This window comes from Carcharhinus amblyrhynchos, chromosome 9 (assembly GCF_965287045.1).
Source record: "Carcharhinus amblyrhynchos chromosome 9, sCarAmb.v2.hapA, whole genome shotgun sequence".
Taxonomy (NCBI): domain Eukaryota; kingdom Metazoa; phylum Chordata; class Chondrichthyes; order Carcharhiniformes; family Carcharhinidae; genus Carcharhinus; species Carcharhinus amblyrhynchos.
Window position 1 is genome coordinate 73,539,768 of NC_137332.1, and position 144,179 is coordinate 73,683,946.

Sequence of the window (144,179 nt, forward strand, 5' to 3'; positions counted from 1 at the left end):
GAGATAGGGCTCCAAGGAACCCGTACCCCAGTGAGGATCCCATTGTGCCCGGGTCTTCCCAATCAGCGTAGAGTTCCTTGCTGATAGCCCGAGTTACTATTCTTCTCCATACATGCCCCTTTTGAGGGCATGGAACCATCAGTGGTCCTAGATGGGGAGTCACCCTACAAGTCAATTCGGACCAAGGGATGCACTTCACTGGAAAGGTGGTAAAAACAGTATGCCAATTAATGAGGATAAAACAAAAATGTCATATCCCTTACCACCCACAGAGTTCTGGAATGGTGGAACATATGAATAGAACACTTAAGAATGCACTAGCTATAGCCATACAAATATTGTATAAATTGTATAAATTGTCTAAATGCTGTGTTACTGGGAATGGCTGAGGAATGAGAACATTGCAACTTTTATGGGAAAGTTTGATAAGTATCTGAAGTAGTAGAATTTGTTAGTCAACGTGAAAGGGATGGAAATAGAGAATCATGAGGGTGCAGAGGAGGTTTACCAGGATGTTGCCTGGTATGGAGGGGCGGTCCTATGAGGAGAGACTGAGGGATTTGGGGTTGTTTTCGCTAGAAAGAAGGCGGCTAAGAGGGGATCTTATTGAAACATATAAGATGATTAGAGGTTTAGATAGGGTGGATAGTGATAGCCTTTTTCCTCGGATGGAGAAAGTTAGCACGAGGGGGCATGGCTTTAAATTAAGGGGGGGGTAGTTATAGGACGGATGTCAGGGGTAGGTTCTTTACCCAGAGGGCGGTGAGGGATTGGAATGCCCTGCCTGCTGCAGTTGTAAATGCGCCTAGTTTGGGGGCGTTTAAGAGATCCGTGGATAGGTTTATGGACGAAAAGGGATTGGTTTAGATTAGTGGGTCGTTGTTTTTTTTTAACTGGCCGGCGCAACACCGTGGGCCAAAGGGCCTGTTCTGCGCTGTAATGTTCTATGTTCTATGTTCTATTGTTCCTACTGCAAAACTGTTTGGGAGGTTTGGTGTTTCTGTCGTGTAAGTACCATTGAAGAGGAACATATATCCCTTCTTAGCCCAGTAACATCTAGTGTCTTGATTATGATTTTGTTCTTATTGGCAATTGTTTGTTTACCTGACTCCCCGTTTGATCCCACCACCTGGTAAGTATCAAATGGGCATGTCCATTTCGCTGAGCTTATGTGACTTCCATTGCACTGTCCACAAATGAGCTGTCTTCCCGTGGTTATATTTGGACATTTCTATTCATGACAAGTGCGAGTAAACAGTCCCTTATTAACTTGGCAATATTGACGGACACACTGCGTCTGCTCACAGGAATCATTCTTGGGACAAAGGCATAGGCACATCCCTATCCCTGCCCCGTAAAACAATGCGAATAGCTTGCAGTATCTGAACAAGCTTTTCCTCCCACCTGTTGGAACCCCCTGCATACAAGGTCTGTGGGATTTGCAAGTTCCACACATCTCCCCTGTATACCTCTTTTATATTTGCCAATTTGTCCCTTACAGGGTGCATCTGATGTATCTACAGTATATAAGTCATGAGAAGTCCATCCAGGGGTTGCTCCAAATAGGGCCTCTACCGATTGTGCCCCTCTGGGAGGGGTAACATACAGTTCAATTCCCGTGTAAATGTACATGAGTTTTGTAAAGTAGATTATCCTCCAATCCAATCAAATTTACAGTCGCGACAATGCTAAGTAGTACAGTTACATACGTGATTACATACATATTCGTAATGATCAGATGTCAAGCCTAATGCTATAATTTATATAATCTCCAAAAGTTATATTATCTATTGACCTGCACGCACCCATTGTTCTTGTTTGCAGTCTTTGCGTGTGTTGAGGAAAGCAGTTCTGTTAGTTCACTCGTTCACTCATTCATGCATTTCTTTGTGTGATTTCAGCTGTGTCCAATGTTTCTATATACCTTTCCTTCTTATGTCTATACAGGCACAGGTGTCTCCACTAATTATAACTTCATATGGCCCATTCCATTTTAGTGCAAACCCTGGTTTGTCAGGCAATGTTTTTACTAGGACGTGACTTCCTGCTGTTGGAACGTCAGGGAGCATTTCAAACTCTCTCTCCTGATTGTCTTTTACCAATTTACATCCCTTTGAGTTGGGTGCTTAGTTCCAAAACATATCTCCTGATTTTATCTTTAAATGGACCTACATCAGTCCCACCCATTATGATGCCTTCTGGTAATTGCATCGCCCGTCCTGTCATTAGTTCATAAGGGGTTAATCCAGTTGTCTGGTTTGTGGTAGCTCTTAATCTCATTAGTATAGAGGGCAATACCTCTGTCCACATTTTCCCCAATGTTTGTATGGCTATAGCTAGTGCATTCTTAAGTGTTCTATTCATATGTTCCACCATTCCAGAACTCTGTGGGTGGTAAGGGATGTGAAATTTTTGTTTTACCCTCATTAATTGGCATACTGTTTTTACCACCTTTCCAGTGAAGTGCATCCCTTGGTCCGAATTGACTTGTAGGGTGACTCCCCATCTAGGGATTACCTCTTCTGCCAATATCCTAGCCACTGTGATAGCAGTACAATTTGTAGCAGGGAATGCTTTTACCCACCTGGTGAACTTGTCTATAATAACCAGACAATAAGTTTTGCCATGGGATTGTGGTAGTGGTCCTGTGAAATCTATTTGCAGATGTTCCCAGGGTCCCTTTGGCCTTGGCTGGTGTCCCATTTTAATTTTTATGAGTCTACCAGGGTTGAGTTGAGCGCACGTCACGCATCGGTGACAGTGTTGGGCTATATCTCTTCCCATTCCTTTCCACTACCATTCCTTTCCTATTCTAGTTATCATGGCCTCTCTACCCACATGTGAGAGGAGTCCATGGTGTAGTTTTAATTGTGTGTTTTGTATGCATTCTGGTGCTATTACCATATCGTCTCGTCTCCAAATGTTATCAGTACCTTTGATTGCTCTCTGTGCTTCCCTTCTCTTTTTTTCCCTCTTTTGAGGTGTCCTCATGTAAGTCCCGAATATCTATTTTGTCCCGTCTGTTCTGTTGTTGCCATTGGCAGCTATTGGCAGCTCGCCAATTGTCTCCTGTCCTAAGGCTAACTGTGCCGCTCTATCTGCAGCTTTGTTCCCTTTGAAATTTAACCAGTCCGGGTTATCTCTTCCTGGTTCTTTCTGGTGTGCTTTAATTTTGATTACTGCAGCTTCTCTAGGTTTCTCGCTAGCTCTCAACAATGCTTCAATTCTTTGCTGGTGTTTAATAGGGGATCTTCCTGTGATTATGAACCCTCTTCTTCCCCTTGCTGTCATGTAGTCATGTATGACTCCGAATGCATAGCAACTATCTGTATAGATGTTCACCGTTTTACCTTCAGATAACTCTATCGCCTGTGTGAGTGCCATGGGTTCTGCCACTTGCGCGGACAGACCGCCGTCAATCCTTCCTGACCTTACTGTCTCTAATTTAGAACATAGAACATAGAACATAGAACATTACAGCGCGGAACAGGCCCTTCGGCCCACAATGTTGCGCCGACCAGTCTTATTTTTAAAAAAAAACATTGACCCACTAATCTAAACCACTCCTTTTTCGTCCATAAACCTATCCACCAATCTCTTAAACGCCCCCAAACTAGGCGCATTTACAACTGCAGCAGGCAGGGCATTCCAGTCCCTCACCACCCTCTGGGTAAAGAACCTGCCCCTGACATCCGTCCTATAACTACCCCCCCTTAATTTAAAGCCATGCCCCCTCGTGCTAGATTTCTCCATCCGAGGAAACAGGCTATCACCATCCACCCTATCTAAACCTCTAATCATCTTATATGTTTCTATAAGATCCCCTCTTAGCCGCCTCCTTTCCAGTGAAAACAACCCCAAATCCCTCAGTCTCTCCTCATAGGACCTCCCCTGCATACCAGGCAACATCCTGGTAAACCTCCTCTGCACCCTCTCCAAAGCCTCCACATCCTTCCTGTAATGTGGGGACCAGAACTGCACACAGTACTCCAAGTGCGGCCGCACCAGAGTTGTGTACAGTTGCAACATGACGCTGCGACTCCTAAATTCAATCCCCCTACCAATAAACGCCAAGACACCGTATGCCTTCTTAACAACCTTATCTACTTGATTCCCAACTTTCAGGGATCTATGTACACATACACCTAGATCCCTCTGCTCCTCCACTCTATTCAAAGTCCTCCCGTTAGCCCTATACTCAACACATCTGTTATTCCTACCGAAATGGATTACCTCACACTTCTCCGCATTAAACTCCATCCGCCACCTCGCGGCCCAGCTCTGCAACCTGTCCAAGTCACCCTGCAAACTTCGACACCCTTCCTCACAATCTACCACACCTCCGACTTTGGTGTCATCAGCAAACTTACTAATCCACCCAACTATACCCTCATCCAGATCATTAATAAAGATTACGAACAGCAGTGGCCCCAAAACAGATCCCTGAGGCACACCACTCGTAACCGAACTCCATGATGAATAATTACCATCAACCACCACCCTCTGTCTCCTATCTGCTAACCAATTCCTGATCCAAGTACCTAAATTACCACCAATCCCATACATCTGCATTTTCTGCAGAAGCATACCATGGTGAACCTTATCAAACGCCTTACTAAAATCCATATATACCACATCTACTGCCTTACCCCTATCCACCTCTTTGGTCACCTTCTCAAAGAACTCAATAAGGTTAGTAAGGCACGACCTTCCCGCTACAAAACCATGCTGACTATCTCTAATCAATTCATTACTCTCCAAATACCTATAAATCCTATCCCTAATAATTCTTTCTAAAACCTTGCCCACTACAGAAGTAAGACTCACTGGTCTATAATTCCCAGGGAAGTCTCTGCTCCCCTTCTTAAACAATGGGACAACATTCGCTGTCCTCCAATCATCCGGTACTATACCAGAGACCAACGACGACCTGAAGATCAGAGCCAGTGGCTCTGCAATCACCTCTCTTGCCTCCCATAGAATCCTAGGGTAAATCCCGTCAGGACCAGGGGACTTATCTATTTTCAACCCTTCTAGAATATCCAACACATCCTCTGTATCAACTACAATACTTTCTATTTTACACCCCTTCACCCCAGTGACCTCCTCAGCTACATTCATATCGTCCTGTGTGAACACCGAAGAGAAATAATGGTTCAATGCCTCTCCAATCTCTTCCGGTTCCACACACAACTTCCCCCTACTGTCTGTAACTGGCCCTAATCTTGCCCTGACCAACCTTCTATTCTTGACATACCTATAGAACGCCTTAGGATTCTCCTTAATCCTATCAGCCAAAGTCATCTCATGCCCTCTTCTAGCCCTTCTTAACTCCCTCTTCAACTCCCTCCTAGCCAATCTAAAGCTTTCTACTGCACTACCCGAGCCCTCAAGCCTCATCCGAACATAAGCCTCCTTCTTCTTCCTAACCAACAAATCAACTTTTTTCGTGCACCACGGTTCCCTAGCCCTACCAATTCCTCCTTGCCTGACAGGGACATACCTATCACAGACCCACAGTAGCTGCTCCTTGAACAAACTCCACATTTCAGACGTTCCTAGTCCCTGTAATCTCCTAGTCCAACCAATGCTTCCTAATTCTCTCCTAATGGCCTCATAGTTACCCTTCCCCCAGCTAAAACTACTGACCCGAGGTTCATGCCTATCCCTTTCCATCACTAAGGTGAGCGTAACCGAATTGTGGTCACTATCACCAAAAAGCACACCAACTTCCAAGTCTAGCACCTGGTCTGGCTCATTTCCCAGCACCAAGTCCAATATAGCCTCACCTCTAGTTGGCCTATCTACATATTGAGTTAAAAAACCTTCCTGCACACTTTGAACAAAAACTGACCCCTCTAACGAGCTAGAGCTATAGCTATTCCAATCAATGTTAGTAAAGTTAAAATCCCCCATAACAATTACCCTATTACTTTCACTCCTAACCAGGATCGTCTCTGCAATCCTTTCCTCAACCTCTCTAGAACTTTTTGGAGGTCTATAAAAGACTCCCAACAGGGTGACCTCTCCTCTCCTATTTCTAATTTCTGCCCATACTACCTCAACAGACAAATCCTCATTAAACTTCCTCTCTGACACTGTGATATAGTCCTTGACCAATAATGCTACTCCACCCCCCCTTCTACCTCCTTCTCTACTCCGACTAAAGCACTTGTACCCTGGCACCTGCAACATCCATTCCTGACCCTGCTCTATCCACGTCTCTGAAATGGCCACAACATCAAAGTCCCAGGTACTGGTCCACGCTGCAAGTTCATCCACCTTATTGCGAATACTCCTCGCGTTAAAGTATATACATTTCAAACCTCGCTCCGCCCCACCCTCACAATGCCGTGCAATGCCATCCTCTTCTATGCCCCCCTCACTTTCACCCCCTCTACCCAGGATCCCACCCCCCCTCTGAATCAGTTTAAACCACTCCGCATAGCCTTCACAAATTTACCCCCCAGGATATTTGTTCCCCTCTGGTTCAGATGTATACCATCACTCTTATAGAGATCCCATCTTCCCCAGAATGAGCCCCAATTGCTCAAGTAATTAAACCCCTCCCTCCTGCACCATCCCCTCAGCCACAAGTTCAAACTTTCCCTCTCCCTATTCCTCTCTAAACTATCCCGTGGCACAGGCAAGAGTCCAGAGATAACCACTCTGTTTGACTTGGCCTTTAGTTTCCATCCCAACTCCATGAAACTCTGCTTAATATCCCCTTCCCTTAGCCTCCCTATGTCATGTGTCCCCACATGAATTATAACTTGGGGTTGATCACCCTCTCCCCTAAGAGTCTTGAATATCCTCTCTGACACATCCCGGACCCCAGCCCCTGGTAGGCAACACACCAGCCCTGAATCCCTACCCTTACTACCAACTCTCCTATCCGTCCCTTTAACTGTAGAGTCCCCAATCACGAGGCCCAATCTCTTGCATCCCCTAGACACCTGAGCTTTTACAATAGGCTCACCCCCAGAGTCCTGCTCCCTCTGGCTATCCCCAGTTGATGCTTCCTCAACTGTAGCCTCCAGGACCGAAAACCTATTTTGGAGGGGAACAGCCCCAGGGGATTCTCCTCCCACATGCTTCTTTCCCCTCCTCTTGACATTGACCCAAGACTGATTACTAGGAGTGACTATTTCCTTAAAACTCCTATTTGTCATTTGTCATTTGTCATTTGTCATTCACTACTGCCCACCCCTGTCCGGGGTGATCCTTCCACATATTTGCATGACCCACCTACAAAAAGGGTCTCCACAGCTGTTCAGGGTATATCCTTTATCCTACCCTCTCCTCTGTCCCTATCTATATCCTCAGAATTGTGTGGCTCTCCTACATCTAAAATTCCTTCTGCTGGGTTATTCCCTGTATGCCTTATTATTATCACAGACTTTCTTGGAGGTAAGAGGACAGCTTCCCACTTTAGCCCTTCTCATGTTTGAGACTGACCTTAGTTTTCCCGTGTTCAACATTTCCACCAAAATGTGTTTGGTGTGAAGGATTATATTTGCCTGTTATGATTACTGGCTTGCTAATCTTTACGGCCCAGGCAGCGCAATCCAAGGCGGCTATGCGCCTTGGTAGTCCAGTGACTACCGACCCTTCTGTCGCCATGGTCCTGTGTTACTACTGCAGAATAGAACCCTCCCTTATTGCTACAATGGATATGGAAGTCCTTATTAGAATCTGGTAGTCCTAGTCCGGGGGCTGATATCAGTTCTGTTTTCAGTTTGTTGTAAGCCTCTTCCTGCTCAGGTCCCCATTTTAAGGGATCTAAAGCTGGTTTTCCCCCTTTGACTAGCCTTTGTATGGGTTCTGCTAATTTTGTGAACCCTGGGATGAAGCTCTGGCTCCAGTTGAATAATCCTTGCACCTTTCTGACGCCTCTTACGCTGATGGGTCATGGCATTTGTTTTATCACCTTCTTTCGATCCGTTGGCATTTCTTTAAGTCCTTGGAATATAAAGCGTCCTAAGTATAGGACCTGTGTTTTCCCGATATGTGCCTTTTTTGGGGCTCACTTTTAACCCTGTGGTTTTTAATTCATTCAGTTACAAATATAAGGCTTCTTGATGCCCTGACTTGGATTCTAAAGCTATTAGGATGTTGTCTACATATTGTAGGACCGTACTACCCTCTGGCAGTTCTATACCGTTCATGATGTCACTTTTTACACGATGGAATATAGCGGGGCTGTTGTGGAATCCCTGTGATAAACGAGCGTACTATTTGTCTCCCACTGGAGGGTAAAGGCAAATTTGTCTTGGGATTCGGGATCCAACGGTAAGGACCAGCATCCGCTGGTTGTGTCCAATATTTTGTACTCCTGTGACAGCCCATTTAGGATTGTCAAAAGACTTGCTACAATGGGGTGCAACTTGGGTGTGACTTTATTGAGTCTGGTATAATCTATCATGAGCCTATAGCTTCTGTTAGGCTTGCTCACTGGCCATGTTGGGGAATTAGTGGTGCTTGTGGTTTCTCTCAGAATCTTCCTTTCCACTAACACTTTAACTATCTCCACTACAGCTTTCTCTGCCTCTGGTTTTATTGGGTATTGTCAGTGTGGCTTATGTTCCAGTCCCAGCCCCTGTATTGGGCACTTTTTAGTAAAACTGGTATTTAACTGTTTTAACCCACACCCTGAGGACGGAAGCACAGATGGCTCCAAACCCTCCTGTCTCTTATTCCCAATTTCTGGTGGTGACTGATCACCTTAATGGTTGAGGTGAATTGTGAGTTTCCCTATTCTAGTTTTCCAACCACATCCTGTCTTGGCCAGATTAATTCTCCCTTTCCACAGTCTATCAAAATCTCATTCTTTCATCAGATCATTTCCCATTATTATACCTTTGTTATTTTTGCACATATAAACCCTTATTGGTATATACAGATTATTTATCTCAACTAACATGGTCTCGCTTAGGTAGGTGGATGTGTTTCCTCCTATCACGGTTAGGTAAATCATTTTATTTGTAATCGGTAAGGGTAGGTCGGTGACAGATGTGGATGCTCCCCGGTCCACTAGCATCTCACAGTGCCTGTCCCCTATTAGTTCAGACACGAGGAGAATGTACACACTCCACACAGACAGTGTCCCAAGCCAGGAATCGAACCCAGGTCCCTGGAGCTGTGAAGCAGCAGTGCTAACCACTGTGCTACGATGCTGCCCACAGTATGTTTAGTTCTTTGTGTCGTAAGTAAGTTTACATTAACACTGCAGTAAAGATCCCCTCGTCACCACAGTCCGGCACCTGTTCAACTGCACTAAGGGAGAATTTGCCATATCCAGTCCACCTAACCAGCATGTTTTTCAGGTCGTGGGAGGAAACCAGAGCATCCGGAGGAAACCCGTGCAGACACAGTGAGAACGTGCAGTTCCACACAGACAATGACCCAAGCCAGGAATTGAACACAGGACCCTGGTGCTGTGAGGTAGCAGTGCTAACTAACTGCTGTGGATAGTCCGCTAAAAGTCAGTGCCTGCTTAATGTCTCTCTCCCCAAGTAACTTTATGTGTGAGGTAGCCATCTTTGTGATTTTTCCCCTACACATGGCAACCCACTTTAAATCTGAACTACCTAGCAGTGATAAAAAGATGGAGCTGGGAAGGAGAGATTGAGAATATACCAAAGGCAACAACAAATCAAAAAGTTAAAGATTTCAACACGGGATGGGGCAAGATATTAGAAAAATGGGAAATGCCGAAGCTGGCCACTCAATGTTCACGCCACAACTTGTACACGATTAATGCAGAAGGTTAGCCATTTTCCTTTTCAATCAACCACTGGATCACTGGAGAGCACATGGCTTTGTTATATTATTTGATCAGCTGCTGCAAAAACATGAGAACACTGGAGTTATCAGTCATTGCCCTTGGTTTCTAGAATAGGACTGTCCATAATGCCAGATGGTATGGTTCACATGAAGGTAAACTCTCAACTGAAGTAGATACATAACATATCTGGTCGTATCAGGTCCTGCCTTCCATTTCAAAAGAATGAAGCATGAATGTTTTGAAATTTTAGAAACATTTTATTTAAAACAAATTATATGAGGAATACAGAAAATATTTAAGTGTAAGCTTAGAAAAGTATACAAATAACTCAGATGATTTCCTCTAATACCTGTGCCCAAGTGTTGCTGGCACAGATGTTGAACCTGTTTAGTGACAAGTGGTCTTGTGTAATTGTGCCTGATTAGTGAATCCTATTTCAGGGCAGCAAGTGATTGATGGGAGGCAACAAGAAAAATACATGGACCTCCAAACATTAAGTGGTGATTTCCCTAAAGCCCCCCCTCACCACAACTCATAGGCACGTCAATTCATGTTGGGGGAAGGATACTGGAGCATCATGTGTGGAAGACGCTTGAAATGTTAAAGTGCTTCAGCACTTGCCTTTTCTGGTGGTTAATTTATACATGTGCAAATCTGAATTTGATAGAAACGCAAATACTGTTAAAACATTCTTGGCAATTGTTGCTACTTTAAAGGGATTTTTTTGGATAAATCTAATGAGTGAGCATATGTAGTCAGTGCTGTCCTAAACCTGAAAAGTGATTGCATTTAATTGAAGAGGTCAATGAATTAGTGTCTGATTTATGCTCTGACTACTAAGGTATGTAGATTTACACAGAAAGGGTATTGCTTATTCTTTTAGTATTGTAGGCTAGCCCACAAAATAATGGCAGTTTTAAGTAATTCAATGCAAGATAAATGAGGGACAAAAAAGCAAGTATTCATAGCTCAGGTGATCTGGTCCCCTCTGCAGCTTTTAAAGATTTTTTTCCAAAAAGGTTTTCACACAGAAATGGTATTGCTTATTTTTTTAGTCTTGTAGGCCAGCCCACAAAATAATGGCAGTTCTAAGTAATTGAATACAAGATAAATGAGGGACAAAAAAGCAGTTATTCATATCTCAGGTGATCTGGTCCCCTCTGCAGCTTTTAAAGATTTTTTCCCAAAAAGGTTTCTCACACAGAAATGGTTTTGCTTATTCTTTTATTATTGTAGGCCAGCCCACAAAATAATGGCAGTTCTAAGTAATTGAATACAAGATAAATGAGGGACAAAAAAGCAATTATTCATATCTCAGGTGATCTGGTCCCCTCTGCAGCTTTTAAAATTTTTTCCCAAAAAGGTTTCTCATACAGAAATGGTTTTGCTTATTCTTTTAGTATTGTAGGCCAGCCCACAAAATAACGGCAGCTCTAAGTAAGCTACGTGAAAAGTGGCACTCCTTACAAAGTAACCTTATTTGGTCTATGCGTTGATCTGAATAGTGTCAAACATAACCGGGTTTGTGGCTTAACCTGTCTGCAGGAGTACCGGTTTCTCAGAATAAAGTGAAATTTCACAGAAGTGTCCAGAGCATAAAACACATTGGCATTGTCTGGAATCACAAGCTCTGAAAAGCAAAGGAAATGTATAAGGTTAGTTACACATGCATTTTGATAGTGCTGATTGGCTTATTAGAAAACTAGCAGAAACCCCATTCAATTTTCTTGTTTCATTGCTAAATTGTCAGAGGGCCAAGAAAAGGCAGGTAAAAAGACTCTCAATTTCAAAATAATGATTCCTGCATCTTTTTTCCCCCCACAATACACCTAGCTTGAATTAGAATCAATAAACCAGAACAATGTTAAATATTTGCAACCAACTCCAGCTGTGCATCCTTCAACACAATGTTGCTTTCAGAGAATTGGTTGATATTAGTTGCTTTCATTAGGTCCAGGCAATTGTTACTTATTGAGGAATGTAAAGTCAAATTCCTCCAAGTTGGATAGAAAGCAAAATACTGCAGATGCCGTAAATCTGAAATAGAAACAGAAAATGCTGGAAAAAACTCAGCAAGTTCGGCAGAATCTGTGGAGAAAGGAAAAGAGTCAACGTCAAGTCTGTATCAGTTTAACTCGTTTTTTTCTCTCTACAGATGCTGCCAGGCCTGCTGAGTTTTTCAAGCACTATTTTTATTTCTCCAAGTTGGATTCAGTTGAGTGCAACTGGATACGTTTAATAATAGGAATATTGATGTTCCAAGCTTTTTGGTGAATATAAAGAAAACACCAATCTGCTGCCAAAAGGTGGCTACTTATCGTAAATTGAGATACAATTTTCACCTTTATCTTTTGAGATGATCTGTATGAGCTGATAATCCTCCATCAGTCCTGGTTCAAGGTTGTGCTTGGACATGGCTCTCTGGATAATCACAGGTGTCCTATCTTGATTTGTCACCTAAATAGAAAAAATATTTACTTTTCTTTAGGAATAATAAAAAAAGTGCAAGCCCTTAAAAATGGCTGTTTTCGCTCAGTAGATATATAGTGGCATTGTATTGAATACTGTACAAATTACAGAGAAATAATATCCATCTGTATAACTGTAATGTCTTAGGACTGGTATTGCAAAAACTTGCCTTCAATGCACCAAAATCCATTTGCTATGAGCAGTGAGGGAACATGCTTAAATATCTGAGAGAAACAGAGCCCAGTGTTTCACCACAAGGATTCCTGGGCAACCTTACCTATATTTGTAGTTTAAAGCAAACAAATAAATTTGTCCAAAACAAAATCAATTTAAATGCTCCATCCTTTTCCTCTATACCATTTGCTTACTTTTAACATTTATTGTTCATGGAGCTAAAAGCTCAATACTCAATCTGACACATAATATTAGTTCATGTTTATGTAAAAGTGATTCATAAAAATAATTGTGACATTAAGGAATATTTAGTCCCTGAATGGAGTTCAGAAACTTAATATTCACCTCAAATTTTGAAACACTGGACTTGCGTAGGTATGATGTGGGTATGCCGGCGTTGGACTGGCGTAAACACAGTAAAAAGTCTGACAACACCAGGTTTTAGTCCAACCGATTTATTTGATAATAGACTCACAAGCTTTCGGGTTAGTCCCTTCGTCAGGTGAATGGAGAGTTCTGGCCTCAGACAGAGCATATAAAGCACAGACAGTTTAGAGATTACTGATTAGAATGCGAATCCTTACAGGTGTAAGGATTCGCATTCTAATCAGTAATCTCTAAACTGTCTGTGCTTTATATGCTCTGTCTAAGGCCAGAACTCTCCATTCACCTGACGAAGGGACTAACCCGAAAGCTTGTGAGTCTATTATCAAATAAATCGGTTGGACTAAAACCTGGTGTTGTCAGACTTTTTACTGTGCTTGCGTAGGTAAACAGGATATTGAAGTGACCAAAATGTACTGCAGTTTTTTTTTTAAACAACCTCCTTTTGGTTTTTGTTCAGTCCTATGTTACATCTGGAGCTCATTTCTCCCAGCTCAAGTTTGAGCAGTCCAGTAAATGGCTGATACCATGAGATGAAGTACACTGGCAGATCTGGGTATTTGTTTGAGAGAATTGGGAAGTTTTCCCAATTGAGAGACTGCATGCTTTTCTTCTTTTAAGCTGCAGTCCATGTTTTACAATTCAATTTTTCCAGCCATTCAGAAACAAAGCTCTTCGTAAATATATGGAAGAGCAACAATGTTATAGTACGAGATCCCATCAATTCGCAATTGTCAATATCTGAGAACTACAACCTTTTGTATCTTTAATCGGCATATTCAGTAGAATCATATTTTGGACATATTAAAGATCCTGCCATTCCAGGATGAATTGTAAGACAGTCAAGATACTGTAAGTTAACAAACATGCACTTCTGATTAATGATAAAATCCTCTAGCATAAGAAAGGGATGGTCTGTTGTTCATAAGAATGAATTTCATGCTGTCATTTGGTAGCAGAACTCTTGGGGATGGTCAGTTGCCCAAGGACAAGTCCAGTTACTGGTGCAGACTTTGTTTGCTGTGATCTCACACACCACTCTGATTAACCTGTCAGGATGCATATCAGCGAAGATGTGCTTGGTCTCCCGAGATTGCTCCATATATACCTTAGCTCCATCCCCATGACAAGCTATCAATCTGAGCACTGAAAAAAATTTACTTGTGCCAATTTCAAACATGGCAATGTTATGCTATGAATTCACAAGCTGGATCTCTGCCAGTTGTCATCACATTCACAGCATTGTCAGAGTGTAATCTGGTGAAGACAGATAGAACAGAGAAACATATGTTTCATACATTCCAAGTTTCCTGTTATTCTTGGTGGGATTGGTACCTTATGATAGAAAAGCTTCTGCATACATCTTTGGCATCAGAAAAGCTCTCTCCCATCACGTTATATTCCGAACGCTTGTGTAGAAAATGATTAAACTTGTGTGGATCTTTCTTCAAGGAAATAGATTTTAACTAACCCAGTCTCTGTACATTTATGGCATTACTGATTACAAGTGCAACTCCAATCTAGTAAACCTTAAATGGGGCAATTCCTTTCAGCATTCATGAGCCATGCGGCATTGCGAATTTTCAGTTTGAAACAATATTTTAATGTGTTGACTTTATTCAATCTCAAGTGAAAAATAATTCCTACAGTATCTTAACCGAACTGGGTCAGGAAGACTGTCCTAAACAACAGCAGAATTGAAATAGTTTCAACTTCTCACGGCTGTCTCATCTCAGGTGCAATAACAGACACAAGGTATGTCCACAACAAATATGTATAATTAATTGTTTGTACACACTGAAATGTCTCAGTCCAAATGAAGATGATAGGCTAAATTCCTCCAATCAGATCTGGAGATTGCGTATCTGTTTGATATAATTAATTGCCATTTTCATTGTTCAGGAAAAAATGTGTCAAATGACAGCTGCATGTATCTGTTTGACTAACTTCACTGAATTAATGAGTGACTAGAGGATTAGTCCAAAGATAGATGAGGTACTTACGGATTTTCAAAAAGTTGTTTGCTAAAGTACTGCAGAGTACAAGCAACATTGAAGCCACTGGGATGAAAGAAGCAGTGGCAACATGGATACAAAATTGATTAAGAGATAAAAGCAGTGTAATTAAACAATTATCATTGGTAATTAAACTGTACCCTTTCATCACCTCCATTTTTGCTTTGCTCTCTTCTATTCTCTATCCTTTTAAATTCCATGCAAGCCCCAAAGGAATGCCTGGCAAAAATTAGTCAATTAGCCAACAGGAGGACCAGAGCTACTCATAGTTAGTCATGCAGTAATCAAGTGACCTAGAATTCAATTTGTATCTCTTAACTGCATTGTTGCACAAGGGGTGAGGAAATAGTACAAATTAATCACAGCTCACCCTTAAATAAAAATATTAAAGTACTACATCTTGTTGTGCTCTGTATAGTTAATGAGTAAGGACATTTAAAAAAAGGCTCCAAACTCAAACAAAATGCTACAACGTTCTATGAGAAAGCTGAAATGGTCAGAGCGCACAGGAATCAAAAGCTTCAGTGACATGGAAAGTAGACAGTGAAGTAGCACTGGTCACAGTCACACAAGTCATCTTGAGTTTGACTGTGCAGTAACAAATGGTTCAGAGGCCAGCTTTTCCCCTCAAAAATAAATGTCCTCTTGCATTTATGTGTATACAGGCAGAAATTAACAACCTTTATACAACATGAACATGAATAAAGAAAACAATCCACGTACTTACCAAAACACTTTTGTATCGCCGTCTATGATTATTGTCTAGGCTGACCTGGATGATACAGCTATCTTCTTTCTGCTTGTTGAGCGTGGAACCTGCACTGTAGCAAGTGACTGAGGCAAAATGTTTGCGAACCTTGGGAGGCTTGGTAGGCTTGGGTAATGAACAAGATAGAAGGAAATTAAAACTCAAATCACTCTAATGCAGATCTTGAGATGCAGGGTATTGGCAATGCAGTAACATTACTGGAGAGATGGAATACAAGGACTGAAAGAGAAGAATCTAAAAAGAGGGATGGTATTTTAAAACATCTAAATGACTGAAATTTCCAAGGAACAGGTTGTCAACATATTCTACTAAAAGCAACGATCCAGGTCATTGATAATCTCCTAAGAAATACCACTCGCCATTGGAGAATATGCTGAAGAATAACTAAAGGTCAAGTGCAGAAAAGAAACAAAGCAGGCAGTCAAGAGGGACTCTCATGTACAAGCAGAGCTGCATTGCTTTGTTGCTATTGGTGGAGTAGTTTGTTAGATTTTGATCCAAAGTGCTGTTTTTGTGGACTACACACTTGAAGTTGTTATGGTCACAACAGCCCGTATGTTAAATTTACCATAAAAATCAGCCTGCTCTATCAAAGATGTTTCAAACTTAAATTCATGATATTGGTTATTACTGTGACGTGGAGCTGCCTCTGTACATATTTAATAAAATCTATGCAAAACAAGCTCGTATTTCATATAAATAAAATAAGTTTGCATTCTATGCAGTTAATTATAAATTTTCTGGCATCTGATGGCTTTATAAACAACATGGGTTGAATTTTGTTGAGACAGAAGTCTCACCTGCAGATCTGAAACTTTGACCAGTGCTGTAATCTGGGGTTGCATATTGCGGGCAGAAGCCAATTGTGAGGCTGTCGCCTTTAATACATTCAAATTAAGGACGGTAGCTTGTTCCCTAGAGGTGTGTTAGCCTAATCAGGTATTATGTGCCCATGAAGAAAGGCATGCTGCGTTTGGGCAGGCAGAACCAGTGATCAGGTTAGGTGTTGGTGAGCACCCTTGTATCCCATTGATGGTCAAAGTACAGTTGTGTGTGTGGGGATGGCAGGACTTGCTTTGAATTCCCACAATATGTTTTGTGAGAAATGCCTCTGTCACCTTTTTCTGGGGTTCTTCTTGAGCGCAAGCGTACGAAGTGCAGGGCTCTTCGCTTTCCAATCTGCTGGATTCAGATGAAACGCTGACCAACTTGATGCTGTCTGCTGAACTCCTACTCGCGGGGGGTTTAGGCTGGTCAGAGCTCTTAGTCGGAGTGCTGTTTGCATTAACATCTGCTCTTCGGAATAGGCTGCATGAAGGAAAAGGATTGGTCAGCAAAAATACTAAAAGACTATTAAAAGTCATTGCATTCTACAGAAAGAGTTTACTTTACAGCTGATTAAAGTGGCACTTGGTTACCCAACAATGGCCCAACACATAGACAAATTTTGAAGTAGTGGTACATACTCTTTCCTACCTATGGTTGATTATGCAACTTGTTGAAATAAGAACAGATGAATGGCATGTTGCAGTGGTCACTGCTGCCTCAGCACCGTTGTCACTGACAGTGGTGGCAGGGGATACATCAGAGAATTCTGGCCTTAGTTGTCCTTTGAAACCTAGAAAAATTCTTCCAAACAGGGTTGACTTGTACGGTGAAGGTAAAAGTGAACAGTGCGGCCTCAGCGGCCACCTTCTTTGTCATTAACCACATGAGGTCTACTACATTATAAACCTGCATAAAATCTTCACAGCACAGTCCATATTGCCTGACTGATTTCTTGTGCAGCATTATATGTATTGGAGGGAGAAGAAATGCATTTGTTAGGTGAAAAATTGAGGCCACAAATACAAGCATAGCACAACATGACTGAAAGTACAAGCATTATGGAAAAACCATGAAGCCAGAAATTAGGGTTGTCTTTTATGCAATATACAGCAAATGGCTTGTTATGTCATATTTAAACAATAGATTTTGTATGGGAAGCAAAACAGAATCCAGTCACTGAAACCGACAATTCTCAGTGTAGAATACCCAGGAATTGCCTGGGACCCTATGCTCTCCATAGGTTCTGCAAGATTGCAGTGTTTTCCATATGCAAATTAGTGAACTCCAAACTATTAGTCTCTGCAAAAACTCTTGAAATGCTTATTTGTTGAATGACTTTTTTTTTGAAATGATAATCTCAATAGTTACTACTAAATATCCTCAGACCCCTAAAAGCTGGTTATTTTTTGCAGAATGTCTGGTTTTGGGTGGGGGCGGTGGGGGGTCGGGGGAGGGGTGCACGGTTGGGGGGGTGAGAGAGGCATTTGCACTGTGGATCTGATGCATAATTAATATAATTAATTCCTCACTGAGACGGAGGTAGGACAATTGCTCCGTGAAGATCCTGGGCAGTAATTGCTTCCTGCGGAGATCTTCCCCCTTTTGCTGGAAAAATCCATGAGGTTTTTTGTTTTGTGTGTTCAGATGACACGGCAGCCTAGACTTTTCAGTGTACTATTCCAACCCTGCTATTAATCTCTTATGTGAAAATCTGGTATTAAATATTTAGTGCACAAAATTTCCCAATGTGTACTTAATAAAATTCATCTTTCAGAAAAATTAAGGGCAAAACAACACTTATTTGATAGAAACTGCACAAAAAACTTTTACAAGGATGTACACAGGAACTTGCATTTACATCCCATCTTTATGGTGGTTAAATGTTTCAAAGCACTTCATTGTAGTCGGGCAGATGGCAGATAAGATTTCTGGAGGCTTATGGTGGGCACACACAGAACAATTTAGGATGAAGGATCTAACATGCCGAGGAGTCTTTTGCCAATTGTTATGTGGAGGGGAGGATGGAATTCAAAGATGATCAGAAACAATTCAGCAGAATCTCTGTACAGGTCCCCCAGGGCCAGAGAAAATTACAGAGCTAGGTATGGACAAAGGAACAGAAGGATTCCGGGAAGTAGGATAGGAAACCAATGGAGGTTGGTGAGGGTATGATTCAAAAGGAATCAGAAAACAAGCAACAGATTTTGAATGAGATAAAGTTAAGGGATAACATAGTACAAGGGGTTAAGACATCTGAAAAAGTGACAAAAGCATGAATGAGGACTTCAGTGGTAGAGGAGGCACACTTTACACGTAACGTTGGTGACAGTTGTAGTGATGCACAACATGTGTAAACATAAAACTTGGAACAGTCTCAAGCCAAATGGTCTCCTTCTGTACCATAAGTGGCTAACTCAAAATGAGCCTTAATATGATGCCTGGTGTCCTCATATTTGCAATTATAAAAACCAGGGCTATATTTCCTTGTATTTAGACAATCAAATGATTTGATCAAAGTTTGAGGGGAACTGTGAGGTAGACAAAGTAGGAGTATTTTTGTTGGCTGAAGAAGTTCAGACTGCCTAAAAATTAGAGTCAGATCTGTCAGGAGTGAAATTAGGAAGCACTTGCATATAGAAAGGATGACAAAATTTGGAAATCTCATTCAAACAGAAACATAGAAGATAGGAGCAGGAAGAGGCCATTTGGCCCTTCATGCCTGCTCTGCCATTCATCACAATCATGGCTGATCAACCTAATCCTTTTTTCTCCTCATAAGCTTTGACCCCACTCATCTCAAAATGAGGGTTGATGCTGGATCATGCCAAAGATGAGGGGGGTGGGGGAGGGAAGAGTTTGATCACAAATCAGCAATGACCTTACTAAACAGCAGAACTCAGGCTCAAGTAATTAATTGCTTAATTGTAGCTGATCCTATAGTTTAATGTCTAGGAGGTGAAACGGGGTTCTGTGATAGTGTGGACCTGAGTTCAACCTGAATGAGCAGTGGATCAGCATGATGGGAGTCACAGTTGAAGTGCAGGAGGTAGACAGTCAATTGTAGTCAAGCTTTAAGAGGCTCTCTCTCATCTGTGAACTCATGTCAAATAAGCAATTAGACTGTTTGTCACTGTCACGCTGTAGAAAACATGGCAGTGTACAGGATCCCAAGGACATCAATTAATATCATTTATGTTGGAGGAAGGATATATGTTGATAAAAAGTCCTCAGCTGCTCTTTGAAGAGTACCATTGGATCCTTCACATTTGAGAGGATAGATGGGGACCTCCTGTGTAAAAGTCTCATCTGAAACTGCACTTCTGACAGAGCAGTACCTTGTCGAGCATTGCACTGAGAAAAATCAGCTAGAATGTATGCTTAAATCTTTTGAGTGAAACTTGAATTTAGTTCTCTGACTGGGATGAGTCAAGGCTAACAAATAGGCCACATAAATTCAATTAATTTTAATAGGAATCAATGCCATCCGCAATCAGACAATCCGAGAAATAAAATTGTCAGTATAAATAGCATGTTTTAACTAGAGCCAGATGAAGCAGAACAAAAATAAGACCCATTCCCAAAAGGTTCCAAATGCAATATTGTGAAAAGCTCAACGACAACACTTATGGCAATGTTCTGGCATGATAGGACCAAATAGGCAAAACACAAAACATCTAACTGACAGTTAATGATGTTGCACAAAATTGTTGGCAAATGCAGTGGGCCATGTTCAGTATGTCATTAGTGAAAGAAAACAACAGCCAAAATTGTACAGAACTTCTGAACAGGCACTCACAGCATTAGCCAATAATTTGCTTCAAGGATCTGCAACAGTGAGAATAACTGATTATGCCCATTGGCTGCTCCAATTTTTCATTCCCTGCAGCTTGGTCCATGAAAATAAGCATAAATACCAAAATAGCTGCTGTGTGGCACAAATGGCTGGATGCAAACAAAAATGATTTAGCACTACAGGTCCCTGGAGTTGAAAATAGGCATTAAATGTTATAGGGGAAGCAAGAACAGACAGTTGACAACCTGTGACATCAAATAAAGCGTATTCATTATGATTCTTGGAGCGTGATAACTAAGCTTCAATAATCAACATAATATAGGCATCAAAGGCTCAACAGCCAAATTTGCAGATGACACAAAAATAGGTGTGACAGTAAGTTGCAATGAGGAAGAAAGAACCTTAAATGGCTGTAGATAGGTTAGGAGAGTGGGCTAAAATGTGGCACATGGAGTTGAATGTATATAAGGTGAGGTCATGCATTCTGGTCAGAAAAAGGGGAGAGACTTAATGGTGCTCTGTTGCAGAGAGATCTGGGGTATCGCATTCATGAGTCATAGAAAATTAGCATGCAGGTACAGCAGATAATAAAGAAAGCAAATGGAATGTTGCCATTTAAAGCTAAAGGAATAGAATAAAGATAAGGAAGTGTTGTTGCAACTATACAAGGCATTGGTGAAACCGCACGTGGAGTATTGTGCACTGTTTTGGTGTCCTTATTGGAGGAAAGATATAGTGGCATTGGAGGCAGTTCAGAGGTGGTTCACTAGATCGATTCCAGAGATGAAAGGCTTGTTGAATGAAGAGAGATTAAACAGTTTAGGCCTATACTCTGTGGAATTTAGAGGAATGAGGGGAGGTCAAGAGGTATACAAGATGATAAAAGGTTTGGATAAAGTTGATGTGGAAGAGGTGCTTCCTCTTGTGGGGCATTCTAGGATGAGAGGTTACAGTCTGAGGATAAGAGGTAGCAAATTTAAAAACAGTTGAAGAGAAACTGTTTCTCACAAAGGGTTGTGAATCTGTGGAATTCGCTACCCCAAAGTGCTTTGAACGCTGGGACAGTGAGTAAATTTGAGGAGTTAGACAGATTTTTAATTGGCAATGGGTTGAAGGGTGATTGAATGGCGGAGCAGACTCAATGGGCCGAACAGTCTAATTCTGCTCCTATATCTTATGAACTTATAACATGCAACTAAAGCCAACCCAATTATATAGAAAGATGATATACCAGGCAATGAATATATGTTTCTCCGCCTCAATTTCAATATTCTCTATGACCAAAACAATCACAATTTGCAATACAGACTACTGCAAGGTACAACACAGTAGTAAGGAGTGATTCTCCCTCAACCTCCACATTGTTTAGTCCTTGCCCATGTGGAGATAAATAAAAGATGGTGCTTGACTGCGACAGGAAATATCTGAGAACAAAATGTCTTTGTAGTTTTGATACACACACACACTTGCATGTTAATTTGTATATTTGATCTTCAAACATGAATCACCAGTGATAGAGTTGCAGATAGATTTGTTTTGCTGTTTGCTGATCCACATAACAGTAAACTTTAGAGAAAATGGAATGTAGATGATTGGATTTGCATTCAAATAATCAACTCCATTCAGTTTTTATTACGTAGGCACACAACTATGCTCAAAGCCCTTTCATTTTAATCCATTTTTGAGATTCCCCCTCTAAGTGCAAATTTGGAAAGGTCTAGCCATTTATACACTGGCTTTTATTTGATCCATAGGAATTGCTAGACAAGACTATCTGGTCCAATCAAATCATACAATGGTAATGGAGTCATTGATTAGTCATTAGCAATCAGCCTCTATCAATTAGTCGACAACAGATATAGGCTCGAGGCGCGAACAACCCGCAACGGTTATCACATTATCTCAAACTAAATTTTATCAACCACCGAGTCTTCAAACTCCAGTAAAACAATATTGGCCACAAATTAAAATATACATGCATCGTGGAACTGATGCACATCATGTCTGTCCATTGGCACTTATTGCAGAGAAAGCAACCAGATGAGTTTCCACCCTCTGTTTATGAGACTTACCGGCTGAGGCGTTTCACTATACTCTTTCTCAGTTTTGGTGATGTAGGACTACCATTAGGAGCTGCCTCTAGTTCAGAGGACACACGAAAGCTGCAGGATGGCAGATAAACATATTTCACACAAGGTTCATTTAAAATAAAGAGGTGTCTTTGCTTAATATTCCTGTCACTTTGAAAAACTCATTTGTACAAACAAAATATTTGCATGAATGATTAATTTGCTTCCAAAAGGCTCTTATTTTCAGGCTGGAGAACACTGCACTTTGATTAATGATTAACTGCTGGTTCTTACTGCTGGAACTGCAATCTTTTGTACCGCATGAAATGCAGATGGAAATGAATTTAACTTCATGTGTCAGACATTTTTAGATGACAGCCACCATTATCATCATAGCCTTTTTGTGGGACACACTGAAGGGAACAAAATCCTCCAACCTGAACATCAGGTACAGGAAAATAAAGCAGTAGGAAGTGCACTACTTAGCATTAGGCTGTAAATTCACCAGCAGTTCCTGGCCTTATCTGTATTTTCACATGAAGGTAAAGTCGACATAGTCCCAGATGACCAGAGACTACTCTCTCCTTGGATGGGGAGTATAAGCTGGTGGTGATTTAACCAGAGGATTACCACACCTCAGGCAAGAGGCAAGGTTGAGAAAGCAGGGACTTCATTACTGACCTCAGCTATTATTGGAATTGGACCTGATCTGTTGCTGTTGCTCTGCATCACTAACCAGCCATCTAGCCAACTGAGTTAAACTGACCCATGAGTGCACACAGCTGATGGTGGGCAGCTACTCATTGTTAATGAAAGGAGTTGGTCCATCATTCACTGAGTGACCAACACTCATGTGCTAGGAGTACAGATACCAAAATGAGGAGCAGATCTTGTTGACTGGCAATGATGGGAGCAGACAAAACATTAAAAGGGCAAGAGTTTGTGCTGCCAATGTTTCTAGTGCAATCTTCCCAAAATCAATCAAGCCATTCCAAAAAGGAAAACAATAAAAGCTTCCCCCATGCACAAAATGGCCATACTCCCAGCTCAAATGAATCATTCCAAGTAATGGCTCAGCAGGTCTGTCTGCAGCCTGAGGTGGTGTAAAAGGTGCAAGAATATTTAAGCTCATTTTTGTTCATTTACTAAGAAGCCAACTGTTGCAATTCAATGCAACTGTATAAAAGCTTTCTACAAGTCCATTTCAATTATTTCAAATCCCAGGTGGAGGATGAGATATTGATTAAACTTTGGGGTTTTTGAGATAACTAATACAATAGCAGTACATCAAGGAATAATTTGAGGCAAACACTTTGTACAAATTCGTACAAACACTTTCTAAAACGTTGACCAATTGTGAGCGATAAAGGTCAGTGGTGCACAAGCATATTTGAGCAGAAACTTCAAAAAGTAGCATAATTTACATCTGGATCACCAGATGTGTTCAAAGTAGAAACTTAAAACATGGTTTCTGAATCAGGGTCTCATTTTTTCCTGTAACTATTGGCTTATTAGTTTGGTGCATGTTACTACATACTGATATAAAGACATGTATATGATGGCAGTGTTTGTACATCCACCCAAAATGATTTGGTTGAGCGAGTGGAAAAACTGGCAATGGAATTGAACCTGAAGTGCAAGTTGATGCAAGGGAATAGGAAATGAACGGGAGAGGTAGATGAAATGCAATACCTCGGAGTCCATCCCACGGGTCGCTGAAGATGGCAATACAGATGGTTATGATACAGAAGGCATATGGAATGTTTCTGTTATTGGACAAGATATAGATTGCAAAAGCAGTGACGTAATGCTGGAACCCATATAAAACACCAGTTAGGCCACAACTCGAATTATGGTCGTCCTGGCTGCCATGTTACAGGAACAACATAATTCCTCTGGAGTAGAGGAGATTTACAGGAATCTCATCAGGGCTTGAAAATTGAGGCTATGAGGAAAGCCCAGCTCCCCCTAACGGAGAGGTCAATTTTCAGGGGGCACAGATTTAAGGTGATTGATAGATGGACTTCTCCACCCAGAGCATGGTGTCTGAATTCTTGTTGGTAGAGGCAGATACTTTCAGGTTATAAGCCTGGTACCTTTTTAAATTAGTTAGGCTACGGACGAGTTGCGAAAATGTGTGATTAGAACAGGTGGCTATTTTTTTAAACAATCTTTGAGCAGGCACAGACAAGATGAGCTGAATGAACTTTTCCCTGTGCTGTATGGTTCCCATAACAAAAATATTTATAACAGGGAACTGTCAAGCTCATTAATGGTGGAAGATTATACAACCCTTGATGGTTTGATCAGCACATGTTTGCAATACCCTCTTACCTTTCTTTGTCAGTCAAGTATTGTTGACCGTGAAACCATTTTAGAAACTTCTGGACTGGTTTGATGCTGTAGTTATTGCAAGCAGACTGTAACAGTTTAATTTGTGCTATTATCTCAAATTCCTAAAAAGAACATGGAAAAAAAAGTTGCAAGTTGAGATTCAAAGCTGCTGTAATTGCTGCTGCTTTACCCGAGTCATTGATTTTAGAATAGTACCAAAACTATTTTAAAACATTTTGTTGGCTAGATTTGATGCGTAGTGGCTCATGCCTCAGAACCTTTCATTGGGAATCAATGGCCCATGCTGTGCTTCAGCAATGAATTTCCATATAGATTATTCAACCATGAACTTTGTGGACAATGTGTAGCTAGAATATTCTGGAACCTAACCGATGCAGAGTTTTCTTCTCATGGGCTGTGGCCGTTCTGTTCTATCTTGCATTCAGTGTCAGTTTGACAGGTAAAAGAGGAAGACTTTATCCGGGTGAAAATTTGACAAAAGCATAGCACTGTTGGGTTGTAAAGTGTAAAATTGGTCAGTTGATAAGACTATAGTCGTATCCACCTAGGTGGGGGATGTATGGATTTGGGATAGATGCCCATTTTGTATCCCTCCTGATTTCATGAGCCACTGGAGTCAAACCAGGCAGGGTGCAAAGTGGATCAGGTAGGAACCCATCTCATTCCTGGGTTCGGCTAAAAATATGGAGCTCAAGTTGCAGTTTTAGGAATGAAGTGTCACTGCTTTCCACATGGTCAGGTTCCTGTTGTGTTAGCATTTGCAGGTTCTCCGTGGCATAAAATGAAAATAGCACAAAACATGCTCAACTGTAACCATAGCAATAAAGCATGTTTGCAAAGTTGATAGTAGCAAAGTCAGAAATGGGTGTTAAAAGTCCATCACTGGTGCTAAAATCAGGAGCTGCAATCCTGCTTCAATTTACTGACATGCCATGACTGCTGCAAATGTTTCTCTTCTGGAAGAAACTGCTATCTGATGATTGAGGAACTATTCAACCAGTCTCAGGATTAAGGCCTTCAGTCTTGCCAAAACACTAAATTATAATATAATTCATGTAACACCACTAGGTCCATGCTTTACTGGCAGTGACTGCTGGTCAGCAAACTGCATCAAATTAACAGTCATGATGTGGAGATGCCGGCGTTGGAATGGGGTAAACACAGTAAGAAGTCTTACAACACCAGGTTAAAGTCCAATCAGTTTATTTGATAGTAAACCCACAAGCTTTCGGGGTTTGCCCCTTCATCAGGTGAGTGGAGAGTTCTGGTCTCAAACAGAGCATATAAAGGCACACACAGTTTACAGAATACTGATTAGAATGTGAGTCTTTACAGCTAACCTGCCATTCGAGTTTTAAAGATGCAGACAATGTGAGTGGACATAGCATTAGGCATAGATTAAAGAGATGTGTATTGTCTCCAGAGCGGAGAAGCTACGACATCTTCTCCGGAGTCTTCAACATACCATTGATGAAGATGAACATCTCGCCAGGGCCATCCCCATACCCCCACTTCTTGCCTTCAAATTATCACATAACCTCAAACAGACCATTGTTCGCAGCAAACGACCCAGCCTTCAGGAGAACAGTGACCACAACACCACACAACCCTGCCACAGCAACCTCTGCAAGGCATGCCGGATCATCAACATGGGTGACATCATCTCATGTCAGAACACCATCCACCAGGTACACGGCACATATTCTTGCAACTCGGCCAACGTTGTCTACCTAATACACTGCAGGAAAGGATGTCCCGAAGTATGGTATACTGGGGAGACCATGCAGATGCTTCGACAACGGATGAATGAACATCGCTCGACAATCACCAGGCAAGACTGTTCCCTTCCTGTTGGCAAACACTTCATAGGCATTTGGCCTCTGATCTTCGGGTAAGCATTCTCCAAGGCGGCCTTTACGACACACGACAGAATCGCTGAGCAGAGACTGATAGCCAAGTTCCACACACATGAGGATGGCCTCAATCAGGATCTTGGGTTCATGTCACACTATCTGTAACCCCCATGACTTGTATGAACTTGCAACATCTCACTTACTGTCCTGTCTGGAGACAATACACATCTCTTTAATCTATGCCTTGTGCTATCTCCACTCACATTGTCTACATCTTTAAGACTTGAATAGCAGGTTAGCTGTAAAGACTCGCATTCTAATCAGTATTCTGTAAACTGTGTGTGCCTTTTACATGCTCTGTTTGAGACCAGAACTCTCTACTCACCTGACGAAGGGACAAACCCCAAAAGCTTGTGGGTTTACTATCAAATAAACTGGTTGGACTTTAACCTGGTGTTGTGAGACTTCTTACTCAAATTGACAGCACAGACATAGGCTATTTGGCCCAAATGGTTGTGCGCTGGTGTTTATACCTCTCCTGTCTTCATCAGACTCCAAACATTCTCTTGTTCCTTTTCCATGCATTTAGCTTTCCTGGAAAGACAACCACACCAACTTCCTCCTTCATCCAATTTTAAGTGAATTTTATGTTTCAGGTCTGGAGTTTTGGATTCCCGCTTCCAAGCCCAATAACAGAGGCATGCTCCCCATTTCCCCCCGCCCAAGTACAACTGTCGAAGTTTTGCTCAGTACAATAATTTATACGAACCTTCCGTCTCTTCTCAAAGTTGATCAAACCATTCTATAAGAGACAAACAAGAACAGCAAAAATTAATTTGACTTGTAGAAAGGTCAGATCACACTACAAGATTGTGAACTTGAAAGGATTCCTAGGAATGAAATCCAAGTCCTATAAATCTGGTTCCAAATTAAAATGTAGCCAAAACTCAATCGTGTGTACAACACAAATAAATGCATTGCACTGACTGGGCATTATTTTGCAAAATTATACAGAATCCTCTGCTACAGTCAAATTTGTAAACACCAAGTTCATTATACAAGTAGGCAAGCTAGGGGAGATAGTGGCAAGCACTGCTGTCTCATAGCACCAGGGATCTCGGTTTAATTCCCCGCTTGGGTCACTGTGGGGAGTCTGCATGTTCTCCCCCTCTCTGCATGGGTCTCCACCAGGTGCTCTGGTTTTCTCCCAGAGTCTGAGAGACATGCTGGTTAGCTGCTTGGGTCATGTTAAATTCTCCCTCAGGGTAACCGAACAGGCGCCAGAGTGTGGCGATTGGGGGATTTTCACAGTAACTTCATTGCCGTATTAATGTCAGCCTACTTGTGACATTAATAAACTTAAAGTTTAGAATGCAATGGAAAAAAATGTCCAATTAACAGAATCTTACCTGTGCAAATAAAAAGTGTGCAATTTACATGACATTTTCAGGCTACAAAATAAATAGGGCTACGCTTAACTGGCTGCTTTGTGAATAAGAACATAAGAACATAAGAAATAGGAGCATAAGAAATAAGAACGTAAGATATAAGAAATTCGAGCCTGCCCCGCCATTCAATAAGATCATGGCTGATCTGTCTTGGCTCAGCTCCACATTCCCGCCCTCTCCCCATAACCCTTAATCCCCTCTCTTATCAAAAACCCATCAACCCGCGTCTTAAAAATATTTAGCGAGGTAGCCTCCACCACTTCAACGGGCAGAGAATTCCAGAGATTCACCACCCTTTGAGTGAAGAAGTTCCTCCTCAACTCCGTTCTAAACCGCCCTCCCTTTATCTTGAGGCTGTGCCCCCTAGTCCTACTATCCTTTCTGAGCGGGAAGAGTCTCTCCACCTCTATCCTATCCATCCCATTCATCATCTTATACGTCTCAATGAGATCTCCCCTCATTCTTCTAAACTCTAACGAGTACAAGCCTAATTTATTCAACCTCTCCTCATAGCTCAACCCCCTCAACTCCGGCATCAGCCTAGTAAACCTCCTCTGCACTCCCTCCAAGGCCAAAATATCCTTGGGTAAGTATGGCGCCCAAAACTGCACACAGTACTCCAGCTGCGGCCTCACCAATGCCCTATACAGCCGCAGCAAGACCTCCCTACTTTTATATTCAATCCCCCTCGCGATGAAGGCCAGCATCCCATTCGCCTTCCTGACCACCTGCTGCACCTGCAAGCTGGGTTTTTGCGACTCATGCACAAGGATCCCAAGGTCCCTCTGCACCGTCGCCTGCTGCAGTTTTTCTCCACGTAAGTAATAATCCTTCCTACCATTATTCCTACCAAAGTGAACCACCTCGCACTTGCCAACATTAAATTCCATTTGCCATTTCCTGGCCCATTCGCCCAGCCTATCTAGATCCTTCTGTAGACTCTCCCCACCCTCCGCACAGTTTGCCTTTCCACCAATTTTGGTGTCATCAGCAAATTTCGACACCCTACACTCGGTTCCCTCCTCCAGATCATCTATATAAATGGTAAATAGCTGAGGCCCCAGCACCGAACCCTGGGGTACTCCACTAGTCACCATCCGCCAATCCGAATAGCACCCATTGACCCCCACTCTCTGCCTCCTATTTGACAACCAGTCCTCTATCCACGCTAACACCCTACCCCCAACTCCATGCCCCCTTACCTTCTGCAATAACCTCTTGTGAGGTACCTTGTAAAACGCCTTCTGAAAATCCAGAAAGACCACATCCACCGGCTCTCCTCTATCCACCGCCCTAGACACATCCTCATAGAACTCCAGTAAATTTGTCAGACACGACTTCCCTTTAACGAAACCGTGCTGCGTCTGCTCTATCAAGCAGTTCCCCTCAAGATGCCTCGCTATTTCCTCCTTGATGACGGATTCTAACATTTTACCTACAACAGATGTTAAACTAACAGGCCTATAATTCCCCGCCTTTTGCCTGGCACCCTTCTTAAACAACGGCGTAACATTAGCCGTTTTCCAATCTTCCTGCACTTCCCCGGAATCCAGCGACGTCTGGAAAATAACCACCAAGGCATCCATTATCACCTCCGCCATTTCTTTCAGGACCCTCGGATGCATTCCATCCGGTCCTGGGGACTTGTCCACAATCAGCCCGTCCAGTCTGTCGAGCACCACCTCTCTAGTAACAGTAATGTCATCAAGACCCTCCAGTCCTACCACCTTTCCATCTCTAACATCCGGCAAATTATTCACGTCCTCCTCCGTGAAGACCGAAACAAAAAAGTTATTCAAGACCTCAGCCATTTCCCCATCCCCTACCACTAAGTCCCCTTTCTCATCCTCTAAGGGACCAACGTTCACCCTAGCCAGCCTCTTCCTTTTTATATATTTATAAAAACTCTTGCTATCCTTTTTTATATTAAGCGCTAGCCCAGCTTCATAGTTTCTCCTACCCTCCTTTATCAACTTCTTTGTCAATCTTTGTTGACATTTAAACCTCTCCCAATCCTCTTCTCGCCCACTACTCTTCGCTACTCTAAACGCCTCCGCTTTTAATTTAACATTTTCCTTCACCTCCTTCGTTATCCACGGCTTATTACCTCTCCTCCTACGGTCCTTTTTGACCATTGGAATAAATTTCTGCTGAGCACCAAGAAAGATCTCCTTAAAGATCCTCCACTGCTCCTCAGCAGACCTACCTTCCAACGCGCTCCCCCAGTCCACATTCGCCAATTCTTCTCTCATCCAACCATACTCCCCTCTGTTCAAACAAAGGACGTGTGTCCAGGAACCCACCTTGTCCTCCTCCATCTGCACCAGAAACTCCACCATACAATGATCACTCTCCCCAAGAGGATCCTTCACCGCAAGTTCCCTCATTCTATCCGCCTCATTACATCGCACCAGATCCAAGAAAGCTCGCTTCCTCGTCGGCTGCATGTAAATCACCAAGTGATTGATCCATAGTACAAAGCACCAAATCAAAGCCGTGCATGTACTGTCTTTAATGTGCTTCATTCATTAGCCTCATTAATTCTTCTATTGTCACTTTGATTCCCATCTCCAAGCAACTTGCACAACAACTGTAATCACAGCAAAGAAGAAATCTCAACATGTCGTAAAGAGACTTACATCAACATAATCTGGAAGAGCAGCGTCCAATAGAATTAGATCAGTTATGAAAGTCCTCAGGTAGGGCACAGTTCCCTGCTTCACACCCTATAAAAGAGGAGCAAAATTGTTTAATCCAATTTATATGCATGTCACATTTCCTAAACATACTATCCATACTTAAAATCATTCCCTTTAGTATGCAACTAAATCAGTTTGCAACCCGAACACGTGAGTCTATTTAATTACAGATTGTACCATGGGATAGAAAGCTAGACCTGGATCTCCCATGTTGATGTGATCAATATCAATCACTTGAAGGTTGGGAATTCTCCCACACATCAGGGCTTATAAATAGATTACCCATTCTTGTTAATGGTGAACACTCAAGTGATAAGTAATCAAGTACAAAACAATAACAAACATAAACAGCGTTGGTCAAATACAACATTTGCCTCTACTAACCCCAAATTATAAGCAGTTCACTTAATTATAAGTGCGGGCAAAATATTATATTATCCTCCATCACTTCATTTTCTTTTTCTCCTTTGTTACCAGAAATTCATGGCTGGAACTGGTCTTCTTCTGGTGACCTGGAGGATGATCATTGGTGTCTTATTCTATCAAAAGGCACTACAGCTGAGATCATTTGAGTCCTTAAATAATGATCAGATATGCAGCTTTCCAGCACGAGTTAATGGTCAGCTATCAGTAGTGCCAACTAGCTTTGTTATTTTATAGCGCAGAAGGAGATTCAAAAGGACACAAGTAACAACTACAGTACATAAGAACATAAGAAATAGGAGCAAGAGTAGGCCATCTAGCCCTTCGAGCCTGCCCCGCCATTCAATAAGATCATGGCTGATCTGTCGTGGCTCAGTTCCACATTCCCGCCCTCTCTCCATAACCCTTAATCCCCTCGCTTATCAAAAACCCATCAACCCGCGTCTTAAAAATATTTAGCGAGGCAGCCTCCACCACCTCAACAGGCAGAGAATTCCAGAGATTCACCACCCTTTGAGTGAAGAAGTTCCTCCTCAACTCCGTTCTAAACCAACCCCACTTTATCTTGAGGCTGTGCCCCCTAGTCCTACTGTCCTTTCTGAGCGGGAAGAGTCTCTCCACCTGTATCCTGTCCATCCCATTCATCATCTTATACGTCTCAATGAGATCTCCCCTCATTCTTCTAAACTCTAACGAGTACAAGCCTAGTTTATTCAGCCTCTGCTCATAGCTCAGCCCCCTCAACTCCGGTATCAGCCTAGTAAACCTCCTCTGCACTCCCTCCAAGGCCAAAATATCCTTGCGTAAGTGCGGCGACCAAAACTGCACACAGTACTCCAGCTGCGGCCTCACCAATGCCCTATACAGCCGCAGCAAGATCTCCCTACTTTTATATTCAATCCCCCTCGCTATGAAGGCCAGCATCCCATTCGCCTTCCTGACCACCTGCTGCACCTGCAGGCTGGGTTTTTGCGACTCATGCACAAGGACCCCGAAGTCCCTCTGCACCATCGCCTGCTGCAGTTTTTCACCACATAAGAAATAGCCCTTCCTACCATTATTTCTACCAAAGTGGACCACCTCGCACTTGCCAACATTAAATTCCATTTGCCATTTCCTGGCCCATTCGCCCAGCCTATCTAGATCCTTCTGCAGACTCTCCACACCCTCCGTGCAATTTGCCGTTCCCCTAATCTTGGTGTCATCAGCAAATTTCGACACCATACACTCGGTTCCCTCCTCCAGATCATCTATATAAATGGTAAATAGCTGAGGCCCCAGCACCGACCCCTGGGGCACTCCACTAGTCACCAACTGCCAATCCGAATAGCACCCATTAACCCTCACTCTCTGCCTCCTATTTGACAACCAATCCTCTATCCACGCTAACACCCTACCCCTAACTCCATGCCCCCTTACCTTCTGCAAATACCTCTTGTGAGGTACCTTGTCAAACGCCTTCTGAAAATCAAGAAAGACCACATCCACTGGCTCTCCTCTATCCACCGCCCTAGGCACATCCTCATAGAACTCCAATAAATTTGTCAGACACGACTTCCCCTTAATGAAACCGTGCTGCGTCTGCTCTATCAAGCAATTCCCCTCAAGATGCCTTGCTATTTCCTCCTTGATGACGGATTCTAACATTTTACCTACAACAGACGTTAAACTAACCGGCCTATAATTCCCTGCCTTTTGCCTGGCACCCTTCTTAAACAACGGTGTAACATTAGCCGCTTTCCAATCTTCCAGCACTTCCCCGGAATCCAGCGACGTCTGGAAAATAACCACCAAGGCATCCACTATCACCTCCGCCATTTCTTTCAGGACCCTCAGATGCATTCCATTCGGTCCTGGGGACTTGTCCACAATCAGTCCCTCCAGTCTGTCGAGCACCACCTCTCTAGTAACAACAATGTCATTGAGACCCTCCACTCCTACCACCTTTCCATGGCTAACACCCGGCAAATTATTCACGTCTTCCTCCGTGAAGACCGAAACAAAAAAGTTATTCAAGACCTCAGCCATTTCCCCATCCCCTACCACTAAGTTCCCCCTCTCATCCTCTAAGGGTCCAACGTTCACCCTAGCCAGCCTCTTTGTTTTTATATATTTATAAAAACTCTTGCTATCCTTTTTTATATTAAGCGCTAGCCCAGCTTCATAGTTTCTCCTACCCTTCTTTATCAACTTCGTTGTCAATCTTTGTTGACATTTAAACCTCTCCCAATCCTCTTCTCGCCCACTACTCTTAACTACTCTAAATGCCTCCGCTTTTAATTTAACACTTTCCTTCACCTCCTTTGTTATCCACGGCTTATTACCTCTCCTCCTATGGTCTTTTTTAACCATTGGAATAAATTTCTGCTGAGCACCAAGAAAGATCTCCTTAAAAATCCTCCACTGCTCCTCAGCAGACCTACCTTCCAACGCGCTCCCCCAGTCCACATTCGCCAATTCTTCTCTCATCCTACCGTACTCCCCTCTGTTCAAACAAAGGACGCGTGTCCGGGAACCCACTTTCTCCTCCTCCATCTGTACCAGAAATTCCACCATACAATGATCACTCTCCCCAAGAGGATCCTTCACCACAAGGTCCCTAATTCTACCCGCCTCATTACATAACACCAGATCCAAGATAGCTCGCTCCCTCGTCGGCTCCAACACACACTGTTCGAGGCAACTATCCCGGCAGCATTCCAAGAACTCCTCCTCGAGCCCACCGCGTCCAACATGGGTTGACCAATCAATATGCAGATTGAAATCTCCCATAATTATGGCCGTTCCATTCCTGCACGTCGCACTTATTTGCGCGTTAACAGCCCGCCCCACCTCCAGATCATTATTCGGGGGCCTATAGACGACACCCACTAGCATCTTCCTCCCTTTGCTGTTCCTAATCCCCACCCACAACAATTCCACGTTCTGCTCTTTGGTTCCTATATCATCCCTTGCTACCACCCTGATGCTATCCTTAATCAGCAGAGCTAAGCGCCCCCCTTTTTCCTCCCACCTATCCTTCCTAAACACTTGATACCCCTGGACATTCAGCTCCCAGTCCCTGTCACCTTGCAGCCACGTCTCTGTAATGGCCACCAGATCATATCCATTTGTGCCGATCTGCGCCACCAGCTCATCCACTTTATTCCGAATGCTTCGTGCATTCAGATGAAGTGCCTTCATCTCAGCCTTCACCTGGACCCTATTTGCCAGAACGCCACCAACCATACTCACGCCCCCTACTCCCTTTATTATTGGGACATCCTTGGCCTCTTCCCTTACCTGTACCCTCTCCTTAACTTTAGACCCCGTAATGTCACCTACCCTCGCACCCTCCCCCCCCTAATTAGTTTAAAGCCCTGTCTACAGTCCGATTTACACGATTCGCCAGGACTCTGGTCCCAGCACGGTTCAGACCAACCCCATCCCGCCCGTAGACCCTACAGCTCCCACCATTCAATAAGTTAATAAGTGACCATCTTCAACTCCGCTTCTTGGCTTGATTCTCATCTCCCTTGATTTCCTGAGTTCAAAATCTATTGATCTTCAACCAAGTGTCCACAGCTCTTCTGTGTATAGATTTCCTGCCAAATCCTCAATCTTGCATTTCACTGAGATTCCATCTCATTCTTCCAATCCAGTGCATTGACCTGCATGATCTTTCACAGGATTATACATCCATCCCCAGAACTAATCCATTCAGCCTAACAGACTTAAGCTGACTCTAATTACCTATTTCTGTTTGGATTTTAGTTGTTCCTTCCTTATCCTAAAATAGGTGACCAAATGTGAGCCCCAATTTCTATCCTTGTGAACATCAGTGTACTCAGCAGTGATTGGGTCAGTATACTGCCTTTACCCTCTAGACCATGACGAAGATTCTGTCCATACTAGCTTTGGATCATCTTAAATGTGGAACAATTTAGATCTAAAATGATACATTTGTTGTCAATACATGATTACATTTATAAACATTAGCACAGTGCCAATAATTATAGCTTTTAAAGTGCAACCAGTCAAACAGCAACGCTGGCGTCCTCATTGGAAATAGAAAGGAGAACTGGTTAATAGCCTTATTTGAGCAAAGAATTACTTAAAGATGAATCACTATTTGAATTTTGAGAATTGTTAAGTCTTGGAATGACTAGATGACACACCATTTGCTTCTGCAACTGTAGCCGTTTCTGACCCCACTTTTGGTTTTCCTTCACACGGCTGTCAAGGTTTGCAAACTTCAAAGTTCCTTCAAGTTCCTTTGAAGATTTAGGAAAAAAATCAATTATTAACTCATGGCCAACATGACACCAAGTGAGATCTTAACCCCAAAGCCTCGTGTTTTTATAAATTACATAGCAAATCTGAAGCTTTGTGCTCACATGTTGGGCAAATTCCAATTTCAACCTGCAATATTTTGAAGTGAAACCGCAATTTATCCCATATTGAGAACCAAATGAACACAAAAGCTGATCATTAATGCCAGTCTCAGATTAGAACACAAATGAGAACACTTTCTGAGTGATGCACTCGAGACTGGATCGCCTGTCGACGGCAGAATTAATTGCTCTTATTTTGCGGCGTGAAGTAATTGAGGGCATTTGAATCTCAAATTCTGTTTGTGATCTTGTTAGAAAGGTCTGTTTCTGATTGTCCTCGAGGTGATGGCAAGCCATTCTCTTGACAGCTGCTAGGCCATTTCAGAGGGCAGTTGAGTTAACTATATTGCTGAGGATCTGGAGTCACATGTAGGGCAGACAAGGTAAGAATAACCAATTTTCTACCCTCAACAACATTTGTGAATAAGATGGGTTTTTACAACAATCTGGTAGTTTCATGCTTATTGATTTGAATTTAAATCCCTACTTTGTGTGGTAGGATTTGAACTCATTTATTATAATGCAGCAGGTGCCACAGGCAGAGAGTTGGAGAGAAAGAAAAACCACACCTTCTTTTACAGTTCTAGTTGTCATAAAGCAGGCAAGTTTAAAAGGTCCAGCCACATTGGGAAAGACATGGAGAAGGTATGTTTGTAAGACAAGTGGGTAGAATTGGGGAGCAGCAGGATGGGGTTGGGTTGTCAATGGTGGGGCTCAGAGTGAATATTGTACTTTATAGTTATCCAGAAGTTAGAAGTGGTTTAATTTTGACCTCTTCTGGGTTACGATTATAAGACAATTTGCTTTTTATATTGTACTTTTGGGTGGCTTCCATTGCAGGGTAATTGCGGTTTGAAATTTTTACCTAGGGTTTCTGGGTGGTGTTGGGGTGGGGGGGGGGTGAGATTCCCCAGCAGACAGTTATGAATCTGTGGCATTCCCTGCCCAGTGAAGCAGTTGGGGCTACCTTGTTGAATGTTTGTCTTTAAGGCAAGCATAGATAGATAGATTTTTGAACAGTAAAGGAATTAAGGATTGTGGGGCGGTGGAGCTGAGCCCACAAAAACATGAACCAAGATTTTATTGAATGGCAGCTCAGGCTCAAGGGGCCAAATGATCTACTGCTGCTCCTTTTCTAATGTGCTAATGGGTCAGGGTGTCTGACAGATTAGTCCTAACAAAAATACTACACAGTCCTCTTTGAATTCAGAAGACAAATGCTTTGACTACCTCCAAAATTGATTAGGAATTAAACAACAACCCATGCTTGATTATTTTCTGCTCTGTACACAATGAAGCACGTGGGATAATTTGGCACCTCGATATTTATAATGTAACTAATCACTTTATAAGTTGGCGAAATTAAACAGATAAAAATGAATGGACCATGAGCACAAATGTTAGGAGAGTTCACTGAAATTTTGATTGAAAATAAAGCTTTTCAGAACATTCCTCAAGTTCGCGAGAAGGAGGGAGTAACAAGTCAAGGATGAGGTACAAAGTTAGACTTAAGGCTAGTCAAAAGTGGGGTGTTGGAAGTATCCCATCAAATGTAAAGATTAAAGATTGCAAGGACACTGGAACTAAGTTGGTGTGGGACACAAGATGCTGCAAAAGGACTTTGGTGATGGAGTGCACATAGGAGAAAGGTTGAGATAAAACAGAAAGGCAAAGTTTTTCCACTGTCCAGTTCAGTCTGAGCAAAGGAGGGAGCTTATGGCAAAAGCAAGAAACAATGGCTTCTTGATACCCAAGTGATGATAAATATGCCAGGATGTGCTATTGTATGTACAGATGACACTGGAATGCCTTAATATTTTTTTAAACAGCCCAAGACAGACTGAACACTTGCTGCAACCCACAAATTATGAATTTTGGGAATGTACCTTATTCTTGACTACTATGTTGACCATTCAGCCCAATTATTCAACTGAAAATATGCAGGAAAATTCCACTACAGGGAGAAGCAAAATCAAATTTAGGCCTCCTGCATGTCATTTACTAGGCCAAACAGCTTAATCAAGTGAAAAACAACTTTGGAAGCGCTTCAAGATAAAACCTGTATCTAATTTTGGGGGTACATTCCCCCAGAGATGGTCAAATGCTTTATAAGATCACCATTTTCTTCAAAACACATGTGTCAGTGTTGATTGTTACAATATTAGCATAGATTTACTGCCTTCCATCCTATTGGACACTAATTCAAATCAAAGAAGACATGTTTGAAAGGGAGTGCCTGAAAGTGGCGAAATAAAAATGCTCCTCACGAATCCAAGCACTAAAAACAGGCATGGTGGTGAAAAGGGTAGAAGGAGAAGAATGTAGCTGCAATTCCTAGAAGTGCAACAACATGTGCTTGAGCTGAATCATGTTCTTTTAGAAAAGGCAAAATCAATTCAGATGAACTGAATTATTGTCACACTGCCAAAATCCAGCAAGTCGATAAATAGTCACATCAACTTTGTACAACCACAGCATGGCATTGCAAAATCATGTCAAACACATATTAAAACAGGCAATCCTGTCAAACCCCTCAATTTGACCGATTGCATTTTGGTCCTTCTCAGATACCGAGAGTTAGGTGCTGTAAGCCCTATCCAAAACAAGGCGAGTGCGCATTCCTTGTTGGGCTTGTTTTTTCTGGTGTAGGACTCTGGCATACTTCGCTGTCTTCCAGAACTTTCAAAAATATCCTGGCAAAATCATTAACAATCATCCAATATTTTCGATAAGCACATCAGAGAAAAGGAGTTGTTATTCAATTAGTCTTAGCTGTCAATGGGAGGCAGGCAAGGAAGAGATACCAAAAGTTTAGATCAAATATGTCCCTCAAAAAAAGTGGACTAACAAATCCAGGGCCCCTGGCTGTCAAGAGGCTTAGGAGAAGAAAGAAAAGGAAGCTTATGACAGATACCAAAGGCTCAGTGCTATGAAGAATCTAGGAGGAGAAAAAAGTGTAGAGGTGACATTAAAAAATTAGGGAAGTAAAGAGAGGGCATCAAGATATTGACAAGAAAATCAAAGAAGCCCAAAGACTTTGTCAGAATACATTAAGAACCAATGCAGAACCAAATGAAGAGTAGGGTTTACTAGGAACCACAAGGGTGGATATTCCAATGGTTCTAATAACAGTGGCAGGGTTTGGGAACTCACTGGTAGTGACGAGAGATCCTCTAACTTCCTGAATGTACACTATCAAAATTACGGATCAAGAGCTGGAAAGTGAGATTAGACTGACGGCTACTAATCAGCCAGTATGGTCACAATGGGATGAGTGGCCCCTTCATCACTGTAAACTTCTATGTATAAAATTTCAGTGATTCAGTATTCCTGGAGTACGTGGCTCTCTTAAAACAAATAAAAGCACAATGTTTCCAGATGCTGTGATTGTTGTCTGTTTTGATACAAACTATGCAAAACTAGATCATTACAGTCTGAAATATTCAACAAATAAAGCAATCGGATTACAAATATGCCCCAGTTCTCATGCAACAACTAATCCTTATTATAGAGGACAAACAAGAAAAACAGGTGATAATTTAACAAATAAATATTTAGGGGAACCAATCGAATCTGTAACTCTTCCACTTTGGGTTTTAATTACATGCCCTCAGTGCACAAAGCAAAAAAATCATTGGCACAAGTCTCACTTTATACTTCAAGTTCAAATTTCTAAGATATACTTAGGTTGTATTCTTGGCAGCATACCCACATTAAACGTTTATTTAAAAAGTTAGCATCCAACAGGCTTTGAATGCTTCAGTCAAGCCAGACCACCTAGTACACTTATTGCTTCATTGGTTGACAACATTCACATGTAGTCAGCAGCCAGTTTAACTCATTATAGATACTATTTATTACTTATTTTAAAACATTGAACAGCTCACTAAAATAGATCCATTGGGCCACATGCAACAACTTACCTTCATTAGCAGGTCTCTATTTGTCAGAGAGTTATTTTCATTGGAGAATATACCTGAAAGCTCGTGAAACATAGATGTACTGTGCCTAGTCAAGAGAATGAGACAAATTACTCATGAGGGAATAGAAGGAGATTAACTAATGGCTGCCAAGGACTCCAACATCTACAAACAGGTAACGAAGACAATGGAGGATGATGAGCATTTTGGCAGTTTTACAGAATTTAATGTTAATGAATCGGATTAGCTATCCTGTGGCAAATATTATTGGCAGCAAGAGAAACTGTCAAGAAACCCAAAAATGCAAACAGGATTAAATTGTCTGCAGCACAGAGATAAAAATTACAGGTGTATGCTCTCAGAGATTTATTGCACTTCCTCAGGAGATAAAAGACTGTCTTTTCTATACTTCCAGCATCCTTTATGAAATCAAAAAAGAGAAAAATGCTGGAAAATCTCAGCAGGTCTGGCAGCATCTGTAAGGGGAGAAAAGAGCTGATGTTTTGAGTCCAGATGACTCTTTGAATGTTCAGCTCTTTTCAGATTCCAGCATCCACAGGAATTTGCTTTTATCCACCATCTTATATGGCTGGCACAGCATCATTTTGGGAGAATTGAGGCAGGTTATATCTAAGAGTAGATCAGTTTGGGAGCACAATAATTTAAAGTTCAAGGTGAACAGCTTTATTAAGAATCGGAATTCCTACAGTGCAGAAGGAGGCCATTCAGCCCAACCAACCTGCGCCAATAACAATCAAATCTAGGTCCTAACTCCATGGATTTACCCTGTTAGTCCCACTGGACACCAAGGGGAAAAACCATGCAGCCACAGAATGTGCAAACTCCACAGTCACTCAAGGCCTAAATTGAACCCAGGTCCCTTGCGCTAGCTGAAGGAAGAACGATTCTGACAATTAGCCAATTGTTAGGAGTGCACAGCAAGTACCTCTGGTAGTCTTATTGACACACGTAGAACTTGCTATCCAGTACTGTATGTTTATCAGAAATATTTCACAGCTACTGTGGAAAACAAACTTACTTTGATACGAATGCCCAAGTCTTCTTCAACTTGAATATTTGAGTTGACTGCATTGCAGACACAATCGCATACAGAGATGAAAAATTCTTCAAGTTCCTACATTTCTGTTGGAAAACAAAGGAGTTCTGTGTAAGTAACAGCAGCTCCCATTTGCTGATAAGACAGAATCTGAGATATTAACAGAAGTTCAGCTTTGAAAATAACAGCAGCAAAAACGGATTACGGAAAAACATTGTCACACTTCACGCTCGTTACTCCCTTATTTTTCCTCTACCACAATCTCTTCAGCTGTGGTCAGATAGTGTGTTTCAGAGGAAGACGGGGGAGGGGGGAAGGGAAGAGAGGAGGAGGAAGGGGAGAGGGGAAGAGGGGAGGGGAGAGGGGAAGTGGGGAAGAGGGGAAGAGGGAAGAGAGGGGAAGAGGGGAGGGAGGGGAAAAGAAGAGTGGAAGAGGGGAGGGAAGGGAAGAGGAGAGGGGAAGCCTCTGCCTATTTTATTAGGCTGATGAATTGGTAATAAATATTGTAACTTCTAACATGGAGCAAAAAGGGTAGTACAGGCAGCACAAGATAATCTTCGAAAGAAAAGCATATAAATCAGAAAATTGAGTACATTTTTATTGGCTACATTTTGACTAAAATAAAACTGTTGATATCCAAGTTAGCTGATCTCAACTAAGATAGCAGCAGCAGTGCCCACCATACATTTTGGCTCTACAAAAAGAAGCAGGAGAAATTAAATCAGTCATAATTCCCACTCCCGAGGGCAGGAAACAGGATCTGAATAAAACCTATCCATGAGGTACTTGTTAACACCCAACCCAAATTGCTTGCATGCTGCCTTCCACATCCTTGTGGGATTTTGCCTTTTGCATAGAGATCGATAAACCATGTCATACCTGAGCAATGCGAATCCACTTGTCAATTATTTTAGCCCTCTGCTGTGGTTTCAACTGGAGATCATTTAATATGGTACTGATGACACACTTAGTGACGAGATTGAATTGGGTGGTGGTAGCCTGGACTGTAGGTGCTAGATGTTTGTTTTCCTTCTTGTCCCATTGGGACCAGATGCATCGCAGGCAATGATGGGGGACCACCTTTTTGAACAGGTACTGATCAAAAATAAAAATGAATACTAAAGATGTTTTTACTACCATAGACCTTTTGAACACTAAAGTGCAAACAAAACTTGCCCAGATAAAGGTCAACCAGCTTCACTGCTTTGTACATTTAAAACTAAAATACAAAGGTTAGACAGTGACAGTGTATAATTCTCACAGATATGGGAGTGAATTAGTGGAGTGAAACATGCAGGATCTGTTCAGCTGCCTGCTAACATTGGATGGTGTATATATAATGAGTGGCTAATCCAATACCACACAATTTGCACAACCACCTGAGACAAATTTCTACCCCATAAATGAGTGACAGATGGTTTTTGACCAGATTATCTACTTTACAAAAGCCTCTCATACACCAATTAAAATATTTGGTAACACTTAACAAGATCTTCAAAGTAAAAGGTGAGAGTGAACCACAACAGCTACAACTATATTACTCAATCATATGGAGATGGGATTCAAGACATTGCCAGAAACAAGGGCCAATATTAGGAAGATTGACCAAAACCTTAGTCAAAGATGTATGTTTTAAGAAAGGCCGTAGCAGGAAGAGGCAGAAGAGATTTGGGGAGGAAATGCAGGCATGGAATATAGGCAGAAAATACTAGAGTTGGAGAAGTGGTGAATTTGTGCTGATAGGATACAGTGTCAAGAGTTTTGGAGGAGCTCCTGAAGAGTTTTGGATATGGAAATGAAAGGCATGAACAATGGCTTCAGTGGAAGATTGGTTGTTCTATGATCAAAAGCAGGCAGTATTAGAATTGAACTGAATTCTTTGTGCGATGGGGTTAAAAGTGACACTTGTACATGCTGTAGACAGTTTGTTTTTAATCAGAGATGGTGACTGGGAAGGCATGCAGTTTAGTGCCAGCTGAAGATGGACTGTGCTTTCATTCTCCTCCATGATCAATGCTGGGAAATTTATGGCTTGTTCATGCACAACTGAATGAACTGCCAGTCTAACAATGCAAATGACAAGGCAAAAGGCCAAGAAAAATGGCAGAGAGGTAGAGTTAGGCATCAAAGTACCGGTAGAAGCTAACTTCCATGTCTGCAGATCATTTTGCCAAAGAGGCAGCATGTAGTTGAAGTAGGGTGGGTGGATTCAGGGTGCTAAAGCAGCATGTAATATATTACCTGGATCCAATGATGTTTGGAGAGGAGGATAACTGATCTGGACTAAAGGAAGTCAATTTATAGAATGTTTTACTGTTAAACAGCTGCCCTCTCCCAATATTCTAAGAAAGTAAGATGTCCTGCATAGACTAGGCATTTCAATTAAACAGATTTCTAAAACATTTTATTTTGAGACAACCATAGATTGCAATTTTAACTTAACTTGTCCAGATGGGATTGGGCAAAAGACTAATTTTACAGCCTATTTGTACCCTCCAATGGCATATGTTAAATTTGTCTCATCATAAATGATAACATTGAATACATCAGTTGGGACTTGTACATGATATTGGTAAGGCCATACTTGGAATACTGTGAACAGTTCTGGTCACCCTATTTTTATAGAAAAGATATTATTAAACTGGGGGAAAAAAAGTGTAAAAAAGATTGACTAGGGAGGTACTGGGACATTATGGTTTGAATTACAAGGAGAGGCTGGGACTTTGTTTATCTGGAGCATAGGAGGCTTCGGGTGATCTTGGCGGTCTATAAAATAGAGGGGCACAGATCAGGTAGATAGTGAACATCTTTTCCCGAAGTTGGAAAGTCTAAAACTAGAGGGCTTGGTTCAAGGTGAGAAGGGAGAGATACAAATGGGTCTAGAGGGGCAATTTCCCTCCCGCCGCCCTCCTACCCCCTCCACAGTGTGGTGGGCATTTGGAATGAGCTGCCAGAGGTAGTAGTAGAGACAGGTACAATTGTCTTGTTAAAAACATTTAGACAGTTACATGGGTAAGATTGGTAGAGTGGGATATGGGCCAAATATGGGCAATTGGGACTAGCTTAATGGTTAAAAACTGGGTGGTATGGACAAATTCGGCCAAAGTGCCTGTTTCCATGCTGTAACTCTCTAGGATACTCAAGCAGACTGGTTGCACTTTGACTGCTATACACCATGAAAAGTTTGCCAAGCTTTTTCCATGCAAGCCAGACTTGTATCAGTGTTTATCTGAAAACTAAAAAGGAAACTGCACTGGCCTGCTCATATTTGTTACCATTTTTATGCCAGCTGTGAACATTGCAGCTTTAATCCTGCAATACTATTACACAATGCATAGAAGTTTAACAGTAGACCTTAATAATAAAGGGGTTTTCAGTCACCCCCAACGGCTACTTGTTTCACATGACTTTCACCTTCAGAGAAACAAAGGCAGCTGTTGAAGTTTTCATTGAAAGACACTCCAATCTTGTCACTGAGGTCACATGTCAAACATGTTCTGGTGTCTTAGACACTGCACTGTGTGTGAACTCAGTTATAGTGACTGCTAATGATGTGAAGGGAGATTGGATCACTGACTGCCATCCAAAACATCACACGCGGCGTAATGGGCAACTAGTCCCTACAGAACGGCCCCAAGTTCACGTTTACTCACAGCATCCATGTACGTCAGCTGCTCTGCAATGATGACTGACGGGAAGGAGAGGATGTCCTGTTTCTTGTCAACTCCCTTTATCTCTACACCCCCTTCCTCTCCCAGTTGGAAAGTGATGTTTCCATAGTTACTATCTGTCCAATTGAAAGGAGACATTTATTTTGTGCCCAAAGTTCATGGCGCTTAACTAAACTTTCTAAAAACAGTACACTTCTCAAATATGCACAATTTGAAATCTAGCACTGGTTTAAAATGTTCTTACAGCTGTATTTTTTAAATCTAGATTCAGTGAAATTAATCTTTAACAATGTTACAGTCAAAGTCTCTTAATGGAGAGCACTTGAGTAGCAAGAAAATATTTATTGATGTGTTCCCATTAAGCAGTCCTGATAGATGGGAAGCTAATCTGTGTCTGAATAAATCTTCCACTATACTTGGTATGTTCTTATTTCATAGAGCAAGTCACAGAATGTAATATAGATACCATTGATAGGAACAGCAAGAAGAAATCGCCAATAGGTCACAGTAAATGCTGCCAGGCAAAAATCAGATCATAGTGCATCTTCCTCTTAAGGTTGCATGATGTATATCTTGTGCTTGTGTACTCTGTAATCATAACGCCTCAAATTGGTAGTGCAAGGAGGGGGCAGGAAAAGATTGGGGTTAGAGAAGGAGAGGGAAACATTTCAGAGTCCTTTCCAGAAACACTGAAAGTTCTGGAAAAGCCTTTCCGATACTTTGACAGATACAGGCTTTACAAAAGGTTAAGACTGAAATGGAAAATAAGTATCTGGCACCACAACAAAATAAAAAGACCCTCTTCCAGTCAATGTCAGCACAACACTCAACTCTGATTCATTTTTAAACAAGCTTAGCTTAATTATAAATTCAGAATTCAGAAACAATTTCCAAAAAATGCAAAAGGAAATCCAAATGAACTTCAAAACCACTGGGCGTAACTCTGCATGAACCTGTGGTTAGCAGATGTTCTGAATTAGTTTACTTAAGAATGCCAGTAAAGTGAAAAGCTGTACACAATACATATAAATAAACTAATTCACAACACCACACCATTCGGAAATGATTCTTTCAACCTGGCAGAATACTCAATTGAAGTATATGTGGGTAAAATGGTGTTGCTGTAACAACATGTATTGCATGTTGGTGATTACAATTTGTCAACAGTGTTTTTTTTATATCTGATAATCTTTAAAATATCATTGTTCCCATTTCATTAATTCCATTACAATCCAGTGTATAATTAAACATTTTATCTTTCAGAGAGACTCAAAACCTTTATCTTTTGAGTTACCATTGAGCTGTCGAGTAGTTTAACTGGCAGTTGTCAAAGTATGTTTATGAAGATGTTTCAAAATGAAACACAGGTCAATCATTTGGCCAATCATTTGACGGTGCTGGTTCCAACTCTCAAATGGATCCATTTGCTGCAATCTCATTTCTCAGCACTTTTCCACCCACCAAATTGAAATAATCCATGCAACAATGGTTTTTAATTTCTTCAGTGTTTAAACGTTGCACAAAAAGCTGACTGGCGCATTTCCAACACAACAAATAAAACTGATTCTTTTGAATGGAGGTTTGAAGTGAAACTGGCTCTGGAGCCGATGTTAAAAAGACAAATGCTAGAATGCTCAGCAGGACTGGCAGTGTGTGGAGAGACTACTTCAGATCAATGACTTATCATTGGAATTAAGATTTTTAAGGGAGGAACAAAAGGAAAGGGAGGAGAGGAGAAATAAACAAAAGATTTTAATGCAATAGCTAGAGTGATAATATGTACAGTAAAGAAACAATAACTGTGTCCAAGTGAGGGATGAATGATATAGCAGCCATCCAATTGCAACATAATCAAAAACAATTCAGCAAAAAAAAAGTCACAGACTATTATCCAAGTTGTGTGTTGAGTGTTGTATTGTGTGGAAATGAAAGATCAGGTGTTGTTCCTTAACCTGTATCAATCTTCATTGGAACATCACAGCATGCTATGGACAGAAAGGTGGGAGCAAGGTGGTGAATTGAAATGACAATTGACAGGATACTCACGGTCATGTTTCTGCAAAGTCATCACCCAGTTTGGCCCTCTCTACTGAGCAGCAAACAGTATTAGTAGAACACTGATTAATAGGGTCACCTTGCCCATGCCTTCCACCGGATCATTTTTTTTTTGCCAGCTCCAGCTTGATACCACCACCAAGTACATCTTCCCCTGCCCTCCTCTCTCAGAGTAAAAGTAATATCATTGTTTCACCTGGTAAGAATGGCTGGGGTCTTGGATGTAGAGAAAGGAAAAGGTCAAAGTACAGGTGTAGCATCTCCTGTGAATTCACAAAGGTGCTGGACATGTGTTAGTGGTGACTGGAATACTGAAAGGGGAGGGCAGGGGAAGATGTACTTGGTGGCAGTATCAAGCTGGAGCTGGCAAAAAAAATGAGAATGATGCAGAGGAAGGCAAGGGCAAGGTGACCCTATTAATTAGTGCTCTGGAAGGAGGGAAAGGGGTGAGAACAAAAAAGTGTGTGAAGTAGACTGGGCACAGTGAAGTGGTCGATCAACCACTCTGGATGGCAATCCTGATTTATATCAGAAGCACTGATGTGGAAGGTTGCATCAGCAGAACAGATGTGATTGAGCCAAAGAAACTGGGAGAATGGTATGAGTCCTTACAGGAAATCAGAAAATTGGAGGCCAATTACCAGCGGTGTACCACAGGGATCAGTGCTGGCTCCTCTGCTATTTGCGATCTTTATTAATGACTTGGAGGAGTGGGCTGAAGGGTGGGTCAGTAAATTTGCTGATGACACCAAGATTGGTGGAGTAGTGGATGAGGTGGAGGGCTGTTATAGGCTGCAAAGAGACATTGATAGGATGCAGAGCTGGGCCGAAGAATGGCAGATGGAGTTTAACCCTGATAAGTGTGAAGTGATTCAATTTGAATGCGGATTACAGGGTCAACAGCAGGGTTCTGAGGAATGTGGAAGAACAGAGATTTTGGGTTTGTATCCATAGATCTTTGAAGGTTGCCACTCAAGTGGATAGAGCCGTGAAGAAGGCCTATAGTGTGTTAGCATTTATTAACAGGGGTTAGGATTTAAGAGTCGCAGGGTTATGCTATAACTGCACAGAACCTTGGCAAGACTGCATTTGGAATATTGTGTGCAGTTCTGGTCACCTCACTATGAGGATGTGGAAGCATTGGAGAGAGTGCAGAGGAGATTTACCAGGATGCTGTCTGGTTTGGAGGGTAGGTCTTATGAGGAAAGGTTGAGGGAGCTGGGGCTTTTCTCTTTAGAGCAGAGGAGGATGAGAGGCAACTTAAGAGGTTTATAAGATGATGGGGGGGATAGATAGAGTGGACATTTAGAGACAATTTCCTCGGGTGGATGTAACTATTATTAGGAGGCATAACTATAAAAGGTTCTTGGTGGGAGATATAGGAGGGATGCCTGAGGCTGGTTCTTTACTCATTGGTTGGTGTGTGGAATGGGACTGCCTGCTGTGATAGTGGAGTTGGACACTTCAGGAGCTTTCAAACAGTCATTGGATAGGCACATGGAGCACACCAGAATGATAGGGAGTGGGATAGCTTGATCTTAGTTTCAGACAAAGCTCGATACAACATCAAGGGCCGAAGGGCCTGTACCGTGCTGTACTGTTCTATGTTCTATGTAGAAAGCAGTGCAAAAAATATAGTCAAGGTAGTTGTGGCAAATATTAATTGACAGGCTGAATCCAGAAACTGAGAAAAATCAAGGGAGGGAGAATCAGAGCTGGATCTGGTGAAGGTGAGGGAAAGGTGGAATTCAAAAACAAGGTCAATTAAATTTCCCAGATCATGGCTACAGCAGTCATCAAGGTACTGGAAAAATGAGATGAGGGAGGGCCCCACGTAGGACTGGAAAAATGAATGTTCCACTTGGTCCTGCAAAATAAAAATGCAGTCATAACTAGGACTCACGCAGTTCATTATTTGGAGAAAGTGAATGGAGTTGAAGGAGAAGTTGTTCAGAATTAGGACAGGCTCATTCAGGTATGGTAAGGTAGTGGATGGGTCTCCATTCGAGGAAGGAACAGAGAGCTCTGATATTGTTCTGGTTTTGGACAGTGGGAAGGAAGGAAGGAAAAAGGGGTTGTAGAGGGATTGGAGGTCCATAATTCTGATGTTATTTCATGTGTTTAGCATAAATAAGTTTTGAAAGATGAAATTAAAATAAGCTTCACAGTAGTATTTGCAATCAAGATAAAATATTCGCAACCACCACCCACCCATCCCAGTAGAATTTCCTGGCCTTGCTGAAGTCAGTGGACTTTTGAACAGTTCATTCTATTTTCTGGCCACCAAGACAGTAAAATTCCATTCTACTTCTGTTGTTTTGACAAGCAGTTTTTATCTTTGCAATGCAAAAATTAATATCTTACTGTCAAGCTCCTGTTCTCCTGATTCTTCCTTCTGAAACTGATCAAGGAGGTTCTGTGCCTGTTGCTCAAGCTCAGATGCTGGCATCATCTGCCTCAAGTAGGCAATAACCTTCTGGAGGCTTGTGTAATTTGGAACTTGGCGGAAGTCTTCTGAGTACTGGTCTAGCCAGGTTTGTAGAATTGAGACTATAGTACTGGAAATAATTATACAAGTGAAGAATTAGTAACTGTCCATCAAGCGAAAAATAAGTTAGTAATCTGCAACTTTAAACATGTAGATCAAAACTGTTTTTGAATGTATTCTTCCAATATGGGTCACACCAGCATTTCTTTGTACCTCCCTATTTAGCTGAGAGCAAGTGGTAATGAGCCACCTTGTTGAACTGCAGCTGTGTGCTTGCTGATGGTACTCCCATGGTGTCATCAGGCAGCAAGCTGCTGAATTTTAACCCAGTGACACTCTAGGATTGAAGATATGTCAGGATGTGACATGTCTTTGAACAGAACTTTGAAGGGTGGTGGTGTTCCCAAGGTATTTCTTCTTTGGGGAATTTCACTGATTCAACCTCCTGAGGCTCATCAAACAAAGCCAGACAAACCAAAGGAGACAATTTTTCCAAGAGCTTCTTAAAAAGAGAAAGATGGAGATGTTTAAGGGGAAGGATTTATCCAGCTGAGATACACAACAGACCATACTTAGTGGAACATGGAACTCCAGAAGAACTTAAGGGATTCACAAGGATGAGAGAGATAGGAGGCCGTGGAGAAATCAGAATTATTCAAAAAATCAAATTCAGGCATTGGTGAAACAGGAAACATTTGGGTCAGCAAATAGAGATGGACTGAATTCCAGATGAGATTAAGTTTACAAAGGGGTGTTTAAAATAGGAATTGTTTTTTGTAAAGACTAAAGTGAAAAATTCTTCTTAAAATAACATACAATTTATATTGATGTCATCAGTTTTTCATTAGGAAACTCTTCTACAAATATGCACCGTTTACTAAATCTGACTAGAGGTTGGTTTAGCTCAGTTAAACCAACAGCTGCTTCAATGCCAACAGCACAGGTTCAATTCCCATACTGGCTGAGATTATACACGAAAATCCCATCTTCTCAATCTTGTCACCTGCCTTAGGATCTTCAGGTTAAATGTTTGAGAGGGAGAGCAGCCTACAGTCATTTTGGACTATGACACTTTACCTTTTTTGCTCCATTTAACTGAAACAGAAGAACATGCCTTTAAAAGTTGCACACATCTGTTCTCAGTAATTCCATATTGTGTGGATTACATGCATGCACAGACTCTACTGAGACTAACCAATTTCATCCCTATTAAAATGGGGGTGGAGGGGGGAGATGGCAGTAGCTTGCCTACCTGCAATTTGCCACAAAGTCCAAATCATGTCATTTAAGCATCTATACACCATTGGCTGCTCACCATGAAAAAAAAACTGAAGGTTCACTATTTAAAGTTTTGGTCAGTTGGTTTTGTTAATGGCCACTCTCCAGGTGCATGACTGCATTAGATGGCGGTTTTTGAAACTTTCACAAGTAGTGTGGCCGGGGATGGGGGTTAGAAATAGTTGAGGTAAACAGAATTCTGGATATTTATGTTGATGCAATTTTATCATGCATACGCCATTGAACATCTTCAGGGTTGGACTGTTCTCCTTGGCAAGGCAACGACTAAGAGGAGGTTGAATAGTGATGTCCAAAATCATGAGGGGGCTGGATAGATTAGATAAGAAACTGTTTCTGTTCAAGGGATCAAGAATGAGAGGGCAAGAATTTAAAGTGATTTGCAAAAGAAACAAATGTGATGCAAGGAAAAAATACCACACAACGGGTGGTTTGGGTCTGGAATTGTGATGGAGGCAGGTTCAAACAAGGCATTCAATGATTACATTAATATAAACAACGTGCAGGGATATAAGGAAAAGGAAAGACAATGGCACTAATTCATCATGTTCATTTGGAGAGCCAGGGCAGTCACAATGGGCTTCTGCTGCAATAACAATTTTAAAAGGCAGTCCGGCAGTTTAACATGATAAATATGGTCTGGAATGGTGTTTGCTGTACTGCTATGGGAGGTATCCATGAGGAAGTTTCTATATAATTTTCTTTTAAATATAGGGATGGCAACAGTTCACAATCTTGTATTCCAAATGAAGTAGAATTTAGCCATATTAAATTAAACTTACTCTCTCATTAGTGCACTTCGTTCTGGTGAACTTAGATTCCCATCTTTCTCACAGTTTGATCCATCAAATTTTCCATTGCTACTACTGATTATAAAGCACATGTTAAGTCATTTCAAACAAAGAACTTGCAGCCACATCAAATGATTTGAAACAAAAAGCTCTTCAGTCTTGCCACATCTAACTTGAATGGTGGTGGACAATTAAACAACACTGGAGGAAGTGAGTTCACAATATCCCCATGCTCAGAAATGGGGACTCCCAGCGCATCTGTGCAAAAGACACTGAAGAATGTCTTGAAGAAGACACTGAAGATGCTGAAGAAGCATTGGCAATAACCTTTGCCCAGAAGGAGTATAGATAAGCTAAGTAGTCAATATCTTTTCCCAAAGTTATGGGAGTCTAAAACTAGATGGCATCGGTTTACAGTGAGAGGGGAGAGATACAAAAGTGTCCAGAGGGGCAGTTTTTTTCACACAGAGGGTGGTGAGTGTCTAGAACAAGCTGCCAGAGGTAGTAGTAGAGGCAGGTAAAATTTTACCTTTTAAAAAGCATTTATGTAGTCACAAGTAAAGCTTACATTAACACTGCAATTAAGTTACTGTGAAATTCCCCCAGCCACCATAGTCTGGTACTTGTTGGGGTCAATGCAGCTAAGCAGTACATCTTTCAGAATATGGGAAGAAATCCATGTAGTTACAAGGAGAAGGTGCAAACTCCACACAGACAGTGAGTGATGCAAGTCAGGAATCGAACTGGGTCCCTGGCAATGTGAAGCAGCTGCAGTGCTATCAACTGTGCTACTGTGCCAGGACCACAGTCAGTTCCTTTCATGTGATTGCTATGGTCTAGATGGTATTTACTGCACTATTACGTGCCTTTATGAGCAAGTTCCTACATTATCTACAGGAACTGCTAGCTCCCCAGTCATTCACACTTACATTGTGGTGTTCTGAAAGAAGGAATTGCTGTCACACATCAGATTAAACTTACTTTCTAATTACTGCAATGGCTCCTGGAGAAACACAATTTCCATTTTCCTCACCATTTGGACTGTCACAGTCTCTGCAGTTGCAATTGGTCAAAAGAAAAGTAACTTTAAACAAACGCTTGCATCCACAAGTGGCCATCATTTAAAAAACAGGAGACCCTGGGATACAATATTCCAACTTTTGATCAGCTGGTTTGCATCAACACATCACCTCTTGTTCTTTACTAATGTATTTTTCATTTAGAAATGTTGAAGAATAAGACAAATGCAGAGAAAGGCAGTAATGTGATTGTTGTAGTCTAGAATGGTTTTCACTACACTATTATATGAAGCTGTTCCTACATGATTCTTACAGGAAGCGCCAGCAATTCTCTTTTACACAGATTCTGAATGAAGCAGAGTTTAGTCAGAGATTGGATCAAACTTACTTCTTGACTGAGTTAATTTCTGATGAACATGATGGCTTACTATCTTCCTTGGAGTTTGGACCGTCAAAGTTTTCATAGCTGTGGTAATAAAGCATATCATTTTATGCAAATATTTGTATTCAAAATTAAACCTATTAAACACCTCCCGCACCCTTAAACTGAAGATGCAGTATTTCAAGCCTTCATCATCTGGGTTTATCGAATATCCCTCACGGCCTGGCAAATTCCTCACTGTTATAAATCAAGCTGGGGAATCAACCCAAGTCGAATGAAGTGTACAGGAGGACAAGTCAGGAGGAACACCAGACTGACCTAAAAATACGTTGTAAGCCTGGTGAAACCACAACATAGGACTTTTTGCTGCCTAACAGTATAAACAGCAAGGTGAGATACTGTGGATCAGAGCCACGCTCTACAGTCTTGCCACATCTAATCGTGAATAGTAGTGGACAATTAAACAGGTGGAGGCGGGTCCACAATTTTCCCCATTCTCAGCACATCTGTGCAAAGCTGAAGCAGTATTTGCAATAACCTTTGTCCAGAAGTGCTGAGTGGATGATCCATTTTGGCCTCCCCAGTGAACCAAGCATCATGGGTGCCTGTCTTGAGCAAATTTGGTTCACTTCATGTAAAGAAATATCTGAAGTCACTGGATACCTCAAAGGGAAGGACCCCCAATGACATTACACCAATAGTACTGAGGATTTGTGCTTGAGAATTTTCTGTGCCCCTATTCAAGCTGTTCCAATCCAACTACAACACTGGAATCTACCCAATGTGGAAACGTGCCCAGGTAGGTTTTGCACACAAGCAGCAGCCCAGCAAATCAAACAGCATAACCTGCACACAATGTTCAGTTTGGATTCAGTCATTGCATTAAACTTACTTCTTGACTGAGTTGGTTCCTGAAGAACATGGCTTCCCATCTTCCTCGCAGTTTGGACTGTCAAAGTTTTCAGGGCTGTGGTCATAAAGCACGTCATTTTAAGCAAGTATTTGCATTCAAAATTGAACCAATTAAACCCCCCACCCTCTCCTTAAACTGACTTGGAAATATATCACCTTCCTTCACTGTTGCTGGGTCAAAGTCCTGGTATTCCCTCCCCAACAGCACCATTGATGTACCTACACTTCAGGGACAATAGCAATTCAAGAAGACAGCTCACCACCATCTTCTCAAGGCAATTAGGTACAGGCAATAAATGCTGGTCCAGCTAGGGACTCCCACATCCCATGTATGGATCAAAAAGTAGCCAATGACTCACTACTTCTGCAGGCATTTTGCTCATGCCAACCATGCCCACCACTTGGGGAAAACACCAGATAAATCCTGGCCTATTCTGGATGCAACCTCAGCAATGGCCACCAGTAGCACTGAATGTGTGTTTGCTGAAACATCCCAGTGATTGGACAGGCAGTTCTGGAGACCAGGCAATACTATTTATTGGATCAGGTGCATGGCAGCAGGCGACTACCAGCAACATGCTGCCCTGGGTCCAATGCCACTTCAAAACCAGCAGGAGGGCTTTGCCATCACCCACAAAACCTCCTCCTCCCTCTCCCGAAACACACACATAAAAAAAGTTAACTGCTTCTAGGAATAATGGAAACATTAGACAAAAAGACTATTTGTCACAGGTATAGCTTACATAAACACTACAATTAAGTTACTGTGAAACTCCCCTAGTCACCATAATCCAGCACCTGTTAAAGTCAACATACTTCCTAACTAGCACATCTTTCAGAATATGGGAGGAAACCCATACAGACACAAAGGGAATGTGCAATGTCCAGTGACCCAAGCTGGAAATTGATCCCGGTTCTTGGCACTGTGAAGCAGAAGTGCTGACCACTGTGCTACTGTGCCAGGCTCTCGATCAATTCCTCTCACGTGATTGCTATGGTGTTTGCTGCACTGTTACATGCCTTTATGAGCAAGTTCCTACATTATCTACAGGAACTGCTAGCTCTCCAGCCATTCACATTTATGTTGTCATGTTCTGAATGAATTGCTGTCACACATCAGATTAAACTTACTTTATGACTACTGTAATGTCTCCTAGAGAAACACGATCTCCATTTTCCTCACCACTTGCGCTGTCACATTTTCTGCAGGTGCAATTGATCACAAAGAAAAGTGATTTTAAACAAATGCTTGCATCCACAAGTGGTCATCATTTAAAAAACAGGAGACTCTGGGATTCAATATTTCAACCTTTCATTAGCTGGTTTGCATCAATGCATCATCTTTTGTTCTGTACTAATGTATTTTTCATTTAGAACTATTGAGGAACAAGACAAATGCAGAGAGAGTCAATAATGACTAAGAAAGCGATAAAGAAAGGAAAGATAGAGTATGAAGCTAAACTAGGTCTAAATATAAAAAATGATAGTAAAAGTTTTTACAAATATATAAAGAGGAAGAGACTGGCTCGAGTGAACATTGGACCTTTGGAGGATGAGAGGGGGGAATTTAACGGTGGGTAACGAGGAAATGGCTGAGACTTTAAATAAATTTCTTGTGTCAGTCTTCACGGAGGAGGACACAGATAGCTTACCGAATATTAAAGATAGAGGGTTGGTAGGAGATGAGGTCTTTAATACAATTACTGTTACTAGAGAGATGGCGCTTGCTAGACTAATGAGACTGAAGGTAGACAAGTCCCCGGGACCGGATGGAATGCATCCCAGGGTTCTGAAAGAAATAGCAGAAGTAATAGCAGATGTCTTAGTAATTATTTATCAAAATTTGCTGGACTCTGGGGAAGTGCCGTCAGATTGGAAAAAAGCTACTGTTACGCCGCTGTTTAAAAAAGGTAGCAGACAAAAGGCAGGGAGCTACAGGCTGGTTAGCTTGACATCCGTAGTTGGAAAAATGCTAGAATGCATCATCAAAGAAGAAATAGCAGGACACCTAGAAAAGAACGGTTTGATCAAACAGACGCAGCACAGATTCGTGAAGGGGAAGTCATGTTTAACATATTTATTGGATTTTTATGAAGATGTGACTAATGCGGTAGACAGAGGGGAACTGGTGGATGTGGTGTTTTTAGATTTCCAGAAGGCGTTCGATAAGGTACCTCACAAAAGGTTGCTGCAGAAGGTTAGGGTACATGGAGTTGGGGGTAAAGTGTTAGTGTGGATTGAAGATTGGTTATCTAACAGAAAGCAGAGAGTTGGAATCAATGGGTGCTTTTCTGGTTGGCAGTTGGTGACTAGTGGAGTGCCACAGGGATCGGTGCTGGGCCTCAACTGTTTACCATATTCATAGACGATCTGGAGGAGGGGGCTGAGTGTAGGGGAACAAAGTTTGCTGATGACACGAAGATGAGTGGGAAAGCGAGTTGGGTGGAGGACGCGGAAAGTCTGCAGAGAGATCTGGATAGGCTGACTGAGTGGGCGAGGACCTGGCAGGTGGAGTATAATGTTAGCAAATGTGAGGTTATCCACTTTGATAGAAATAATAGTAGGAAGGAATATTATTTAAAGGGTGAAAAGCTGCAGCATGCTACTGTGCAGAGGGACCTGGGGGGTTTTTGCTAGTGCAGCTGGTGATCAAGAAGGTGAATGGAATGCTGGCCTTTATAGTGAGGGGGATAGAATATAAAAGCAGGGAGGTCTTGCTGCAACTGTACAGGGCACAGGTGAGGCCGCAACTGGAGTACTGTGTGCAGTTTTGGTCCCCTTATTTGCGTAAGGACATATTGGCCTTGGAGGGAGTACAGAGAAGGTTCACCAGGCTGATACCGAGATGAGGGGGTTAGCTTATAAGGAGAGATTAAATAGACTGGGCCTGTACTCATTGGCGTTTAGAAGGCTGAGGGGGGATCTTATAGAGACTTACAAGATAATGAAGGGGCTAGATAGGGTAGAGGTAGAGAGATTCTTTCCGCTTAGAAAGGAAACCAGAACTAGAGGGCACAGCCTCAAAATAAGGGAGGGGGGCAGTTTAGAACAGAGTTGAGGAGGAACTTCTTCACTCAAAGGGTGGTGAATCTCCGGAATTCTCTGCACGTTGAAGTGGTGGAGGCTACCTCGTTGAATATATTCAAGTCATGGGTAGATACATTTCTGATAGACAAGGGAATTAAGGGTTATGGGGAGAAGGCGGGAAAGTGGAACTGATCCACCTCAGATCAGCCATGGTCTTATTGAATGGCGAGGCAGGCTCGAAGGGCTAGATGGCCTATTCCTGCTCCTATTTCTAATGTTCTTGCGTTCTTAATGTGATTGTGGTAGTCTGGAATGGTTTTCACTACACTATTATATGGAGCTGTTCCTACATGATTCTTACAGGTAGAGCCAGCACCCCAGCAATTCCCTTTCACACAGATTCTGAATGAAGCAGAGTTTAGTCAGATATTGGATCAAACTTACTTCTTGACTGAGTTAATTTCAGAAGAACATGACTTTTTATCTTCCTTGCACTTTGGACTGTCAAAGTTTTCATGGCTGAGGTCATAAAGCACGTCATTTTAAGCAAGTATTTGCATTCAAAATTAAACCCATTAAACCCCCAACCCCCCTTAAACTGAAGGTGCAGCATTTCAAGCCTTCATCACCTTGGGTTGTTGAACACCCTTCATGGCCTGGCAAATTCCTCACTTTCATAATCAAGCTGTGGGGTCAACCCTAATTGAATGAAGTGTACAAGAGGACAAGAAGCACTAGACTGGCCTAAAAATGTGACGCAAGCCTGGCGAAAGTACAACACAGGGCTATTTGCTGCTGAACAGCATAAACAGCAAGGTGATACACTATGGATCAGAGCCAAGCTCTGCAGTCTTGCCACATCTAACCATGAATGGTAGTGGACAATTAAACAGGTGGAGGCGGGTCCACAATTTTCCCCATTATCGGCACATCTGTGCAAAGCTGAAGCAGCATTTGCAATAACCTTTGCTCAGAAGTGCCAAGTGGATGATCTATTTTGGCCTCCCTGATGACCCAAGGAGCATTGATGCCGGTCTTCAGCAAATTTGATTCACTTCATCTAATAAAGAAACATCTGAAGTCACTGGATACCTCAAAGATAAGGAACCCAACAAGATTACACCAATAGAATTGAGGATTTGTGCTTGAGAATTTGCTGTCCCCCCATTCAAGCTGTTCCAGTCCAATTACAACACTGGAGTCTACCCAACAATGTGGAAATATGCCCAGGTGGGTTCTGCACACAAGCAACAGCCCAGCAAATCACACAGAATAACCTGAGCACAAGTGATCAGTTTGTATTCAGTCATTGGATCAAACTTACTTCTTGACCGAGTTGGTTTCTGAAGAACATGGCTTCCTATCTTCCTCGCACTTTGGACTATCAAAGTTATCAGGGCTGTGGTCATAAAGCAGGTCATTTTAAGCAAGTATTTGCATTCAAAATTAAACCCATTAAACCCCACCTCCTCGTAAGCTGAAGGTGCAGTATTTCAAGCCTTCATCACCTTGGGTTGTCGAACATCCTTCATGACCTGGTAAATTCCTCACTTTTATAATCAAGCTGGGGGATCAACCCTAGTTGAATGAAGTGTACAAGAGGACAAGCCAGGAGCAACATCAGGCTGACCGAAAAATGCAGCATCAACCTGGTGAAACTACAACACAGGGCTATTTGCTGCCCAACAGTATAAACAGCAAGGTGATGGACTGTGGATCAGAGCCAAGCTCTGCAGTCTTGCCACATCTCATGATGAATGGTAGTGGACAATTAAACAACTCACTGGAGGAGATGAGTCCACAATTATCCCCACTCCCAGCACATTTGTGCAAAAGATGAAGCTGAAGCAGCATTTGCAAAAATCCTTGCCCAGAAATGCCAAGTGGATGATCCAGTTTGGCCTCCATGACCCAAGCATCATCAATGCCAGTGTTCAGCAAATTTGATTCACTTCATGTAATAAAGAAACATCTCAAGTCACTGGATATCTCAAAGTAAGGATCCCAAAAACATTACACCAGTAGTATTGAAGATATCTGCTTGAGAATTTGCTGTCCCAGTCCAACTACAACACTGGTATTTACCCAAAAACGTGGAAATGTGCCCAGGTAGGTTCTGCACACAAAATGCAGCCCAGCAAATCACCACCCCATCAGTCTACTTTCAATCAGGGAAGTGAGGGAACGGGCCATCAACAGTGCTATCACACAGCATAACCTGTGCTCAAGTGTTCAGTTTGGATTCAGTCAGGGTCACTTAGCACCTGGCCGCATCACAACTTTAGTTCAAACAGGCACAAAGAATGGAAATCAAGAGGCAAGATCAGAGCGACTGCCATCGACATCAAGGAACCCAGGCAATACTGGAATCAATGGGAAATCAGGGGTAAAACTCTTCTCTGGCTGAAGTTGCAACCAGCAGAAAGGAAGACAGTTGTGCTTGTTAGAGGTCTGTCAATTCAGTCCCAGGACATCACTGCGCAAGTGCCTCAGGAGAGAGCGTGTCTTCGGCCCAGCCATCTTCAACTACTTCATTCAATGACCTTCCCTCCATAAGATCAGAAGTGGGCATCAGTGGACTTCAGGGACAATAGCAGTTCAAGAAGGCAGCTCACCACCATCTTCTAGAAGGCAAATAGGGATGGGCAATAAATGCTGGCCCAGGTGGTGACACCCACATCCCGTGTATGGATAAAAAAGTAGCCCATTACTCGCTACCTCCACAGGCATTTTGCCCAAGCCAACCATGCCCACCACTTGGGGAAATCACCGGGTAAATCCTGGCCTATTCTGGAGGCAACCTCAGCAATGGAGACCAGTACCACTGAACGAGCAGTTCCTGAGGTGACATCCCAGTGATTAGACAGGCAGTCTGAGACCAGGCAACACCATTTATTGGATCAGGTTCATGAGAGCTGGCCACCCGCAGCAACATGTTGCCCTGGGTCCAAGGCCACTTCAGAACCAGCAGCAGGGCTTTGCCATCACTCACAAAATCTCCCCTTCTTTCTGACTCCTCCTATCCTTTTCTGACCCCCAACCCCCCAAAAAAGACACTCACATAAAGTTAAAATCTACCTCTAGGAATAATGCAAAAATGTTACTACTCACAAATAATGCTTACATTAGCACTGCAATTAAGTTACTGTGAAATTCCCCTCATCATCATAGTCTTTCATCTGTTTGGGTCAATGCACCTAACCAGTACATCTTTCAGAATGTGGGAGGAAACCCACACAGACGCAGGGAGAAGGTACTAACTTCACACTGACAGTGACCCAAGCCAGGAATCGATCTGGGTCACTGGCACTGTGAAGCAGCAGTGCTAACCACTGTGCTACTGTGCCAGGACCTCAGTCAGTTCCTCTCATGTGATTGCTGTGGTCTAGATGGTGTTTGCTGCACTATTACGTGCCTTTATGACCAAGTTCCTACATTACCGACAGGAACTGCTAGCTCCCCAACCATTCACATTTACATTGTGGTGTTCTGAATGAAATGGAATTGCTGTCACACATCAGATTAAACTTACTTTCCAATTACTGCAATGATTCCTGGAGAAACACGATTTCCATTTCCCTCACCATTTGGAATGTCACAGTTTCTGCAGGTGCAATAGGTCACAAAGAAAAGTGATTTTAAACAAACGCTTGCATCCACAAGTGGCCATCATTTAAAAAAACAGGAGACTCTGGGATTCAATATTTCAACCTTTGATCAGCTGGTTTGCTTTAATGCATCATCTTTTGTTCTGTACTAATGTATTTTTCATTTAGAAATGTTGAGGAATAAGACAAATGCAGAGAGAGACAGTAATGTGATTGTTGTGGTCTGGAATAGTTTTCACTACACTATTATATGAAGCTGTTCCTCCATGATTCTTGCAGGAAGCGCCAGCAATTCCCTTTTACACAGATTCTGAATGAAGCAGAGTTTAGTCAGATATTGGATCAAATTTCTGACTGAGTTGGTTTCTGAAGAACATGACTTTCTATCTTTCTCGCACTTTGGACTGTCAAAGTTTTTATGGCTGGGTCATAAAGCACATCATTTTAAGCAAGTACTTGCAATCAGAATTAAACCCATAAAACTCCTCCCACCCCCCACTTAAATTGAGGATGCAGTATTTCAAACCTTGATCAGCTGGTCACCTGCAGCAACATGCTGCCCTGCGTCCAAGGCCACTTCAGAACCTGCAGCAGGGCTTTGCCATCACTCACAAAATCTCCCCTTCTTTCTGTCTCCTCCTGTCCTTTTCTGCCTCCCATCCCCCCAAAAAAGACACTCATAAAAAGTTAAAAACTACCTCTAGGAATAATGCAAAAATGTTATTACTCACAAATAAAGCTTACATTAGCACTGCAATTAAGTTACTGTGAAATTCCCCTCATCATCATAGTCTGGCATCTGTTCGGGTCACTGCACCTAACTGGTACATTTTTCAGAATGTGGGAGGAAACCCACACAGACACAGGGAGAAAGTACAGACTTCACACAGACGGTGACTCAAGCCAGGAATCGAACTGGGTCACTGGCACTGTGAAGCAGCAGAAGTGCCAACCCTTGTGCTACCGTGCCAGGACCTCAGTCAGTTCCTCTCATGTGATTGCTATGGGCTAGATGGTGTTTGCTGCACTATTACGTGCCTTTATGAGCAAGTTCCTACATTACCTACAGGAACTGCTAGCTCCCCAACCATTCACATTTACATTGTGGTGTTCTGAATGAAATGGAATTGCTGTCACACATCAGATTAAACTTACTTTCCAATTACTGCAATGGTTCCTGGAGAAACACGATTTCCATTTCCCTCACCATTTGGAATGTCACAATTTCTGCAGGTGCAATTGGTCACAAAGAAAAGTGATTTTAAACAAACGCTTGCATCCACAAGTGGCCATCATTTAAAAAAACAGGAGACTCTGGGATTCAATATTTCAACCTTTGATCAGCTTGTTTGCTTTAATGCATCACCTTTTATTCTGTACTAATGTATTTTTCATTTAGAAATGCTGAGGAAGAAGACAAATGCAGAGAGAGACAGTAATGTGATTGTTGTGGTCTGGAATGGTTTTCACTACACTATTATATGAAGCTATTCCTCCATGATTCTTGCAGGAAGCGCCAGCAATTCCCTTTTACACAAATTCTGAATGAAGCACAGTTTAGTCAGATATTGGATCAAATTTCTGACTGAGTTGGTTTCTGAAGAACATGACTTTCTATCTTTCTCGCACTTTGGACTGTCAAAGTTTTTATGGCTGGGTCATAAAGCACATCATTTTAAGCAAGTACTTGCAATCAGAATTAAACCCATTAAACTCCTCCCACCCCCCACTTAAATTGAGGATGCAGTATTTCAAACCTTGATCAGCTGGTCAGCCGCAGCAACATGCTGCCCTGCGTCCAAGGCCACTTCAGAACCTGCAGCATGGCTTTGCCATCACTCACAAAATCTCCCCTTCTTTCTGTCTCCTCCTGTCCTTTTCTGCCTCCCATCCCCCCAAAAAAGACACTCATAAAAAGTTAAAAACTACCTCTAGGAATAATGCAAAAACATTATTACTCACAAATAAAGCTTACATTAGCACTGCAATTAAGTTACTGTGAAATTCCCCTTGTCATCATAGTCTTTCATCTGTTCGGGTCACTGCACCTAACCAGTACATCCTTCAGAATGTGGGAGGAAACCCACACAGACACAGGGAGAAAGTACAAACTTCACACAGACAGTGACCCAAGCCAGGAATCGAACTGGGTCACTGGCACTGTGAAGCAGCAGCAGTGCCAACCCTTCCTTGTGCTACCGTGCCAGGATCTCAGTCTGTTCCTTTCAAGTGATTGCTGTGGTCTAGATGGTGTTTGCTGCACTATTACATGCCTTTATGAGCAAGTTCCTACATTACCTACAGGAACTGCTAGCTCCCCAACCATTCACATTTACATTGTGGTGTTCTGAAAGAAGAAACCGTTGTCGCACATCAGATTAAACTTACTGTCCGATGACTGCAATGGTTCCTGAAAAAACACGATTTCCATTTTCCTCACCATTTGCTCTGTCACAGTTTCTGTAGCTGCAACTGGTCACAAAGTAAAGTGATTTTAAACAAACGCTTGCATCCACAAGTGGCCATCATTTGAAAAACAGGAGATTCTGGGATTCAATATTTCAACCTTTGATCAGCTGGTTTGCACTAACACATCACCTTTTGTTCTGTACAATGTATTTTTTCATTTAGAAATGTTGAGGAATAAGACAAATGCAGAGAGAGTCAGTAATGTGATTGTTGTGGTCTGGAATGGTTTTCACTACACTATTATATGAAGCTGTCCCTACATGATTCTTACAGGAAGCGCCAGCAATTCCCGTTTACACAGATTCTGAATGAAGCAGAGTTTAGTCAGATATTGGATCAAATTTCTTGACTGAGTTGGTTTCTGAAGAACATGACTTTCTATCTTCCTTGCACTTTGGACTGTCAAAGTTTTCATGGCTTGGCCATAAAGCACGTCATTTTAAGCAAGTACTTGCAATCAGAATTAAACCCATTAAACTACCCCCCCACTTAAATTGAAGATGCAGTATTTCAAACCTTGATCAGCTGGCCTTGTCGAACAGGACACACATGGCCTGACAAATACCTCACTATTATAGTCAAGCTTAGGGGATCAACCCTAGTTGAAAGTAGTGTACAACAGGACAAGTCAGGAGAAGCATCAGGCTGAAGTAAAAATCTCACGTCAGTCTGGTGAAACTACAACACAGGGCTATTTGCTGCCCAATAACATAAACATCAAGGTGATAGACTGTGCATCAAGCTCTGCAGTCTTGCCACATCTAATCATGAATAGCAATGGACAATTAAAAAACTCACTGGAAGAGGCAAGTCCACAATTAACCCCATTCCCAGCACACCTGTGCAAAAGACAAAGCTGAAGCAGCATTTGCGATAATCTTTGCCCAGAAGACAGGCACCGATGACACAAGCATCATCGGTGCCTGTCTTCAGCAAATTTGATTTACTTTATGTAAAGAAACATCTGAAGTCACTGGTTACCTCAAAAAGTAATGACCCCAACAACATTACACCAATAGTATTGAAGATTTGTGCTTGAGAATTTGCTGTCCCAGTCCAACTACAACACCGGTATCTACCCAAAAACATGGAAATGTGCCCAGGTAGGTTCTGCACACAAAATGCAGCTCAGCAAATCATCACCTCATCAGTCTACTTTGAAGTGAAGTGATGGAAGGGGTCATCAACAGTTATGCTACACTGCATGACTTGTGCTGTGTTCAGTTTGAATTCAGTCAGGGTCACTTAGCATCTGGCAACATTACAACTTTAGTTCAAACAGGCACAAAGAATTGAAATCAAGAGGCAAGTTCAGAGTGGCTGCCATCGATATCAAGGAACCCAGGAAATACTGGAATCAATGGGAAATCAGGGGTAAAACTCTCTTTTGGCTGGACTTGTAACCAGCAGAAAGGTTGTGCTTGTTAGAGGTCTGTCAATTCAGTCCTAGGACATCACTGCCTGAGTTCCTCAGAAGAGTGCGTGTCTTCGGCCCAGCCATCTTCAACTACTTCATTCAATGACCTTCTCCCCATAAGATCAGAAGTGGGCATCAGTGGACTTCAGGGACAATAGCAGTTCAAGAAGGCAGCTCACCACCATCTTCTGGAAGGCAAATAGGGATGGGCAATAAATGCTGGCCCAGGTGGTGACACCCACGTCTCATGTATGGATAAAAAAGTAGCCCATTACTCGCTACCTCCACAGGCATTTTGCCCAAGCCAACCATGCCCACCACTTGGGGAAATCACCGGGTAATTCCTGGCCTATTCTGGAGGCAACCTCAGCAATGGAGACCAGTACCACTGAACGAGCAGTTCCTGAGGTGACATCCCAGTGATTAGACAGGCAGTCTGAGACCAGGCAACACCATTTATTGGATCAGGTTCATGAGAGCTGGCCACCCGCAGCAACATGTTGCCCTGGGTCCAAGGCCACTTCAGAACCAGCAGCAGGGCTTTGCCATCACTCACAAAATCTCCCCTTCTTTCTGACTCCTCCTATCCTTTTCTGCCCCCCAACCCCCCAAAAAAGACACTCTCAAAAAGTTAAAATCTACCTCTAGGAATAACGCAAAAATGTTACTACTCACAAATAATGCTTACATTAGCACTGCAATTAAGTTACTGTGAAATTCCCCTCATCATCATAGTCTTTCATCTGTTCGGGTCAATGCACCTAACCAGTACATCTTTCAGAATGTGGGAGGAAACCCACACAGACGCAGGGAGAAGGTACAAACTTCATACAGACAGTGACCCAAGCCAGGAATCGATCTGGGTCACTGGCACTGTGAAGCAGCAGTGCTAACCACTGTGCTACTGTGCCAGGACCTCAGTCAGTTCCTCTCATGTGATTGCTGTGGTCTAGATGGTGTTTGCTGCACTATTACGTGCCTTTATGACCAAGTTCCTACATTACCTACAGGAACTGCTAGCTCCCCAACCATTCACATTTACATTGTGGTGTTCTGAATGAAATGGAATTGCTGTCACACATCAGATTAAACTTACTTTCCAATTACTGCAATGATTCCTGGAGAAACACGATTTCCATTTCCCTCACCATTTGGAATGTCACAGTTTCTGCAGGTGCAATAGGTCACAAAGAAAAGTGATTTTAAACAAACGCTTGCATCCACAAGTGGCCATCATTTAAAAAAACAGGAGACTCTGGGATTCAATATTTCAACCTTTGATCAGCTGGTTTGCTTTAATGCATCATCTTTTGTTCTGTACTAATGTATTTTTCATTTAGAAATGTTGAGGAATAAGACAAATGCAGAGAGAGACAGTAATGTGATTGTTGTGGTCTGGAATAGTTTTCACTACACTATTATATGAAGCTGTTCCTCCATGATTCTTGCAGGAAGCACCAGCAATTCCCTTTTACACAAATTCTGAATGACGCAGAGTTTAGTCAGATATTGGATCAAATTTCTGACTGAGTTGGTTTCTGAAGAACATGACTTTCTATCTTTCTCGCACTTTGGACTGTCAAAGTTTTCACGGCTTGGTCTTAAAGCACATCATTTTAAGCAAGTACTTGCAATCAGAATTAAACCCATTAAACTACCCCCCTCCACCCCCCACTTAAGTTGAAGCTGCAGTATTTCAAACCTTGATCAGCTGGTCACCCGCAGCAACATGCTGCCCTGCGTCCAAGGCCACTTCAGAACCTGCAGCAGGGCTTTGCCATCACTCACAAAATCTCCCCTTCTTTCTGTCTCCTCCTGTCCTTTTCTGCCTCCCATCCCCCCAAAAAAGACACTCATAAAAAGTTAAAAACTACCTCTAGGAATAATGCAAAAATGTTATTACTCACAAATAAAGCTTACATTAGCACTGCAATTAAGTTACTGTGAAATTCCCCTCATCATCATAGTCTGGCATCTGTTCGGGTCACTGCACCTAACCGGTACATTTTTCAGAATGTGGGAGGAAACCCACACAGACACAGGGAGAAAGTACAAACTTCACACAGATGGTGACTCAAGCCAGGAATCGAACTGGGTCACTGGCAGCAGAAGTGACAACCCTTGTGCTACCGTGCCAGGACCTCAGTCAGTTCCTCTCATGTGATTGCTATGGGCTAGATGGTGTTTGCTGCACTATTACGTGCTTTATGAGCAAGTTCCTACATTACCTACAGGAACTGCTAGCTCCCCAACCATTCACATTTACATTGTGGTGTTCTGAATGAAATGGAATTGCTGTCACACATCAGATTAAACTTACTTTCCAATTACTGCAATGGTTCCTGGAGAAACACGATTTCCATTTCCCTCACCATTTGGAATGTCACAATTTCTGCAGGTGCAATAGGTCACAAAGAAAAGTGATTTTAAACAAACGCTTGCATCCACAAGTGGCCATCATTTAAAAAAACAGGAGACTCTGGGATTCAATATTTCAACCTTTGATCAGCTTGTTTGCTTTAATGCATCACCTTTTATTCTGTACTAATGTATTTTTCATTTAGAAACGCTGAGGAAGAAGACAAATGCAGAGAGAGACAGTAATGTGATTGTTGTGGTCTGGAATAGTTTTCACTACACTATTATATGAAGCTGTTCCTCCATGATTCTTGCAGGAAGCGCCAGCAATTCCCTTTTACACAAATTCTGAATGAAGCACAGTTTAGTCAGATATTGGATCAAATTTCTGACTGAGTTGGTTTCTGAAGAACATGACTTTCTATCTTTCTCGCACTTTGGACTGTCAAAGTTTTTATGGCTGGGTCATAAAGCACATCATTTTAAGCAAGTACTTGCAATCAGAATTAAACCCATTAAACTCCTCCCACCCCCCACTTAAATTGAGGATGCAGTATTTCAAACCTTGATCAGCTGGTCAGCCGCAGCAACATGCTGCCCTGCGTCCAAGGCCACTTCAGAACCTGCAGCAGGGCTTTGCCATCACTCACAAAATCTCCCCTTCTTTCTGTCTCCTCCTGTCCTTTTCTGCCTCCCATCCCCCCAAAAAAGACACTCATAAAAAGTTAAAAACTACCTCTAGGAATAATGCAAAAACATTATTACTCACAAATAAAGCTTACATTAGCACTGCAATTAAGTTACTGTGAAATTCCCCTTGTCATCATAGTCTTTCATCTGTTCGGGTCACTGCACCTAACCAGTACATCCTTCAGAATGTGGGAGGAAACCCACACAGACACAGGGAGAAAGTACAAACTTCACACAGACAGTGACCCAAGCCAGGAATCGAACTGGGTCACTGGCACTGTGAAGCAGCAGCAGTGCCAACCCTTCCTTGTGCTACCGTGCCAGGATCTCAGTCTGTTCCTTTCAAGTGATTGCTGTGGTCTAGATGGTGTTTGCTGCACTATTACATGCCTTTATGAGCAAGTTCCTACATTACCTACAGGAACTGCTAGCTCCCCAACCATTCACATTTACATTGTGGTGTTCTGAAAGAAGAAACCGTTGTCGCACATCAGATTAAACTTACTGTCCGATGACTGCAATGGTTCCTGAAAAAACACGATTTCCATTTTCCTCACCATTTGCTCTGTCACAGTTTCTGTAGCTGCAACTGGTCACAAAGTAAAGTGATTTTAAACAAACGCTTGCATCCACAAGTGGCCATCATTTGAAAAACAGGAGATTCTGGGATTCAATATTTCAACCTTTGATCAGCTGGTTTGCACTAACACATCACCTTTTGTTCTGTACAATGTATTTTTTCATTTAGAAATGTTGAGGAATAAGACAAATGCAGAGAGAGTCAGTAATGTGATTGTTGTGGTCTGGAATGGTTTTCACTACACTATTATATGAAGCTGTCCCTACATGATTCTTACAGGAAGCGCCAGCAATTCCCGTTTACACAGATTCTGAATGAAGCAGAGTTTAGTCAGATATTGGATCAAATTTCTTGACTGAGTTGGTTTCTGAAGAACATGACTTTCTATCTTCCTTGCACTTTGGACTGTCAAAGTTTTCATGGCTTGGCCATAAAGCACGTCATTTTAAGCAAGTACTTGCAATCAGAATTAAACCCATTAAACTACCCCCCCACTTAAATTGAAGATGCAGTATTTCAAACCTTGATCAGCTGGCCTTGTCGAACAGGACACACATGGCCTGACAAATACCTCACTATTATAGTCAAGCTTAGGGGATCAACCCTAGTTGAAAGTAGTGTACAACAGGACAAGTCAGGAGAAGCATCAGGCTGAAGTAAAAATCTCACGTCAGTCTGGTGAAACTACAACACAGGGCTATTTGCTGCCCAATAACATAAACATCAAGGTGATAGACTGTGCATCAAGCTCTGCAGTCTTGCCACATCTAATCATGAATAGCAATGGACAATTAAAAAACTCACTGGAAGAGGCAAGTCCACAATTAACCCCATTCCCAGCACACCTGTGCAAAAGACAAAGCTGAAGCAGCATTTGCGATAATCTTTGCCCAGAAGACAGGCACCGATGACACAAGCATCATCGGTGCCTGTCTTCAGCAAATTTGATTTACTTTATGTAAAGAAACATCTGAAGTCACTGGTTACCTCAAAAAGTAATGACCCCAACAACATTACACCAATAGTATTGAAGATTTGTGCTTGAGAATTTGCTGTCCCAGTCCAACTACAACACCGGTATCTACCCAAAAACATGGAAATGTGCCCAGGTAGGTTCTGCACACAAAATGCAGCTCAGCAAATCATCACCTCATCAGTCTACTTTGAAGTGAAGTGATGGAAGGGGTCATCAACAGTTATGCTACACTGCATGACTTGTGCTGTGTTCAGTTTGAATTCAGTCAGGGTCACTTAGCATCTGGCAACATTACAACTTTAGTTCAAACAGGCACAAAGAATTGAAATCAAGAGGCAAGTTCAGAGTGGCTGCCATCGATATCAAGGAACCCAGGAAATACTGGAATCAATGGGAAATCAGGGGTAAAACTCTCCTTTGGCTGGACTTGTAACCAGCAGAAAGGTTGTGCTTGTTAGAGGTCTGTCAATTCAGTCCTAGGACATCACTGCCTGAGTTCCTCAGAAGAGAGCGTGTCTTCGGCCCAGCCATCTTCAACTACTTCATTCAATGACCTTCTCCCCATAAGATCAGAAGTGGGCATCAGTGGACTTCAGGGACGATAGCAGTTCAAGAAGGCAGCTCACCACCATCTTCTGGAAGGCAAATAGGGATGGGCAATAAATGCCGGCCCAGGTGGTGACACCCACGTCTCATGTATGGATAAAAAAGTAGCCCATTACTCGCTACCTCCACAGGCATTTTGCCCAAGCCAACCATGCCCACCACTTGGGGAAATCACCGGGTAAATCCTGGCCTATTCTGGAGGCAACCTCAGCAATGGAGACCAGTACCACTGAACGAGCAGTTCCTGAGGTGACATCCCAGTGATTAGACAGGCAGTCTGAGACCAGGCAACACCATTTATTGGATCAGGTTCATTAGAGCAGGCCACCCGCAGCAACATGTTGCCCTGGGTCCAAGGCCACTTCAGAACCAGCAGCAGGGCTTTGCCATCACTCACAAAATCTCCCCTTCTTTCTGACTCCTCCTATCCTTTTTTGCCCCCCAACCCCCCAAAAAAGACACTCTCAAAAAGTTAAAATCTACCTCTAGGAATAATGCAAAAACGTTATTACTCACAAATAAAGCTTACATTAGCATGGCAATTAAGTTACTGTGAAATTCCCCTCATCATCATAGTCTTTCATCTGTTCGGGTCAATGCACCTAACCAGTACATCTTTCAGAATGTGGGAGGAAACCCACACAGACGCAGGGAGAAGGTACTAACTTCATACAGACAGTGACCCAAGCCAGGAATCGATCTGGGTCACTGGCACTGTGAAGCAGCAGTCCAACCACTGTGCTACTGTGCCAGGACCTCAGTCAGTTCCTCTCATGTGATTGCTGTGGTCTAGATGGTGTTTGCTGCACTATTATGTGCCTTTATGACCAAGTTCCTACATTACCGACAGGAACTGCTAGCTCCCCAACCATTCACATTTACATTGTGGTGTTCTGAATAAAATGGAATTGCTGTCACACATCAGATTAAACTTACTTTCCAAGTACTGCAATGATTCCTGGAGAAACACGATTTCCATTTCCCTCACCATTTGGAATGTCACAGTTTCTGCAGGTGCAATAGGTCACAAAGAAAAGTGATTTTAAACAAACGCTTGCATCCACAAGTGGCCATCATTTAAAAAAACAGTAGACTCTGGGATTCAATATTTCAACCTTTGATCAGCTTGTTTGCTTTAATGCATCATCTTTTGTTCTGTACTAATGTATTTTTCATTTAGAAATGCTGAGGAATAAGACAAATGCAGAGAGAGTCAGTAATGTGATTGTTGTGGTCTGGAATAGTTTTCACTACACTATTACATGAAGCTGTTCCTCCATGATTCTTGCAGGAAGCACCAGCAATTCCCTTTTACACAAATTCTGAATGAAGCACAGTTTAGTCAGATATTGGATCAAATTTCTGACTGAGTTGGTTTCTGAAGAACATGACTTTCTATCTTTCTCGCACTTTGGACTGTCAAAGTTTTCACGGCTTGGTCATAAAGCACATCATTTTAAGCAAGTACTTGCAATCAGAATTAAACCCATTAAACTACCCACCCCCCTTCTCCCCCCACTTAAATTGAGGATGCAGTATTTCAAACCTTGATCAGATGCTCACCTGCAGCAACATGCTGCCCTACGTCCAAGGCCACTTCAGAACCTGCAGCAGGGCTTTGCCATCACTCACAAAGTCTCCCCTTCTTTCTATCTCCTCCTATCCTTTTCTGCCCCCCATCGCCCCAAAAAAGACACTCACAGAAAGTTAAAAACTACCTCTAGGAATAATGCAAAAACATTATTACTCAGAAATAAAGCTTACATTAGCACTGCAATTAAGTTACTGTGAAATTCCCCTCATCATCATAGTCTGGCATCTGTTCGGGTCACTGCACCTAACCAGTACATCCTTCAGAATGTGGGAGGAAACCCACACAGACACAGGAAGAAAGTACAAACTTCACACAGACAGTGACCCAAGCCAGGAATCGAACTGGGTCACTGGCACTGTGAAGCAGCAGCGCCAACCCTTCCTTGTGCTACCGTGCCAGGACCTCAGTCAGTTCCTTTCATGTGATTGCTGTGGTCTAGATGGTGTTTGCTGCACTATTACATGCCTTTATGAGCAAGTTCCTACATTACCTACAGGAACTGCTAACTCCCTTACCATTCACATTTACATTGTGGTGTTCTGAAGGAACAAATCGTTGTCACACATCACATTAAACTTACTGTCCGATGACTGCAATGGTTCCTGAAAAAACACGATTTCCATTTTCCTCACCATTTGGACTGTCACTGTTTCTGTCGCTGCAACTGGTCACAAAGTAAAGTGATTTTAAACAAACGCTTGCATCCACAAGTGGCCATCATTTAAAAAAACAGGAAACTCTGGGATTCAATATTTCAACTTTTGATCAGCTGGTTTGCACTACCACATCACCTTTTGTTCTGTACAATGTATTTTTTCGTTTAGAGATGTTGAGGAAGAAGACAAATGCAGAGAGAGTCAGTAATGTGATTGTTGTGGTCTGGAATGGTTTTCACTACACTATTACATGAAGCTGTTCCTTCGTGATTCTTACAGGAAGTGCGAGCAATTCCCTTTTACACAGATTCTGAATGAAGTAGAGTTTAGTCAGACATTGGATCAAAGTTATTTCTTGACCGAGTTGGTTTCTGAAGAACATGGCATTGAAACTAACATGCAGTTTGGCTGTGGTCATGAAGCAGGTTAAGCATGTATTTGCATTCAAAATTAAACCCATTAAACATCTGGAGGAGAGGCTGTTAATTTGCCATCCATCTGATTGGACCAGAAGTTCTTGGGACGAGGCTGCATCCTAAATTGGATAGTAGCCCCAGCTGCAGTCTCTTAACTGGTCACTATTGGTAGCGTGCAGCCTTGGGTCCCATTGCCTGAAGGAAAATCAGCTCCCACTTAACAGTCTCAATAAGACTTGATCAGATGTTCATAAAATTTCAATCACAAATTACAGATATTTTCATGTGTCAAACAGTGTCTAATTCAATTGCTATTGTCCAAAATGGCACTTCCATGAAATGCATTCAGAAAATTGCTGCCACATAATCTTACAAGAAATTCTGTCTCTCCAGCAATTGTTTTGCATTGTTTGGGACGAAGCAGAATTTAACTTACTCTCTGATCACTGCAATTGTTCCTGGAGAAGTACAATTTCTGTCTGCAATATAGTTGGAGATGTGGGGGTTTCCATACCTGCAATTCATCAAAACGCACAACTTAAATAATTTCCAACAAGCATTTGCATCTGGCCATTTAAAATAAACCCTTGCAGACTAAGGATTTGGCATTTAAACCCTTGATAAGCTGATCTGTCACACTCCAGATGGATAACAGCACCTGGGAAGAGACAGAGCGTGCAAGGGAGATGTGGAAGGAAGTGGCAAACTCATTTCTTTAATATTTTATAATTTCTGAATGTGGTTACACATTGGATTGAACTTGCCGTCTGATGACTGCAAGTGCCCCTGGAAAACAATTACTATTTTCCTCATGGTTTGGACTGTCACAGTTTCTGCACCAGCAATTGGTCAGGAAAAAAGTTATTGAAACAGTTGCATCGACATTTGGCTGTTATTAAAAGTGTCAGAGTAAACACATGGAGGTTACAGGAATACTTCTTAGGGTGGGCCTGATGGGCCAAATGGCCTGCTTCAGCACTACAGGGATTCTATAATTGTAAGCCACTCTAGATGTATGACTGCAATGAATGATTTGCTTCAAAACCTTCATAGGAAGTTTACAGGATACTAAAAATGAGGCTGCAGCAGGTGCAGCAGAGATGATCCATTTCTTCAACATATTTATCCTTGTTTCATTGTCCACCAGTGCCAGATCAACCTTAAATCCAAGACCTAAATAATAGTTCCATTGAAGGTATTGTGACGATGCAGTTTTTAAAACAGAAGCTTTCAAATCTCTAGGAATTATACAAATATTAAAGGCAGCTAATAGCTTCTTTAATGTGACTGCTATAGTCAGGAAGAGTGTCCACTTTTGAGGATTCAAAACATTTTTAAAAATTCATTTTACAGGTTGTGAGCATTGCTGGGCCAGCATTTATTACCCAGCTGTAACTGCCCTCCATTTCAGAGGCCATTTGGAAGTCAACCACAATCGCTGTGGATCCGGAGTCATGTAGGGCTCATCACATAAAGACAGAAGATTTCCTTCCGTAAAGGACATTGATGACCATGAAACCATTATAGTAAAACCCATCTGGTTTACTAGATCGTTAATTCCAGATTTTTACTGAATTCAAATTTCACCATCTGCTGTGGTGGGATTTAAACCAGGATTCCCAGATTTTGTTCTGACTCTCTGGATTACTAACCAGTGATATCCACTGTGCCACTAACTTTCATACTTCAGACATGTTCCACTACCTCTCCTGCATTCTGATTGAAGCAGACTTGTTAGATTGAACTTACTCTCTGTTTACCACATTCGTTTCTGAAGAATTTAGAATTCCATTTGAAGGGTCAAAATTTCCGTATCTGTAATTGGTTACAAAGCATAAATCAATTTTAAACAAGCACTCGCATCAAGGATTGTCTTCCAACCATGGAAAAACCCTGAAGACTCAGGATTCAAAACTTCAAACCTTGATCTAGTTCATTGAAGCTCTTTCCATTAATTCCCATTGAACATTTTATAGCTTAGTGTTGAAATATTATCTTTGCTCAATATTCACCTGATATGTACCTTCGCTGCACTCACCTGTTTAACAGTGCCCAAATATTCATGAAAACATGTTTGGGGAAACAGAGGGAAGAGATGAGAAATGTCACCATTTTTAGCATGCTGATATTTTCTATCTTAAAATGTTAAGGACATTCAGGCCACTATAGACCTGTGTAAGCTCTTGAAACTGCTATATGTTAACTCCACTCCTCCTACATGGCCATGCAATACTTTCCTTTTCAAGCATATTGCTATTAATACTTCCAACACCCTTGCAGACAGTGCAAACCAGATCACAAGCTTGTAGCTTTCAAGAAAAATCTTCTGTGGTTGTTTTGCCAATTTTAAGCTTTCTTAACCATAGCACATTTGGTAAACTCTTCTTCCCCAAATGCAGTTTGTTCCTCTAAAGTCAGAACACAAAGATCATCAGCTCAGTTGGGGCACACTGGTTAGTACCACGACTGAGTTGTGCACAGTGACCCCAATTGACCACTTGTGAAGCACAGTAAGTGTGGGGAACAGGACAAGGAGAAACCAAAGTCTTATCTCTGATGGCATTTAAAAGTATTTTATGTGCCATTGCTGCAGAATGATTGTGATATCTTGCATATTTCAGTAATAAACAGATTTGACCAACATCTCAGATTTTCTAATCAGGCTTAGTTTTAAATATTCAATTTAGAAACTTTACATTGGACACAACAACAATCATTTTTTTTTAATCCTCCAACCCCTCCAGACATTTACACATTCAGAATATTACCTGTTGCAGGTAGCTATAACCTACAAACAACAAGTCTCAGTAATGGTAATAAACTTTTAATACAGGTGTCTGGTCATCATGGCAAACTGCTTCATGCGTTTTCAAACTTCGTACGGATTGTACTTGATTGGCTCGAGCAAGATCACAGTTATTTTGTGATCATTTGAGCACAAACATTACCACATGGTTGTGGATTTGTGTTTTGTGGCTCTGCTTTATTCAGTTCTATCCCAAACCTCTACATGCGATGCTTCATTATGTTGAAAGTCTTTTTTTCAGGGAGGAGGGGTTGGCAAGAGGAGGGGTTGGTATGGCTGTTATTGGGGGAATGAAGGTAAAGTCACCACATAGTCCAAGATGACCATAGTGTGCTCCCTCTGAGGGGGAGAGCTGATTGGTGGTGATTCAATCCGAGGATCACCACACCTCAGGCAAGGGGCAAGTTTGAGAAGATAGAGCCTTCAGGCATAACCCTCAGCCGGTACAGGAACTGAACCCATGCTTTAGTGTCAGTCTGCTTCATTCAGCCAACTAAGCTAAACCAAGTTCCCCAACTGGGTGAGTAGTTTGCTATTCTTTGTGTGTAAATTTATTTGGCTGAGAAAAGATCAATAGAGAATTTGTCTGGTGGAGTCAAGAGATAAAGGTACTAAATGCATATTTTTTAAAAAAAGAGGCAACAGTGAAGTGAATTAAGAACATAAGAACATAAGAAATAGGAGCAGGAGTAGGCCATCTAGCCCTTCGAGCCTGCCCCGCCATTCAATAAGATCATGGCTGATCTGTTGTGGCTCAGTTCCACTTTCCTGCCCTCTCCCCATAACCCTTAATCCCCTCTCTTATCAAGAACCCATCAACCCGCTTCTTAAAAATATTTAGCGAGGCAGCCTCCACCACTTCAACGGGCAGAGAATTCCAGAGATTCACCACCCTTTGAGTGAAGAAGTTCCTCCTCAACTCCGTTCTAAACCGCCTCCCCTTTATCTTGAGGCTGTGCCCCCTAGTCCTACTGTCTTTTTTGAGCGGGAAGAGTCTCTCCACCTCTATCCTATCCATCCCATTCATCATCTTATACGTCTCAATGAGATCTCCCCTCATTCTTCTAAACTCTAACGAGTACAAGCCTAGTTTATTCAGCCTCTCCTCATAGCTCAATCCCCTCAACTCCGGTATCAGCCTAGTAAACCTCCTCTGCACTCCCTCCAGGGCCAAAATATCCTTGCGCAGGTGCGGCGCCCAAAACTGCACACAGTACTCCAGCTGCGGCCTCACCAATGCCCTATACAGCTGCAGCAAGACCTCCCTACTTTTATATTCAATCCCCCTCGCTATGAAGGCCAGCATCCCATTCGCCTTCCTGACCACCTGCTGCACCTGCAAGCTGGGTTTTTGTAGGAGAGACTTGGTTTTCCAGCTTCAAAAAGGAGCAAGGAACTTTTGCAACTTAAAGGTTTCATAAGGGAAGGTTATTAACTGTTATTTGACCCAAAAATAGAGACAATAGGAAAACATGGAATATTTTATCTTTTGGAAAAGTGTTGAAGACAATAGAATCGAAGATGAACAAAGCATATTTTGGGGGGAACATATTGCAAGATTGTTTTAACCGTAACTTTGTTTTTGTTTTTACATCTGCATTACTGGAACTCTTTGCTCATGGGATCAGTAGTTGTTTTTCACATTTAGAATACAAGAAAAAAGGTTGAGATTTTAATCTTTTATCAGATTGAATACGAGAATGGTTGTGTATTGCTTGTGAAATCTAGTCATTAAACAAGAGATGTCACTTATTTGTTCTCACCCGTCCAGCAAGAGTTCCAACACACGATTAGTAGTAGTAAAAGTTCTGTATGTTGAGAGGAAGATGTTGATATAGCTGAAATCATTGTTATCAAAAGCTGCAAATACATTTCCTACAAGCTTCCTTAAGGTCCCAGACTTAATTATACGGATTCTGCGCATTTCAAACCGACTGACGGTGCGACCTGGAGACACCTCGTCTCCTTCCACCTATGGGATGCAAAGATAAAAAGGTCAATGCCACGCGAAAGTACAGCAACAAGAACATTTATTTCCATAACATTTTACATTGTAGAGACGTTCCAAGATGCCTCACAGAAACATTATTAAATGAAATTGAGACCAAGTCTTGAAGAGAAATACTTGATCAGAAATATACATTTTTAAAGGGAAGTCTTTTAGCAGTAGAGGCAAGGAAAACATGAGTTTTAGGAAGGAATTCCAGAGTTTAAGGATTTGGCATTTGAAGGTCTGGTCACCAATCACAGAATGAAACAAAATCAGGGATAAACAATAAGAGTGCATGCATTGCAAGGTTGGAGGTGGTTACAATGAAAGGGAGGCTGATTTTGTTCAATCTTATTTGACATTGACTGGTCATTTCATGTACTATGGAAACCATTTCATACAAAATAGTTAAAGCCAAAACATTATGTACAAATGGCTAGTTCACTGATGATTGGAGGAATTAGTGTACTGGAGCATGAAAAGTGCAGAGGGTAACTCCCAGTAGATGAGAAAAGAGAAAGCTTCCCAACGGAGCCAAACAAGAATGTTCCAAGTTCCAATGCTGTCCAGCTGGAGCAGGATGAGGGGGCTCCACAATTAAACTCATAAGTAGGGAGGAGAAGAAAAAAGCCTCTGTTGGGCAAGTGCAGGATTGGACCTGCTGTGATGCTGCTGCACCCCCACATGGTAAAATGGCCGGCTGGAATTCTATTGAAGCTCACACCTGTATGAACTACTAATAGATATCTGGCTTGCTGTACCACATCCAGGAAGGGAAATTTAAATTAAAAACAAACTTTCCATGATTTACAATCATCTCCAGGATCCTTTTAACTTATTACATTTCCTTCATAAACCTTAAGGAAATTAGTTTGGAGGGGTGTGATTGAAGTGATGAGATGGAATGGAATAACAAGTCATCCAACTAACCAGCCACCTGGAAGTTTCAACATTAAATGTTCTTGGTTAGTTCAGCTCTCCATTGTCTATCAACTCTTCCGGGCTGGTTTTCAATTCAACAATTAACAAAAATAGAAAAATTCTAAATTTGAAATTTATTCTATATTTACTGTGCACTCCAAGAAGAGCTAGTACTGAAAGCCCTTTGGAGATGTTGTACATGCAGAGAGCAGTACTGCTAACTTTCCTCATGGTCAAAACCAACCTTAACCAGAATAGCACCAATTTCTTCAATTAATAAATCAATTTGCCAGTAGTCAGCACATGTTCATTTCTGTAATGTGTACTATTCTGTTGGAAATCAGTCTTGTACTTCATGGTGGCCCTGCAATCAGTCACTGTCTCACCGCTTGCGCCTCTCAGAAATGCAGGATCATACAACTTTAATTCCAATGAGCCACTTAACTCCCAGCTGGTATTTATCCCACAAATGGATGTCAAGTTGGAATATCACCAGAAGCGTAAGGGGTTTTAGTTAAATTGGGCAGCATAGTCGGTGCAGGCTTGAGGGGGCAGAAGGGCTTGTTCCTGTGCGGTAATTTTCTGTTCTTTGTAATCCATCCTTCTTTAGCAAATGTGAATTCCCAGCGTCTGGTTAGTGCACTGACAGCAATGGGCTTCCCAGACCTTTCTCCCTCCACTAAACGTGTTTATGCAGCTGCGTACCTGGTTGAAATGGAGTTTCAACTCAGAACAGAAAATGCTGCAGAGGACAATCAACATCTGTTAAGATGATGGATCCAAACCCCAAGATATGACCATTCTTACCCCAGATGCTCCCAAGCCTGCTTGTGTCTATTATTGGCATTTGCTGTTTCCTGCACAGTCCAGAATCCTGACTGACAGAACACACAAGAGGGTAATATTGTAAAGACTGTACATGCTAAATATTAGAACAAAAGCAAAATATTGCAGATGGAGAACTGAAATAGGAAGCACTGGAAAAACAGGAGGTTTACCAGGATGTTGCCTGGCATGGAGGGGCTGGGGTACGAGGAAAGGTTGGAGAAACTGGGACTTTTCTCCTTGGAAAGACGGAGGTTGAGGGGGGACATGATAGAGGTATATAAGATACTGAAGGGAATAGATAGAGTCAATAGTGAGAGACTGCTCCCTAGACTGGGTACAAATATGAGAGGTCATGATTTAAGGGTGAGGGGGGAGAGGTATAATTTGGATGTGAGAGGAAGGTTCTTTACGCAGAGAGTTGTCGGGGTAAGGAACGCGCTACCAAGGAGGGTGGTGGAGGCAAGAACATTGGACTCGTTTAAGGTTCAGTTAGACAGACACATGAGTGAAACGAGGATGGAGGGTTATAGTAGGGGCTATTAAATAAGGTCAGAACCTCGGGAGACACCGGAAATGCAGACTTGTAAGTTAACGATTTTGTCTTTTTATTCCGCAGGTGGAGGTCCACCTCGTTGTCAAACGAGGGGCATGCACACGGTGGGTCGTGCGTGGGCTGCTCTTGGAGGTTCCGGGAGTGGCCTAGTACTTCATGTCGGTGTGTGTGCTTGATCGTGGACGGGTAGACGGGCGCCGCAACAGCTCAGTGACTAGCACTGCTGGCTGTGCAGATACATGGATTTGGGCCTGTGTCTGTGGGAGTTTGTGCATTCTCCCTGTGGTTGCGTGGGTTTCCTCCGGGCGCTCCGGTTTCCTCCCACACCCCAAAGATGTGCTCTTAGGCTGATTGGTTTACCAAATTGACACTATTCTCCCCTGAATCTGGCTAAGTTAGGGGTTCCATTCATAGACATGCAGAGTAGAATAGGTGTAGGGTGATGCGGCGGCGCGGGCTCGTTGGGCCGAAGGGCCTGTTTCCTGTGCTGGGTTGTTCTTTGTTCTTTGTTCTTTGTAACTCAGTGGGTCTGGCAGCGTCTGTGGAGAGGGAGAAACATGTTTCTGAAGAGTCATATTGAGCTCAAACTCATTTCCCTCTTCAAAGACACTGCCAGACATGTTGAGTTCTTTCTGCATTTTCTGTTAATATTAGCACAGCTATTGGATCAGTCAGTTGAAAAAAATTCACATGTGTGGTAAGTATAAATGATAAGTTCAAACAAAAATGTAATGAAAAATGTAAATTAATACTAAAGCACAAATTTGAAACTTGAAGTTAGTTTTGGATACAGGGCAACAATATCAAACCTTAATCCTAAATAAAAAAAAACTTTCAGTATTAAATTCATTATCTGCCCACCCACTGGTTTACAATTTCTACTTCAATCCAGTCACCAGAAAAAAAAGCCCCAGCAAAGCCTTTGGCAGAAAACAGCTTCTAACGCAGCCCAGCGAGTTTCCACAGGCATTGTGGAATTATATGTTCTGCAGCCCCGGGCCACAGCACACAACAGGAAGCGGGTCAGTCTGGCTTCAATCATGTCTGAATCCTCCACTACATTATCATAGGCCTCACATTTCCCAACAATATTGTTTTTAGAAAATCTAATTACTCTTGAAAGCAAGCTTGCCTTGGCTGGAAGCAAAGTTGAAATGCAAAACGTTTGCTGAGCTGACAGGAAACATGAAAAAAGAGGGAGGGTGGATAAAAAAAAGCAAGGCTCCGATTTTTCTTCATGCAAGGTCTCTGCCACAGGAAGATAGTTTGATGAAGTGATTAGCAAGATAACCCACAAATTAATAGTAAATAAAAAACATAGAGGGACAATTGTGGGCTGAACCGACCAATTGTTATCTTGCTCATTGCAAGAATCATTGCGTAAAAGGATAGCTGCAATGTGGTTCAAAGTCAAGATATTGCACTCTCCCCAGCTATTAAAACAGGACTCATTTGTGGCAACAACTACAAACCAAGTTAACATCCACCACAGATCCTAACAAGAGGTTATTTACAAATAACATGCCTTCCTGGATTTTTAATCAAACTGACAACCATGGTGATTACGTGGCTCAAATGGACATGATATAGTTGAAGGAAAGGAAAAATAGGTTATAGCCCTAGTACACTGCTGGAGGTCTCGGCTGCCAGCTCCTAGCTAATGGGAGCCCTGTGTGCTTCTTTTTAGCAAGGGCAACTACATCTGGTTTCATTCAGGAACTTGACAGGCCAGTTGCCATCCTTTGCCCTGGGACTAAGGATCTCAGAAGTCCCATTCAGAAATGCTGCCTAGAACAGCAGCCTCACAAGACAGGCAATGGATACTGCTGGTAGGATATCTTCCCAAAGTCCAGTACGGCTGATGGATCACATCATCTGAACCTTCTCCTTTGTATAGAAAGGACTGGAAAATATCACAGGAAACAAGTGTGACTGTTGCAACTATTTATTTACAAAATCCATTGCTATTCCATTGCTTGCAACAACACAATATTGATGTTTAGATCTGGACGCAAAATCTTACATTGTTTATAGAGATGGCAAGGAACAACTTGCTGCCTAGCATACTGCATAGATTCATTCCCACTTGCCTGAGCTACTGATTCTGACACACACACACACACACACACACACACACACACACACACACACACACACACACACACACACACACACACACACACACACACACACAATTTGACCGTGAAACTACCAATACATTTGCTGTCAGCTTGGCAAATTTTCTAATGCTGAATCCTTGACAATTTTAAACAAGAGACTCCCTTTGTGACTGCCCTGCTTGCCACCTCCCACTCTGACTTTCCCCATGTGCCTTGACACTTGCAGCTCATTTTGCTCCCTTGCTCTCACCATTGATGTCCCAAGCCCTTGCTTACAGCAGCAAAGGGAAGCATTGAGCAGGGGAATCAGGACTGGCAGTGAGCTGAATGTGGGAAGCAGCAAGGAGGTAACTGAATTGTCTGGAGAGTCAAGAGTTGAGGATTTTTGAGCCAGTTAGGTTCAAGGCAGCCAATATGCTTTTGAATGTAGGTATTCCCGGTCAGGAACATAACCCACCCTTACTACATGTTTTCTTTTGGGGGTTGGGGGGGACGGTGCAGAGAGAGGAGGGAATGGTGGAAGTGTCAATGTCATTGGATTACTAATTCAGAGGCCTAGACTAATGATCTAATGAACATGGGTTCCAATCCCACCAAAGCAGTTGATGGAATTTGAATTCACTTAAATCTACGAGAGGAAAATCACCAATTATAAAGAAAACAATCTGGTTCATTATGTCCTTTAGGGAAGGAACTCTGCTACCCTCACCAGGTCTGACCTACATGAAACTTCAGGCCCACAGCAATGTGGTTCACTCATGACTACCCTGTCTAGCAAGCCATTCGGGTCATCCATTTAAAATGGAGCAGAGGGTTGGAGAGTTTGCTTTTGATTTGAAACATGAGAATACAGTGAAAAGTATTATCTCTTGTGCACTACACAGACAAAGCATACTACTCGAAGTAGTAAGAGAGACAGCAGAATGTAATGTTGCAGTCATAGCTAGGATGGAGAGAAAGATCAATTTAATGCAAGGTAGGTCCATTCAAAAGTCTGATGGCAGCAGGGTCTTGAGTTTTTGGAACTCTCTTCATGAAAACATTGTGGAAACACTCTTTGAATGTTTGTATGGCAGAGGTGGATAAATTCTTGCTAAGCAAAGAGGAGAAAGGTTATCGGGGGAGTAAACATGGTTCAGAAACCAAACAGCCATCAGGCTTGAGGGGCTGAATACAGCTGTTGTGAAGTTGTACGAATGAAGTAATGGCATGATGGGAAAATTGGTCAACTATTTGGTACAAAATAAGGAAAACTGACTCCGCATAACCCTAGACATGAATAAGATTGGAGAAGGTCAAGACCTGATAAGGCTATCTCCGCATAACCTAGGGCTGTATGAGTACGACAAGATAAGGTTAGCGATGAAGGAGTCACCAACTTTCTTCTGTTCTATCAAAGGACAAGATAAAGGTATGACTAATGAGACAAAGAGTTCTAGGAGGTCAGCAAGTTGTACCATGATTTATGACATTGCTGGTGACGCTACTACTGATCGAATTCCTGAATAAGCTCTGGTCACGCAAACTGATAATGATTATGTCTAAATACTGAACTGATTCTTTATGTAAGTGTGGACTTGAAAAGGAATTAGCAAGTCATAACAATGGCTCTCCAAACTCAAGTTACTGCTACTACTGCATGCAGTCTTTTGTAAATAAAGACTAGTTATTTGGTTGGAATGAATTTTGTTGAGCCTCTCTCTCTATCACAGTCAAGAAGCAGAAAAATTTCCACTTCAACACTGGGGTAGGCCAAAGTGATTTTCATTTGGCGCACTATTTTCAGGATTACATTGGGAATTGTAAATGAGGAATAGCTGTATTGTTCATGGCTATTTCAGAGGAGCAGGACCCTGGAGTGCAAGGTAAAATCTAAGTGTCTTAAAGAAAACTACAATGGGATGAGGGAGGAGTTGGCCAATTTGGAGCAATAGCTTTATGATAGGACAATGGAGGACTTTCAAAGTGCTCAGCAAAAGTATATATCAGTGATAAGGAAAGACTGTAGAAAAAGGGATCATCAGCTATGGATATCAAATGCAAAGAAAATGCATAAAGAGCAGGAAAGACTAGTGGGAAACTAGAGGATTGGGAAATCTTTAAAGCTCAACAGAAAGCCAATGAAAAAACTACATAGAGGAGGGTGAACTAGCTCACAATACAAAAACGGTTGACAAGAGTTTCTACAAGGTTATAAAATGAAAAGAATGGCCAAGGTAAACATTTACTCTTTAGAAGATGAGAACAGGAATTCAATAATTGGAAATGGCCAAGGCATTGAACATTTTGATGTTTTGTGTCAGTCTTCACAGTGGAAGACACAAATAACATGCCAAAAATTGATGAAAATAGTTATGACAGGTGAGGACCTAGAAATGGTCATTATCACTAAATAAGCAGCATTGGGCAAGCTAATGGGGTTAAAGGGAGACAAGTCTCCTGGCCCTGATGGAATACATCCCAGGGTACTGCAAGAGATGGCGGGGAAAAATAACAAATGCATTTGTGGCAATTTATCAAAATTTGCTGGATTCTGCTTTTTTCCAATCTACTGGCACTGCCCCAAAGGTGATGCCACTGTTTTTAAAATAAGAGGTGGACAAAAGGTGGCTATAGGCCAGTTAGTTTAGCTTCTGCAGTGGGAAAAAAGTGCTTGAAATAGCAAGAGATCTGGATAGAAATTGTCCCACCAGGAAGACGCAGCATGGATTCATGAAAGGCAAATTATGTTTGACTAAGTTACTGATTCTTTGAGGACATTACAAGCACTGTGGAGCCAGTGATACGATGTATCTGGATTTCCAGAAGGCATTTGACAAGTTGCCACAGCAAAGGCTGCTACACAAGATAAAGGTGCATGGTATTGTGGATACCAAATTAGCATGGATAGGGGATTGGTTAACTAACAGAAAGCAAAGAGTGGGAGTAAATGGATGTTTTGCTGGTTGGTGATCAGTGACTAGTGGTGTGCCTCAGGGATCAGTATAGGGATCACAATTGTTTACAATTTATATCGATGATTTGGAGCTGGGGACCAAGTGAATGTCCAAGTTCACAGATGACATAAAGTGTGCAGAATGTCTGCAAAGGGACAGAGATAGTTTGAGTGGGTAGGGCATGAAGTACAAATGTTGTTAAATATGAAGTCATCCATTTTGGTAGGAATAGCAGCAAAATGGGCTATTACTTAAATGGTAAAGAATTGCAGGATGCTGCTGTGCAGAGGAGCCTGGTGTCCTTGTGCATGAATCACAAAAGGTTGGTTCACAGGTGCAGCAGATAATTAAAACGAATGGAATTGTGTCCTTCATTGCTGGAGGGAGGGAGTTTAAAAATAGGGAGGTTATGTTGCAGCTGTATAAGGTGCTGGTGACGTCACACCTGGAATACTGTGTACAGTTTTGGTTTCCTTTCTTAAGGATATAATGGCGCTTTGAGGGGATGCAGAGGAGATTCATGAGGTTGATTCTGGAGTTGAGGGTTGGGTTATGATGAGACTGAGACCATGCTCACTGGAATGAAGAATGAGGTGGCAATCTTACAAACATAAAATTAAGAGAATATAAGATAGAAGCAGAGAAGATGTTTCCACTGGCAGGGGAAACTAGAACTTAGGGGGCATAGTCTCAAAATAAGGGGAAACAGATTTAGGACTGAGTTAAGGAGGAACTTCTTCACCCAAAGTGTTGTGAATCTGATTTACTCTTGTCATATGTATATTAACAGTGAAAAGTATTGTTTCTTATGCACTATACAAACAAAACACTTCAGAGAAGGAAGCAAGAGTGCAGGATGTAGCGATACAGTCATACCTAGAAAGATTAACTTAACGCAAGGTAAGTCCATTCAATAGTCTGACAGCAACAGGAAAGAAATTGTTCTTGAGTCGGTTGGTATGTGACCTCAGACTTTTGTATCTTTTTCCCGAAGGAAGGTGGTGCAAGAGAGAATGTCCAGGGTGCATGGGGTCCTTAATTATGCTGGCTACTTTGCTGAGGCAGCAGGAAGTGGAGACAGAGTAAACGGGTGGGAGGTCTGGTGTGATGGATTGGGTGACATTCACAACCTTTTGTAGATCCTTGCTGTCTTAAGCAGAGCAGGAGCCATACCAAAGTGTCCAGAAAGAATGCTTTCTATAGTGTATCTGTAAAAGTTGGAGAGTGTTGGAGCTGACATACCAAATTTCCTTAGTCTTGAGAAAGGAGAGGCGTTGGTGGACTTTCTTAACTACAGTGTCAGCATGGGGGGAGACCAGGACAGGTTGTTGATGATCTGGATACCTAAAAACATGAAGCTGTCAACCTTTCTACTTCATCCCTGTTGATGTAGACAGTGGCATGTTTTCCTTTACGCTCCCTGAAGTAGGTGACATTCTCCTTTGTTTTGTTGACATTGAGGTAGAGATTATTGTTGCTGCACCAGTTCAGATTCTCTCTCTCCTGTACTTTGTCTTGTCATTGCTTGAGATCCGACTCACTACAGTGGCATCATCAGCAAACTTGAAAATTGAATTGAAGGGGAAATTAGTCACAGTTATAGGCATATAACGAATATAGCAGGGGGCTGAGAACACAGCCTTGTGGGGCACCAGTGTTGAGGGTGATTGTGGAGGTGGTGCTGTTGCCTATCCTTACTGATTGTGGTCTTAGAGTTAGGAAGTTCAGAATCCAGTCGCAGAGGAAGGTGCCGAGGCCTAGGCCATGGAGTTCAGAGATGAGTTTACTCCTTACACACCTATAACTATGCAGCCAAATCCCCCTCCAATTCGATTTTCAAGTTTGCTGAAGACACCACCATAGTGGGTCAGATCTCAAACAATGACGAGACAGAGTACGGAATGAGTGTTGAAGACTGAGGTGTAGTCAATAAATAGGTGTCTGACATAGGTGTCCTTGCTATCTAGGTGAAATTCGGTGAAGCAGTTGAGACTATCTCATTGAAGGTTTGTAAGGCTAAGATAGACAGATTTTAGATCAGTAAAGGAATTGAGGGTTGTGAATAGGCAGGCAAGTAAAGCTGAGTCCACAAAAGGATCAGCCATAGTCTTATTCAGTGACTGATCAAATTCAAGGGGCCAAATGGCTTACTCGTGCTCCTAGTTCTTATGCTCTTATGTTCTGGAGTTGCAGATGAAATGGCCAGGGTTCGGCAGGTGCTGCTAGTACTGTGATGACAATGACAAAAGGACAATATTAAGTGAGATTATGCATCTAAGGAAGGGGTTAAGCAAACAGCAGCTCCATGCAAATAGAGTTTTCTTTGAAAAAAATCACGAAGTAGGGGCTGTGGACAATATAACCTTCTCAAACAATATGAAGTGACCTGTTTAACAAAGTCTTTCCAATTGAATATTCATCCTCTAGCCTCTGTATTCGTGATCGACTCCATTCAAAAAAATGGGTTGAATCTCCTACATCCCAAGTCCCAAATTTATCACAGAAGTAACTTGGATTTCCATGGTTTGTACATTAGATCCAACATCAGTTGTTAGCACTGCTGATTCAGCTCCAGGGACCCAGATTCAATTCAGGCCTTGGGTGACTGAATGGAGTTTGCGCATTCTTCCTGTGTTTGTATGGGCTCTCTGGATGCTTCAGTTTCCTCCCATGGTCCAAAGATGTGCAGGTTAGGTGGATTGGCCATGATAAGTGTGTGGGGTTGCAAGAAAAGGGCAGGGGAGAGGGCCTGGATAAAATGCTCTGTCCGAGTTGATGCAAATATCATGGACTAAATGGCTTCTTTCTGCACTCTAGGGATTCTAAAGAAGATACCATGTTTAAAAGCATTAAATGCACAACAAAGTGAGAGAAGAATCGATAAACAAAATTAGATTGCTCCTTCTATATCAGGTTATAATCCCACATGCCACCACATTAACTCACTACCTATCAAGTTGCAAAGATCCTAGCTCTGTTCCAGCGTTCGTTTAGTTTTATAAACATCTCGACTGTGCTATTTGGAAATTAAAAACAACATGGTATCAAACTTATTTGCAAGGAAGTACTGTAAACAAGGATCTGAGCTGAACACCCACAATTGCAATCAGCCATCAAATGTACAAGCTACTTTTGTGAGGGGAAATCCCTCATGGAACACCAGAATTCTCAGTTTCAGGTCAAACTAATGAGGTAACAAAGAAAGTATTTTCTTGGTAAAAAGGGTGACCATCTCTAGTCCCTGTAAATACTCAAGTAGTGTTTCCACAATGGTGTAGGAATACTTCATGCACGCCCATAGAATCACTTGGCCAAGCACAAGCACTCACTGGATATACCTTTAGAAGATTAACTAGGAAAGTAAATGGCTAAGCTTGACCAAGTACTGGGAACAACCAGATTAATCTAGATGAAGCTTACTTGGCAAAGATTTAATTTCATCAAATTTAATTGCTAACATTTGATGCTATATTGCTTCATTTTCGTTTCTCCTTCCTTAGTGCTTGATCAGCTAGTAACCTCAATACACAGGATTTTAGATGAATGTATTCCTGATGGAATGGACAATTCCCATTCAACCTTTTCAGCATGTAAGAAAGCCAGAGTTTAACCCCAATATAAGCATTTAAATATACATGCATTGTTTAAAAAACAAAAAGGAGGAAAAGTGGAAGGGAAGATTAAGCTATACTCACCCACAGGCATCTTGCACACTTGCTGGCCTCTTGTTGTATTTGGATTTTCTTCAAGCTCACATTATAAACAGCCCCTTCTTCTATCTCTTCACTCCAGTCTTCAACTGAATTGTGCTGTGGAGAAATCAAACCAAAAATAGAGTAAATCCCTCTGGAGAAGCTCCTGAAATTTTGCATCCAGAATGCAGACAGTATTATATCTAAGACTCCTGTAGAGTTGAGGAGATTTTGTCTACTTCACATATTGCTCTCAAGATGACACTAAAATATTCACAATGCTCATGGGACTTCCTGAGCACTTTACCTTGACCTTTCAATAGATGGGTTCAATGTAATTTGTACAATTTTCAACCACCCTCCAATTAAGCCTTTTATAATAAATCTGCATATCGCAGGAGAAACTCTTGTTATCCAGTGAACTTTGCCCCTGGACTGTACTTGCGGGATAAACTTGCCATTCCCCATTGTGCTGATATTTTCCTGACATCCATGGTGCAGAATGTCTTCACACAGTATAACAGGGGTTTAAAAAGCAGCTTCCAATTTTACTTTACAAACTGCAGAGTTGTATTAATAATCACAATAGTGTTAATTTTGCTCATTGATTCATGAACATTGTAAATATAGTGCAATGTACAACTTACTAATGAGGAAAAAAACCCTCTTTCCCTCTTCCCACTCGTGTCCCAGCATTTTCCCAACAACTTCCTGGAAAATCTAGGGCACCAATCTTAATATAAAATTTTGGTACCAAATGGATGATACTGAAACAGCAGCATTTCACTGAGCAAACATATTGCAAATCCTTTGCTTTAGTTTCCCCTTTGGCCACAACCAAATTAAGCCTAATTGATGTTGGCACAGTAGGAATTAATTAAAAACTGAAACCCACACTTTAGCAAGGATCACAATGGATTTTTACAGAAGCTCAAGCGTGAAAAAAGATCTTGTGGAATATCAAATCGCATTTATGTTTACGAGGCAGCAAAAAAAGGACAACACACTATGTTTCAGACACTGCATTACAAGACCAACATATTCAGTGACAAGGAAAAACTAACTACAAGAGCTTTGGCTCTGGTTCTCTCAGATCCATTTAAATGAAACATAGAAAAATAACTAACTGTACCACTTTATACTTTCAGGGTAACCACATTCGTTTTTTCTCTTCATGACAATTACTCCACAGATACTTGGGCACTTTGAACTGAAGTTTTAGAAATCCTGTCACATACTCCACTGAGTTCCAAAGCTAAGCAGCACAGTAATAAGTCCATTTCTGTCACAGAATTCAGCTGCGACTCCTCCCACACTGTGTGTGATGCAATGCTTTCCTGGACTTAAACCTTTACTTCCAATATCTCTTTCCCCCCCACTAAAAAAAATTCCAGCCGCTGATATTAGACTTTGTGGACTGAAGGATCAGATTGTGGCAAGGTGCACATTAAGAAGCTTGTGAAAAAGAAAAGCAGTCCCGAGTTCCAAGACACTACATCCCCCAACTTCTCAGTGCAGAAAGTAGCCCTGCAGCAAGAGGCTGGAAATACGGGGAGAATGGGAGAGAAAAGGAACTCATTTAACAGATCATAGAATGACACAGAAGTTACACTGAAAAGCTTTTCCAGTCACAGCCACTTTTGAAATAATACAGTTTTACTGTGGAATAAGGACAGACCCAGTTATCACGGGGGATAATTACTGGAGGCATCGAGGCGACTTAAGAAGCTGTTACCCAATTCCATTTGTTTTTATTTCAGTGATTAAATCCGCTTTCAGCACTGGCACGGCTCACGAAGAGTGAGAGACAATGCTCTGTGACTGACTGGTGTCTCAAAAAAACAACATTCCCCGCTGTCTGTGTTGTTCTTGGCAGAGCTTCAGAGACTGGTCTGTGTTGTAAGGAATGAAAATAGAGGTGACTGCTGCACTCTTTTAACCAGTGCTGTTTTGGAAAGAAAAAAAAAGTTATCAAAATACAGCGGGGGAGGACTGGGAGGCGCAGAGATCAGTCACATGTTAAAATGACAGATCATTCTGTTTAATTCAAAATAAGGTCGATTAACCCCAGAAATGGAACACTTCAGATGCTGTTGTTCTGGAGACATGGGTTCAAAACTCATCATGGCAACTGTTGGAATTTTAATTTGATTAATAAATCTCGAATGAAAAATCAGTAATGGTGACCATGACTATCATTTGTTATAAAACCCATCTAGTTCACTAAGGAAATTTGCCATGCTTACCACTGGTCCGGCCTACATGTCACCTCAGGCCCACAGCAATGCAGTTCACTCTTAAATGGCTAGCAAGCCATTTAGTTCAAGGGAATGAGGAATGGGCAAAAATGCTGGCCCTGCCAGTGATGCCCACATCCCAGGGCAGGACAAAGAATTCAGCTCAGTATCACCCATCAGATTAAATATCTTCTCCATATGGAAACTCAGGACCAGAGGGCATTATCTAAGAGTGAGAGCTAGATATGAGGAGAAATTTCTGCTTTCGGAGGGTAGTGAATCTGCGGAATTCTTTATTGCAGAGAGCTGAAAAGGCTGGGTCATTATGTTCAAGGCTGAGATAGATTGTTAAATGGAAAGGGAATCAAGATTTTTGGGGTAAGACAGGAGAATGAAGTTGAGAATTATCATATCAGTCATGATTTTATTGAATGCTGGAGCAAACTCAATCGGCTGAATGGCCTACTTTTGCTCCTACAGATCTAAGTACGTAATTCACTGCAACATGCATGAGGAATGAGAAGAAGCAAGCTGGGACTAAGCATGAAGCTGTCAGAAATTGTCCAGTCTTATGCATCCCGCTACCGCTGCCAGTGAGAATGAAGAATTTGTGCTCAGTCAAAACTCCAGCCACTGCAGCGGGACTGAAGAATCCCAGCCAGGGGCGAGGTTGGGGATTTCTGGCCGTAAATGGAAAAATTTGTTACAAGATCACAGGTGAACTGCTTTCCAACTTGCATGTCCTTCTGAGTTAATGTTCTACTCCAGAAGCTTGAGACCAAATCATTGTAAGAAATCAGGGGCTAAATTTGGCATTCCATTTTTGATTGCTCTGAAGTGGTACCCACTATTACATCTCCAACATCACTCCCCAACCAGCATTCTGTTCCCATCCAACCCAGTTATTTCCAAGGCAAGCACAACTGCTAAAACTGGCAAAATTGGACATAATTTTAAGCTTAGGTCCATCTGCCTTGCTCAAATGAGCATAGGATTCAATGAAACTGTTCAGGGAAACAGAAGGGACTCTCTCACTCAGCAGGCCAACATTCATCCCTCAACCAAACCCAATAAAAATTTAAAAAGGAGACATGTTCAGTTGTCATTCATCATGATGACTGTATGTGAGATCTTCCTACAAGCAAATTTGTTGTCACATTGTGTAAAGAAAAACAATGATCACACTTCAGAGTAGCTCACAGTCAAGCATGTTGAGCTGTCCTTGGGATAGTACACATTTCCTGGAATCATAGATTCCCTACATTGCAGAAGGAGCCTATTCGTCCCATCAAGGCTGCATCGACCAAATCCCACCCAGGCCCTATTCCTATAACTCCATATATTTACCCTGCTAATCTCCCTGACACTAGCGTCAATTTAGCATGGCCAATCAACCTAACCAGCACACCTTTGCATCGTGGGGGGAAGCTGGAGTATCCGGAGGAAACCCACGCAGACACGGAGAGAATATGCAAACTCCACACAGACAGTGACCTGAGGCTGGAATTGAATCTGGGTCTTTGGCGCTGTGAGGCAGCAATGCTGATCAGTGTGACACCATGCCACCATGTGAGTGGGAATAATAGTGCAGTGATTAAGCAACTAAATTAGCGATCCTGAGGTCTGGACCAATAATAATCATTTAAAAATTTGATTTCAATCTTAAAAAGCTGGCATTAGTGTGTCATAAATCCACCAGAAGGTCATAACAACACAATGCTTCACTGGTGTTCTTCAGGGAAGGAAGTCTGTTGTCATTGCCTGATCTGGCCTTTGACATTGTGACTGATTCTGAACTGCCCTCTTAGTTAAGACGCTGAACAAGTTACTTAGTTATCTTATTATGCCAAGGACAGTTCGGGATGGGCAATAAATGCCAGGAACACCCAGCTCCACATAATGAACACAACAAAACAAATCCAAGTAGGTTATTTTACCTGTTCAGGTTTCTTATTTGAGGATAAATAAAAATACAATGTGCCCATCCTTGCAATGAAAGTGCAGCCAAGATGTAGTCTGATTTTATCGTTTGGTTATGCAGAGGAATTAATAAGAGTTGTATCTTCAGACTGTCATAAATCAAAACTAAAAAAAGCTACCCATTGTTTTGCAATGGATGGGTCAATAGGTCAGCCTTCTTTCCTTAGTAAAGCATGTAAACTCACTTGCCCTATTCCAGGCTTCCCGCCACCATCTACCTCCCAAATCCTGATTGCCTGTTTAGTTTGGGTTCCAAAGGAGGAGGAGGTAGAGAGAGAAAAATAGGAAAGCATTCAAAGGTGAACTATCCCAGATAAATTTAGCTTAATTCGTGCTGCTCATGTTTTTCATCAACGCCTCCTGTTTTTGACAATAACAAATCTATTCAACACTTCCTAGTGTCAAAAGGAAATCCTGTCCTAAATGTTTGCAATTTGTAGGATTGAGAATACTTTTGATGGTTCGTGGAAACAGTTCTCAACTAGTCTGAAAATAAGTTTACTCGGAAGTGAAAACTGCCAACATTTCAAGGTTTCTTCTCCAAAAGAAAACATCTTCTAAATTTCCATGCCCATCTTTCCCACAACACTACGAAGCTCCACACTTAGAATTCTAACCCAGGCATGACACTGAAACCACCTTAATAATGGGTCACAAACAACACCCCTTATGACTTCAACTGTGGTCCATTATTTATCCCTCCTCAATCATGTTACAATATGGGGCAGCGCGATGGCATAGTTAGTACTGCTGCCTCACAGTGCTAGGCTTGGGTTACTGTTTGTGTGGAGTCTGTGTGGAGTCTGCATGTTCTGCCCTAATCTGTGTGGATTTCCTCCGGGTGCTCTGCTTTCCTTCCAGAGTTCAAAATATATGTTGGTTAGTTGCATCGGCCATGATGAATTCTCCCTCAACGTACCCAAACAGGCGCTGGACTGCAGTGACTAGGAGATTTTCACAGTTCATTGCAGTGTTAATGTAAGCCGACTTGTGACACCAATAAATAAACTTGTGACCTCTATGAGGATGTGTCTAGGGCAGTGGATAGAGGAGAGCCGGTGGATGTGGTCTTTCTGGATTTTCAGAAGGCGTTTGACAAGGTACCTCACAAGAGGTTATTGCAGAAGGTCAGGGGACATGGAGTTGGGGGTAGGGTGTTAGCGTGGATAGAGGATTGGTTGTCAAATAGGAGGCAGAGAGTGGGGGTCAATGGGTGCTATTCGGATTGGCGGTTGGTGACTAGTGGGGTGCCCCAGGGGTCGGTGCTGGGGCCTCAGCTATTTACCTTTTATATAGATGATCTGGAGGAGGGAACCGAGTACAGGGTGTCGAAATTTGCTGATGACACCAAGATTGGGGGAAAGGCAAATTGTGCGGAGGGTGTGGAGAGTCTGCAGAAGGATCTAGATAGGCTGGGCGAATGGGCCAGGAAATGGCAAATGGAATTTAATGTTGGCAAGTGTGAGGTGGTCCACTTTGGTAGGAAGAATGGTAGAAAGGACTATTACTTACGTGGCGAAAAACTGCAGCAGGCGACGGTGCAGAGGGACCTCGGGGTCCTTGTGCATGAGTCGCAAAAACCCAGCTTGCAGGTGCAGCAGGTGGTCAGGAAGGCGAATGGGATGCTGGCCTTCATAGCGAGGGGGATTGAATATAAAAGTAGGGAGGTCTTGCTGCAGCTGTATAGGGCATTGGTGAGGCTGCAGCTGGAGTACTGTGTGCAGTTTTGGGCGCCGCACCTGCGCAAGGATATTTTGGCCTTGGAGGGAGTGCAGAGGAGGTTTACTAGGCTGATACCGGAGTTGAGGGGGTTGAGCTATGAGGAGAGGCTGAATAAACTAGGCTTGTACTCGTTAGAGTTTAGAAGAATGAGGGGAGATCTCATTGAGACGTATAAGATGATGAATGGGATGGATAGGATAGAGGTGGAGAGACTCTTCCCGCTCAAAAAAGACAGTAGGACTAGGGGGCACAGCCTCAAGATAAAGGGGAGGCAGTTTAGAACGGAGTTGAGGAGGAACTTCTTCACTCAAAGGGTGGTGAATCTCTGGAATTCTCTGCCCGTTGAAGTGGTGGAGGCTGCCTCGCTAAATATTTTTAAGAAGCGGGTTGATGGGTTCTTGATAAGAGAGGGGATTAAGGGTTATGGGGAGAGGGCGGGAAAGTGGAACTGAGCCACGACAGATCAGCCATGATCTTATTGAATGGCGGGGCAGGCTCGAAGGGCTAGATGGCCTACTCCTGCTCCTATTTCTTATGTTCTTATGACCTTCTCTGTCGCCTAGTTTGTTGGGATGGTCATTTATTCGTAGAATAGCAACATGATGACAAAGATTTATATTTTAAAAACTTCTGGAGAAACAGCTGACCAGCTATTTCACAAGATTCTACCCAAAAGGCAACTGAAATCCAACATTTTAATAATTTACCCACAAGATTTCTATCTTCATTTCTCTGGCTGCTTACTTTGCCGGCTAATATGTGTTAAGTGAAGCACACAACAGATAGAATGCTGAATCGTCCAGAGTGTTGTATGCATCTTCCGGTGGATTAATTGATCCTAAAATAATCATCTAAAGCAGCTACTCAGAGGGCTGCTAGTCTTAAGAATTCTCTACCCCCGAGGGCTGTGAAATTTTCTGGTCCTTCTTGACAACGGGATCTCCCATTTATGCTGATGGCGTCAGCCTGCGGTGGGTTTCCTGGTGGCAGAAGTTGCAAGCCATGCAAAATATCACAAATGTCCCTGAAACTGGAAGATCCCCATGTCACCCCCACTGCCAGGATGCACACCGCCAGTGGAGGCAGAAACTCCCAACCACTGAGCATGTTTACAGCAGAGATTGACAGATTTCTAAATCACAATTGACACAAAGGGATATGGGGATAATGTGGGGAAAATGGATGAAGTGGATGATTGCATTGAATGGTGGAGCTGGCTGAATGGGCTGAATGGCCTCCTGCTGCTTCTTGTCCCTAAATAAGTCTTACAACACATTATATTAACACAGTAGATCAAATACATGATAACTGGGCACATGGAAAAATAATAAATGACAGACAGAAATGTAGGAAAAACAACTGATAATGTGCCACATTAAAGAGAAATCAAAACTAGGGCAATATCCTCACTTCTTGTGGAGCACAAACAGTGAAGGCAACTTAAATATGGTTATACCTTCTCATTTTTGTCAAGTTTATAACTGGAAGTGACTTGAGTTCATTACATTTTTAAAAGGACAGCAGATCATCCAATTATTTAATACTGTGTTTGTAACACCACTGTAACCCTCCTCCCCCACCCCCCCCAACTCCACTGCCACCACAAACTGGCAACCTGCATTTTATTGCTATCACGCAAATCTATTCACCAACCACAACAATGAGGGTTCTTTAGCTGCCCAGCAAATGGTCACATGGCAGGGGTCTCATGCTGAGTCTCTGTGCGAACCTTCAGAATGACTGGTGGAAAAAGCCAACTGCTGCCCACTGCCAACCTTTGTTCAAGCAATTGGCACGACTGCAGTCAGATGCCCAAACAAGTAACTCTGTGCACGGCATTTCCCAGGGGAAAAAAAAATGCAGACCAAGCAAATTCGACTGGACTGGAGATGATTCACCCCTGGTAATAATAGTAAACTTCAATACAGCCTTTTGCTCACAAGACAAAGCCAACAAGCTTATTGAATCCAGGCAGCCACATCCCTGTTACTCTTTTGGGAACAAATTACATCAAAAACAATGTTATGTTGTGTGCAACACAATAAATGAGAAGTTTCTGAATCACCATTGGCCCACGCTATTATGAATTAAATTACTATTTCACAAATCAGTTCAAATTGGCAGTATCTTAAGGACTAGTCTGAAAGCAACGTTTTATTCCTCTGTGTATGGATACTGATTGCCTATGCAAATACTCAGACCAAATCAGAGAACACGCTGTTTCATTCTTTGTCGTGCACAATTACCTCAACTTTCTGCAACATTTTGGCCCAGTTAAAAGCAGAACCTGGGCAGAATTAAAATTAAAAAAGAGCAAACGATCACAGAGTCTTAAGAGCTAATGGAGTAAAGTTGGAGCAATTTTAAACTCAAAATGTGGGCCCTGACTGCAGTACATATTTCTGCTTTCCTCCGAAGTTTTCTTCCAACATCGGGATACTATCATTTCATTATGACTTCCCACAGATTGGGTATCTATACACGTTACACTGGAACAGTTTTGTTGACCCCAGCTTCCTAGAGAATGAAGTGGAAAAAAGGTGGGGTTTAGGGAAGGGTGAGTTGCACTTGATGTAATAATCAGCTTGCCAGACCTCCCAGTGACACTGCTGTCTATGCACGATGATATTAATGTGGAGCTAACAAAGTTAGGTGGCACCAACTCTTTGGTAGCACAGTGAGGAGCTCTAACAAGAGTGGATTTGCTACCATGAGAAAAATTACCGGATTACAGTCTATAAACAAAATATAAATCACAAAGGATGCTTGAGAAGATGAATGCTTATAACAGGATACAGTGAATTACCTCAAGATGAACAATTTGTCTGTGCACAAACATCAAAGGTCATTAATTTTTATTACATAAACAGATTCTAATATATAATAAGCAGACACTTCTGCATAATCTTCGCCAGAATTAAAAATTAATGCCCTTCCCCAAGAAGTGTTTGTCTAAAACATTCCGCTAAAAAGGAGAAATGTGTACATTTGTATTATGTGACATCTAATTTACATATAAAGGGCAAACACAATAAGGAAAGAAAAGTGAAATTGAAAAGGAATTGAATGCTAAGTCCATGCAACAAATATTTGCACTCAATATATGCGGCTCTAGGTTTGTCGTTCAACAAACGTTACTCTGTCTATTGAAGCCATTACACTTGGTAAAATTCTCACCACATTTCACCGCTGCTATCATCAATATTTCACACTTGCATTACACAGCTCAAAAATTGATTTCTAAATGTAATCAAATTGAAAACAAGATGCAATTGGCTATTCTCCTCTCAGACACCATCAGAAATTATTCATGTTACACCATTACTTTCTGCTGAAATTGGAGGTTAGTAACATGATGGCAATGTCACTGGACTAGCCATCCAGAGGCCCAGACTAATGTGCTGGAATTTTACCACCTCGAGGCTTGTAAGATCCCAGGGTAGGTGTGCTGATAAAATTCCAGCTATGTTCTGGACTCATGTGTTCAAATCACAGTAACTGAGGGAATTTAAAATCAATTAATTCATAAAGCTGGAATAAAATTCTAGTCAGTAATGATGACCAAGAAGCTAGCATTTTATTGTGGAAACCCATTCGGTTCACTAATGCCCTTAAGGGGATGAAATCTTTTGTTTTAACCTTGTCTGGCCTATATTTGACCCCAGGCCCGTGGCAGTAAGACTGACTCTTAATCTACCCTCTGAAATGTCCTAGCAAACCACTCAGTTGTATCACAGCAGTCAAGTAAGAATGAACTCAAATTGAGAAGCAGAAACAACAACCTGCTCAGTTGGCCCTCCTTACCACGTGCGAAAATTTAGACAGCTGTAACACAGACTAGTCAAGCAACAGTCCGATATACTCATAACCACTGTATCATATTTTACAAACAATGCCCCAGGATCCCCCATCACCAACCCTGGCTTGAATCGGTTGGACTTAAACCTGGTGTTGTCAGACTTCTTACTATGTCCTATCCCATCAGCAGCACAGACCCACCAGAGATGGCACAGTGTTATACAGTCAGGAGTGAGTGTCTCTGAGAGTCCTCAACATTGAGTCCCATGAAGCCTCATGGAATCCAATCAAATAGAAAGGGGGAGAATTTTCCCATACCACCTGCCACAGGCATCAAGACGTGGGAATGGGGGTGGAACGGGGGTGGGGATGGAGGAAGGGGGGGGGCATGCAATGATCCATTGACCTTGGGCAGGATTTTTTTGTTTTGGGACAAGCATGGCCAGAAAATCCCACCCAAAGTCCGGTGTATCTGACATGCCAGTGGGACAGGGCATATTTGGGATGATGATGAGGGAGGCTGGAATCTGTAAATGACTGTGAGTAAGATTGTTTGATTGGCTGTCCCAATTTTGATACGTGTCTAGATGTTATTGAGGCAGATCTTGCAATGGCAACTGGACAAGGTCTGTTTTTGTCAAATCTCTTTCCCAGGTTGATGGGTGGTGTGTCCAGTTTTATTCTTAATTGACATTTCTGCTGCAATTTGATACAACCAAAGTTCATTTTAAAGTTTATTCATTAGTCACAAGTAAGGCTTACATCGACACTGCAGTGAAATTACTGTGAAAATCTCCTAGGCTTCACACTATTCAGGTCAATGCACCTAATCAACGTGTCTTTCAAACTGTGAGAGGAATCTGGAGCACCTGGAGGAAACCCACACACACACAGGGAGAATGTGCAGACTCCGCACAGACAGTGATCCAAGCCAGGAATTGAACAGAGAACATAGAGCGTAGAAAACTACAGCACAAAGAGGCCCTTCAGCCCACAAGTTGCGCTGATCATATCCCTACCTACAAGGGCTATCTATAACTCTCAATCCCATTAAATTGAACCCAGATCCTGGTGCTGTGAAGCAGCAGTGCCAATCACTGTGCCACCATGCCGCAGGCACTGCAGGTACTGCAGGCTAGAGGGCAGTTAAGAGTTAATTACATTACTGTGGATCTGCAGGTGCATGTAAGCCAGACTGGTGAAGATGGCAGATTTCCTCCATTGCAGAGCATTTATGGAAGAGGTGGAATTTTTAAATCAATCAAGTAGTTTCAGAGTCACCATTACATAGACATTACATTTAAATTCCTCCTGCTGCCATGCTGAGATTTGTCTCTGGTGCATCAATTTAGGCCTCTGGATTACTAATCCAGTAACATTGCCACATGACTGTTCCCTTGTCATTAATGTCATTGGATTGGTAAATCAGAAAGCTTTACAACAGTGCAACAAAATACCTCTGGTGACGTCGATCTTTGCTTCAAAGGTCTGGTGACTTTAACACACATTTTCTTGATTTCCTGAAAAGGAAAAAGAGATTGAATATCAGATGTGTGATTGAGATTTGTCAGTGAGGGAATATATTTACTTGAAACATTGAAGAGCTACTTTTCCTCTCTTTATTTTCACAGGGTTAAGTCTCCATTATCAACCAAGATGCCCAGGTGACCTTTGACAGGGGAAGTTAGCAGGGATTTTTGGGTTGCAACATGAGTAGTTTTCTGTGACAGTATCCTGTTCCCTAACCCAGTGATGCCAAGACAAATTTTAGTTTCTTGTCGTTGCTTTAGTGGACAGTAGCTAATACAGCAGGCATGGGCTTTGCAGTCTCTCTTGTATCCAACCTTACACCTCTGAAACATTTTGGAATGTTTCACACAATGGTGCTAAACAAATGCCAGTTGTGCTCGCAGGATAATCCATCTAAGGCAGGGGCATGGGTGGAACATTTTCTTTTCAAATAGAGAAAATAGCCTGCTGTTCTATAACTACCGCTTACAACATCAGGATGTCTAAAGTGATAGCCAATGAAGTATTTTGTCAAGGGCCCTCGTTAAATAGAGGAAATATGGCAGCCAATGTGGCACAGCTACTTCAGGAGGGGACTTGACTGAAAGGCAATAATGGTGTAGGGGATTGAGTGAGTAGACATTAACCGTCGGCAGCAGTCTAACCAAATAATTGATTCATCTCCCACTGACTCAAAGATTGCTTATAGCTGTGCAATTATTGTAATAATTAAAATGTGAGTCTCTGGGTAGGTGTCCAATAAATGCACAACTTGAAGTTGGTAGTGTATTTCATGGTGAATAAATCTCCCTTCTTTCACTGACATAGGCCCATAGTCTACCATTCAGTGTTTATATATGCTGCTATCAGCATGGCAAATAGCACACAGCACACAATTCCTACAGCACAATGAAGTACTAGCACCACCTGGTGCTATAAAAACAAGCAATTACTTCTTCAGCATGTCTATTGCATTGAGACCCGGTCTTAAACAAAATGCAAGTCATCTCATACATAACAATAATGTATTACTAAAATAATCAGGAATTAAGCAATTTGGCCACTCTAATAATATTTCTTTAAGTAAGTTTATTACACTGAACTGCATGTACAGATGTCAAGATGTTATCATCTTTATGAACCAATGTCATCTACTCTACAAATATGACAATTACTACAATTAAACCCTATTTTTAAAATGTGTCCTTGTGACCTGGGCCAATGCTAGCAATCATCTTGCTCATCGCTGGTTGCTCTGCGTTACAATTAATATTGATCAGATTTTGCCTCTACCAAGTCAGTATACATTTTAATTATATTCAGTATGTTCGGAGCAATTTTTCGCACATTCTACATAAAATGGGGTATGGGAAAATTGACAGTAGATCTCTCAAGGAGGGCAATGTGATGACAAACCACCACAGTTCTTGAAGTTAAAATTTTGCATTTTGTTGACAGTCTCAAGTGTTGCCTTGCTTGATCGGCATTGGAGCATGGTTCATCGTGCAATGACAGTACATGATGGTTCTGCAATCATACCTGGACATTCTAGAAACTGTAGAGATCATAAGCATTTCAAAAAAATTCTTTCCTAAGCAGCTGTAACATTTTAATGCCATCGGGAAATCTACCATATAGTGTCCTTTTGATATACTCTGAAGCATTTTCCTGATCCATCATTTTAATAGATAAGTGCAAAATTTTATCTGTGCTGGCATCAGTAATAGCATAAGTAATGGTAATCAGCATGTCAACACTATCTTCACCCATTATCCTTTGCCCCTATTCTTCCATGCCAACGCAACTAGCATCTTTCGAAATCATTGACAGTTCCTTGACTGTTCTCTAACAAGTTGAGAATTCCAATGCATATATATGTACATTCTATACATAATCATGTTTACTTTTAGCAATCCCAAAGGATACCTTAACTCCCCAAATGATGCATTACCTCCGCCATAGTGTGCCTTAACTCCTGCAAATGTGATCTACAATAAGGTCTGGCTATCCAAATGATTCCAGCAGTGTCAGACCTCTTCTTACCTGGTCTAATCTGCACACTTTGGGTCTCACATTCCTGCCTACCAAATTCTCTCTTCAGTGGAGGCAGCTGGTGAATTAAATGGCCACTGCTTCCGCAAATAATGCATGACTCCAGACCCAGCCCTGTGATGGTGGGTGGCACAGTGGATAGTACGGCAGCCTCAAACTGCCAGGGAATGAGTTCAATTCCAGCACTGAGTGACTATTTGGAGTTTGCACATTATCCCCGTGTCTGCATGGGTTTCCTTCAGGTGCTCCGGTTTCCCCCCCCCACCCCCACCACAGTCCAAAGATGTGCAGGTTAGGTGGATTGGTATGCTAAATCGCTCATGCTACAACAATTAATTTATCTGTCTTTGTCTCTTTCTGATATGGAAAAGAGTATGGATAGTAAACTCTCAAATGAACAAGCTAACCAGAAAATCTTGCTGGACCAAGAAATTATCATTCAAATATCCATGATGGGCGGTAAAGGCAGTAAATGGGGAATATGTTAACAATATGCTTCATGTGTTGGTTGCACCCCTTCACTGCACAGCACTAGCTGCAATCAAGGCTGCCGAGATCTGCCGTTGCCGCCTGCCTTGTTTCCTCCGGCTATTCATGTGGTGGGGTGCACACCTGGCCCCTTCGCAGCTCGTCCTCCTCCTCCTTTCCAATTGTGAAAAGAGCAGCAAATGATAACGATGCATGAAGCACGCACAGGGTCACACTGGAGGGCCCCTCAGAACGGTCCAAGCAGTGAAACCGCAGCTTCAGCAAGCCAATGTACCGCTCAACGATGGACCGGGTGGCTGCATGGGCCTCGTTGTAGTGGGTCTCTGCCTCGGTCTGGGGCCTCTGCACAGGCATCATCAGCCATGACCTTAGTGGATATCCCTTGTCACCCAGTAGACATCCCAAGAGCCTGGGCTGGTCTTCAAAGAGCCCAGGGATATCTGACTTCCTGAGCACAAAGCTGTCATGAACACTCCCTGGATCTCGTGCATTGACCTGCATGATCCTCATTAGATGGTCACAAACAATTTAGATGTTCAGGGAATGGAACCCCTTGTTGTTCACAAATTGCTGGGGCCCTGTATATGGGGCCTGCAAGGCGATGTGCATCCCAGTCACTGCTCTTTGGACAGGGAATCCCAGCAATAGAAGCGAAGCCGAGAGCCCGGGTATCCTGCTGTGCACGGCTCACATCAGACCCATATCATGACCCATATCTGTGTCACAGGTGCCTGAAGTGAGCCAGAGTCATTAAACTTCAGGGCAGCCATAACATTCCCATCGACAGGGAACGAGTGGCCACCCCTCCCCTGAAGTGGCAGGTGTGAGTGCACCTCACAAAGGTGTCTCACGGTGGTCTTGGACAGGCACAGCCGGCAACAGCACATCTCCTTTGAGAGAGCCTGGAAGGAATTGTGGGGCCTGTACCTCCTTAGCCTCAGCATCCTCCATTTTCTGTGCATCCTCTCAGGAGATGCTCACCCACCTCCTGGCCCTGAGCAGCAGCCCCATGTCCTCCTTCCTGAGGGTCTGGTGGTGGCTGCTCTTGTGGTGGTCTCTCCATACCCACCACCTCTAAGCTGCCTGTTCCTCCTCCTCCTCTACCCCTGGATCCACCATAATGGCCAGCTCTAAATTGAGCAAACTGCGATCCATCTACACAGTGGGGTTTGGAAAGAGCATGGAATGACGGATTATTACAATTGGCTGCATAGAACCAGCACCACCCCAATCCCTCAGTTGGGCCAGAACCCCCACTTGTGGGAGTTGGCAACACCACACAACGAGTGGCCCGGTTAGTATTGTGTGAGATTCGCATCATGCCAAATGCTGGCACAGATTATGCAGGTCGGTGTGCAACCGTGGGCAATGTGCACCCTTGAGCCATTGCTACATGTGCAACTGCAGCATCTGTTGCAGGCATGTGTTGCTGGTCCTTGTCACAGGGCAGGGACAGACTGCAAATCAGCACCAAATGTGAGCCCAGTGACAGCAGATTCCATGCAGTCCCTGTCTGAACCTCTGGAGCAGCAGCTGCTTCATCTGGTTAGGCCTCAGTCAGCACATGGTACACTCGTCCCCAACCCTGTAATACCAGCACTTAGTACAACCCCTGACCACACCCCACGGCAAGATAATGTCACTGAAAATTGCCCTGGAGGGGAGGGCTGAGCAGAACTCCTTCATGGAACCTCACCCAGAGAGCTCTGAGAAAACAGAAGCCTTCTGCGCCACCCCCAACCCTTCACCCCAGATATCACTGGTCAATGGGCCAACACTTGAAGACAGCAGGAGGAAGGCCACCAGGCATCTCCAGGGCCTGCCTGCAACATCCCCCATGCTCCGTTAGCAGCAGTTACCTCCTCACACCAGTTCAAGGCTGCCACGCCAGGTTGAGACTTTTATATACCTACCCTGATTCGCGCCAAAGTGACATCACGCCAAAGAGGTGGGAGATGGAAATGTGGCCGGAGTTTGCCATGTTGATCCCGATAATGGCATGCTAAGGTATGGTAAGTCTTGCAAATCAGCGGCACACCAGTTTTCTGCGCAGTCCCTGTGGTGCCATTTCTTTCCAGTTGGGAGATGCAAGTGGGTCGTAAATGTTCATGGGGAACCTGTGAAATGGCCTACACGCGCATCTCCCAACCCGACTGACCAGAAAATTTAAGGGTTATGATGGGAGAATCACCCGCAAAGTTTCCTGGGTTTCTCTCACCCTTCTGAAATGATAAATAATGGAGTGACATTCCTATTTTACAATCTAACCACATAATTCCACAATATAGAGCTTGTTGGAAGTTATATCCAGGATGCCTTCAATTATCCCACCAGTTCCTTAAAATTACCCTGTGGGACTACCTAACTGAAATTCTAGTATTTTCTCCATTATTATTTTACTCCTTATATTAGATTCAATAGGTTTCATGCTTTGATGTACTTATAGGTTTCTCTGTACTATTGATATTTTATCAGCATCTAATATGAAAACTAATAGAATACTCCTCAACAAATCTATAATTTCCTTCTAGCTCCATTGTCGACTCACCCATTTGCTTTTAACACTCCCAGATTGGGAGGGATTTGTCAACTCTTCCCTGTGGTTATGTTCCGATCCTGGCAACGATAGGTGTAAATTACCAAATTCGTTGCTCATAGTGTCAGATTCTTTCAATGGCGGGGGGCCTCCACTGATGCAGCGGGGGGGCTTACCGCAGAAAGTGTTGCCCATTCTCTCTTCAGCCTTCTCTGTCTAAATGAATTGATAAGACATTTCTCATGTCATGATGATGAAGGAAATCAAATATTACTATGAACATAATGAACTTTTCAATAAGTCCTGTGATTTTAAAAATAGACATAAAAGTCAACGATGCCTGAGGATGTAAATTCAATCACTGGCTAAATTGCTGGTGTATGATACAAAGAGAGAAACAATGGATTCACACTCTGTTTTAAGACAAGGACACATCAAAAGCATAAAAGTCATAGACACTAACTACTATCTCTTGTGGAGATAATAGAAGATGATTATCATCTCAGCAGGAGTGATATCCTGTCATCAATGTCCCAGACCAGTTTTTGGATTTTCACCTTTCAGGAAGATATGAAGATTGGGATAAAAACTAGCTAAAAATCAGTTAGTGTGGACTAGTGCTGGACATGTCAGAGTGTCACACTTGCCAGTTTTTTTGTTCCACATTTTATTACTTTGAAAGAAGACAATTGCAAATTTCACAACATTAGAGTGTTTCAAAGGAGAAATGAATTAGAGGCCTTTGAAGTACAGTCACAGTGATAATACAAGGAAGCAGGGAAATCAATTTGCACGCAGCAAGCTCCCACAAACAGCAACATGATGATGACCAGATAATCTGTTTAAGTAGTGTTGTCTGAGAATAAATGTTGATCAGAACGCCACTAAAACCTGCCTTACTCTTTTCTTAGAATAATACCATGGAATCAAATGACTGCTGGAGTGGGCAGATGAAGCTTGGTTTAAATGTCTCTTCTGAAAGATGGTGCCTCTGGCAGCATAGCACATGCCCAGTACTGGACACATTTGTCAGCCCAGATTATGTGCACAAATCTCAGCAACCTACAAATGTCAGATTGAGTGGCAAGACTGACACCTACTTCTTGAAGGGTTGTCATGGTGCAGCACTAATGATGTGGAGATGCCGGCGTTGGACTCGGTAAACACATTAAGAAGTCTCACAACACCAGGTTAAAGTCCAACAGATTTATTTGATAACAAATGCCACTAGCTTTCGGAGTGCTGCTCCTTCGTCAGGTGAGTGGGGAGTTCTGATCACAAACAGGGCATATAAAGATACACACAGTTTACAGAATATTGATTAGAATGCGAGTCTTCACAACTAATCAAGTCTTAAAGGAGTAGGCAATGTGAGTGGAGATAGCATTAAGCATAGGTTAAAGAGATTAAGCATAGGTTAAAGAGATAGGTTAAAGGTCTCTCTTCAACCTATGCTTAATGCTATCTCCACTCACATTGTCTGCTCCTTTAAGACTTAATTAGCTGTGAAGACTTGCATTCTAATCAGTATTCTGTAAACTGAGTGAGTGCCTTATATGCCCTGTTTGTGATCAGAACTTCACACTCACCTGACGAAGGAGCAGCGCTCCGAAAGTTAGTGGCATTTGCTACCAAATAAACTATTGGACTTTAACCTGGTGTTGTGAGACTTCTTATTGTGCAGTACCAATGGACAGGGCTGGAAGCAGAAAGAACCAGAAGGCAAACAAGCTCATCATCATTGCCTCCTCTCATGATGTTGCAGCCAAAATGTTGGCTTTTTTCCCGGTCATTGTTGTACACTCAAGTGCAAAAGCTGTGAAACTACATACAAAAGCCATTACGTACACACTAGCACAGACAATGAGCGCAGAATTAGCTGATAAAGAGAACTTGGGTCATCGCTACAGTCATTTTGTCCTTTTTTTGTTGGTGATAATAAATGTCTTGAATCTACAATATTCCACCAAATGTAAATTTATTTTAAATTGATGGAGATGGCAATGTATCTTTATCCATGTAATCATTGGATGTTACTTCTATTCATTTACTTATTTTTACTTTTAGCAATGGTAATAAAAATCTCGGTAGCACTGAGTGTCATTGTATAGTAAGTGGTAGGGTTGTCAAAATGAGGCCCTTTCATATGTAATCAGTTTTGAAGGCTTCCACAAGCAAAACATTGCACCAGCCTTTACAACTTATAGTTATTTGACTGTACTTCATTCTTATGTCTGCAAGGGCATTTTTAAAAAATATGAAGTCTGCACAGTCACCTTTGTCCCACATGTTATAGGGATGACCTCACCAGGGTCTGAATATTGCAGCATAAATCTATAACCATTTAAAAAACTCAGATCTGGCAACATGGTGAAAATCTGAGGATAGCTAATTACCTTTCTGCTGGCAAAAAAACAGCTCAAATGCTAGATTGTTTCCAAAAGTTGACTTATAAGATGATATACGGTCAAATCTAAAATGTAAATGACAACAGCATCAGATAAAACTCAAACCTAAATGAAATGCAAAAAGTGGAATACTGAAGCCAAATGAAAATATTGGAGCGATAAATGTAACAGGCTTCAGTTTTCTTACTTATGTCAGCATTCCCTTGCCTTTTCAATGCCCACTGTGTCTTCCTCAGAAACACAATACTTTCATTTGTGCAGTCACACTTTTCTCTTGTGATGAAAGTAGTGCAATTGATATGGAGATATATTTTTTATGTATATAATTTTGCTTGTGTTTACGGGTTTTATGCTATGAGCAATTGGTATGTCTGGTGAGAATGCAAGTTAAATGCTGGGGTAGCAGGGTAATTTTAGCCTTGCAAGTGGCTATGTTAAGTAGAGCTATTGGAATTTTGTTTACTTAAGTTCCCCTGGGATTTCTAATTAGAGTGATTGATAAGGTCATGCTGTGATTAATGTGCAGGGCTGGGTCTGTAACAGAAAGAAAAAGACTTAGCAGAAATCAGTTCAGTTTGCAGCTGAAGCATTGTTGAAGTTAGAAGGATTTTGCAGGTTTCTGGAACCATACCTCCCTCTGAAAACAAGTATGCCTCAGTTTGTTGGCTGTATTTATTTATTTTAGATGCAGCATAGTGGCACAGGGGTGGCACAGTGGTTGGCACAGTGGTTAGCACTACTGCCTCACAGCATGAGGGACCTAGGTTTAATTCCCAGCATAAGCCACTCTCTGTGCAGAGTCTGCACATTCTCCCCATGTCTGTGTGGGTTTCTTCCAGGTGCTCTGGTTTCCTCCCACAATCCGAAAAATGTGCAGGTTAGGTGGTTTGGCCATGCTGAATTCTCCCTTAGTGTACCCAAACAGGTGCCGGAGTGTGGTGACTAGGAATTTTCACAGTAACTGCATTGCAATGTTAATGTAAACCTACTTGTGACAATACTAAACAAATAAATAAAACATTTTAAAGTGGATTTGTTTTATGCATGAATGGGGTTTTTTTGGAACGTGGATAGTCATAAGCCAAAATGTAAAGTTGTTTCCTTTCACTTTTAAATATTGTTCAACTGTTAATAGTTAAGTTGCTTCATTTGTTAGAGCTATATTTAAACTATGTTATTAACTAAAATTTATTTCATTCTAAAAGCTCTCTAATTTGTCAGTGGAAGTACTCTTGGAGTGAAACATCCTATCCTCACGTTTATGCCAAAATAGAAAAATTGTTGTGTCTAGTCTGACTTCATAATATACCTTGGGGTTCTTGTCTGGGATCCTAACATTATGTATTTACCAAATTCAATCTCCCCACCAATCAAGTTGTTTCTATGTGATGTTGCACTGTTTCCATGTGCTTTTGAAAAGTGGATCTGACACAATTCTCCTTAGACTGGTGTTAAAACGAAACATCTTCCTTCTTACTTTTACCAATACCTGCCAGCATGGGGCGACTCAAAATCTCATCATTTTCCCATTCCCCTGGGATCCTAATTACCCTATTAAAATGTCAGAGGATATCCAACAAAAATGAGGCAGCCTGAGATCTTCTCCTTTAGATACCACAGGGCACTCAAATGGAAATGCAAAGCAGCTTTGGTTTGTGTAGCACCTTGCTCAGCCTGGAAGGATATCCAGAGAGCTTCATATTAAACATACCTCTTTGGCCATAAGAGAGGAAATGCTGCTGAGAATGCTCCCACAGATTGCCAAGAGATAATAAGCAGATAATCTGTTTTTAGTATTGTTGAATGAGGTGTAACATTGGCCATGGCACTAAGGAGAACTCCACTGTTCTTCTGCAAAAAAACGCCATAGGATCTTATAGCCAGCCATGCAAGTGGACTGGAGCTCAGGTTAACATCTCATTTGATAGATGGCACCACTGTGGTAAAATATTTTAGTTCTGACAATGTAGAGAACAACTGAGGATAAACAATCACCTGTCTTCTTTCCAAACAGCTGCACAAAACTTGGATTATTTTATACGAGTAGACTTTGAAGGTAATATCCAGTCAAATCTAAAATACAAAGGAGAACACATCAGATTTACATCAAAATTAAATTAAAATCTAATGGTTGAAGACTGCACCCAAACTTAAATACTGGGTGATAAATGTCACAGTTTTCATCTGCCACCATTTTTTTGCTCTTTCAGTGTCTGCTAAGTCTTCCTCAGAAACATAATACTTTAATTTGTGCAGTCAACATTTTTCAATTAATTTATTCAAATTCAATCTCCCCTCATCCAATTGTGTTGCCTCTCTGTGGCGCTCCATGGTCTCCACGTGCTTCTGAAATTTAGCACAGTTCTCTTTACTCTGGTGTTCAAAGAAACATCTTCCTTTCTCTTTACTTTTTACCTTCTCAGCCAGCTAGCATGGGCTTCAATAAAGTGACATTCATGCCATTTCCTCAAGATCTGAATGCCCTGTTAAATTGTCACAGGAGAAACCAACACATGTCGGCCGAGACAGCCTGGGATTGAATCCTTCAGATACCTCAGTGGGCCACTCAAAATGGGATTTTTGATTTCTATAGCACCTAGCACAACTGGAAGGATGCCCAAAGAGCCTCATACCAGAAGTACTTCATTGGCTGTAACGTGGGAAATGCTGTTGACAATCTGCAGGCAGCAAGTTCCCACAAACTGCTTTGAGAAAATGACCAGATAGTCTACTTTAATGTTGTTTGCGGCGTGCATGTTAGCGGGAATACCAGGGAGAAGTCCAGTGTTCTTCATCAAATAGTACCATGGAATCTTACAGCCGATCAGGCAGGCAGACAGGAGCTCAGGTTAACATTTGAAAAATGGCACTTCTGACAATGCAACACCTGCTTGGTATCGAACATTTTTGTCAGCCTAGATTTTCTGCTCAGATGACTATAATCCAGTCAGAGAGCTGCCATTGACGCAAGTCTGAAGTTACTTCTGGCAGCGTTGTCATGGTGCAGCAATCATGGATGGGAATGGAAGCAGAAAAGGCCAGAAGGCAAAGAAGCTCACCATTGCCTTCTGCCTCTTCAGGGGCTGTTTTTCCTCCAGAAGCTTTTTACACAATTCACTGTGGTGGCTTTAGAATTACACACACGTAGTTACATACATGCTAAATTATTGCAAAGTTAACTGATAAATCCAGGTCAATTTAACCATTTTTTAATTGTGATAATAAATGTTTAAATCTATCATGTGCCTCCCAATGCAACAATTTTAAGTTGATATACACTGTGGAGTATACATGTAAGTTTGCATGTCACAGCGGCAGGAGGTAAGAGTTTCATTCATTGACTGATTTGGCTTTTGGCAATTGTAATAGTAATCTAGGTAGCATTGCATGTCATTGTTTAGTAAATGGTAAGGTCCTTTAACAGGACTTGGTCACAGGAGTTCCTGACTGGTATAATCAATGATGGAGACTTTCCACAAGTGAAGTATTCCACCAGTGTTTACAATACATGGTTATTAAAGTATACTCCTTTCAGTGTTTGCAAGGAGTTTTTACAAAATCAATGAGTCTTAAATATACTTCGTATGTTGTGCTGGTGTAATATTCAGACTGACTATGAGATCACGAAACAATTCAACCATGACAATCTAGTGAACAATTGAGGATTGCTAATCACCTTTCCGCTTAAAAACAACGGCACGGAATTACTCCCAAGAGGTGAATTCTATGATGATGTACAGTCAAAGCTAAAAGGTAAATGAGAAGAGCATTAGATTGGAGCCAATCCTAAATTAAACATATGATGTGGAAAAAATATGGAAACATAGAAGCTGGAAGCAGGAGTAGGCCATTCAGCCCTTCAAGATTGCTCCACCATTCATTTTGATCACGGCTGATCACTGAATTCAATATCCTGAATCCCTCCTTCACCTCATATCTCTTCATCCTGTTAACACCAAGAGATATCTAATTTCTTCTTGAAAGCACACAACATTTTGGCCTCAATGACATCCTGCGGTAGTGAATTCCACACATTCACCACCCTGTGGGTGAAGAAATTTCTCCTCACCTCTGTTCTAAAAGGGCCCTTATCCTCAAACTATGACCCCTAGTTCTGGACTCCCCCACCATTGGGAACATTCTTCCTGAATCTACCCTGTCTAGCCCTGTTAGAATTTTGTAAGTTTCTCTGAGGTCCCCACTCACTCTTCTAAACTCCAATGAATATATTCCGAACCAACTTAATCTCTCCTCATATGACAGACTTTCCAACCCAGGAATCAGCCCGGTGAAGTTTTCCTGTACTCTTTCAATAGAAATTACATCCGACCGCAGATAAGGACACTAAAATTGCACATACTACACCAGATGTATCCACATCAACACCCAAGAGTGGGATTGAGGAACTTAGCAGTCATGATTGAATGGTGGCATTGAGTTGATGTGCTAAACAGCCTAATTCTGCTCCCATATTTGATGGTCTTAAAGGTAAGTGAGAAGGAGTCATCAGTCCGAACCTGGAAAGGGGATGACTGGGGGTTGTGTGATTGAATAGCCAGAATGGGGAGGGGTTCTCCAGGAAGGGCTGGGCCTTGCTGCTGGGATGGGTTGCTCATTGGCCACAATGAGATTTTGGCCCGGTTCCTCACATAAAATATGAGCTGCAGCAGCGGAAGAAAACTTCTTAATAGTTTATCAGTTCAGTTCAAGTGGTCTAAAGGAGGGCAGGTATCTGCCAACAATCCTAACACCATGGTAACATAACAGTGGAACCAAGTAGACAACGGACACAAGCATCCCCTGCCAACTGACTCAATGTAATTGTGTCCACTGCCTGCCAACCTGTTCCCTGTGACGAGGGATTGTAAAATTCTGGCCGATTTTTCGAAAAGTTTTTCTAAGAAACAATGATTCCGAGTGATCTTTGCCTCATGTCATGGATATCACAACGGTCTGATGACTGCAGCATAAATCTGTAACCATGAAATGTGTTTCACCCATGACAACATAAATGAAGAAGTGAAAATAGTTAATCACCTTTCTGCTTCTAAAAAGCAGCACGGACGTGGATTGCTTCCACACCTGACTTGAAAGATGATGTGCAGTCAAATCTAAGATATAAATGAGACAAACATCAGACTGGAGTCAAGCCTAAACTAAACATGGAAGGTAATAGATAGCAATCAGAGTTAAACAGATGCGAAAAGCTGACTTCATGTCCATTGCCTTTTTAATGTCCACTTTGTCTGAAGACGACAATTCCAACTTTAATGTGAACAGTGAGCCAGCCTGGGATATAATCTATTAGGCACCTCAGTACATCACCCAAAGTAGAACATCAAAACATCAAAAAGTGTGATTTGACTGATATGCTGAGCATAAAAATGAACAGTCAAACTGGTTGTGGGCGGTCACCATTTTTGTCATTCACCATGTGGCTTATTTGCTTTGTGTGGGCATATCTTAAACTCCCACACATTTTCACAACACAGCCCTTATCGCTTGCTGGTCCTCTTGCACTAGTTATTGCATACCAGCAAGTTTAACCTCTATCTGTGGGGTGAAAGATTGAGGTTGACTGTCAATGTGAATATGGCATGTTGTGGCTGAAAAGCTGCAAATGGAGTGGTGATGGGGGAGGTGGGGGGCTGCTTGGGGTGGGGGTGGAGTGCTGTGTTTGACTTATTCACCTGCAGGCGTGGGGTGACGTCAATGGCAGCAGCAGGAGCAGAGTCTCCTGCCACTAGCAAACAACATGCTACCTCTCGCTGACATGAAACATACAGCTGGGAGTCCGGATAATCCCATCAATGATTGGGGCTGAAAACAGAGTTGTCTTACACACCCGGTCAATTTAAACACTGTGAATTGTGGTAAAATATTTGAGTTCTGACAGTGTAGTCACCAAATGAGGATAAACAATCACCTGTCTTCTTACCAAACAGCTGCACAAAACTTGGATTATTTTATAAAAGTAGACTTCGAAGATAATATCCAGTTAAATCTAAAATATAAAGGAGAACACATCAGACTTATATCAAAATTAAGTTAAATTCTGACAGTTCTAGACTGCTCTCAAACTTTCGGGGATAAATGTCATAGTTTTCATATGCCGTTTCATATAAAAGCAATAAGTCTTCAATATACTTTGTGCATTGCGCTGGTGTAATATTCACAGTTCGTATCACATCACTAAACAATTCAGCATTGACAATCTAGTGAACAATTGAGGATTGCTAATCACCTTTCTGCTTAAAAGCAATGGCAAGGAATTACTTCCACAAGTTGAATTCTATGATGAAAAACAGTAAAACCTAAAAGGTAAATGAGATCAGCATCAGATTGGAGCCAATCCTAAATTAAACATAAGATGTGGAAAAAACATGGAAACAAAGAAGCTGGGAGCAGGAGTAGGCCATTCAGCCCTTCAAGATTGCTCCACCATTCATTTTGATCACGGCTGATCACTGAATTCAATATCCTGTATCCCTCCTTCCCCCCATATCCCTTGGTCCTGTTAACACCTAGAGATATCGAATTTCTTCTTGAAAGCACACAACATTTTGGCCTCAATGATATTCTGCAGTAGTGAATTCCACACATTCACCACCCTGTTGGTGACGAAATTTCTCCTCACCTCTGTTCTAAAAGGATTACCCCTTATTCTCAAACTATGATCCCAAGTTCTGGACTCCCCCACCATTGGGAACATTCTGAATCTACCCTGCCTAGCCCTGTTAGAATTTTGTAAGTTTCTCTGAGATCCCCACTCACTCTTCTAACCTCCAATGAATATAATCCAAACCAACTTATTCTGTCCTCATATGACAGACCTTCCAACCCAGGAATCAACCTGGTGAAGTTTTCCTGTACTCTTTCCATAGAAATCACATCCTTCCTCTGATAAGGACACTAAAACGGCACATATTACTCCAGATGTATCCTCATCAACACCCGAGATGGGATTGAGGAACTTAGCGGTCATGATCGAATGGTGGCATTGACTTGATGTGCCAAACAGCCTAATTCTCCTCCCATATAAGAACAGAAGAACATAAGAAATAGGAGCAGGAGTAGGCCATCTGGCCCTTCGAGCCTGCCCTGCCATTCAATAAGATCATGGCTGATCTGTCGTGGCTCAGTTCCACATTCCCGCCCTCTCCCCATAACCCTTAATCCCCTCTCTTATCAAAAACCCATCAACCCGCTTCTTAAAAATATTTAGCGAGGCAGCCTCCACCACTTCAACGGGCAGAGAATTCTAGCGATTCACCACCCTTTGAGTGAAGAAGTTCCTCCTCAAATCCGTTCTAAACCACCCCCCGCTTTATCTTGAGGCTGTGCCCCCTAGTCCTACTGTCCTTTCTGAGCGGGAAGAGCCTCTCCACCTCTATTCTATCCATCCCATTCATCATCTTATACGTCTCAATGAGATCTCCCCTCATTCTTCTAAACTCTAATGAGTACAAGCCTAGTTTATTCAGCCTCTCCTCATAGCTCAACCCCCTCAACTCCGGCATCAGCCTAGTAAACCTCCTCTGCACTCCCTCCAAGGCCAAAATATCCTTGCGTAAGTACGGCGCCCAAAACTGCACACAGTACTCCAGCTGCGGTCTCACCATTGCCCTATACAGCCGCAGCAAGACCTCCCTACTTTTATATTCAATCCCCCTTGCTATGAAGGCCAGCATCCCATTTGCCTTCCTGACCACCTGCTGTACCTGCAAGCTGGGTTTTTGCGACTCATGCACAAGGACCCCGAGGTCCCTCTGCACTGTTGCCTGCTGCAGTTTTTCTCCACGTAATAATCCTTCCTACCATTATTCCTACCAAAGTGGACCATCTCGCACTTGCCAACATTAAATTCCATTTGCCAGTTCCTGGCCCATTCGCCCAGCCTATCTAGATCCTTCTGCAGACTCTCCACACCCTCCGCGCAATTTGCCGTTCCACCAATCTTGGTGTCATCAGCAAATTTCGACACCCTACACTCGGTTCCCTCCTCCAGATCATCTATATAAATGGTAAATAGCTGAGGCCCCAGCACCGACCCCTGGGGCACTCCACTAGTCACCAACCTCCAATCCGAATAGCACCCATTGACCCCAACTCTCTGCCTCCTATTTGACAACCAATCCTCTATCCACGCTAACACCCTACCCCCAACTCCATGTCCCCTGACCTTCTGTAATAACCTCTTGTGACGTACCTTTATATGTTATGGTCTTACAGGTAAGTGAGAAGGAGACATCACTCCGAACCTGGAAAGGGGATGATTGGGGGTTGTGTGATTGAATAGCCAGAATGGGGAGGGGTTCTCCAGGAAGGGCTGGGCCTGGCTGCTGGGGTGAGTTGCTCATTGGCCACAATGAGATTTTGGCCCGGTTCCTCTCATAAAATATGAGCTGCAACTGCCGAAGAAAACTTCTTAATAGTTTGTCAATTGAGCTCAAGTGTTCTAAAGTAGGGCGAGGGACCTGCCAACGATCCTACCACCATGGGAACATACCAGTGGAGCCAAGTAGGCAACGGACACAAGCATCCCCAAGCAGACAATGGACTCAATGAATTATATTGTGGCTCCTGCCTGCCAACCTGTTCCCCGGGACGAGGGATTGTAAAATTCTGGCCGATTTTTCAAAACGTTTTTCTAAGAAGCAAGGACTCCGAGTTATCTTTGCCTCGTGTCATTGATCTCACTACAGTCTGACGACTGCAGCATAAATCTGTGACCATGAAATGTGTTTCAACCATGACAACGTCAATGAAGATGTAAAAATAGTTAATTACCTTTCTGCTTCTAAAAAGCAGCACGGACGTGGATTGCTTCCACGTGTGACTTCAAAGATGATGTGCAGTCAAATCTAAGATATAAATGAGACAAACATCAGACTGGAGTCAAGCCTAAATTAAATGTGGAAGGTTGAAGATGGCAGTCAGACGTAAATAGATGTAAAAAGCCAACTTCATGTCCATTGCCTTTTTAATGTTCCCTTTCTCTGAATAAGAGACTTTCAACTTTAAAGTGACCAGTGAGCCAGCCTGGGATATAATCTATTAGGCACCTCAGTACATCAACAAAGTAGAACATCAAAACATCAAGAAGTGTGATTTGACTGATACGCTGAGCATAAAAATGAACGTTCAGCCTGCTTGTGGGTGGTCACCATTTTGGTCATTCAGCACGTGGCGTATTTGCTTTGTGTGGGCATATCTTAAACTCCCACACATTTTCACAACACAGCCCATATCGCTTGCTGGACCTCTTGCACCGAGTTATTGCATACCGGTAAGTTCAACCTCTGTCTGTGGGGTGAAAGATTGAAGTTGTCTGTCAATGTGAATATGGCATGTTGTGGCTGAAAAGCTGCAAGTGGAGTGGTGATGGGGGAGGTGGGGGGCTGCGTGGAGCGGGGGTGGGGTGCTGGGTTTGACTTATTCACCTGCAGGCGTGGGGTGACGTCAATGTCTGTGGCGGGAGCAGAGTCTCCTGCCACAAGCAAACAACGTCCTACCTCCCGCTGACGGGAAACATACAGCAGGGAGTCCGGATAATCTCGTCAATGACTGGGGCTGAAAACAGGGTTGTCTTACACACCCGGTCAATTTAAACACTGTGATCTGTGGTAAAATATTTTAGTTCTGACAATGTAGTAACCAAATGAGGATAAACAATCACCTGTCTTTTTTCCAAACAGCTGCACAAAACTTGGATTATTTTATAAAAGTAGACTTCGAAGATAATATCCAATCAAATCTAAAATATAAAGGAGAACACATCAGATTTACATCAAAATTAATTTAAAATCTAACAGTTGAAGACTGCACCCAAACTTTGGGGGATAAATATCACAGTTTTCATATGCCGTTTCATATAAAAGGAATGAGTCTTCAATGGACTTTGTACGTTGTGTTGGTGTAATATTCACAATTTGTACTACTTCACAAAACAATTCAGCATTGACAATCGAGTGGACAATTGAGGATTGCTAATCACCTTTCTGCTTAAAAGCAATGGCAAGGAATTACTTCCACAAGTTGAATACTGTGATGATGTACAGTAAAACCTAAAAGGTAAATGAGATCAGCATCAGATTGGAGCCAATACTGAATTAAACATAAGATGTGGAAAAAACATGGAAACAAAGAATCTGGAAGCAGGAGGAGGCCATTCAGCCCTTCAAGATGGCTCCACCATTCATTGTGATCATGGCTGATCACTGAATTCAATATCCTGATTCCCTCCTTCCCCCCATATCCCTTGATCCTGTTAACACCAAGAGATATCTATTTCTTGAACGCACACAACATTTTGGCCTCAATGACATTCTGCGGTAATGAATTCCACACATTCACCACCCTGTGAGTGAAGAAATTTCTCCTCACCTCTGTTCTAAAACAATGACCCCTAGTTCTGGACTCCCCCACCATTGGGAACATTCTTTCTGAATCTACCCTGTCTAGCCCTGTTAGAATTTTGTTAAGCTTCTCTGAGATACCCTCTGATTCTTCTAAACTCCAATACATATAATCCTAACCAACTTAATCTCTCTTCATATGACAGACCTGCCAACCCAGGAACAACCTGGAGAAGTTTTCCTGTATTCTTTCTATAGAAATTACATCTTTCCTCAGATAAGGACAGTAAAACTGCGCAAAATAATTGAGATGTGGCCTCACCAACACCCCAGAGTGGGATTGAGGAACTTAGCAGTCATGATTAAATGGTGGCATTGACTTGATGTGCCAAACAGCCTAATTCTGCTCCCATATCTCATGGCCTTTAAGCTAAGTGAGAAGGAGTCATCAGTCTGAACCTGGAAAGGGGATGATAGGGGTGGTGTGATTGAATAGCCAGAATGGGGAGGGGTTCTCCAGGAAGGGCTGGGCCTGGCTGCTGGGATGGGTAGCTCATTGGCCACAATGAGATTTTGGCCCTGCCCTCACATAACATATGAGCTGCAGCTGCAGAAGAAAACTTCTGAATAGTTTATCAATTGATCTCAAGTGGCCGAACGGAAGGCAGGTATCAGCCAACAATCCTACCACCATGGTAACTTATCAGTGGAGCCAGGTAGACAAGGACGCAAGCGTCCTCAAGAAGACAATGGACTCAGTGAATTATATTTTGTCTACTGCCTGCCAACCTATTCCCTGTGACGAGGGATTGTAAAATTCTGGCCGATTATTCAGAAAGTTTTTCTAAGAAGCAATGATTCCGAGTGATTTTTGCCTCGTGTCATTGATCGCACTACGGTCTGACAACTGCAGCATAAATCTGTAACCATGAAATGTGTTTCAACCATGACAACATAAGTGAAGAAGTGAAAATAGTTAATTACCTTTCTGCTTCTAAAAAGCAGCACGGACGTGGATTGCTTCCACGTGTGACTTGAAAGATGGTGTGCAGTCAAATCTAAGATATAAATGAGACAAACATCAGACTGGAGTCAAGCCTACGTTACACATGGAAGTTAGAAGATGGCAGTCAGACTTAAACAGATGTGAAAAGTAGACTTCATGTCCATTGCCTATTTAATGTTCACTTTGTCTGAAGACGACAATTCCATCTTTAATGTGAACAGTGAGCCAGCGTGGGATATAATCTATTAGGCACCTCAGTACATCACCCAAAGTAGAACCTTAAAACATCAAAAAGTGTGATTTGACTGATACGCTGAGCATAAAAATGAATGGTCAAACTGGTTGTGGGTGGTCACCACTTTGGTCATTCAAAATGTGGCGTAATTGCTTTGTATGGGCATATCTTAAACTCCCACACATTTTCGCAACACAGCCCATATCGCTTGCTGGTCCCCTTGCACCGAGTTATTGCATACCGGTAAGTTCAACCTGTCTGTGGCGTGAAAGATTGAAGTTGACTATCAATGTGAATATGGCATGTTGTGGCTGAAAAGCTACAAGTGGAGTGGTAATGGGGGAGGTGGGGGGCTGCGTGGGGTGGGGGTGGGGTGCTGGGTTTGACTTATTCACCTGCCGGCGTGGGGTGACGTCAATGACTGCAGCGGGTGCAGAGTCTCCTGCCACTCGCAAAGTCCTACCTCCCACTGGCGGGAAACATACAGCTGGGAGTCCGGATAATCTTGTCAATGATTGGGGCTGAAAACGGGGTTGTCTTACACACCCGGTCAATTTAAACACTGTGATCTGTGGTAAAATATTTTAGTTCTGACAGTGTAGTCACCAAATGAGGATAAACAATCACCTGTCTTCTTTCCAAACAGCTGCACAAAACTTGGATTATTTTATAAAAGTTGACTTCGAAGATAATATCCAATCAAATCTGAAATATAAATGAGAACACATCAGATTTACTTGAAAACTAAATTAAAATCTAACAGTTGAAGACTGCATCCAAACTTCGGGGGATAGATATCACAGTTTTCATATGCCATTTCATATAAAAGCAATGTGTCCGAAATATACTTTGTACGTTGCGCTGTTGTAATATTCACATCACAAAACAATTCAGCATTGACAATGAAGTGAACAATTGAGGATTGCTAATCACCTTTCTGCTTAAAAGCAATGGCAAGGAATAACTCCCAGAAGTTGAATTCTGTGATGATGTCCAGTCAAACCTAACAGGTAAATGAGATCAGCATCAGATTGGAGCCAATCCTAAATTAAATATAAAATGTGGAAAAAACATGGAAACAAAGAATCTGGAAGCAGGAGTAGGCCAATCAGCCCTTCAAGATTGCTCCACCATTCATTATGATCACGGCTGATCACTGAATTCAATATCCTGAATCCCTCCTTCCCCCCATATGCCTTGATCCTGTTAACACCAAGAGATATCTAATTTCTTCTTGAACGCACACAACATTTTGGACTCAATGACATTCTGCAGTAGTGAATTCCACACATTCACCTCCCTGTGGGTGAAGAAATTTCTCCTCACCTCTGTTCTAAAAGGCTTACCCCTTATCCTCAAACAATGACCCCTAGTTCTGGACTCCTCCACCATTGGGAACATGCTTTCTGAATCTACACTGTCTAACCCTGTTAGCATATTGTAAGTTTCTCTGAGATCCCCACCCAGTCTTCTAAAGCCCAATGAATATATTCCGAACCAAATTAATCACTCCTGATATGACAGACCTGCCAACCAAGGAATCAGCCTGGTGAAGTTTTCCTGTACTCTTTCTATAGAAATGACATCCGTCCGCAGATATGGACACGAAAACTGCGCATATTACACCAGATGTATCCACATCAACACCCGAGTGTGGGATTGAGGAACTTAGCAGTCTTGATTAAATGGTGGCATTGAGTTGATGTGCCAAACAGCCTCGTTCTGCTCCCATATCTTATGGTCTTAAAGGTAAGTGAGAAGGAGACATCAGTCCGAACCTAGAAAGGGGATGCTTGGGGGTGGTGTGATTGAATAGCCGGAATGGGGAGGGGTTCTCCAGGCAGGGCTGGGCCTTGCTGCTGGGATGGGTTGCTCATTGGCCACAATGAGATTTTGGCCCTGTCCCTCACATAAAATATGAGCTGCAGCTGCGGAAGAAAACTTCTTAGTAGATTATCAATTGAGTTCAAGTGGTCTAAAGTAGAGCGAGGTACCTGCCAACGATCCTACCACCATGGGAACATACCAGTGGAGCCAAGTAGACAACGGGCACAAGCATCCCCTGCCAACTGACTCAATGTAATTGTGTCTACTGCCTGCCAACCTGTTCCCTGTAACGAGGGATTGTAAAATTCCAGCCAATTTTTCGAGAAGTGTTTCGAAGAAGCAATGATTCCGAGTGATCTTTGCCTCGTGTCATTGATCTCACTACAGTCTGACAACTGCAGCGTAAATCTGTGACCGTGAAATGTGTTTCAACCATGACAACACCAATGAAGATGTAAAAATAGTAAATTACCTTTCTGCTTCTAAAAAGCAGCACGGACGTGGATTGCTTCCACGTGTGACTTCAAAGATGATGTGCAGTCAAATCTAAGATATAAATGAGCCAAACATAAGACTGGAGTCAAGCCTACATTAAACATGAAAGGTGGAAGATGGGAGTCAGACGTAAATAGATGCGAAATGCCGACTTCATGTCCGTTGCCTTTTTAATGTCCACTTTGTCTGAAGACGACAATTCCAACTTTAACCTGACTAGTGAGCCAGTCTGGGATATAATCTATTAGACACCTCAGTACATCAGCCAAAGTAGAAGCTCTAAACATCAAAAAGTGTGATTTGACTGATATGCTGAGCATAAAAATGAATGGTCAGACTGGTTGTGGGTGGTCACTGTTTTGGTCATTCAGCACATGGCATATTTGCTTTGTATGGGCATATCATAAACTCCCACACATTTTCGCAACACAGCCCATATCGCTTGCTGGACCTCTTGCGCCTATTTATTGCATACCGGCAAGTTAAACTTTTGTCAGTGGGGTGGAAGATTGAGGTTGTCTGTCAATGTGAATATGGCATGTTGTGGCTGAAAAGCTGCAAATGGAGTGGTGATGGGGGAGGTGGGGGGCTGCGTGGGGCGGGGGTGGGGTGCTGGGTTTGACTTATTCACCTGCCGGCGTGGGGTGACGTCAATGACTCCGGCGGGAGCAGAGACTCCTGCCACTAGCAAACAACGTCCTACCTCCCGCTGATGGGAAACATACAGCTGGGAGTCCGGATAATCTCGTCAATGATTGGGGCTGAAAACAGGGTTGACTTCACACCCGGTCAATTTAAACACTGCGACCTGTGGTAAAACATTTTCGTTCTGACAGTGTAGTCACCAAATGAGGATAAACAATCACCTGTCTTTTTTCCAAACAGCTGCACAAAACTTGGATTATTTTATAAAAGTTGACTTCGAAGATAATATCCAATCAAATCTAAAATATAAGGAGAACACATCAGATTTACTTCAAAATTAAATTAAAATCTAACAGTTGAAGACTGCACCCAAACTTTGGGGGATAAACATCACAGTTTTCATATGCCGTTTCATATAAAAGCAATGAGTCTTCCATATACTTTGTACGTTGTGTTGGTGTAATATTCACAAATTGTATTACATCACGAAACAATTCAGCATTGACAATCTAGTGGACAATTGAGGATTGCTAATCACCTTTCTGCTTAAAAGCAACGGCAAGGAATTACTTCCACAAGTTGAATACTATGATGATATACAGTAAAACCTAAAAGGTAAATGAGATCAGCTTCAGAATGGAGTCAATACTAGATTAAACATAAGATGTGGAAAAAACATGGAAACATAGAAGCTGGAAGCAGGAGTAGGCCATTCATCCCTTCAAGATGGCTCCACCATTCATTGTGATCAGGGCTGATCACTGAATTCAATATCCTGATTCCGTCCTTCCCCCGACATGCCTTGATCCTGTTAACACCAAGAGATATCTAATTTATTCTTGAATGCACACAACATTTTGGCCTCAATGACATTCTGCGGTAATGAATTCCACACATTCACCACCCTGTGAGTGAAGAAATTTCTCCTCACCTCTGTTCTAAAAGGCTTACCCCTTATCCTCAAACTATGACCCCTCGTTCTGGTCTCCCCCATCACTGGGAACATTCCTTCTGAATCTACCCTGTCTCACCCTGTTAGAATTTTGTAAGTTTCTCTGAGATAAGAACATAAGAACATAAGAAATAGGAGCAGGAGTAGGCCATCTGGCCCTTCGAGCCTGCCCTGCCATTCAATAAGATCATGACTGATCTGTTGTGGCTCAGTTCCACATTCCCGCCCTCTCCCCATAACCCTTAATCCCCTCTCTTATCAAAAACCCATCAACCCGCGTCTTAAAAATATTTAGCGAGGTAGCCTCCACCACTTCAACGGGCAGAGAATTCCAGAGATTCACCACCCTTTGAGTGAAGAAGTTCCTCCTCAAATCCGTTCTAAACCGCGTCCCCTTTATCTTGAGGCTGTGCCCCCTAGTCCTACTATCCTTTCTGAGCGGGAAGAGTCTCTCCACCTCTATCCTATCCATCCCATTCATCATCTTATACGTCTCAGTGAGATCTCCCCTCATTCTTCTAAACTCTAACGAGTACAAGCCCAATTTATTCAGCCTCTCCTCATAGCTCAACCCCCTCAACTCCGGCATCAGCCTAGTAAACCTCCTCTGCACTCCCTCCAAGGCCAAAATATCCTTGCGTAAGTACGGCGCCCAAAACTGCACACAGTACTCCAGCTGCGGCCTCACCAATGCCCTATACAGCTGCAGCAAGACCTCCCTACTTTTATATTCAATCCCCCTCGCTATGAAGGCCAGCATCCCATTCGCCTTCCTGACCACCTGCTGCACCTGCAAGCTGGGTTTTTGTGACTCATGCACAAGGACCCTGAGGTCCCTCTGCACCGTCGCCTGCTGCAGTTTCTCGCCACGTAAGTAATAATCCTTCTTACCATTATTCCTACCAAAGTGGACCACCTCACACTTGCCAACATTAAATTCCATTTGCCATTTCCTGGCCCATTCGCCCAGCCTATCTAGATCCTTCTGTAGACTCTCCACACCCTCCACACAATTTGCCGTTCCACCAATCTTGGTGTCATCAGCAAATTTCGACACCCTACACTCGGTTCCCTCCTCCAGATCATCTATATAAATGGTAAATAGCTGAGGCCCCAGCACCGACCCCTGGGGCACTCCACTAGTCACCATCCGCCAATCGGAATAGCACCCATTGACCCCAACTCTCTGCCTCCTATTTGACAACCAATCCTCTATCCACGCTAACACCCTACCCCCAACTCCATGTCCCCTGACCTTCTGCAATAACCTCTTGTGAGGTACCTTGTCAAACGCCTTCTGAAAATCAAGAAAGACCACATCCGCTGGCTCTCCTCTATCCACCGCCCTAGACACATCCTCAGAGAACTCCAGTAAATTTGTCAGACACGACTTCCCTTTAACGAAACCGTGCTGCGTCTGCTCTATCAAGCAATTCCCCTCAAGATGCCTCACTATTTCCTCCTTGATGACGGATTCTAACATTTTACCTACAACAGACGTTAAACTAACCGGCGTATAATTCCCTGCCTTTTGCCTGGCACCCTTCTTAAACAACGGCGTAACATTAGCCGTTTTCCAATCTTCCGGCACTTCCCCGGAATCCAGCGACGTCTGGAAAATAACCACCAAGGCATCCACTATCACCTCCGCCATTTCTTTCAGAACCCTCGGATGCATTCCATCCGGTCCTGGCGACTTGTCCACAATCAGCCCCTTCAGTCTGTCGAGCACCGCCTCTCTAGTAACAGTAATGTCATTAAGACCCTCCAGTCCTACCACCTTTCCATCTCTAACACCCGGCAAATTATTCACGTCCTCCTCCATGAAGACAGAAACAAAAAAGTTATTCAAGACCTCAGCTATATCCCCATCCCCTACCACTAAGTCCCCCTTCTCATCCTCTAAGGGACCAACATTCACCCTAGCCAGCCTCTTCCTTTTTACATATTTATAAAAACTCTTGCTATCCTTTTTTATATTAAGCGCTAGCCCAGCTTCATAGTTTCTCCTACCCTTCTTTATCAACTTCTTTGTCAATCTTTGTTGACATTTAAACCTCTCCCAATCCTCTTCTCGCCCACTACTCTTAACTACTCTAAACGCCTCCGCTTTTAATTCAACACTTTCCTTCACTTCCTTCGTTATCCACGGCTTATTACCTCTCCTCCTACTGTCCTTTTTGACCATCGGAATAAATTTCTGCTGAGCACCAAGAAAGATCTCCTTAAAGATCCTCCACTGCTCCTCAGCAGACCTACCTTCCAACGCGCTCCCCCAGTCCACATTCACCAATTCTTCTCTCATCCTACCGTACTCCCCTCTGTTCAAACAAAGGACGCACGTCCGGGAACCCACTTTCTCCTCCTCCATCTGCACCAGAAACTCCACCATACAATGATCACTCTCCCCAAGAGGATCCTTCACCGCAAGGTCCCTAATTCTACCCGCCTCATTACATAGCACCAGATCCAAGATAGCTCGCTCCCTCGTCGGCTCCAACACACACTGTTCCAGGAAACTATCCCGGCAGCATTCCAAGAACTCCTCCTCGAGCCCACCACATCCAACATGGGTCGACCAATCTATATGTAGATTGAAATCCCCCATAACTACGGCCGTCCCATTCCTGCACGCCGCACTTATTTGCGCGTTAACAGCCCGCCCCACCTCCAGATCATTATTCGGGGGCCTATAGACGACACCCACCAGCGTCTTCCTCCCTTTGCTGTTCCTAATCTCTACCCACAACGATTCCACTTTCTGCTCCTTGGCTCCAATATCATCTCTTGCTACCACCCTGATGCTATCCTTAATCAGCAGAGCTACACCCCCAACTTTTTCCTCCCGCCTATCCTTCCTAAACACTTGATACCCCTGGACATTCAGCTCCCAGTCCCTGTCACCTTGCAGCCACGTCTCTGTAATGGCCACCAGATCATATCCATTTGTGCCGATCTGTGCCACCAGCTCATCCACTTTATTCCGAATGCTTCGTGCATTCAGATAAAGTGCCTTCATCCCAGCCTTCACCTGGACCCTATTTGCCGTAACGCCACCAACCATACTCACGCCCCCTACTCCCTCTATTATTGGGACATCCTTGGCCTCTTCCCTTACCTGCACCCTCTCCTTAACTTTAGACCCTGTAATGTCACCTACCCTCGTACCCTCCCCCGCCTAATTAGTTTAAAGCCCTGTCTACAGTCCTCTTTACTCTATTCGCCAGCACTCGGGTCCCAGCACGGTTCAGACCAACCCCATCCCGCCCGAACAGGTCCCACGTACCCCAATACTGGTGCCAATGCCCCATAAATTCAAACCCATTCCTCCCACACCAAACCGTGAGCCACCCATTCACTTCCTTAATCCTATCAACCCTACGCCCGTCTGCACTCGGTTCAGGCAGTAGCCCAGAGATAACCACCTTGTCGGTTCTACTTTTTAATTTCATTCCCAGCTTTTCATACTCCCTCCCCAGATCCTCAGTTCGCATTTTGCCTACGTCGTTGGCACCCACATGTACCACAACGACCGGGTTCTCACCCTCCCACTCCAGGTTCCTCTGCAGCCCAGATGCGACATCCCGGACTCAAGCACCAGGCAGACAACACACCCTTCTGTGCACTTTGTCATTGTGACAAAGGACAGTGTCAATACCCTTCACCCCACTATCCCCAATCACTACTCCGTTCCTTTTCACCTTCTCCTTGCCTATGTCCTGCTGCATCACTGTACTGTGTGCAGTTTGCTCACCGACCTCACCTCCCTCATCCTCGTCCAGACTGGAAGCAAGAACCTCAAACCTGTTATGCAGATTGAGAGGCTGAGGCCTCCGCCCCCCACCCTCCTTCCTCCTCTCCCCACCCCACTTCCTCCTCTCAGCAGTCTCCTCCTGTTCCTGACCCTTAGAGTTAGCCAGTCGAGGTGGGGTGGATGTCACTTGCACCCCATTGTCAATGGCACCCTCTCTCCCCCTGATGAGCCTCAGTGTCTGTAGCTCAGAGGCCAGCTCATCTACCTTGAGCTGGAGCTCCTCCAGCAACCTGCACTTACTGCAGACATGGTCACTGGGAAGGACCCTGGGGTCCACCAGCTCCCACATCATACAGAAACAACACATCACATGCCCCTCCATTATTCACTGTAGTAGTATTGAAAATTTCCACACGAACTCACCTGGCCCTTTTTCTCCCCAGCCCTTTTGATGTTAAGCCCTAATAGCTCACTCTGCTTCCCCCTCACTCCGCTGCCCGCTCCAACGCTGCCCGCTGTCTATACCAGGCCTTCCTTTAGAAGCTTGCTGGCCCACAACTCCCTTCTAACCACTCCCTCAGAATTCTTAAATCAGTAAATACAAAAAGCCCGCAAAAATGCTTTTAAATGATTTGAACAGTTCTACAAGGAACAAAGTGCTTTTAACTTATTTAAACAGGTTTTTAACAGGTAAATTCTTATCTCTGTCTCTGCTCCTTCACTCGTCTGCTCCAGCAACCCTCTGATTCTTCTAAACTCCAATGAATATAATTCTAACCAACTTAATCTCTCCTCATATGACAGACCTGCCAACCCAGAAATCAACCTGGTGACGTTTTCTTGTATTCTTTCTATAGAAATGACATTTTTCTTCAGATGAGGATAGTAAAACTGCGCAAAATAATCTAGATGTGGCCTCACCAACACCCCAGAGTGGGATTGAGGAACTTAGCAGTCATGGTTCAATGGTGGCATTGACTTGATGTGCCAAACAGCCGAATTCTGCTCCCATATCTCATGGCCTTAAAGGTAAGCGAGAAGGAGTCATCAGTCTGAACCTGGAAAGGGGATGATAGGGGTGGTGTGATTGAATAGCCAGAATGGGGAGGGGTTCTCCAGGAAGGGCTGGGCCTGGCTGCTGGGATAGGTTGCTCATTGGCCACAATGAGATTTTGGCCCTGTCCCTCACATAAAATATGAGCTGCAGCTGCGGAAGAAAACTTCTCAATAGATTATCAATTGATCTCAAGTGGTCTAAAGGAAGGCAGGTATCTGCCAACAATCCTACCACCATGGTAACATACCAGTGGAGCCAAGTAGACAAGGACACAAGCGTCCTCAAGAAGACAATAACTCAATCAATTATATTTTGACTACTGCCTGCCAACCTGTTCCCTGTGACGAGGGATTGTAAAATTCTGGCCGATTATTCGAAAAGTTTTTCTAAGAAGCAATGATTCTGAGTGATCTTTGCCTCGTGTCATTGATCTCACTACGGTCTGATAACTGCAGCATAAATCTGTATCCATGAAATGTGTTTCAACCGTGACAACATAAATGAAGAAGTGAAAATCGTTAATTACCTTTCTGCTTCTAAACAGCAGCACGGACGTGGATTGCTTCCACGTGTGACTTCAAAAATGGTGTGCAGTCAAATCTAAGATATAAATGAGACAAACATCAGACTGGAAACATGGAAACATAGAATCTGGAAGCAGGAGTAGGCCATTCAGCCCTTCAAGATGGCTCCACCATTCATTTTGATCACGGCTGATCACTGAATTCAATATCCTGAATCCCTCTTTCCCCCCATATGCCTTGATCCTGTTAACACCAAGAGATATCTAATTTCTTCTTGAACGCACACAACATTTTGGCCTCAATGACATTCTGCAGTAGTGAATTCCACACATTCACCACCCTGTGGGTGAAGAAATTTCTCCTCACCTCTGTTCTAAAAGTGTTACCCCTTATCCTCAAAATATGCCCCCCCCCCCTAGTTCTGGACTCCCCCACCATTGGGAACATTCTTTCTGAATCTACCCTGTCCCGCCTGTTAGAATATTGTAAGTATCTCTGAGATCCCCACGCACTCTTCTAAACTCCAATGAATATATTCCGAACCAACTTAATCAGTCCTCATATGACAGACCTGCCAACCAAGGAATCAGCCTGGTGAAGTTTTCCTGCACTCTTTCTATAGAAATTACATCGGTCCGCAGATAAGGATACTAAAACTGTGCATACTACACCAGATGTATCCTCATCAACACCCGAGTGTGGGATTGAGGAACTTAGCAGTCATGATTGAATGGTGGCATTGCTTTGGTGTGCCAAACAGCCTAATTCTGCTCCCATATCTTATGGTCTTAAAGGTAAGTGAGATGGAGTCATCAGTCCGAACCTGGAAAGGGGATGATAGGGGTGGTGTGATTGAATAGCCAGAATGGGGAGGGGTTCTCCAGGAAGGGCTGGGCCTGGCTGCTGGGATGGTAGCACCTTGGCCACAATGAGATTTTGGCCCTGTCCCTCACATAAAATATGAGCTGCAGCTGCGGAAGAAAACTTCTTAATGGTGGCATATTTGCTTTGTATGGGCATATCATAAACTCCCACACATTTTCGCAACACAGCCCATATCGCTTGCTGGACCTCTTGCGCCTATTTATTGCATACCGGCAAGTTAAACCTGCGTCTGTGGAGTGAAAGATTGAAGTTGTCCGTCAATGTGAATATGGCATGTTGTGGCTGAAAAGCTGCAAATGGAGTGGTGATGGGGGAGGTGGGGGGCTGCGTGGAGCGGGGGTGGGGTGCTGGGTTTGACTTATTCACCTGCCGACGTGGGGTGACGTCAATGACTGTGGTGGGAGCAGAGACTCCTGCCACTAGTAAACAACATCCTACCTCCCACTGACGGGAAACATACAGCTGGGAGTCCGGATAATCTCGTCAATGATTGGGGCTGAAAACAGGGTTGTCTTACACACCCGGTCCATTTAAACACTGTGATCTGTGGTAAAATAATTGAGTTCTGACAGTGTAGTCACCAAATGAGGATAAACAATCACCTGTCTTCTTTCCAAACAGCTGCACAAAACTTGGATTATTTTATAAAAGTTGACTTCGAAGATAATATCCAATCAAATCTAAAATATAAAGGAGAACACATCAGATTTACATCAAAATTAAACTAAAATCTAACAGTTGAAGACTGCACCCAAACTTTGGAGGATAAATGTCACAGTTTTCATTTGCCGTTTCATATAAAAACAATGAGTCTTAAATATACTTTGTACATTGTGCTGGTGTAATATTCACAATTTGCATTACATCACTGAACAATTCAGCATTGACAATGAAGTGGACAATTGAGGATTGCTAATCGCCTTTCTGCTTAAAAGCAATGGCAAGGAATGACTTCCACAAGTTGAATCCTGTGATGATGCACAGTCATACCCAAAAGGTAAATGAGATCAGCATCAGAATGGAGCCAAGACTGAATTAAACACAAGATGTGGAAAAAACATGGAAACATAGAAGCTGGAAGCAGGAGTAGGCCATTCATCCCTTCAAGATGGCTCCACCATTCATTGTGATCATGGCTGATCACTGAATTCACTATCCTGATTCCCTCCTTCCCCCCATATCCTTTGATCTTGTTAACACCAAGAGATATCTAATTTCTTCTTGAACGCACACAACATTTTGGCCTCAATGACATTCTGTGGGAATGAATTCCACACATTCACCACCCTGTGGGTGAAGAAATTTCTCCTCACCTCTGTTCTAAAAGGCTTAACCCTTATCCTCAAACTATGACCCCTAGTTCTGGACTCCCCCACCATTGGGAACATGCTTTCTGAATCTACCCTGTCTAACCCTGTTAGAATTTTGTAAGTTTCTCTGAGATACCCTCTGATTCTTCTAAACTCCAATGAATATAATTCTAACCAACTTAATCTCTCCTCATATGACAGTCCTGCCAACCCAGGAATCAATCTGGTGAAGTTTTCCTGTATTCTTTCCATGGAAATGACATCCTTCCTCAGATAAGGAAACTAAAACTGCGCAAAATAACCTAGATGTGGCCTCACCAAAACCCGAGTGTGGGATTGAGGAACTTAGCAGTCTTGATTAAATGGTGGCATTGACTTGATGTGCCAAACAGCCTCATTCTGCTCCCATATCTTATGGTCTTAAAGGTAAGTGAGAAGGAGACATTAGTCTGAACCTGGAAAGGGGATGCTTGGGGGTGGTGTGATTGAAAAGCCGGAATGGGGAGGGGTTCTCCAGGAAGGGCTGGGCCTTGCTGCTGGGATGGGTTGCTCATTGGCCACAATGAGATTTTGGCCCTGCCCCTCACATAAAATATGAGCTGCAGCTGCGGATGAAAACCTCTTAATAGTTTATCAATTGATCTCAAATGGTCTAAAGGAAGGCAGGTATCTGCCAATGATTCTACCACCATGGTAAGATACCAGTGGAGCCAAATAGACAAGGACACAAGCGTCCTCAAGAAGACAATGGACTCAATGAATTATATTTTGTCTACTGCCTGCCAACCTGTTCCCTGTGACGAGAGATTGGAAAATTCTGGCCAATTATTCGAAAAGTTTTTCTGAGAAGCAATGATTCCGAGTGATCTTTGCCTCGTGTCATTGATCTCACTATGGTCTGACAACTGCAGCATAAGTCTATTACCATGACATGTGTTTCAACCATGACAACATAAATGAAGAAGTGAAAATAGTTAATCACCTTTCTGCTTCAAAAAAGCAGCACGGACGTGGATTGCTTCCACGTGTGACTTGAAAGATGGTGTGCAGTCAAATCTAAGATATAAATGAGACAAACATCAGACTGGAGTCAAGCCTAAATTAAACATGGAAGGCGGAAGATAGCAGTCAGACTTAAATAGATGTGAAAAGCTGACTTCATGTCCATTGCCTTTTTAATGTTCACTTTGTCTGAATAAGAAAATTTCAACTTTAACCTGACCAGTGAGCCAGCGTGGGATATAATCTATTAGGCACCTCAGTACATCACCCAAAGTAGAAGCTCTAAACATCAAAAAATGTGATTTGACTGATATGCTGAGCATTAAAATGAATGGTCCGACTGGTTGTGGGTGGTCACCATTTTGGTCATTCAGGACGTGGCGTATTTGCTTTGTGTGGGCATATCTTAAACTCCCACACATTTTTGCAACACAGCCCATATCGCTTGCTGGTCCTCTTGCACCGAGTTATTGCATACCGGTAAGTTCAACCTCTGTCTGTGGGGTGAAAGATTGAAGTTGTCCGTCAATGTGAATATGGCATGTTGTGGCTGAAAAGCTGCAAGTGGAGTGGTGATGGGGGAGGTGGGGGGCTGCTTGGGGCGGGTGTGTGGTGCTGGGGTTGACTTATTCACCTGCCGGCGTGGGGTGACGTCAATGAATGCGGCGGGAGCAGAGACTCCTGCCACTAGCACCAATGTCCTACGTCCTCTGACGGGAAACATACAGCTGGCAGTCCGGATAATCTCGTCAATGATTGGGGCTGAAAACAAGGTTGTCTTACACACCCGGTCCATTTAAACACTGTGATCTGTGGTAAAATATTTTAGTTCTGACAGTGTAGTAACCAACTGAGGATAAACAATCACCTGTCTTCTTTCCAAACAGCTGCACAAAACTTGGATTATTTTATAAAAGTTGACTTCGAAGATAATATCCAATCAAATCTAAAATATAAAGGAGAACACATCAGATTTACATCAAAATTAAACTAAAATCTAACAGCTGAAGACTGCACCCAAACTTTCGAGGATAAATGTCACAGTTTTCATATGCCATTTCATATAAAAGCAATGAGTCTTAAATATACTCTGTATGTTGTGCTGGTGTAATATTCACAATTTGTATTACGTCACTAAACAAGTCAGCATTGACAATCTAGTGAACAATTGAGGATTGCTAATCACCTTTCTGCTTAAAAGCAACGGCAAGGAATGACTCCAACAAGTTGAATTCTGTGATGATGTCCAGTCAAACCTAACAGGTAAATGAGATCAGCATCAGATTGGAGCCAATCCTAAATTAAACATAAGATGTGGAAAAAACATGGAAACAAAGAATCTGGAAGCAGGAGTAGGCCATTCAGCCCTTCAAGATGGCTCCACCATTCATTTTGATCACGGCTGATCACTGAATTCAATATCCTGAATCCCTCTTTCCCCCCATATGCCTTGATCCTGTTAACACCAAGAGATATCTAATTTCTTCTTGAACGCACACAACATTTTGGCCTCAATGACATTCTGCAGTAGTGAATTCCACACATTCACCACCCTGTGGGTGAAGAAATTTCTCCTCACCTCTGTTCTAAAAGTGTTACCCCTTATCCTCAAAATATGCCCCCCCCCCTAGTTCTGGACTCCCCCACCATTGGGAACATTCTTTCTGAATCTACCCTGTCTCGCCTGTTAGAATATTGTAAGTATCTCTGAGATCCCCACTCACTCTTCTAAACTCCAATGAATATATTCCGAACCAACTTAATCAGTCCTCATATGACAGAGCTGCCAACCAAGGAATCAGCCTGGTGAAGTTTTCCTGCACTCTTTCTATAGAAATTACATCCGTCCGCAGATAAGGACACTAAAACTGTGCATACTACACCAGATGTATCCTCATCAACACCCGAGTGTGGGATTGAGGAACTTAGCAGTCATGATTGAATGGTGGCATTGCTTTGATGTGCCAAACAGCCTAATTCTGCTCCTATATCCTATGGTCTTAAAGGTAAGTGAGAAGGAGTCATCAGTCCGAACCTGGAAAGGGGATGATAGGGGTGGTGTGATTGAATAGCCAGAATGGGGAGGGGTTCTCCAGGAAGGGCTGGGCCTGTCTGCTGGGATGGTAGCTCCTTGGCCACAATGAGATTTTGGCCCTGTCCCTCACATAAAATATGAGCTGCAGCTGCGGAAGAAAACTTCTTAATAGTTTGTCAATTGAGCTCAAGTGGTCTAAAGTAGGGCAAGGTACCTACCACCATGGTAACCTACCAGTGGAGCCAAAGTAGACAACGCACACAAGCATCCCCTGCCAACTGACTCAATGTAATTGTGTCTACTGCCTGCCAACCTGTTCCCTGTAACGAGGGATTGTGAAATTCCAGCCGATTTTTCGAGAAGTGTTTCTAAGAAGCAATGATTCCGAGTGATCTTTGCCTCGTGTCATTGATCTCACTACGGTCTGACGACTGCAGCATAAAGCTGTAACCATGAAATGTGTTTCAACCGTGACAACATAAATGAAGAAGTGAAAATCGTTAATTACCTTTCTGCTTCTAAACAGCAGCACGGACGTGGATTGCTTCCACGTGTGACTTCAAAAATGGTGTGCAGTCAAATCTAAGATATAAATGAGACAAACATCAGACTGGATTCAAGCCTAAATGAAACATGGAAGGAAGAAGACGGCAGTCAGATGTAAATAGATGCGAAATGCCGACTTCATGTCTATTGCCTTTTTAATGCCCACTTTGTCTGAAGACGACAATTCCAACTTTAAGGTGAACAGTGAGTCAGCCTGGGATATAATCTATCAGGCACCTCAGTACATCACCCAAAGTAGAACCTCAAAACATCAAAAAGTGTGATTTGACTGATATGCTGAGCATAACAATGAATGGTCAAACTGGTTGTGGGTGGTCACCGTTTTGGTCATTCAGCACGTGGCGTAATTGCTTTGTATGGGCATATCTTAAACTCCCACACATTTTTGCAACACAGCCCATATCGCTTGCTGGTCCTCTTGCACCGAGTTATTGCATACCGGTAAGTTCAACCTATGTCTGTGGGGTGAAAGATTGAAGTTGTCCGTCAATGTGAATATGGCATGTTGTGGCTGAAAAGCTGCAAGTGGAGTGGTGATGGGGGAGGTGGGGGGCTGCGTGGAGCGGGGGTGGGGTGCTGGGTTTGACTTATTCACCTGCCGACGTGGGGTGACGTCAATGACTGTGGTGGGAGCAGAGACTCCTGCCACTAGCAAACAACGCCCTACCTCCCACTGACGGGAAACATACAGCTGGGAGTCCGGATAATCTTGTCAATGATTGGGGCTGAAAACGGGGTTGTCTTACATACCCGGTCAATCTAAACACTGTGATCTGTGGTAAAATATTTTAGTTCTGACAGTGTAGTCACCAAATGAGGATAAACAATCACCTGTCTTCTTTCCAAACAGCTGCACAAAACTTGGATTGATTTATAAAAGTTGACTTCGAAGATAATATCCAATCAAATCTAAAATATAAAGGAGAACACATCAGATTTACATCAAAATTAAACTAAAATCTAACAGTTGAAGACTGCACCCAAACTTTGGAGGATAAATGTCACAGTTTTCATTTGCCGTTTCATATAAAAACAATGAGTCTTAAATATACTTTGTACATTGTGCTGGTGTAATATTCACAATTTGCATTACATCACTGAACAATTCAGCATTGACAATGAAGTGAACAATTGAGGATTGCTAATCGCCTTTCTGCTTAAAAGCAATGGCAAGGAATGACTTCCACAAGTTGAATCCTGTGATGATGCATAGTCATACCCAAAAGGTAAATGAGATCAGTATCAGAATGGAGCCATGAATGAATTAAACACAAGATGTGGAAAAAACATGGAAACATAGAAGCTGGAAGCAGGAGTAGGCCATTCATCCCTTCAAGATGGCTCCACCATTCATTGTGATCATGGCTGATCACTGAATTCACTATCCTGATTCCCTCCTTCCCCCCATATCCCTTGATCTTGTTAACACCAAGAGATATCTAATTTCTTCTTGAACGCACACAACATTTTGGCCTCAATGACATTCTGCGGGAATGAATTCCACACATTCACCACCCTGTGGGTGAAGAAATTTCTCCTCACCTCTGTTCTAAAAGGCTTAACCCTTATCCTCAAACTATGACCCCTAGTTCTGGACTCCCCCACCATTGGGAACATGCTTTCTGAATCTACCCTGTCTAACCCTGTTAGAATTTTGTAAGTTTCTCTGAGATACCCTCTGATTCTTCTAAACTCCAATGAATATAATTCTAACCAACTTAATCTCTCCTCATATGACAGTCCTGCCAACCCAGGAATCAATCTGGTGAAGTTTTCCTGTATTCTTTCCATGAAAATGACATCCTTCCTCAGATAAGGAAACTAAAACTGCACAAAATAACCTAGATGTGGCCTCACCAAAACCCGAGTGTGGGATTGAGGAACTTAGCAGTCTTGATTAAATGGTGGCATTGACTTGATGTGCCAAACAGCCTCATTCTGCTCCCATATCTTATGGTCTTAAAGGTAAGTGAGAAGGAGACATTAGTCTGAACCTGGAAAGGGGATGCTTGGGGGTGGTGTGATTGAAAAGCCGGAATGGGGAGGGGTTCTCCAGGAAGGGCTGGGCCTTGCTGCTGGGATGGGTTGCTCATTGGCCACAATGAGATTTTGGCCCTGCCCCTCACATAAAATATGAGCTGCAGCTGCGGATGAAAACCTCTTAATAGTTTATCAATTGATCTCAAATGGTCTAAAGGAAGGCAGGTATCTGCCAATGATTCTACCACTATGGTAAGATACCAGTGGAGCCAAGTAGACAAGGACACAAGCGTCCTCAAGAAGACAATGGACTCAATGAATTATATTTTGTCTACTGCCTGCCAACCTATTCCCTGTGACGAGAGATTGGAAAATTCTGGCCGATTATTCGAAAAGTTTTTCTGAGAAGCAATGATTCCGAGTGATCTTTGCCTCGTGTCATTGATCTCACTACGGTCTGACGACTGCAGCATAAAGCTGTAACCATGAAATGTGTTTCAACCGTGACAACATAAATGAAGAAGTGAAAATCGTTAATTACCTTTCTGCTTCTAAACAGCAGCACGGACGTGGATTGCTTCCACGTGTGACTTGAAAGATGGTGTGCAGTCAAATCTAAGATATAAATGAGACAAACATCAGACTGGAGTCAAGCCTAAATTAAACATGGAAGGCGGAAGATAGCAGTCAGACTTAAATAGATGTGAAAAGCTGACTTCATGTCCATTGCCTTTTTAATGTTCACTTTGTCTGAATAAGAAAATTTCAACTTTAACCTGACCAGTGAGCCAGCGTGGGATATAATCTATTCGGCACCTCAGTACATCACCCAAAGTAGAAGCTCTAAACATCAAAAAATGTGATTTGACTGATATGCTGAGCATTAAAATGAATGGTCAGACTGGTTGTGGGTGGTCACCATTTTGGTCATTCAGGACGTGGCGTATTTGCTTTGTGTGGGCATATCTTAAACTCCCACACATTTTCGCAACACAGCCCATATCGCTTGCTGGACCTCTTGCACCTTGTTATTGCATACCGGCAAGTTAAACCTCTATCTGTGGGGTGAAAGATTGAGCTTGTCCGTCCATGTGAATATGGCATGTTGTGGCTGAAAAGCTGCAAGTGGAGTGGTGATGGGGGAGGTGGGGGGCTGCTTGGGGCGGGTGTGTAGTGCTGGGGTTGACTTATTCACCTGCCGGCGTGGAGTGACATCAATGAATGCGGCGGGAGCAGAGACTCCTGCCACTAGCACCAATGTCCTACGTCCTCTGACGGGAAACATACAGCTGGGAGTCCGGATAGTCTTGTCAATGATTGGGGCTGAAAACGGGGTTGTCTTACACACCCGGTCCATTTAAACACTGTGATCTGTGGTAAAATATTTTAGTTCTGACAGTGTAGTAACCAACTGAGGATAAACAATCACCTGTCTTCTTTCCAAACAGCTGCACAAAACTTGGATTATTTTATAAAAGTTGACTTCGAAGATAATATCCAATCAAATCTAAAATATAAAGGAGAACACATCAGATTTACATCAAAATTAAATTAAAATCTAACAGCTGAAGACTGCACCCAAACTTTGGAGGATAAATGTCACAGTTTTCATATGCCATTTCATATAAAAGCAATGAGTCTTAAAAATAGTTTGTACGTTGTGCTGGTGTAATATTCACAGTTTGTATTACGTCACTAAACAAGTCAGCATTGACAATCTAGTGAACAATTGAGGATTGCTAATCACCTTTCTGCTTAAAAGCAATGGCAAGGAATGACTCCAACAAGTTGAATTCTGTGATGATGTCCAGTCAAACCTAACAGGTAAATGAGATCAGCATCAGATTGGAGCCAATCCTAAATTAAACATAAGATGTGGAAAAAACATGGAAACAAAGAATCTGGAAGCAGGAGTAGGCCATTCAGCCCTTCAAGATGGCTCCACCATTCATTTTGATCACGGCTGATCACTGAATTCAATATCCTGAATCCCTCTTTCCCCCCATATGCCTTGATCCTGTTAACACCAAGAGATATCTAATTTCTTCTTGAACGCACACAACATTTTGGCCTCAATGACATTCTGCAGTAGTGAATTCCACACATTCACCACCCTGTGGGTGAAGAAATTTCTCCTCACCTCTGTTCTAAAAGTGTTACCCCTTATCCTCAAAATATGACCCCCCCCTAGTTCTGGACTCCCCCACCATTGGGAACATTCTTTCTGAATCTACCCTGTCTCGCCTGTTAGAATATTGTAAGTATCTCTGAGATCCCCACTCACTCTTCTAAACTCCAATGAATATATTCCGAACCAACTTAATCAGTCCTCATATGACAGAGCTGCCAACCAAGGAATCAGCCTGGTGAAGTTTTCCTGCACTCTTTCTATAGAAATTACATCCGTCCGCAGATAAGGACACTAAAACTGTGCATACTACACCAGATGTATCCTCATCAACACCCGAGTGTGGGATTGAGGAACTTAGCAGTCATGATTGAATGGTGGCATTGCTTTGATGTGCCAAACAGCCTAATTCTGCTCCCATATCTTATGGTCTTAAAGGTAAGTGAGAAGGAGTCATCAGTCCGAACCTGGAAAGGGGATGATAGGGGTGGTGTGATTGAATAGCCAGAATGGGGAGGGGTTCTCCAGGAAGGGCTGGGCCTGTCTGCTGGGATGGTAGCTCCTTGGCCACAATGAGATTTTGGCCCTGTCCCTCACATAAAATATGAGCTGCAGCTGCGGAAGAAAACTTCTTAATAGTTTGTCAATTGAGCTCAAGTGGTCTAAAGTAGGGCAAGGTACCTACCACCATGGTAACCTACCAGTGGAGCCAAAGTAGACAACGCACACAAGCATCCCCTGCCAACTGACTCAATGTAATTGTGTCTACTGCCTGCCAACCTGTTCCCTGTAACGAGGGATTGTGAAATTCCAGCCGATTTTTCGAGAAGTGTTTCTAAGAAGCAATGATTCCGAGTCATCTTTGCCTCGTGTCATTGATCTCACTACGGTCTGACGACTGCAGCATAAAGCTGTATCCATGAAATGTGTTTCAACCGTCACAACATAAATGAAGAAGTGAAAATCGTTAATTACCTTTCTGCTTCTAAACAGCAGCACGGACGTGGATTGCTTCCACGTGTGACTTCAAAAATGGTGTGCAGTCAAATCTAAGATATAAATGAGACAAACATCAGACTGGACTCAAGCCTAAATGAAACATGGAAGGAAGAAGACGGCAGTCAGGTGTAAATAGATGCGAAATGCCGACTTCATGTCCATTGCCTTTTTAATGCCCACTTTGTCTGAAGACGACAATTCCAACTTTAAGGTGAACAGTGAGTCAGCCTGGGATATAATCTATCAGGCACCTCAGTACATCACCCAAAGTAGAACCTCAAAACATCAAAAAGTGTGATTTGACTGATATGCTGAGCATAAAAATGAATGGTCAAACTGGTTGTGGGTGGTCACCGTTTTGGTCATTCAGCACGTGGCGTATTTGCTGTGTATGGGCATATCTTAAACTCCCACACATTTTTGCAACACAGCCCATATCGCTTGCTGGTCCTCTTGCACCGAGTTATTGCATACCGGTAAGTTCAACCTCTGTCTGTGGGGTGAAAGATTGAAGTTGTCCGTCAATGTGAATATGGCATGTTGTGGCTGAAAAGCTGCAAGTGGAGTGGTGATGGGGGAGGTGGGGGGCTGCGTGGAGCGGGGGTGGGGTGCTGGGTTTGACTTATTCACCTGCCGACGTGGGGTGACGTCAATGATTGTGGTGGGAGCAGAGTCTCCTGCCACTAGCAAACAACGTCCTACCTCCCACTGACGGGAAACATACAGCTGGGAGTCCGGATAATCTTGTCAATGATTGGGGCTGAAAACGGGGTTGTCTTACACACCCGGTCCATTTAAACACTGTGATCTGTGGTAAAATATTTGAGTTCTGACAGTGTAGTCACCAAATGAGGATAAACAATCACCTGTCTTCTTTCCAAACAGCTGCACAAAACTTGGATTATTTTATAAAAGTTGACTTCGAAGATAATATCCAATCAAATCTAAAATATAAAGGAGAACACATCAGATTTACATCAAAATTAAACTAAAATCTAACAGCTGAAGACTGCACCCAAACTTTGGAGGAAAAATGTCACCGTTTTCATATGCCATTTCATATAAAAGCAATGAGTCTTAAAAATAGTTTGTACATTGTGCTGGTGTAATATTCACAATTTGTATTACATCACTGAACAATTCAGCATTGACAATCTAGTGAACAATTGAGGATTGCTAATCACCTTTCTGCTTAAAAGCAATGGCAAGGAATGACTTCCACAAGTTGAATCCTGTGATGATGCATAGTCATACCCAAAAGGTAAATGAGATCAGCATCAGAATGGAGCCAAGACTGAATTAAACACAAGATGTGGAAAAAACATGGAAACATAGAAGCTGGAAGCAGGAGTAGGCCATTCATCCCTTCAAGATGGCTCCACCATTCATTGTGATCATGGCTGATCACTGAATTCACTATCCTGATTCCCTCCTTCCCCCCATATCCCTTGATCTTGTTAACACCAAGAGATATCTAATTTCTTCTTGAATGCACACAACATTTTGGCCTCAATGACATTCTGCGGGAATGAATTCCACACATTCACCACCCTGTGGGTGAAGAAATTTCTCCTCACCTCTGTTCTAAAAGGCTTAACCCTTATCCTCAAACTATGACCCCTAGTTCTGGACTCCCCCACCATTGGGAACATGCTTTCTGAATCTACCCTGTCTAACCCTGTTAGAATTTTATAAGTTTCTCTGAGATACCCTCTGATTCTTCTAAACTCCAATGAATATAATTCTAACCAACTTAATCTCTCCTCATATGACAGTCCTGCCAACCCAGGAATCAATCTGGTGAAGTTTTCCTGTATTCTTTCCATGGAAATGACATCCTTCCTCAGATAAGGAAACTAAAACTGCGCAAAATAACCTAGATGTGGCCTCACCAAAACCCGAGTGTGGGATTGAGGAACTTAGCAGTCTTGATTAAATGGTGGCATTGACTTGATGTGCCAAACAGCCTCATTCTGCTCCCATATCTTATGGTCTTAAAGGTAAGTGAGAAGGAGACATTAGTCTGAACCTGGAAAGGGGATGCTTGGGGGTGGTGTGATTGAAAAGCCGGAATGGGGAGGGGTTCTCCAGGAAGGGCTGGGCCTTGCTGCTGGGATGGGTTGCTCATTGGCCACAATGAGATTTTGGCCCTGCCCCTCACATAAAATATGAGCTGCAGCTGCGGATGAAAACCTCTTAATAGTTTATCAATTGATCTCAAATGGTCTAAAGGAAGGCAGGTATCTGCCAATGATTCTACCACTATGGTAAGATACCAGTGGAGCCAAGTTGACAAGGACACAAGCATCCTCAAGAAGACAATGGACTCAATGAATTATATTTTGTCTATTGCCTGCCAACCTATTCCCTGTGACGAGAGATTGGAAAATTCTGGCCGATTATTCGAAAAGTTTTTCTGAGAAGCAATGATTCCGAGTGATCTTTGCCTCGTGTCATTGATCTCACTATGGTCTGACAACTGCAGCATAAGTCTATTACCATGACATGTGTTTCAACCATGACAACATAAATGAAGAAGTGAAAATAGTTAATCACCTTTCTGCTTCAAAAAAGCAGCACGGACGTGGATTGCTTCCACGTGTGACTTGAAAGATGGTGTGCAGTCAAATCTAAGATATAAATGAGACAAACATCAGACTGGAGTCAAGCCTAAATTAAACATGGAAGGCGGAAGATAGCAGTCAGACTTAAATAGATGTGAAAAGCTGACTTCATGTCCATTGCCTTTTTAATGTTCACTTTGTCTGAATAAGAAAATTTCAACTTTAACCTGACCAGTGAGCCAGCGTGGGATATAATCTATTCGGCACCTCAGTACATCACCCAAAGTAGAAGCTCTAAACATCAAAAAATGTGATTTGACTGATATGCTGAGCATTAAAATGAATGGTCAGACTGGTTGTGGGTGGTCACCATTTTGGTCATTCAGGACGTGGCGTATTTGCTGTGTATGGGCATATCTTAAACTCCCACACATTTTCGCAACACAGCCCATATCGCTTGCTGGACCTCTTGCACCTTGTTATTGCATACCGGCAAGTTAAACCTCTATCTGTGGGGTGAAAGATTGAGCTTGTCCGTCCATGTGAATATGGCATGTTGTGGCTGAAAAGCTGCAAGTGGAGTGGTGATGGGGGAGGTGGGGGGCTGCTTGGGGCGGGTGTGTGGTGCTGGGGTTGACTTATTCACCTGCCGGCGTGGGGTGACGTCAATGAATGCGGCGGGAGCAGAGACTCCTGCCACTAGCACCAATGTCCTACGTCCTCTGACGGGAAACATACAGCTAGGAGTCCGGATAATCTCGTCAATGACTGGGGCTGATAACAAGGCTGTCTTACACACCCGGTCCATTTAAACACTGTGATCTGTGGTAAAATATTTTAGTTCTGACAGTGTAGTAACCAACTGAGGATAAACAATCACCTGTCTTCTTTCCAAACAGCTGCACAAAACTTGGATTATTTTATAAAAGTTGACTTCGAAGATAATATCCAATCAAATCCAAAATATAAAGGAGAACACATCAGATTTACATCAAAATTAAACTAAAATCTAACAGTTGAAGACTGCACCCAAACTTTGGAGGATAAATGTCACAGTTTTCATTTGCCGTTTCATATAAAAGCAATGAGTCTTAAATATACTTTGTACGTTGTGCTGGTGTAATATTCACAATTTGTATTACGTCACTAAACAATTCAGCATTGACAATCTAGTGAACAATTGAGGATTGCTAATCACCTTTCTGCTTAAAAGCAATGGCAAGGAATGACTCCAACAAGTTGAATTCTGTGATGATGTCCAGTCAATCCTAAAAGGTAAATGAGATCAGCATCAGATTGGAGCCAATCCTAAATTAAACATAAGATGTGGAAAAAACATGGAAACAAAGAACCTGAAGCAGGAGTAGGCCATTCATCCCTTTAAGATGGCTCCACCATTCATTTTGATCACGGCTGATCACTGAATTCAATATCCTGAATCCCTCTTTCCCCCCATATGCCTTGATCCTGTTAACACCAAGAGATATCTAATTTCTTCTTGAAAGCACACAACATTTTGGCCTCAATGACATTCTGCAGTAGTGAATTCCACACATTCACCACCAGAAATTTCTCCTCACCTCTGTTCTAAAAGTGTTACCCCTTATCCTCAAAATATGCCCCCCCCTCGTTCTGGACTCCCCCACCATTGGGAACGTTCTTTCTGAATCTACCCTGTCTCGCCTGTTAGAATATTGTAAGTTTCTCTGAGATCCCCACCCACTCTTCTAAACTCCAATGAATATATTCCGAACCAACTTAATCAGTCCTCATATGACAGACCTGCCAACCAAGGAATCAGCCTGGTGAAGTTTTCCTGTACTCTTTCCATAGAAATTACATCCGTCCGCAGATAAGGACACTAAAACTGTGCATACTACACCAGATGTATACACAGATTTAAGGTGCGGGGAGGAAAGTACAGAAGTGATGTTAGGGGTAAGTTTTTCACTCAGAGGGTGGTGAGTGAATGGAATCGGCTGCCGTCAGTGGTGGTGGAGGCGAACTCGCTGGGGTCTTTTAAAAGACTTCTGGATGAGTATATGGGGTTTAATGGGATTGGGGGTTATAGATAGGTCTGTAGATTGGTAAGTGTTGATGTGTTCGGCGCAACTCGTGGGCCGAAGGGCCTGTTTGAGCTGTAGCGTTCTATGTTCTATGTTCTATGTATCCTCATCAACACCCGAGTGTGGGATTGAGGAACTTAGCAGTCATGATTGAATGGTGGCATTGACTTGATGTGCCAAACAGCCTAATTCTGCTCCCATGTCTTATGGTCTTAAAGGTAAGTGAGAAGGAGTCATCAGTCTGAACCTGGAAAGGGGATGATAGGGGTGGTGTGATTGAAAAGCTGGAATGGGGAGGAGTTCTCCAGGAAGGGCTGGGCCTGGCTGCTGGGATGGTAGCTCATTGGCCACAATGAGATTTTGGCCCTGTCCCTCACATAAAATATGAGCTGCAGCTGCGGAAGAAAATTTCTTAATAGTTTGTCAATCGAGCTCAAGTGGTCTAAATTAGGGCGAGGCACCACCCAACGATCCTACCACCTTGGTAACATACCAGTGGAGCCAAGTAGACAACAGACACAAGCATCCCCTGCCAACTGACTCAGTGTAATTGTGTCTACTGCCTGCCAACCTGTTCCCTGTAACAAGGGATTGTGAAATTCCAGCCGATTTTTCGAGAACTTTTTCTAAGAAGCAATGATTCCGAGTGACCTTGGCCTCGGGTCATTGATCTCACTACGGTCTGACGACTGCAGCATAAAGCTGTAACCATGAAATGTGTTTCAACCATAACAACATAAGTGAAGATGTAAAAACAGTTAATTACCTTTCTGCTTCTAAACAGCAGCACGGACGTGGATTGCTTCCACGTGTGACTTCAAAAATGGTGTGCAGTCAAATCTAAGATATAAATGAGACAAACATCAGACTGGACTCAAGCCTAAATGAAACATGGAAGGAAGAAGACGGCAGTCAGATGTAAATAGATGCGAAATGCCGACTTCATGTCCATTGCCTTTTTCATGTCCACTTTGTCTGAAGACGACAATTCCAACTTTAAAGTGAACAGTGAGCCAGCCTGGGAGATAATCTATTAGGCACCTCTGTACATCACCCAAAGTAGAAGCTCTAAACATCAAAAAGTGTGATTTGACTGGTATGCTGAGCATTAAAATGAACAGTCAAACTGGTTGTGGGTGGTCACCACTTTGGTCATTCAGCACGTGGCGTATTTGCTTTGTGTGGGCATATCTTAAACTCCCACACATTTTTGCAACACAGCCCATATCGCTTGCTGGACCTCTTGCACCTACTTATTGCATACCGGCAAGTTAAACCTCTATCTGTGGGGTGAAAGATTGAAGTTGTCCATCAATGTGAATATGGCATTGTTGTGGCTGAAAAGCTGCGAGTAGAGTGGTGATGGGGGAGGTGGGGTCTGCGTGGGGCGGGTGTGGGTTGCTGGGTTTGACTTATTCACCTGCCGGTGTGGGGTGATGTCAATGACTCCGGCGGGTGCAGAGTTTCCTGCCACTCGCAAACAACGTCCTACCTCCCACTGACGGGAAACATACAGCTGGGAGTCCGGATAATCTCATCAATGCTTAGGGCTGAAAACGGGGTTGTCTTACACACCCGGTCAATTTAAACACTGTGACCTGTGGTAAAATATTTTAGTTCTGACAGTGTAGTAACCAACTGAGGATAAACAATCACCTGTCTTCTTTCCAAACAGCTGCACAAAACTTGGATTATTTTATAAAAGTTGACTTCGAAGATAATATCCAATCAAATCTAAAATATGAAGGAGAACACATCAGATTTACATCAAAATTAAACTAAAATC

General features: G+C 42.6%; 1 protein-coding gene and 1 long non-coding RNA gene across 2 annotated transcripts; both read right to left on the reverse strand.

Moving 5' to 3' along the window:
• Window positions 1–10,072: 10,072 nt before the first annotated feature.
• On the reverse strand, window positions 10,073–101,561 carry LOC145348587 (ral guanine nucleotide dissociation stimulator-like 1). The gene is made up of 27 exons (XM_080196775.1): window positions 101,184–101,561; window positions 98,468–98,530; window positions 95,937–95,947; window positions 87,921–87,993; window positions 87,277–87,390; window positions 75,997–76,205; window positions 73,178–73,242; window positions 72,192–72,267; window positions 67,105–67,188; window positions 65,872–65,943; window positions 64,648–64,719; window positions 62,054–62,137; window positions 50,709–50,792; window positions 48,507–48,700; window positions 44,070–44,203; window positions 41,296–41,511; window positions 40,399–40,502; window positions 39,363–39,447; window positions 35,224–35,319; window positions 30,584–30,670; window positions 27,266–27,298; window positions 24,623–24,744; window positions 22,292–22,381; window positions 16,717–16,906; window positions 15,557–15,703; window positions 12,130–12,244; window positions 10,073–11,417 (listed from the first exon to the last, which is right to left on the reverse strand). The coding sequence occupies exons 1-27, from the start codon at window positions 101,559–101,561 to the stop codon at window positions 11,251–11,253; spliced, it is 3,165 nt and encodes a 1,054-aa protein (XP_080052901.1). The 3' UTR covers window positions 10,073–11,250.
• On the reverse strand, window positions 52,125–60,892 carry LOC145348416 (uncharacterized). The gene is made up of 4 exons (XR_013887939.1): window positions 60,821–60,892; window positions 59,590–59,661; window positions 53,011–53,085; window positions 52,125–52,202 (listed from the first exon to the last, which is right to left on the reverse strand). It is a non-coding gene; the product is annotated as an uncharacterized LOC145348416 (long non-coding RNA).
• Window positions 101,562–144,179: the final 42,618 nt, after the last annotated feature.

What these genes read in the sequence shown, in the direction of transcription:
- LOC145348587 (XM_080196775.1), bottom strand. Translation starts at nt 101,561, where the DNA reads ATGCAGGTCAATGCACGAGATCCAGGGAGTGTTCATGACAGCTTTGTG. An exon ending in ACGAGCTGCGAAGGGGCCAG is followed by an intron (nt 98,531 to 101,183) that starts GTGTGCACCCCA and finishes TTTCCTTTTCAG; the next exon opens with GAAATCAAGAAAATGTGTGT. An exon ending in AACGAATGTGGTAAACAGAG is followed by an intron (nt 72,268 to 73,177) that starts AGTAAGTTCAAT and finishes TGACCAATTGCT; the next exon opens with GGTGCAGAAACTGTGACAGT.